The sequence below is a fragment of the Seriola aureovittata genome, chromosome 17, assembly GCF_021018895.1.
Source record: "Seriola aureovittata isolate HTS-2021-v1 ecotype China chromosome 17, ASM2101889v1, whole genome shotgun sequence".
In the NCBI taxonomy this organism is placed as follows: domain Eukaryota; kingdom Metazoa; phylum Chordata; class Actinopteri; order Carangiformes; family Carangidae; genus Seriola; species Seriola aureovittata.
Window position 1 is genome coordinate 3,020,177 of NC_079380.1, and position 121,896 is coordinate 3,142,072.

General features: G+C 39.8%; 2 protein-coding genes and 1 long non-coding RNA gene across 4 annotated transcripts; 2 read left to right on the top strand and 1 right to left on the bottom strand.

The window, feature by feature from the left end:
* Nucleotides 1–12,713: 12,713 nt before the first annotated feature.
* LOC130185444 (ELKS/Rab6-interacting/CAST family member 1-like) lies at nt 12,714–15,305 on the top strand. The gene has a single exon (XM_056401915.1). It carries the CDS (start codon nt 12,827–12,829, stop codon nt 15,056–15,058), a length of 2,232 nt encoding a protein of 743 aa, XP_056257890.1. The 5' UTR covers nt 12,714–12,826; the 3' UTR covers nt 15,059–15,305.
* Nucleotides 15,306–37,150: 21,845 nt separating this feature from the next.
* On the top strand, nt 37,151–48,836 carry LOC130185893 (uncharacterized). Of its 2 annotated transcripts, XR_008830211.1 has the most exons (4): nt 37,151–37,218; nt 37,648–37,734; nt 37,815–37,996; nt 45,432–48,836. It is a non-coding gene; the product is annotated as an uncharacterized LOC130185893 (long non-coding RNA). The 2 variants fall into 2 exon arrangements; XR_008830210.1 differs by lacking the exon at nt 37,151–37,218 and having other exon boundaries at nt 37,357–37,734; nt 45,432–47,987.
* A 10,668-nt stretch (nt 48,837–59,504) lies between these two features.
* igf2bp1 (insulin-like growth factor 2 mRNA binding protein 1) lies at nt 59,505–121,364 on the bottom strand. The gene is given in 15 exon segments (XM_056400574.1): nt 59,505–60,920; nt 61,879–61,992; nt 62,174–62,305; nt 62,411–62,485; nt 63,781–63,951; nt 64,663–64,785; nt 65,051–65,186; nt 65,314–65,436; nt 65,559–65,693; nt 68,113–68,400; nt 69,840–69,903; nt 72,610–72,661; nt 79,662–79,710; nt 119,718–119,778; nt 120,960–121,364. Coding segments are annotated over 15 exon segments (1,848 nt in total). The 5' UTR covers nt 121,135–121,364; the 3' UTR covers nt 59,505–60,770.
* Nucleotides 121,365–121,896: the final 532 nt, after the last annotated feature.

Below are 121,896 nucleotides of genomic sequence, written 5' to 3' on the forward strand. Positions count from 1 at the left end.
GTGTGTGTGTATATGTGTGTGTGTGTGTGTGTGTGTGTGTGTGTGTGGCAGCAGAAACAAAAAGCCTTATGTCGCCCCTGCAGCGTTCTCCTCCCTCCTGCGTTATCCTATCATGCTTCCATCTTTTTATTTTCTCTTTTACTTCCTTGTCACGTCTGTTTTATCTTCTTCAGCTACAAACAGGGAGAGAGAGAGAGAGAGAGAGAGAGAGAGAGAGAGATGGATGAATGTATAGAATTGGAGGGAGGAGGAGAGATTTGATTGTCTTTTTTACTCACCACTTTTCTACTCGCTTCCCACGACCAGATTTCTGTGATTTGAATTAGTTGTTACAGTGAAAAATATTGTTACACAGATATACAGGTAAATAGATCGTTCGTGACAATGACTTTGTAAAAATGATTTGAAAACAATGATAAAAATGTTTCTCTTTTATTTAGATAACTCCCAGCTCCCACAGTAGACAGGAGAAGATACATGAACACACTAAAACAACCAGTGGGGTGTGAGTTGTGCACATTTTGAGGTTGAGATTAGTATTATTTAACCTCAGCATGGTTTAAAAAAGATGAACCCACTATTTACTACAATTACTATTATTATTTTCTTTTTCTCTCTCATTTCTTATGATTTAAAAAGGTCAGGATTTTACATATATCCACTTCATAAAAAATTATATACAATATATTTATTTTAAATATATTATGTGTGCGAAAAAAAAAGTCAGTGAATGTCAGTTTTCATGGACGAACTCTCTTGCAGGAACCACAGCGATTGGTTGATGAACGACCGTCTGTGCCAGTGAAAACACATGCGCAACATCCTGCAGTAATTATAAAAAAAACACAAACGAAATAATAACAGATTAGAAGTTTACTAAAGTAGTGCATTCTCCAAAATGCATCTTTATGATCAGGTTTGTGTTATTATATATATATAATAAGAACTTACATTCAGTTCTCTCAATGGAAAGAATAAAAACCATCCTGTCCTCGACGACCTAACTAAATCTAGCTGGCAGTCTATCAGCCACAGTCTGTTGTAGCTGTACCTGGTGTAATGTAGCTGTGGTCCCGGCTGTGGGTTGAGGTGTGAGATGTTTTCCACTGTCCCCCACCAGGTGACCTGGAATATGATCCTTTCAAACAGCTGATCACTCTCCATTCAGATCCATGACTGGTGTGTAGATCCTGGACGCTGTACAACAGTGTCTACAGCTGTACAGGCAACATCAATACAACCTGTGTGTTGATGGTGTGATTTTGTTTTCCTGTTTACAAACCTCCTCCTCTTTCGATGGTGCAATAACTTTTACATGCGTTCCATCTCTGGCACCGATCACAGCAGGTAGACCGACCATGAAGCTGCTTCATTTCTCTGTAGCTGTTGAAGATCTAAAGGAAAACGTATGAATTCTCCTATGATGTCGGGTCAGAGCTCATTTATTGTTCGGTGAACAGATCGGCTTTTCTCTGTTGCCAAGTTACGCAGCGCTGCCAAACACTTCATTTCCGCACTGATCGGGTTGTTTCAGTTGGTAGGAGATGTTATTTAATCCTTCACAAACTCCACAACGATCATTATTCCCTCGTGACTGAGTCGTATCTTTTCAGTAATTCAGCATCGTGTAACGTTTCCAGAACACTGTGACATGGAATGACAGCGGCCCTTTAAGATTCTTTGTGATTTAGTCTTATGACTCCTCTCCACTATTTCTAACTTTTAGTGCTACGTGGCTTTATGAATTACTCTATCAGAAAAAATAAGAGTCCTAAAGTTAGGCCTGACATGTCCATTATTTTTAGGACTTTCTCCTAAATCGGCAAGTTAGGAGCTACTTTTAGCTAATTAGTTAATCTGCTTTGTGAATACGGGCCCAGATTTTTTTTCATGTTAAACTAAAGAATCAGCGCTTTCTAACAAGCTGCTGGTTGTCCAAGTAAGTCATTTACTTCCTTTGATAAACTAATACATAGTTACAAAAGATTTGGATAGTCTCACAGGTTGCCTGGCACATTGCTACTTTCCATCCGTATATCGCTTGATTCTCATCCACCATATTTGATGGTGACGTCTAGAGTCACGTTTCTGAATTGGACACCGTCGCTGCAATCAGAGATTCAGAGGCTTAGCTGTTAGTTGCCTGTATACCTAAACTAAATGAGAGCAACACTGTTGTACTCTGAGCTCGTAGCAAAGAGAAGTTTGTCTAGGTTTATTGTAGTAACAAAGAAAATACAGAAAGAGGTGACCAGTAAAATATTTAGTGCAGCAGAGGGTTTGGAGCTGATTTAAAAAACGCCCATGAATTCTGCCCGAAAGAATGAGCATAACTCATGAACAGATAAAGACTGAAACTTCAAGTCACCTCTAGAACAATCCAAACAAATGTGTACAACTTTCTGTGTTGATGTTTTCTTCTGTTATTAGGGTTTGCGGTTCTTTTATAAATAAAATATAAAGTAAGTTTAATTTGTTTTTTGTTTCGTTTTATTTGCTGGCAACTATCCTTTATCATAGTGTACAGAGGTTTGATTGAGTGACATACTGTATATAATTAGCTGAGGTTGTGCTGATTCTGAATCTGTGCTGCACTTAATGACATTTGATGACAACTTTATAAAAACACAAAACAGAAAAGTCTTAATGTGGGTCACAGGGAGCTAAACCACCATGGTAACTAAACCGTAACCAAGTTAGTTATTGTAATCCAAACCATGTTATCTAATCAATGACTGTGTTTTGGACCCATAAGCAAAGAACAGATTCAGAAGCAAGATGCAAGGAGAATTAAGGCGGAGCAGGCTGAGGACAGGACTGGGAGATGAATGGGAGGCAGGCAGGTGATGAGTGGCGGAGGCAGGAGATGAACAGCAGGGAGGTGCACAGGAGGGGTATGATTGTGGAGCACAGGAGGTGTCAGGTGAAAATGCAAAAAACAAGAGGAAGCGAAGAACATGAGCAAAACACCAAGAGCAGCTGGGTTTAAGGTCTGCACACTGAGGTGAGGAGCAGGTGAAGTGCAGAGTGGATCACCACATCCAGAGACAGACAACCAGGCACAAACAGAGAGAGAGAGAGAGAGAGAGGAAGAGACAATATAGAAAACATAAGGGCGGGAAAAAAAACCTGGAGCCTAGATCAGGACCATGACACTATGACCTTTCCCTGAACCTCACCAAGTCTAAAGCAAACTAAACCTGAAGATATGAAGACTTTATTGACCCCACATGCTTATTCACTTGTTATAGCAGCACATAGAAAGAGATATTAAGATCAAATAAAAAAAAAAAAAGAAAACCAATTAAACCTTTAAAAAGGCTATAACATAAACATTACAATACCTAAGACAATAGGTGAGTTGCGTAAGTAATACAGTATAGGTATGGGTAAGACTAATAAGTAGAGTAATGAGTACAGTATGTATTTATGTAATACACACACTCTACAGTCATAATACAAGTATATATAATCAAATCATAATATAATATAAACATAAAAAAAGACATTATACGGTAGGATATCATACAATGCTGCAGCAGCACAATATACATTCATCATATATCCTAACGATATAGCAGTAATATAGTATTACTACATGTTCATAGTCTGGTATGCTGGTGTCACCAGCAGCAGCACTGCATCCCAGAGACTAAAATGACATCTTCACTAACTTGTCACAGGAATAAAGTTTTTCAATCCAAATAAATTCTAAGCCAAGAACATGTTGTGTGCTACTGATTGTAATGAAAACAAGGAAGATGTCTGATTTGTGATTTGGGAGCTCTATGAATAAAACTAACCTGACCTTACACTGTAAGCTGCTGTGGATCACAGCTACATGCTGAATGTGAAATACTGATTATTACACTGTTTATGTATTTAGAAAATCAACACGATGGGACTTCTGCATCGATACCAGCTCACACGGCAACAGTCCATCTCTATTAGCAATGACAAGAGGGTAAAATGCTAATATTGTTGCCAATACTTAGACGTCAATAGTCCCATCAAACTGTCCATATTTCTCTGCTTCTCTCTTGTTCTTCTTTTACCTTTCCTTCTTCAACTCCATCTCTCTTTGTTATACATTGATGTTGATATTAAGGCTGTTGGTTTTTACATGTTGCTGCTGATTCATTTTTTGAATAGCCTACAAAAAGTGCAGTCTACATCCTACAGTATAGCTTTGGATATATATTACTTCTTATCTCAACAGAATTTTAAAGTAAACTGCGCAGATTTTTAGGTGCTTTAATCGCGGTATTAAAAAAAAAAACTGATGAAACACAAACAAAATTCACATTTCCTCCGTTTGCCTGAACCTCAGCAGGCTGGCTTCTGCACTTGATACGTGATATATGTTACTGGATGCTACATGGTGTACCTTCTCATTAAGATTCTCATTAAGCTGCTATAGACAAAGGGGAAGAAGAACTTACACGGTTTAATAAAGATGAAGTGTCTGCCAGAAGGTTTAGCCACGCTAGTGGACTGGCTCTAGGGAAGCAATGCAGCTCTGTTGATCTACCATTTTGGTCCAGACTGAAATTTCTCAACAAACAAATTAGGTTCATGACCCCCAGAGGATGAATTGTACTTGTACTAACTTTGGTGTTACCTCAACTTTACTCCTATTGCGAGGTTGTTTTTGTGTGTAAGATCTTGAAAACTATTGCAGGAACTGCTACAGTATGATGTTCAAGTCTGTCAGGGGATAAGTCTCTAATGACTTTGTCAATCTTACATTAGTTTGTCCAATACTTTGGTTTATGACAAATGTTCTTGCAAAATTAATGACATGTCCATAAGCCTCAGCTCTACTTCGTGTTTAGTCACGATTAGCAAATGTTAGCATACTGACATGGATGCATGTTTGCATGTACCATTTAGCTCAAAGCACCACAGTGCAGCCTCAGAGGTCTGAAAGCATGACTGTAGACTCTTAGTCTTGTAATTAACTAATTCTTTAATTCTTTGTTCACCATAAAACTCATAAATCTGCAGAACACCATATAAATTCCATGTTGTTGTTGCTATTCTCAGTAAATGTCCACTAATCCTTTCTGTCTCTCTTTGTCTCTCCATGTTTCTCCCTACAGGAAGCAGAGGGTCTGTTACGTAGCTAATGGCGGGGTTTTTTTTTTTTTTTATTTCTTCCAGCCTCTACTACTACTACTCTACTGCTACACGCGCACATACATGCACGCCCACACACACGCAAATGCACACACCGACAGAGATGACACCTACACACCCAAATCGTGCTGTGACATCATGATGGAGTGTCAGGTGCTGCTGGCTAATTTCTGCCTAGATGTGTGTGTGCAGGAGGTGTAGAGTGGATGGGTATGAATACTAAACAGCCAGCTAATGATATATATTTTGTGTGTGTGTGTGTGCACGCGTGTGTGCAGCAACTAGCTAATGATATCTATTTTCTTAGTGAACAAGCCCACTGTGTATCCCTGCAGTGGCTACTGCTGTTTTCCCCCTCTCCTGCTGACTGCACACACACACACACACAAAAAAAAACACACACACACACACACAGTAGAATAGACATCACCATAAACATTCATCATGCTCCCACAATGAATTTCGGCAGCATGACACACAAAATGGCTGCGGCTAGAAACATGTTATGGTGAGATTCCAGTTTGTTCATCTGAGGTAGTTTTACTGAATGGATATGCATTTTTTTCATCATCTTGTTGCAGCAACTTAACCTGAGGAAGCACTGATTTCAATTTTTGATTAGGGATAGGAATTGATAACATTTTATTGACACCAATGCCATTATGGATTCTGTTTATCGATCCGATTCTTTATCGATTCCTGTGGATTTTCTGTGTGGAAAAAAGTAGGCCTGTACAGGTTTTCAGTGTCAATAACGCAAATTTGATTATGAGTCTCTGAACACTGAATAAGATATATAACTGCTCTGTAGTTGTTCATTCCCTCGAGGAGTGGGTGCTGTCTGGCTCTTTAGGTCTGCATTGTATTCATTTACAAAAAAAAAGGGAAAAAAAGCATGAAATGGTTCACTTAAAGGAGCTGGCTCGTTGGCACATCACTAATACGTACCTTCACTGCTCTGCTGAGACTGGGAAGCACTCGGTGACCGGCAGCGCATGTTGCACTGTTAGCGTCATTTTGGGTGAAATTAAGCCACACTTCCTCCAATCCTTCGTTGTTGTTCACGCTGACTGCCTCTCGCGGAAGCGTGACGTCATTGCTTTGCAAGACAGGCTGAACTAAGTGGAAGGCATCGATAAGGGAATCGTTAAGCATAAAGCTTAATGATGCCGACGGATCGAACCAGTTGGAACTGGTTCTCAACTGGAACCGGTTCTCAATTCCCATCCCTAATTTTTGATTTAATGCTAGATGACTCAGGAAATCAATTGATTTGTGGAACCCATTTTAAATAAAATACCTTTTAATCTTTGGGCTTCATGTAAGATGTCTGACTATTTTCAAGTCACAAGGCTCAAGTCCAGGTGTTAAAGTCCAAGTCCAGTTGCAAGTCTTTTTTGATTTGTCAAATTTAAATCTGAAGTAATCAGATCATTGAGTCATGTGATTGGAATGCACACCTCTGCTATTGGGTGTTTAAACAATCAATTGTTTGGTAACACATTCACTGTATCAACTTATGTCAACATTGTGTTTACAGCTTAAAACTTTAAAAGGCTGGAAAGGTGGACTGGTGAGAAGATTGGTTTAATTTTGGGTGTGATGATGTTTGTTCTCTGACGTCTCATTTAGCCTCTTATTAGCAATCGTCTTTTTTAAGACATGTACAAGCTTAAAAAATCATGAGTGTGATATTTACTGATGTACATCATAGAATAGAACAAAACATGAAAAACTCATTAATTACAGGCCTTATTTCAGGCATTTAACCAAAAACCCCTTAAAAACATCTAGATTTCAGGACAAGGGAACTTATTCCTGCAGCACTCTATTCTCTGTAGGTTTGTCACTAAGCAACTACTTTCACTAAATAAAAGTATTGATCATAGCAGTTTTAAATTTGTCAACCTATGATTGCTCACATTGATTATTGTATTTCAGCAGTATGTACTGATACCTCAAATCAAAACTTTTGTAATAAAACAATATGAACAGGTTACGTGTTCCTTAATTTTTAGAGCAGTGGTTCTCAAAGTGCGGTCCGGGAACCCCCAGGGGTCCTTGGGGGGTTTCTGGGGGTCCCCAGCAAATGGGAATAATTCATTTTACCATAATTCCCTCCATAACTAACAATATGACAGAATGTACAAAATAATGAATTATTTTAGTCATGAGTATAAACACTTTATTCAATGAAAAAACTAAAAGCAAACGTATCATCAGATGGGGGAAACTGGGACAAAATCTTATCTAACAGGGGTCTGGGGTCTAATTGTGTCGGTGTAGGGGTCCTTGATGTGACAAAGTTTGAGAACCACTGTTTTAGTGGATCTGTCTGATGTGGCTTCTTCACGAGTTTTTCCCACACACCAGAAAAATACAAGCATCCCATTGATTTGTCATCTACCACTGGATGTATTTGTATGTGTAACGTACTCATTGTAAAAATTCACATTAATCTAAAAGGAGAGTTGATTTCTGCTTCACTTTTTAAAAACTTTCTTGCATTATGATTTCTGTTGAAGAAAAGGTTAAATCCCTCACCAGTCTCTATAAGAGATACACACACCACTTATTACCCCCCGGTGTCTTTTCACAACCCTGGTGATGTCATTCCTCTGGCCTTGGGCAAATTGACCTGCTGGAGACATGGACACAGGAAGCCTCTGTGGGTCTGTGTGTGCATATGTCTGCCTCAGATGTGTACATGTTGTTCTGTAGGAGTTTTGTGTGTGAGAGTGTGTGTGTGTGTTTAGAAATCCCTGCTCTGTGTGTGGCTTTGTGTTTGACCCATATGCACACAGGACCTGCTACTGTCCCATAATCAGATTGTAATGCTCCTAATGGAATTATCAGAATTCTATTCCACATTATGACTAATGGAGAACAAAGTCTCTCTCTCTCACACACACACACACACACACACACACACAAAATGGGATATTCTCTCCCTCTCTTACATCTATGTAGCGACAGTCAAGTACACACACACACACACACTCACAGGTTTTGGCGGATACATAAATACTATCTCTTCTGTAGCTCTCACATACACACACATTCCTCAGGATGCTGTTCAGCTCAGTGGCAACAACAGCATGCTGGGAGACTGACCTTTGACCCTAGAGAGGTCAGGTCAGTGTGGCCATGATGTCTACTGTTTGAAAAGGAAGATATGTGGGCATCCGGCTTGAAACAAAGATGGTCTGTCTATATTTTATGTAGACACAAAATATACATGTATTTATGTTAAAACTCTCATACTCTACTCATACTGACTCTTAAACTAAGATGATGTCATTGTCAATCAAGGTGACAGACATACATTACACAACCACAGACACACACATACATATATAGCCACACACTCTGTCTCCGTCTCTCTGTCATGCACCCACGCCGTCACATAATCATTCCCACCACCATCAAACTACACAAAACACACACTTTCTCTCTCCTCCCTCCCTCCCTTTCTCTCCCTATTTCTCACACACACAGAGGCAGGCTGTGTGAGTATGAGTGATGGTTGCAGCTCGCGTCTATCCATTACAGAGGTCTGGCTGCAGACAGGTGAGCAGGCTGATACATGAGGAGGGCTTTATCTGCACTCACCGACTCCCCACACCGTCTCATTCAGTGGCTTGCAGCATTAACAGCCTCCGACCACCTCCCACCCCCTTACACACATGCATGTGTGCGCGTGCGCACACGCACACACACACAGACAGCACCTTGACAAAGAAAAGAGATTTTAAAAAATGCATCTACACTTTAAATATAATTTTATTGTCAGAATTTCATATTAATGGCAGCTGAGGGAGAAACATGAGGTGGGTGTTATCTGTGCTCCACACTATCCCTATCACTCACTGTTGTCTTTAACTGGTAATTACACACACACACAACAGGAAAAGATTTTTGAAAAAATATATTTATGTGTGCAATTTGAGAAAAATAAATAAATAAAAAGAAATGAATTACCTCAAGTTCATAAATCAAATAAAAGTATACAGTGCTTGCAGGCAGTATGAATATGTTGGGTTTCATCTTTTTAAGTCATCTTCTTTACTGTCATACTGGAACCATATTTTTCATAAATGTAATCATTTTAATAAACTCACCTGACTTTAAACTGCTATGGCAATATTGTTGAATGGGAAAGTGTGTACTTCAACAAAAATAACAAACGCTTTGGTGTCAGTGGTTCAGGAAATCAAACAGACTGTTATCACAACCGACAAACCCTGGATTAAAGCAGTTTCACTCTTAAAGGGGACATATTATGCTCCTTTTCAACAAGTTTGAATAAGTCTCAGAGGTCCCCAAAGCATGTCTTTGAAGCTTCTTGCTAAAAAATCCACTCCGATCCTATATTTCAGCATGCCTGTAAACCCCTGTTTTTCAGCCTTGTTCAGAACAGGCTGTTTCTGTGTCTGTAGCTTTAAATGCAAATGAGCTGTGCCTGACCACGCCCCTCTTCAGAAGGGGATGCCGTTCGGGCTTCGCGCTTTGATTCAACCACACGACTTTTATCCAGAACCTGAGCCAGAGGGAGAGGCTGCTGAAGAAGTTCAAACTCTACAACTGCAGCAGGACGTTTCTGAATGGTTGGTAACCAATTTTGTGTATTTTGACATTACATTTTCAGTTTGTTGATGTGTGCTGGCACACAGTTACTAACATGTAGCTAGGTAGCTAATGCTAACTGTTACTGTCTCGTCATTACTGGGAGCTCTTTTGGTAAATAAGCACTATTATGAATTGTGTAATGTAGTTATCTGTCATGCCTCCTTAGATATACTTTTACAGTCTATGAAAATTTTTGTTGTATGTGGACTGCTACAGGTGTTCAATGTCACTACTAGTCTAGTACTAGATATTTTAATAGATGCTGACAAAGTAAATAATTTTAATTTTTATAAATTTTTCTCCATGTTTTGAGCAGACATGCTCATCATGACATCTTCCTTTATGTAGTAAATTTATTTTGTGTATTACAATGAAAGCTGTAAATCAGCATAAACATGTCTGACAGCAACAGTAATCTTTAGTCAAAGACTAAACTGTGCAGTTTTCTCGATACACTGTTGTCAAGCTCCACATTATATGCAATAAGTGACATGTTAAAAATTACCTGTTATATGCGCTTGATATGTAGCCAAGCTTACTTCTTACCCACCTTAGCTCCACTGTCTGTCAGTTTTTGAATTTCATAAGCTTTATATTTTGGTGAATGTTACCATTTTCTCTTTATTTTGGACAGGTGCTCCTGTGGAAACCGTGCAACCATGCCCACAGAAGCTGAGAATATCTGCTGCCTTGAGATACCACAGGTAGCATTCTCATTAGACAAACTAATCAGTCATTTGTTTTGATTACATTACATTTATAATAAACCATAGCATTTACCATTTGTGATTCACTGTAGGTTACCAGACGGTTATGGGAGATGGAGGAAGATTTACCATGTATAGTAGGCCGTCTTGGGTTGGAGCCGCTCTGCCTCAATGTGTTCTGCCTGCAACATGTACCGCACTGACTATGGTCCTTTACGGTTGAGAGGAATACACCAGTATGTTTTGCTTCTTTCTAAAAACATAGTTTGTATCTAAATAAAAGATGTTAGGCAGTTTTGTTTTACTTCAGTGCACATAACTTTACAATGGTAATAACACACCACAAATGGCGTAACACCCCCTCAAATAAATTAGTTTAGCTACTCTTTGATTTGTAAAGTTCTTCTATCAGCAGATAGTGTGCATATAATATATGAATTCAGAGGAGTCATTTCTTTAGTAACGATCAAGCATTTATTTACATTAAATGAGGCACTTATAATATGTGATAATAAAAAAACTGTAGGATTCACTAGATCCATAAAAAAATATAGACACAAAATAAATAAAGACACCTATGCTTATCGCTGCAAAGCCTGTTTAGTCTGAATTTTACAGGCTTGACTTTACAGACAGCTAAAACGCCTTGAGAGTGTGATAAAGTTAGCAGGTTGGCTCTAATCAACGTCACACGGCGATACCAAGCAGAAGAATTGCATACAATCTGTACCCGGCTATACCCGGCTGTGCGGACGAGGCAAAACGTTAGCCACATTAGCTGCCATGCTAACAACACACGCAACAGGCTCCCGTGAACATACAGTAAAGCAACATAAAATGGTGAAACTTACAGCTCCCAAGTTTGAAGTTGGGTCTCGGACAGTTGGTGCTGATCCGTGCTTTATAATCCTGCATTGTACTGGCCCTCGTTGAGAAAGCAGTCTGACGTGAAATGGTTAGCCGAAGTGTTGTAGCGGGTTAACCATTTCACGGTACATTTCCATCAAAAATAAAATAAAACAAATCCACTGGGTCTTCGATCCTCAGACGTAGGGGGTAAAAGACTTCTGTGTTGGTTTGTACAGTCAACAACCGAGCAACTAGCGTGCATCGCTCGTACCTTCGACATAGTTTTACCGGAGCCGCTGATGCGAGGGAATAAACGATAGGACTGAGAGGGCGGAACACACACCTAGCTCAGGGAGTGTCACCCACCTGGGGGGAGGTGTCATCTCCCTTCATGACGACATCAAGGAAAATCTCCAATTGGCCTGTGTGAGCACACATTTCCTGAAAGGGGGAGCAAGCAAAAGACGGAGAGGATGGACCTTTCTCATGTTTGGGGGGGTTTGTAGACAGGCCGGGGACACATATTACTGATAGAAAACCATGGAAAAGTGCATTTTGCATAATATGTCCCCTTTAAGGAGAAAAAAAACACACGTCTCTTGCGCAAACGATCGCAGCTCAATGACTAAAATCCTTCATCTGGTTCAAACATATAGTTGAAAACAACCAAGGTGTAAAAAGTGTATGTGGCTTAAAACTAGACAAAAGTCAATGTTGAGCCTTTGTCAGACAAACAACACTGATGTATGTGCATAGGGGATATGATGTCATTGGCAGCCGACCAAATGACACATACCATGATTAAAATGACGTATTTCTCTAGGTTTGAGAATTGATGGATAAATTTGGGATAATGTAAGAACACAACTCATTCATTTATATCATATGTCTAGTCATTTTTAGACATTTTAATTTGGAAAAGTTACAGATTATAACTTTAAGATGTAAATTATTCAGATTGGCATTTCTGCTGTAAAGCAGTATCCACAAAAAGGAAGTGTTTTCAAACAGCAGAAACTTGGGCAGAGACTTTGGTGCAGCTTGTTTGTAGTGCAAAAACAAGTGGAGGATATTGAGGCAATAAACATAAAGATTTTATCACAATTTGAAAAGCTAGAAAACAATTAAATCCCTTTAATAACCATGAACTGTTCAATCTTATAATAAACCTGTAATTTTATGTTGGTAACCATGGTAACAGTGGTGTGGGGGTTTTCCCCCTGATCCGTTAGTCAGTTTAAACTGTTGTCCTCTTAAGTGTGTGACATCACAGTGATGTCACCATTGGAAAGTCATGACATCATTGGAATGCATGGATCAAAGCCATTTGCCTGTCATTGGAACGTTTGACTTTGAACTAGAATACAGTTTATGTTTGAGTCTCTCAGTTTCTGTTAGAAGACACACAGTCTACACAGTGAGTGCAACAGTGGAAAGAAGAATACATTACACAGTGAATAACTCCATTTCAAAGTGGTAATTATAACACTAGCACAGAAACCATGAGTGTTTCTGAGATCAGAGAGGAATTACAGAGGACACAGAAAAATGAGAAAAGGCTGATCGACAAAAACAAGGAATTGCAAAGACAAATCTCATTCCTTATTAAAGCCGAGACCTCTTTGAAAAAAGAACAAGTTGAGGTTGCTAAACTAAAGCGTAAAGCCGGGGAACAGGATTTGCACGTGGACAAGCTCAGAAAAGACCTACATAAGGTCAAAACCGAGTTAGTCAACGAACAGACTCACAGAGCTCAAGAAAAGACCGTTTCAGAGCAGAGAATTGTGAGTCTGGAGAAGCAATGTCACACACTCCAGGACAAATACTCGGTGGAGAAGATGATGAGGGAGCAGAGGGAGAAGGACTTAGAGCTGTTCAATCAAATCAAAGGGGAAAAGAAAAAACTGACCTTGCAGGGGCAGAATTTGCATCATCAGGTTCAAGAGCTGACAGGGTATAAAAACTTTGCCGTCAAAACAATGGAAGAAATGAAACAGCTGTTGAAAAAGAAGGATGCGGAACACGAGCAGACTAAAGGCGAGTTAAATATCGAAAGAGCCATTGTAAAAAACCTCCACGAACAGAATGACAAGCTGGTCTGTTCAATAGAGGCATGTCAGGGTGTAGAAAATGAGACTGCGAGGCGGGGTCATGAAAACGAAAGATACCGCAGACAAATTGAAGCTGATAAGAAAAAAGCACATCATCTGAAGATGGAGATCCGGGACCTCCTAGGCCAGATTGACGACTTAAAGAATTCACACATATTGATGGAACACCAGCTGGATATGGCAACTCAGGCTAGTAAACACAAGACCGAAGAATTAGAACATCAGATATCTGAGGCTGGAAAACAGCGTCACTTAATACTATCATTGGAACATCAAGTTAACAAATACAATGAGCTGAAACACAAACTCCAAAACCGCAAGCAAAAAGAAGCTGGCCACAGTCAAGCCAAAAACCAGGAGATAATCAATATGAGGACTATCATTTGTGAATTGGAGAGTAAGCAAAGACAGCAATTAATCATCAATGAAAGTATGCAGGGTACAAGAGACCTCGCCATTAAAAACTTGTTCACAGCTCAGGCAAAAATCACTGAGCAGGACAAAGCAATTGAACAACTCAATGGTGAAATTCGAGAGGAGACACGTGAGATCAATGCAAAGAAAATCCAGGTGAACAGGATTAGGAGGGACTATCGTTCTGTGAAGAACCAGCTGGAAGAAATGAAGAAGCAACTGTCAGAAACTAAGATAACGCAAGATATGTGTTCAACCACTGCTGATAAAGACCAGCTGTTGGCACAGAAGAACATGGCCAAGATGCAAGCAGAGAAAGAAAAGTTGGAAAAAGACCTAGAGCAATACAAAGAACAGCTAGTGCAGCAGCAACAGAAGATCAACCTCCAGGACGCTACGAAGATCAAACAAGGAAATACCCTCAAAGAATATGAATTGGAACTCAAGTCTCTCAGGCTGAAGAACACGGAACTTGAGAATAATTGCGACATACTGACCACGCACATGATTAACCAGTCTGCCTATAAATACGTCAGGGGCGAAGAGAAAACCCAGGCCAGGAAAACACATCTTTTGCCCTGTCTTAAGAAGGCAGATGAGAAGGCAGATGAGGTACATGAGAAAAATCAGCAGCTTGAGGAAAAGAACCAGGAGATCGAGGAGCTGAAGTGCAGGTCAAAGGAGGCGGTGCAGAAGTTCCACGTGTGTCAATGGGATAACAGACAGCTCAGAGAAAGATTAATGGCATTACAGGGAATGCTCACGGCATATGAGGACAATTACAAGAGTAAGACAGAAGAGGTCAAGAGGCTGTCAGATGAGTTGAGGAAAATCAACTTGGAGACTAGAGAGAAATCAAGGTACAGACCCCTGTCCCCTGTTCTCAGTAAGACCCAGGCCCCCTCTGAGGAAAATTCAGAGTCTGTTTACCTCTCACAACACACACGCTTCCCACTCAGGTCCACCAAGTTCCAGTGTCAGTCAGGAATCAATGCAGAGACTTTCCTCCCCCCAATTCATAAAATACAAAGCAGACCTGGTTTGTCATTTTCCACTCAGCCCCATCCCCCCTCTGAGTCCAAATCTGGTCACATCCACAAACTGTCCCCCAGGCTCCAGCCTCAACCTCAACCCCAGCCCCAGCCTGAAAAGAAAAGGAACATTATCGTCCTCCCTCCCATTAATAAAATAAAGAAGAGCAAAGCATAATTCCCAAAGGATTCACTCAAAAGAAATCTCACACAAATCTTTTGGGTGAACAAACTGATGCGATGCTTTCATTTCTCAGCTCAGTCCAGCTCTCAATAACATGCAAGCAAATGTGTAATGACTGGTATCACACACTCAGTGAGGGAGCACATCCCTGCACATTTGCCCGGAACTGACTGAGCTGGACTGCACTCACAAATGAACAAACGTTTCAGTGCATCAAGTGGGTTTCCCCCGGGTTCTCCGGTTTTCCCCACAAAACAATTACTTCTTAACATCTCTAAAGTTGTTAAATAAATAATAAATCTATCTTAAAGATACTTTACTCTGTCCATTCCAATACTTTCAGTAACTCTTTAACTTACAGGCTGTTAATCATCTTGTAATTAGTAATATTAATAGATTAATGAATACATGACTACATTTGTAATAATTGTTTGAATCATTTTTATTTATGAAGCATTTTTCTAAATACACATTGCAAAGTGCTCGACAAAGGCAGCAAAATACATAAAATCAATAGAGAAGAAAAAAAGACAAAGCAGTTAGGTGTAGAAAAACTAATACAGAGGAATTTTAAGAGAAATAAAACATTTCAGCGCAGGTAAAGGTGTTTTGATTATCACGAAACTTTGCAGCTCACGCACTGCACAGCAACAAGTGTTAGTTACGTAACATCAGAAATTCACACACACAAGAACACTGGCCAGATGTCATCAAACGCATCACGGTGACTAAATTATTACTAAAACTCAACTAGGGCTGTCCCAAACAATTATTTTTTAAACGATTAATCTAGCGATTATTTTTTCAATTATTCGACTAATCTAACGATTGTTTTTTTATTAACGTAACAGTAATTTTATTGCAATTATTTTCCAGTTAGTCATTTAATATAACAATTTGCCCCGTCCAACATCTTGACTTGCTGCACCATGGTGTTTCCTCTTTATGTGCTCGTGCATGACTGTCGTGCTAGAGTGATATGTCAGATGCACTTTGCAGAGTCTGCAGACTACCGCACCGTTGGTGTCAAGATTAAAGTATTCCCAAACATTGGAGGACCGTGTGCGAGCCTTTTTAGCCGCGTGTTGCTCCACACGCTCCGTCGTACTGCTGGTAGACGCCGCCGTGTTGTTCAAATAGATTACACAGACACAAATCATTCACGTAGTCAATGAGTTCAATTACGTCACCGCGTTGTCCCGGTCCGTGCGCTGCGCTTGTATCCGGGTAAACCAAAGACGATGATATAAACGGTCCCATTAGAAAGTTCCAGTTTTGTTCTATGAACATTTACCCTGTGTGGTTTTACACGACGCGTCGACACTAAAATTCCACGTCGAATAATTTTTATAATCGACAACGTCGATTACCTCGGATAATCGTCCCAGCCCTAAACTCAACACTAAAACACTTTCCTGTTGTGTCATTTATGTTGAAGGTTTCATTTGTTTTTCTGTCAACTGACACGGTCTTAATCCTCAGTCCACCATCTTTCTGCTTTCCGTGTTTGATAGTTAACAGGCTGATAACTGGTGAACTTTAGCACAATCCCAGGGCAGGATAACTGTCTGCTTCATCCACATTTCTTTTCAAATGTTGCGCTGATCATTTTTAACATAAATGGCAAAACAAACAGTAAACTGGCGAAGCTATTTGAGTTGGCGGATTAGCAAAAGTCCAACTACACTGTAAAAGAGCCGATTCATACAGGCTTAATAATGTTTGAATTGGAATTTACATATGTGTTGATTTAATTTTGACAACACATTTACAGTACTCTCTGGTAGGCTTTGTGGTCACTCAGTTTGAGAAACACTAAATGTAAATTATGATATTTAACTAATTTACTCACAGACCACTAGGGGTCGCTCGCAGACCACTGGTGGTCCACAGAACACACTTTGAGAAAGGCTGCCATAAAGGCTTATTCCTAACCGCAGCAGCCCAGGTTCAAATCTGACCCGCGGCCCTTTGCTGTACATCATCCTCTCTCATTAATCAGACCACCTCCCACCCTCTTACATACATGCGTGTGCGCACGCATACGCACGCACGCACTCAGCACCTCAACAAAGAAAAGAGATTTTAAAAATATGCACCTACACTTTAAATATAATTTCCATATTATATATAAATTCCATTACAGAGGTCTGGCTGCAGACAGGTGAGCAGGCTGATACATGAGGAGGGCTTTATCTGCACTCACCGACTCCCCACACCGTCTCATTCAGTGGCTTGCAGCATTAACAGCCTCCGACCACCTCCCACCCCCTTACACACATGCATGTGTGCGCGTGCGCACACGCACACACACACACAGACAGCACTTTGACAAAGAAAAGAGATTTTAAAAAATGCATCTACACTTTAAATATAATTTTATTGTCAGAATTTCATATTAATGGCAGCTGAGGGAGAAACATGAGGTGGGTGTTATCTGTGCTCCACACTATCCCTATCACTCACTGTTGTCTTTAACTGGTAATTACACACACACACACAACAGGAAAAGATTTTTGAAAAAATATATTTATGTGTGCAATTTGAGAAAAATAAATAAATAAAAAGAAATGAATTACCTCAAGTTCATAAATCAAATAAAAGTATACAGTGCTTTCAGGCAGTATGAATACGTTGGGTTTCATCTTTTTAAGTTATCTTCTTTACTGTCATACTGGAACCATATTTTTCATAAATGTAATCATTTTAATAAACTCACCTGACTTTAAACTGCTATGGCAATATTGTTGAATGGGAAAGTGTGTACTTCAACAAAAATAACAAACGCTTTAGTGTCAGTGGTTCAGGAAATCAAACAGACTGTTATCACAACCGACAAACCCTGGATTAAAGCAGTTTCACTCTTAAAGTAAGTGTTTCACCGGCGCTGTACAGAGGACAGCGACATCAGGGAAGAGTTGGGAGCTGAGATGGCTGATAACCTTTGTTTTGATTGTTTCTCTTGTAACTTAGAAACCAGACATTCAGCAGGTTTTTACTGGCAGCCATATTATCTGCAGAGGTGTCCTCCTCTCCACAACAAATGGTGGAAACTCCCATAAAGCAAAGTTCACTTTAAAAATCAGTAATTCAGGGCAGCTCACTTGGTAGTGTGTGTACCACAAAGGCTCAGGCCAGGAACTCACTGGATGTCTGGCAGCAGAATGTGTTGATTTTCATTATGGCGCGCATGTTGGCGGATTAGAGCAATCACACTGCCTGCGTCTCGCCTGCGGCTCCAAGCAAAAAGAGAAAGAGAAAAATGAAACTGAAATCTTCCACTATAGTTGTCTCTGTCTAGTCTGAATCTGAATGTGTCACAGACAGAGAGCTGCAGGCGCAGCAACATCAGAGCCGTAGCTGTTGTGAACACACACGTATTTCTCCGAAACAGTTCAGCGAGATCAGCCGCCATGCTCATGCAAGGTCAGTATGTAATGAGGAAAACAATGTAAAATTTAATGGTTATTGTTATGAGCAGATTCATGGTGGTTTATTGTGGTGAGAGCAACTCTGACAATGACCAAAAGAATTCGGCCTTTCGAACCTCATAACGGCTGCGCTGACTCTGGAGGACACGCTCGCAGGATGAACCACCTGATGACACAGCAAAATCTCCGCCAGTAGGCCTACGGTGTATACAGCAACTCAACATTAAAACACTGTCCTCAACCACCAGAGTGTTACTAATGTCCCCAAGGGATACTCAGACCGCGGGGCAGACCTCCTCACTCTGCCGCTGCGTATACGCCACCTCTCTGGATTCTGGATTTCCTTCCGTTGCTTGCTGGCATTCAGGACTGCCACTGCCTCTCCGATGCTCGCCCTGGCTCCCGATTCCTTCCTCTGCTCGTCTTGTCTTGCCTCTGTCCGTGCAGTTCGTCACCAACGCCGGCTCTTTCCTCTTGTGCAGCGTCTGGCCTATCCGTCTCCCACCCTCTCTCCTCTCTACCTGTGCAGTGTCTTTTCTTCCTGTTTCAGGTTGAAGGCCTTCCTCATTAATGGCAGCTTGCTTTGAGTGGAACTGTTATAAGACTTTGCCTTTTGAATATGCTTTTGAGTTGTCATGTGTTTTTTTATACCACAAAGTTTGGCGTAGAAATCAGCCTTACAATACAGGCAGTATGTCCGTGTATCATTTCCAATAAGCTGCTTCAACCAGCCTTTGAATTCAGGGTTTGATTCCGACTCCTTTCTGTATTTTCGAGCATACAATTTAGACTGAGACATGATGACCTAGCTAGCTAAATGTGTAGCTTATGTCACAGAGAGGCACACACACAATGGATAAGGTGAGTAAGTGACTGAGGCTGTGTGAGTTAGATGCAGTGATTTATTTTAGTGTGACAGTGAAGAAACATTTACATTTACATACCGCTCTGTAAGCCAGGGCAGGATCAGCGGCGGCTTTGCGCACGCGCAATTCATTTGCAGTCTGGACGCGGAGTGGTGTGGGTCTCCTCTCTGCTCTGACTGCAGCTTGGACTGCTGCGCGAGGCTACTGTGGGCCTGACCGCCTGTGAGTGCTTTGGGACGACGGAGGGGCTCACGGCAGCAGCCGCTGCTCTTTGAGGACAGTAACTGCAGAGCGATACGTGCTTTCACGTCAGAGTCTCTGTGGCTACGTTTGCGCATGCCCATCTTGTATGGTAACTCCACTTGGACAAACTTCATTATACAACGGTAACTCCACTTGGATAAACTTCATTACATATATTAAAACCTATATATATACCTATATAAATATTTTGATAGCTTGTTTGATTTTCTTCAGTGCTAAGTGATTTATCTATTGATTGATTGAAGTTTATTTTCAACATAAAAAAGTAAAAAAAGAAAAGAAAAGGTGATTAAAAGTGATACATGTTCAAAAATGAGTGGGAAGAAGTCGTAACTTGCCCATTCTCCCACACTAATGATTTGCATATCTATCATGTCTATCCTGCCTCCCCAAAATTGCTACCACTAATAATAATAATAATAATAATAATAATATCAACAACCATGATTGTACAAATGTACACCTACTGTATGTACATCTGCATAATTAAAAAAGAACAATGAAAAAATGACTGAACAATAACAAAACAATAACAAACATAATGATCAGAAAAGGACCAGCTAATAATGTACATAAATAAATAGAAAAATAAGTCAACAGAAAATTAAATAACAAGTAAGAGTATCCTGTCATAATGTTATTTACCTTTGACTATAAAGTTTTGACGCTAAAGGTCACGCTTTAACCTCCTGAGACCCAGGGGAAAAAAAAGTTTTTTAATTACTTTTTTTTTTTACATAAATTAAGTGTTGGGGTGGTAAAAAAGACATTGCAAAGAAAAAAATTTTAAAACTTAATTTTATTCAAATTTTACAACATGTCCACTGGAGTGGACAACAGGATTTCATTTTTCTCAAGCGTGAAACGTCTAATGAAGAAATCACAAAAGGTTCAGATGAAATGGTGAAGTTACAAAAAGAAAAATCTGCATTTGCTATTTGTTTTGTATTTGGTGCTGTATTTTACTTGATGATTCCAGTGGATCTTTCCATGTACATACTCAGCCTTTAAATGTTTGACTCTTGATGGTATTTCATGAAGCATTCTTACTTTTTGGAGACACAGAGGAACATGTTGCACTTTATGCATCTCACAAAGGTTTTGCTTTTGCATCCAGGCATTCTGCATCTGGAAGCATTTGGAATGTTGAGCATTTGGGGCAAATGGATTGCACCGTATTTCCTTATGCTCTCATCTGGGGGGGGCCTCCTAGCTAGCTTACACAGCAATGAAGTTAGCCTGAAACTCTTAAGCAAAATAAATGTATATAAAACTCACAGCCTTTCTCTCGTAATGACAGGTCCTGGTGCTGCTGGCCTCGCCAGTCACTTCACTTGTCAAACCTCCTAACGGCTGCGCTGACTGGATTCTGGATTTCCTTTCGTTGCTTGCTGGCGTTCGAGGCGGCCACTGCCTCTCCGATGATCGTACTGGTTATCGATTCCTTTCTCTGCTCGTCTTGTTGTGCCTCTGTCCGTGGCCCATAGATTCACATCATCGTGAGTGGTCATCTTCTCTTGGTGTGTTCCTCGTCCTTTTGCCTTTTATGGCACCATCGTCCATAAATGTACAGCCTGCAAGACGGTTCTGTCTCACAGTTCCGACACTATGGATCTTCTTCTTCTCCAGGAGTACCTGCAGGTCCACACTGCAGAACCATTTGTCAAAGAACAGTTTATGCGAAATATCGGTAGGGATAGCTGAGGCCAGCTGTAGCACAATGTTTCCACTGGCACCAATGTCAGGGAATCCAGGATGGGGCTGAATGGACCCTGTGTACACGTCAAAGTTATATACAATGCCATGTTGGTCTGCAAGGATGAAAAACTTGTACCCCCAGCGCTTCGGCTTCATAGGTATGTACTGCTTCAGTTGGCTTTTCCCCTGGAAGGGCACCATCTGCTCATCCACGCAGAGCATTTCATCCATAGGGATTCTGTTGAAGCTGTCATTGAGGAAGTTGAGGAGAGGTCTCACCTTTAACAACTTGTCCCCCCTGGAACCTGATTGTTGTTGTCAGCGAAGTGGAGATATCTTTTGATATTTTCCCATCTATTCACTGTCATGGTGTTTGTGACCATCTCCACCCTCGTTTGGGGGTTCCAGTGCAACCTGGTCTTTGGCAATCCATGGACAGACATGTAGAAACACACTCCAATGAACTGCTCCATTTCTGCAACAGTAACATTGAGGGATCTAGTGACGTTGCACTGTAAAACATACAGGTTAGTTTGCCTGACAACATCTTCTATTACTTCTCTATTTCAATTTCAATTTCATTCTTGAGGGACTTCTGCTTAAATACGTGCAATTAGACAACTTTGGTGTTGTTATAACCATATATGTTCATTAGAATAATACAAGAACCTTCAATGTTCAAAACAACTGCCAACCAGTGACCCTTCTCATCCGCTCTGTGTATCACCACATTGCCCGGACATCTATTAAAACAAATAGCCACACCTGCGGATCTGTTTGATCCATGACTGAACAACATCTTGTCTCCCCACTGGTTTGTCCAAAAAGAAGAATCTGAAGCACACAAGTGAGTCTCTTGGAGGAAAGTGCAGTGTGCTTTCCGCCCTTTACAAAATAAAAAAATTGCTTTTCGCTTTACATTGTACTCGTCCCAATGTCTGTGTCCATGCAAAAAGGAGGTGCAAACAGGATTTCCTGGTCATGTGATGCATTATTTGTCTTTTTTTCTTATTTTATAGATAAAAACACTGTAAATCATAATAAAGAAGACAAATTCAACCCAGAAAATTGTATTTATTTGTTTGAGTTCTTCTAGAGGTGATTTGAAGTTTCTATCTATCTTCATGAGATATGCTCATTCTCTGCAGCAGTATTTATTGTGGGTTTTTTTGTCTGCTCCTTGAAAAATCAGCTCCAAATCTTCTGCTATATGTGACTGTCAGATCCTTCTGTCTTTATTCTGTCATTTTAATAAACTCTAAACAACTTCTCCTCACTTTGATAACAGAGTAAAACAGCACTCCTCCAATTCAGTCTGGGTATAAAGCAAAGGCAGGCCAAGCCTGTGAATCAGACACTCTGATTGACTGTGACCTCACCCACTGGAGCCAATAGGAATGTCTGATTCAGTCGTGTGATGCTAAACGTCACTGTCAAAGAATGCAGATCAGAATCGATCGTAAAACTACTCCAAATATTTAGTAACTATCAATGTTAGTGTGTCCATCTAAGTCTGTGATGACACATGGACGACCAGGGGCTTGGTTGAAAGCATTGATCGTCTGGTTTAAGGAGAAAAAAAACGCACGTCTCTTGCGCAAATGATCGAAGAGCAATGACTAAAATCCTTCATCTGGTTCAAACATATAGATGAAAACAACCAAGGTGTAAAAAGTGTATGTGGCTTAAAACTAGACAAAAGTCAGTGTTGAGTTTCTGTCAGACAAACAACACTGATGTATGTGCATAGGGGATATGATGTCATTGGCAGCCGACCAAATGACACGTACCATGATTAAAATGACGTATTTCTCTAGGTTTGAGAATTGATGGATAAATTTGGGATAATGTAAGAACACAACTCATTCATTTATATCATATGTCTAGTCATTTTTAGACATTTTAATTTGGAAAAGTTACAGATTATAACTTTAAGATGTAAATTATTCAGATTGGAATTTCTGCTGTAAAGCAGTATCCACAAAACGGAAGTGTTTTCAAACAGCAAAAACTTGGGCAGAGACTTTGGTGCAGCTTGTTTGTAGTGCAAAAACAAGTGGAGGATATTGAGGCAATAAACAAAAAGATTTTATCACGATTTGAAAAACTAGAGTACAATTAAATCCCTTTAATAACCATGAACTGTTCAATCTTATAATAAACCTGTAATTTTATGTTGGTAACCATGGTAACAGTGGTGTGGGGGTTTTCCCCCTGATCCGTTAGTCAGTTTAAACTGTTGTCCTCTGAAGTGTGTGACATCACAGTGATGTCACCATTGGAAAGCCATGACATCATTGGAATGCATGGATCAAAGCCTGCCTTTGACTTTGAACTAGAATACAGTTTATGTTTGAGTCTCTCAGTTTCTGTTAGAAGACACACAGTCTACACAGTGAGCGCAACAGTGGAAAGACAAATACATCACACAGTGAATAACTCCATTTCAAAGTGGTAATTATAACACTAGCACAGAAACCATGAGTGTTTCTGAGATCAGAGAGGAATTACAGAGGACACAGAAAAATGAGAAAAGGCTGATCGACAAAAACAAGGAATTGCAAAGACAAATCTCATTCCTTATTAAAGCCGAGACCTCTTTGAAAAAAGAACAAGTTGAGGTTGCTAAACTAAAGCGTAAAGCCGGGGAACAGGATTTGCACGTGGACAAGCTCAGAAAAGACCTACATAAGGTCAAAACCGAGTTAGTCAACGAACAGACTCACAGAGCTCAAGAAAAGACCGTTTCAGAGCAGAGAATTGTGAGTCTGGAGAAGCAATGTCACACACTCCAGGACAAATACTCGGTGGAGAAGATGATGAGGGAGCAGAGGGAGAAGGACTTAGAGCTGTTCAATCAAATCAAAGGGGAAAAGAAAAAACTGACCTTGCAGGGGCAGAATTTGCATCATCAGGTTCAAGAGCTGACAGGGTATAAAAACTTTGCCGTCAAAACAATGGAAGAAATGAAACAGCTGTTGAAAAAGAAGGATGCGGAACACGAGCAGACTAAAGGCGAGTTAAATATCGAAAGAGCCATTGTAAAAAACCTCCACGAACAGAATGACAAGCTGGTCTGTTCAATAGAGGCATGTCAGGGTGTAGAAAATGAGACTGCGAGGCGGGGTCATGAAAACGAAAAATACCGCAGACAAATTGAAGCTGATAAGAAAAAAGCACATCATCTGAAGATGGAGATCCGGGACCTCCTAGGCCAGATTGACGACTTAAAGAATTCACACATATTGATGGAACACCAGCTGGATATGGCAACTCAGGCTAGTAAACACAAGACCGAAGAATTAGAACATCAGATATCTGAGGCTGGAAAACAGCGTCACTTAATACTATCATTGGAACATCAAGTTAACAAATACAATGAGCTGAAACACAAACTCCAAAACCGCAAGCAAAAAGAAGCTGGCCACAGTCAAGCCAAAAACCAGGAGATAATCAATATGAGGACTATCATTTGTGAATTGGAGAGTAAGCAAAGACAGCAAATAATCATCAATGAAAGTATGCAGGGTACAAGAGACCTCGCCATTAAAAACTTGTTCACAGCTCAGGCAAAAATCACTGAGCAGGACAAAGCAATTGAACAACTCAATGGTGAAATTCGAGAGGAGACACGTGAGATCAATGCAAAGAAAATCCAGGTGAACAGGATTAGGAGGGACTATCGTTCTGTGAAGAACCAGCTGGAAGAAATGAAGAAGCAACTGTCAGAAACTAAGATAACGCAAGATATGTGTTCAACCACTGCTGATAAAGACCAGCTGTTGGCACAGAAGAACATGGCCAAGATGCAAGCAGAGAAAGAAAAGTTGGAAAAAGACCTAGAGCAATACAAAGAACAGCTAGTGCAGCAGCAACAGAAGATCAACCTCCAGGACGCTACGAAGATCAAACAAGGAAATACCCTCAAAGAATATGAATTGGAACTCAAGTCTCTCAGGCTGAAGAACACGGAACTTGAGAATAATTGCGACATACTGACCACGCACATGATTAACCAGTCTGCCTATAAATACGTCAGGGGCGAAGAGAAAACCCAGGCCAGGAAAACACATCTTTTGCCCTGTCTTAAGAAGGCAGATGAGGTACATGAGAAAAATCAGCAGCTTGAGGAAAAGAACCAGGAGATCGAGGAGCTGAAGTGCAGGTCAAAGGAGGCGGTGCAGAAGTTCCACGTGTGTCAATGGGATAACAGACAGCTCAGAGAAAGATTAATGGCATTACAGGGAATGCTCACGGCATATGAGGACAATTACAAGAGTAAGACAGAAGAGGTCAAGAGGCTGTCAGATGAGTTGAGGAAAATCAACTTGGAGACTAGAGAGAAATCAAGGTACAGACCCCTGTCCCCTGTTCTCAGTAAGACCCAGGCCCCCTCTGAGGAAAATTCAGAGTCTGTTTACCTCTCACAACACACACGCTTCCCACTCAGGTCCACCAAGTTCCAGTGTCAGTCAGGAATCAATGCAGAGACTTTCCTCCCCCCAATTCATAAAATACAAAGCAGGCCTGGTTTGTCATTTTCCACTCAGCCCCATCCCCCCTCTGAGTCCAAATCTGGTCACATCCACAAACTGTCCCCCAGGCTCCAGCCTCAACCTCAACCCCAGCCCCAGCCTGAAAAGAAAAGGAACATTATCGTCCTCCCTCCCATTAATAAAATAAAGAAGAGCAAAGCATAATTCCCAAAGGATTCACTCAAAAGAAATCTCACACAAATCTTTTGGGTGAACAAACTGATGCGATGCTTTCATTTCTCAGCTCAGTCCAGCTCTCAATAACATGCAAGCAAATGTGTAATGACTGGTATCACACACTCAGTGAGGGAGCACATCCCTGCACATTTGCCCGGAACTGACTGAGCTGGACTGCACTCACAAATGAACAAACGTTTCAGTGCATCAAGTGGGTTTCCCCCGGGTTCTCCGGTTTTCCCCACAAAACAATTACTTCTTAACATCTCTAAAGTTGTTAAATAAATAATAAATCTATCTTAAAGATACTTTACTCTGTCCATTACAATACTTTCAGTAACTCTTTAACTTACAGGCTGTTAATCATCTTGTAATTAGTAATATTAATAGATTAATGAATACATGACTACATTTGTAATAATTGTTTGAATCATTTTTATTTATGAAGCATTTTTCTAAATACACATTGCAAAGTGCTCGACAAAGGCAGCAAAATACATAAAATCAATAGAGAAGAAAAAAAGACAAAGCAGTTAGGTGTAGAAAAACTAATACAGAGGAATTTTAAGAGAAATAAAACATTTCAGCGCAGGTAAAGGTGTTTTGATTATCACGAAACCTTGCAGCTCTCACACTGCACAGCAACAAGTGTTAGTTACGTAACATCAGAAATTCACACACACAAGAACACTGGCCAGATGTCATCAAACGCATCACGGTGACTAAATTATTACTAAAACTCAACACTAAAACACTTTCCTGTTGTGTCATTTATGTTGAAGGTTTCATTTGTTTTTGTCAACTGACACGGTCTTAATCCTCAGTCCACCATCTTTCTGCTTTCCGTGTTTGATAGTTAACAGGCTGATAACTGGTGAACTTTAGCACAATCCTAGGGCAGGATAACTGTCTGCTTCATCCACATTTCTTTTCAAATGTTGCGCTGATCATTTTTAACATAAATAGCAAAACAAACTGTAAACTGGCGGAGCTACGTGAGTTGGCGGATTTCGCAAAACGGTCCTTGTGAAGTCCAACTACACTGTAAAACAGCCGATTCATACAGGCTTAATAATGTTTGAATTGGAATTTACATATGTGTTGATTTAATATTGACAACACATATACAGTACTCTCTGGTAGGCTTTGTGGTCACTCAGTTTGAGAAACACTAAATGTAAATTATGATATTTTAACTAATTTACTCACAGACCACTAGGGGTCGCTCGCAGACCACTGGTGGTCCACAGAACACACTTTGAGAAAGGCTGCCATAAAGGCTTATTCCTAACCGCAGCAGCCCAGGTTCAAATCTGACCCACGGCCCTTTGCTGTATATCAAATTCTCTCACTAACTTTCCTCTTGAATAAAAATATTAAATATCACTGCTCTGGCTTCCTGTTTGTCAAGGGATAGGTTTTAAAATCTTAATACTGGTCTATAAAGCACTAAACGGTCGTGGGCCAAAATTCATCTCTGATCTACTTGTACCATATGAAGCATCCAGACCCTCAGGTGATCTGGGACAGGTTTACTCAGTGTTCCTAGAGTCACAACCGAACCACATAAAGCAGCTTTTAGTTTCTCTGCTCTTCTCCTGTGGAACGAGCTTCCTGAACACCTGAGATCTGCTGAAACTGTCAGCTCAGTAAAATCAGGGCTTAAAACATCTGTTTACTGCAGCTCACCAATAAATCACATACATCACATCCTTTTAATCTCATGCATTTGCTTGTTGTCAATGTCTTTCATAATGACAATACCCATTTTAAAATGGTGTCCTAAGTATTCCTATTTTTATTTTTATTTATAAATTTCTATTGTTTTTAAATGCTTAAATGTTTCTGTTTTTGTGAATAAGTTCATCCCACTCTTTGTCACTGCTGCTGTCATAGTGTTCATTTCACAGGTTATTTGTGACTGGAGATATTAAGGAATTCACACATGTAATATTAGCTTAAAAAATGAGATCACAATGTTTTGCAAATTAACGTCACTGATTGAAATGTAAGGAACCTTTCATCTATGAGCAACCCAGCTGATTTAGATCAAATCCTTGTTTCTGATTGGCTATGACTGCTCTGAGAATACATGTGACACCCTCTGGTGATAAACTTTAATATACCACAGAGGTGAAATACTTTTTCTACTGCTAAACTGTGTGTTTCTGTGTTGGAGGTGTTTTAATTCCAAAATAACTGAAATCCACTGTTCTTAATAATGAAATGCCTCATCTTCAGTTACTTTGGATCTCTATAGACAGAGGAGAAACAGAGAGAGAGAGACATGACTGAATGACTTACATAGTGGAAAATAATTCATTGTCATGGAATTGTAAATACTCATGTATTCAAGGATGGATCTGTCTTATATTGTTGGTCACTACTTGTGGAGACATCCCATGTGTTAATGTACATGAAATGAGAAGTAAGGCTCCCTGAGACAAAGGTTCCTGCTCGCAGATCTGTTCTGTGCGATTACAATCAATCACACGCAATGAGTTGTGTGTAAAATGTATTGACTGAGTATTTCAGTAGAGAAGTGGAATGTTTTGAATGGGTGTGTATTGGAGCCAGAGCTTTTTGGAACCAGCCCCCAGCGGCCCTCAGTGGTATTGCACTTAAAGTCACTTCCACATTGGCTTCACCACAGCCTACGTCCATTTTTATATACAGTCTATGAGCTCAGCCAATCAGACAAGGATTCCCATTCCTTAGATCCGTTAATGGATCATATCACAAGCATAAAATATATCCTCTGTTGTTTTTTACATTTATGTGGGTCTGGTAAAATTACAATCCTGAGTTGCTTTAAATGTTCATGCAGCAAAGAATTGTGGGACAGCATTATCTCATTTCCAATTGGAGAATTCAACCAGTTGTTATCATGGCTGCTGTTAAGATACTTTCAGATAGGACCCTTCCTAAGCAAAACAGACTTTCCGGCCACATCCATGTCTATTTGCGCCAAACAACCATTGTACCACTTGTACAGCTGTGGAGGAATTTGATTGGTTGTCAAAAGGGAGAATTGAGAGTAGAAAGACCGGTGTTCTCTTTTTCTGGATTCTATTTATTATTTTTGAATGACAACCTTCAACCCTGAAATTCTTGTTTAGTTTCTGAAGCCAACATCAAGTCAAGTGTACATCTTTCATAAGTGCTTGAGGCAAGCTAGACTCCAACATACAGAGGGTGGAAAGAGTTAAGATCGACAGGCAGTCTTCACTTTAATCTTCATAATAGAAACTAAAGAGGACTAATGATACCTTCTCTCTCCTCCTCCCATGCCTTCCTCCAACCCTTTGTCCTTCCCCATTTCCACACCTCCATCCTTAACCCCCTGAACTTCACTTCCTTGCTGCCTCTAACGCTCTCTTTCTGTACCACTCTCTGTTTCCTCTTCCTTTTTTCATCCACTCCCCTCTCTCCTTATTTCATCATTCCATCCTTCCCTCCTCGTCTTCTCTCCTTTCTCAACCTTTTCTATTTGTATCCCTCCATCTATTCTCTCCTCAGACACAGCCAGGTTGTACCACAGTGACAAATGGATCCTTGCATACTTTGTGTGTGTGTGTGTGTGTGTGTGTGTGTGTCTGTGTGTGTGTGTGTGTGTGTGTGTGTGTGTGTGTGAGCATTAAGTGTACATGTGTGGTGCTCCTTTGTTTGTGTGTCTTTATCTGGGCGTGTGTGCACATAAAAACATGTAAGTCTTTCTGTGTGTGTGTGTGTGTGTGTGTGTGTGTGTGTGTGTGTGTGTGTGCTTGCGTGCGTGTGTCATGGCTGTAGCACTGTGACAGTGACTGATAGCCAGTCGTGATAAACGATGCAGAACTGTCTTTAATAGGCGATACAAGAGGTGGTTAAAAATCCTGCCTAATGAAGAAATATGACACAGGACCAAGTGGCAACCTTCCATGACGTCACCCATTGGTTTGTTAACTGCCGTTTTGAAGCCTCGAGTTTGGCTTAATGGATGTCGCCATCTTGGTTTTCAGGAGCAAGACAAAACCATATTTGGACGAGAGGGTGGAGCTGGGGAGGAGTGAAGGGTGGATCTGACCTGTGTCGCTGTGGACACTGAGCACGCCCACCTACACCGGCAACCTGACAGCATCAGGCTCCTGGCTGAGCCGTGCGAAGACACTGCTAACAGCGTTAGCTCTCACAATTCGAGGTTAACTTTATAGCCAACTGTTATAGTAGTCTCAGGGGCTAATTGCATATATGCCCACATTTGGCAAATATCATATGTATGAGGACTAACTTGTAATGTTATCGTAGCTGAAGTTAGCATGTGTAAGCTAACGTTGAACTGTACCACAGTGTAAAACGTATTCTAACCTTTTTAAATTGGTTCTGCAGAACATGAACAGACTTCAGAACAGCTTCTCCCTCAGACTGTGAGTCTGCTACATGTAAACTGTGTCACACACGAAGACTGATGATGAATAATGGCTCCTGGACTTTTTGCACCTTACCTCCATCACTTATGGACGGCTGCAATAGCTTACAGTCGTATCAACAGACTGTTGCACTAGGCTCACTTTAATTGTAAAGGCAACTTTGGACTTTGCTCTTTTAGTCTGCTGCACCAAGCACTGTAAGCTATTAAGTATTGTTTTTTCATTTCTATTATTTATTCTTGTTACTAAAAATGATGTTGCACTGGAGATTGAGCTACCTCTCTTTATTATGCAAACTTGTCTTGTGACAGTGACGGTCACCTGTACCTTGATTCACTACTGTATTTTATTTTACATTTTTGTTAGTTACACTTGATTGTAAATTGCACACATTATATAATTCATCAATTTATTACATTCTTTTATACATGTTTCCAGTGTTTTAAATAATTGAAATGAATGGTTTCTAATGTGAAATAAAGTTGCCAACATTGCTGGGGGTTTCCTTGCATCTGCTGCAGGGGTCATCTGGCCAGGTTAGGCAAAGGATGGGCCTCAGGAAGCAGGAGTGTTAAGTAGAGGAAGTGCTCATTAACAGTGAACCAAGTGCCTGACACATCATGGGGGGGACTGGGGTTATTTAGTTTGATTATTGTGCATTTCTTTAGACTTAGGTTTGGCATTAGGATTTTTTTTTTTTTTGTAGAATCTATAGGAAATTTATTTCAGTCCACAGACTAACTGTTTATTTGTTAATTGAGTTGTTAGTGTTTATGTTAGCCCCTTTGTGCGTACAGCTGGTCTGATCAACCACTATATATGTTAGAACTCAACACACCTATATATATATATGTTAGATAAGTTGGTTTGTTGTTACTTTGCTATCACAGCCTGACTTGAGTTCTGTTCATTTGACCTCTTTTAAGGGCCCAGAACATTTTGCTTGTGTTTTTAAAATAATATGACATCATGATTACAGACATCATACAGTAAAGGGCAACTTATGATTTCATTAAATGTTGTTCTCCACACATTCAGATAAATTATTACTGAAAGGTTTCTTCATGTTAGGTTTGTATTTCAGCCACTAGTGATATTAGAACATAAAAATGTCTACCTACCCTCTTATATGTGAGGAACTGATCCTCCTCAAACTGCACAGACGTGATGTCTTACATGGGGTACGGTTCTTTCTCCTCAGGTTCATCAACCAGCTTCAGCTTCAGCCTATCAGTCTCTGGCAGGTTGATGGCTAAAAACATACAAAAGCACAAACACAGACAAATAGTACATCTATACAAGAATTAGCAGACAACAAGCAGCAGGATCAGTTCACAAAATGTAAACTATTGCCTTATTTTATACCCATCCAGTCAGCATAATTTCATGTCTACACTATATAGATATTATGGACTTACAATCAGCTTTTTTCACTTGTTTAACTTCACAGATACAGCAGGTAATCAAAACTACCAAATGGCAATGTGGAAAGTTAACATTACTGTTTTAACCACATTCAAGTTGCCTGGAGATTTTATTAACTTACATTAATGCTGAGCATCACACTAATGGAGTCCACTTAAACTGGGTCACATGTGCCAGAAACAAAAAACAAACATCGTTAACTTAATGTTGGTTAAGTTGATCTTTAAACCGCCTATGCACATGACAGACAGTGAAGGAAGATGTAGATAGACAGACATATGTAAGGAAAGACGCAGCAAAGGAGAGGAGTGGAAAGAAAAGAAAGGAGGAGGGGAGATGAGCAGAGAAGGAAAGGGAAAAGGAGATGTGGAGGACATGAAGTGTCTTTGTTTGCATGTTATTATTTTTCAAAAGATGAAATATGTTTTGGACTGGACTCACACTACATGAGTTTTTGGCTGTTGTTTGATGTAATCTATATCAGGACCCAAAATGCAGACACGAGAGACAGGTGATATGCACAGTTTGCAATATTAAACAGGGCAGCAGCAGGGTCTCTTCTCTCCCAAGGCTTAAATCAGGTAGCTGGCAATCAGAGTATATGATCAGCGGGTGTGTGAGGAGTTCGGCTGGAGAGCAGAGTCAGCCTAAGACACACACAAACCGACGAGGGAAACAAACATTCAACGTGAAGGGAGAGGAAAAAACACTGGCAAAACAAGAGGGAATAGACAATGTACTGCAGATCCTAACAGTTTGGATGTGGATGATCACAATTAGGATTACATCACTCCCGGAGCAGCTGATGGTGTTGCCAAGCAACTGTAAACATTGTAGCACTTACATTAGCTAACATGATAGATAGATAGATAGATAGATAGATAGATAGATAGATAGATAGATAGATAGATAGATAGATAGATAGATAGATAGATAGATGTTTCTGCTTCTCTGTCCTGCCAGAATGTAAAAGAGTACACTGGCACCCACTGACTGATAAAACGTGCAGCGTTTCACTGCAGAGTCAAAGGACCTGAGCCTCCTGAGGAAGAAGAGCCGGCTCTGCTCCTTCAGGTAGATGGCTATTGCTATTACACTATTGCTGAACAGATATTGAAACTGACAGACACGATATCTCAGTAATGCCTCGATGAAACTTCTTAAAATTTGGCACAAACATTCCCTTGGACTTAAGGACAAACTTCTTTGACTTTGGTACCTAAAGGTCAAAGGTCAAGGTCAGTGTGACCTCACAAATCACTTTTTAGCCATCACTCAAGAATTCACACAGCAATTACAACAAAATTTCACACAACTGGTTGATGTTTATATGCATACAACAAAGGCTTGGTCCAGTTACAAATCTGACCTGTGGCCCTTTGCTGTATGTCATCCCCTCTCTCCCCAACTTTCCTGTCTCGCTTTCACTGTCACTATCTAAATCAAAAATAAAAATAAAATCAGTTTTTCTCCATGCATCAGCAGAGGAGGTCCAGTCGATGTGAATGCAGATTTGTGCATAGCTTGATGAGAGAGAGATGATGGTCACCTAACTTTCCTATACAGTGATACCCTCTAGTTATACATTTTAATATACCACAGAGGTTGAATTACTTTTACCACTGTGTGGATGTATGATTGATCCAACATAACTGAAATCCACTGTTCTTAATAATGAAATGCCTCAGCTGTTATCAGTGAGGGTGTCACCTTATCTGTGACTGTGTGGGGATATCTTGTGTCCATCTGTGAATCCTCCACTGTGCTGCTGCTGTCGGCCTTATTTTAATACAGGAAATGAAAAACAAAAGAGCAAAGAGCAGCTTATTCTCGCTCATGAAAAACAGTTTAATGGCCGCCACAGTGTTCTGGATCAAGAGATGAGCACAAGTGGATTAGGATCACTGCACTCCTATTGTTCCTTATTTGCATGAGGCACTACTGTTGAAACAGACACATTTTTTATCAGTATGTTCATCAGCTCCACCCCCACTGTAGATTCAATGTGAGCAGCTGATTAAACCACTAAGTTTAAAGGGAATGATAAATGGACTGCACTTATAGAGCACTTTTCTGGTCTTTTCCATCACTCAGTGTGCTTTGCATCACTACCCACATTCACTTGCATTTTTTTCTGCCACAGTCGCACACATTTGAGGCATCTTTCCAAATGAAATGTATACCGTTTTTACATGCAAATTTGTGGGTTTTTCAAATGCGGGTAAACCCTCTAAAAAAAGGCGACTGAGACACACAAAACTTCAGGGAGTAAAAGTGTTGGAGCCTCAGTGTGAGACGCTTCATTGGTGATTGTGAGTTTTCAAAACTTATTTTGGGGCTGCAGCTCACTCTTTCATCCCTGTCTCAGAAAGATGTCACAGCATGGAAAGGGGCGAATTTAGCGTCTTCTCTCGAGAACCGGAGCTGATAAATACCCGGGACTACTGCTGAGTCATTTGACCCGGCACTGAATGCTAATTGTTGCTCTTTTCCATTGCCGACAAAAGACCGATGTTTGCAGGTCTTAGCAGGTTATGCTATTTTGTCCCAGTTGAGAATCCCTCTTAAAAGCATAAAGTAGTTCAAATCAGCTGCCCCCTTGATGAACCCCAGCTTTGAAATAAATATAGTCATCTCCCATATAAACTCTCTGCCCTTCGCATTTCATGATTAACCCCCACTGATGTAAGAGTGCAAAGTTCAGTTTCATTGAGTGGATGACATGCAAATCAAACTCTTATGTTTGTTCTAACACACACCTAGAGTAATGGATTCACTGGGTTTTGAAGCCAGGACTCTGTGCATGTAAGCAGATGTGACAACCAGTACACTATGGCACCTATATTGGAGAGTAAACTGCAACTGGCAGAGGAACTTTTCAAAAATTTGAATACAGTTTCACGATGAAAATGAGTCATAAATGCAAATCTCGTAGGCTTTGACATTGCTTTATTTGTTTCTGCATTCAAAGAAGGCAGCATAGACCTGTGACATGAAGATAATCTCAAAAACACAAATGACCATGTAGAACCTTTCTGTGAGTGTGTGTGTGTGGGTTTGTGTGTGCGTGTTGTGTAGAAGGAGGGCAGATACATAGATAAAAGCAAGACAGAGTAAACACATCCCAGCCACGCCGCAGCCAGTGTGTGTGTGTGTGTTTCTAGTTTCGGTGAACATGCTGACTGACTATAACTTGGTTACTTATTAACTCCTGTCCCACTTGCTGACAGCAGATATGAATACATACTGTACAGAGAACAGTTTATTCAGCAGCACTGTCGTTCATTTACAGCCGGATAATCTCATGTGTAATCCATTTAGCAACAGATGATCAATTATAAGAGTGGTGTGATATAACTGGGAGGTTTTAGTGTTGGGTGGGGCAGCTAATTTGTTTTTGTTAAATTGATTTTTTTGCCCAGTGGAAAAATATTGAGCCTTCCTGTTTGTGGTCAGAATCCCTCTGAAGTATCCATGAAAACTGAAGAGAAGATGCAAGACTGCACTGCAGGGTTCACCTGATGTGTTAACTGAATGTGTTAATGTTTTACAAACCAAGATAAATTAATGTCATTGAATGGTTACATGTTACCACCTGGGATTGGAATTGAAATTAAAATTAGGACGTGAAGTGAAGTCAAGCATATAAAAGGGATAAAATAATCTAGGATTTAGGTTAGATTCATTTTGGGATCAAATGAGGACTTTAGTCTTCAAACAGACCGACCTCCTGGTGGAGCCATCGCGAAGTCCCGCAAGAGCAGCATGTGGCAAAATCTGGAAACAGATAGAAACTACAGGTTTTTCATGGCTTGGCATCTAACATAACTTAAAAAAAGAGCCCAATTACAATGAAATCCACCATGTATGTTGCACAGATGCTTTGGCACTAGATACCTACACTGAATGCTATTTCAACACGCAACAAAGTCACTTAGACAGCTGCCTTTATAGGTTTGCAGTATTCACCAAAACAGATGTTACAATCCCTCACAAGTTTGTCCTGGAGGCCGTGCACTCATTGACTTCATCTGCAGCAGCCTCCAGATTTAAACTTATGGAAACAGTTTGTCTTTTATCCTGTTGATCCAGTGACATGTGTTTGTCCATGAGAGTTGGTAGCTTCATCCTTAGTTTTTTTTTAGGGTCTGGCTCGTTGCTGGTGCTAACACTAACATTAGCTCGACTGGCTAGCATTGCTGCTGCCTACAGTGTCCCTTGTCTGACAGCTTTACTGATACAGAAGAGTTGCTTCAAATACAAAGCTAAAACTCACTGCTTTGACACCACATCTGTTTCTCTTCTTATGTCTCACATATACCATAATTTCCCCATGTGTGATCATCATTTCTTGTGGGTGTCTTGAGATCCCAAGCACCCATGGAACTGGCATCTTTGACTAGAACTGTTCCATGATCTTAACCACTTGTTATTGTAACCATGACGATGGACATCCCCAAACATTTTAACCCAAACCAGGATTTACGTTCCCTGAACCTAACCAAGTTGTTTTCATGTATACCATACTTTTTTTTTTTTTTATAGCATTGCTACATCATAGACAAGGTAGTTATTCATTTTTCAGTTTATCAGCGGCATACCTCCTGCCAGCATAGAGGCGCTAAAGAGGAGACCCTCCTTTCGGTAGCATCAGAGGGTAGTGAATGATGGTTGTTTAGGTTGCACGACTTGTTGGGTAACTTTCCAAAGTCGTAAAATCAGCAGTGTTTTTGCATCTGATAAGCTTTTAAACGCATCCATCTGTTACTCCAACTGGACTTCCTGGAACAGATTACAATATCTGAAGCAACACACCAACACCAACACAGCTCCCTGCGTTGTTTTAATGTTTAATTCAGTCTACCAATCCTCTTGAGCACCCCAGCAATCATCTAGTGACACATTTACAAACAAAACTGAACACCTTAACAATTCAGCTACTACCTAATTCACATATTAGTGTCTTCTGGTTCATTAGCAAGCAAATAGAGCCTCAGAAAATTCAGCCTTTTCTAGTTTAAACATGATGCTTTGCACTGTTTGACTTTTGTGGCACAGAATCACACAGTGAGGAATCAAACCAACATGTATACTACAGTATGTACACCAAGAGTACTAAATTAGTAGCCTATTATAAAAAATATCATATAAATCTAAGTGCATTTTAACATGCTGAATGAAAACGATTAATAGGTGTGGACCATTATTTGTTCAGGGTGGGTCTGATGTTATCCTGCAGCAACTATTAATGTCTCAAATGCAGCCTGTTAGTGTTTGAATGGAGCTGCAGTGAGAGCAGCACAGTCATAGATTATAATCAAGTCTGGGCAGGAGTCAGGGGTGAAGATGAAGGTTAGTTCAAAGTTAGGAAGTGGACTGTACTCAATGTTATTCAGTACAGCCAAGGTCCTCACAAGCGTAGCAGGGTTTGTATGTTTTTGTGTGTCAGTGGGAGGGGCCAACCACAGCACCTGTTACTCCTGCAGCACTTACAGGAGGAGACAGACAGAGGATTGAGTTTGTAGAGGAAAGAAAGAGGAAGTATGGAGAGTGAGGATGAGGATAAATGACAACACAGAGGGATGGTGATTCTGCTGTGGCCAACCAGCAGCTCATCTTAGCTCATTCTAGTAGTTTTTTGTCAGTTGCTATTGTCACTTTAAGGATAGACGTGTAATTCTGCAGCAGTGTGGACAACAAACCAAGCTATCTATTTCCAGTTAGAAGTTTGTTGGGACATTTTCCTTTAAATGCGCTAATTTCACCATTTTACTCTGACAGAGAACCAGATGTAATTTCACTCTGACCTCTGGGTTTTGTGGAGTTGTGGATGAAGAAAATGGATTATGGACTCTTCAAAGCTTTCAGGTGAGACTGACAGTTTGCTTAGACAGCTTGTTATTAACTGGCTCCCTCTCAAACCCATGTCCACTCTCTGTCTCTGACAGAAGTATAGCAGAGGCCAACAGGACAGTAAGAACTGAATGCAAAGTTCACCGTGTGCTTTTGTGGCTAGAAGACGAAATTCAGGAGTTTTGGAAAGAGGAGGCTAAAAACTGGTCCTGAAACCTGCTGAGCTCAACCACAGCTGGAAGGATACAACAGCTGGCTTCACATCTGTTTCAATCAGGTGAGTCTAGCATTGCAAGCACATTTACTCAAAGCAGTGGGGTGTTTTTACTTTACCCGAGTATTTTCATTTTATACTTTGTAAGTGTACTACATTTTACTCCATTTATTTGACAGATATAGTTACTTTTCAGATTGAGATTTTGCATCACAAAAACATCACAAAACACGTTGTTGAGGATTAAACCTGTTTGGCTCATGACCCCAAAAAAAGCCAGAGTGTAGGTGGGGCCATTTGTCATGTTTCACATGTTTTGAGTTGTTAGCAGTTCCACCAAACACACATTCCCCCTCTAAACTACTCATGTGGTTTAATTTAAATAAAATTATATTTCTATATAAGTAGTTGTAGTTTAAACTAGCTCCACCTCAACCAGTTACAAACAGCAAAATGCTGCTTTCACATTAATGCATCAGGAAGATTCCAGTAATCTCATATATAAGAAATACATCTTACTGCAGAACTTCTTTTGCTAAAAATGCATCTTAAGAACTTTGTGCTGCTGATGATGATGATTTGTTTTGCTTCAACATATGTTGTACTTGATTCTGAATATTAAGCTTTACTTGTAACTAAGTAGTTTTACATCAATGTATAGAATATGGATATTTCTTCCACCACTGCATAAATCTACATGAATGGTTTGCTCAACTGGCACAAGTCACATTTAAGGGAGTAGAAGAGTATTTTATCATTAGCTCACTGGTTTGTTGGTGTGGTGTGATGGTCTCAGTACATATTTGTTACGGACAGGCTTCATATCTACTTATCTGTACCCTAAAGGACTAATAAGTACTCTCCTTTAGAGCCATGCAGTTACATAATCATTTACATATACATTCACTCATTTATCCGACATTTTTATCTAAAGCGACTTCCAAGTGAGGGACAACATTAAGACTATGTCCACACTACAAAGTTTTCATTTGAAAATGAAAAAGATCTCCATCCAGACGAGCGTTTTAGCTCCGTATCAGAAACGATCCCCATCCAGACTAACACACCTGAAAACACATACATACCTGGAGCAATCACATACACTGGGCATGTGCGACTAACGAGGAACAGCAAAGACAGTTGTATCTTTAAAATGCGGAATTGGTAGTCAAAGCTGAAAAGACCCAATCAGGAAGCGACTGTGGGTGTCACCCACCCAATCACCCATCCTGACTAAAACACAAACTAAGACGGGTTCAGCAGTGTTTCCAAAAGTCTCAGTTTTCAGTGCTCGACATCTCCAGAGTCGTGTGCATTTTAAAATGAAAACCGTAGTAGTATGGCCCTAGCCTAAAGCTTCACTGCAGTAGGAGACCTTGGTGTAAGTATTACCCACTACATCTATTTGATAAGTGAAGGAGATCAGGTAAAGAAGTGAAGGTGTATAGTAAGAGCTAGTTAGAAACGTCAGGGTGTTAGAGGTGTTGGGAGAGGAGGTGCTCTCTGAAGAGAGGAGTCAACAGATTCTTGAAGGCAGAGACGAATACTCTGCTCTGATAGGATTCAGTAGCAGAGAGGTAGCAGACAGACCACAACAGTCTGGACTGAGTCCGTCTTGTGTGCAGGGACGGTGATGACAGACTACATTCCTGTAGAGGAACACAGCGGGAGAGAGGGAGCATCAGGCTGAATGACTGAGTTCAGCTAGATGGTGCAGACCCAGAAGTCACTGTGAAGGCAGCATGGGTAGCCAGTGGAGGTCATTTTGCCCTTAAGGCTGATTGAAGACCAGACCGGCTGCCACATTCTGGACCATCATGCTTAAGTATATGTACAATCTCTGATTTGATGTTTGTAGCATTTTGGACTTTTGAAAGGCAGTAAGGCCAATAAGACCTGTCTTTAACTGATCCAGGTTCAGTTGATTAAAAGCACTCTGGTGGGCATTTTTTTATGATATATATTATCTTCCTCCCCTGCTGAAGGAATTTTTCTTTTGGTTTGTATTGTACTGTGTATTTATTCTTTCCTCACTGGTGCCAATATTTTCTCCTGCTTCAGGCTTTATTAGTTTCTGATCAACAGCTAATCCACTTTCTCTCCAAGACAACAGTGTATTTGCCATCACTGCAGCTTCCCATGGGGACAGATGATGATGAAATGCAAAATACAAAACATTACTTATAACTAGCTACCTCATTGTTATTTGACTTTTTAATCAAGAAAGTTCTCCTAAGTTCCTGAGAATTTCTCCCAGTCTCTTAAACTGTCATACTAATATGTTTATTAAATATGTTTAACTGTTTTCATAGTTTTTGCTCCACTTGCATAAGAAGCCTAAAACTGGTACAATATGAAGATGTAAAACTTTAACTGCTAAGCAATATGATGTAGAGCATATACAACTGTATCCAACTTCTAGAGCCAGTATGCATGAAAATACAGATACACTATTTTACACCTATTCAACAGGCTAAATAGTATCATTAATATGTCGGATGGATAAAGTACTCTATTAATCCCGAAGGGAGGTTGCAGTGTTGCAGCAGCCACTTTACATAAATCACAAAAACAATGAGTAACAAACAATGTAATTAAATGCTAAATTATACACATCAACTGAACCAAATGAATAGAGACCCAACCCGGTGGATATACTGTATATATATCTGCTCAAACTGTGAAAGATCAGATTAATCTGATATACAATATTATATGTGATAAATGTCCAGGTGAACAGTCTGTCCTCTTGCAAGGAAAAAACATCCTGTCAGGTTTGAAAGTAAAGCAGCATGACGCACAAAGGTTTATCATTTATTCACTGAGTATGTGCTTCTGCCTGTCTGTATGTCTGCCTCTGTAACTGTGTCACAGGTTAGCTGTTCAAACAACCTCAATGTGGTCTTGTCCTAGTGATCTGATGCTTGTAATCATTGGAGATTGACATGAAGGGGACTGTTAACGTAGGCTCTGACAGTTTGCCATTGGATGACTGTCTTATACGAGCAACAAAGGGCCTAAATCTGTTCTGTCCTCTGAGAGGCAGAACAGCTTCAATGTTCCTTGGTCGGTCAGCCCATCAGTGTTTTGTGCAGTGACAGCAATTGTCAGGAAATTACTTCCTGTAGTGTTCCTTGTTACAGAAAAGAAAGGTGCGCTGCTGTTAGACCTGCAGGTCATAGACAGCTATCAAGATGTTCTCTATGCTGTTCAGTCTGTGCAGCATCCTCCCCTCTACAACTCTACAACTAACTCCAAGGGGTCGAGAGAAGTCTGGTAAAAGATTCCGGTAAAAGATCTGCAACATGTTGTTGCTATGTCCTTTCCTGTAGACAGCCTCTGTGTTGCATTTCAAGGCTGGAGACTAGCTGACTGGGAGGCAGGCTGGTTGCTAGCATGGCTAATGCTAGCTACATGAGAAGCAGACTGGTGGCTATCATGTTTGTTGCTAGCTAAACAGGATAGAAGCACGTGGTATGGCTGGACAGGTGGTAGAGTTAGAGACTTAGAAGAAACAGGATATCAGCCTAAGAAGAGCGTCCACCTGTGGAAGGATACGTCTTTGGCAAATTCAGGGTCGTGCTTCCAAAGGAAGCCAGGGACTCCAGAGAGCCTGGTTCTTCATTTAGAGGGTCCATGTTTTTAATGCATTTTAGTTCCATTGTTACAGTCTTTCCTCACCTTTATTCAATAAGTTGACCTTTGTAAACAAACCACATGCTTTCAAAGAAAGTTATCCACCAGCTTCAGAAAAACCTACAACTTTTTCTGTGCAGTTTTATTTTTGTTTAATATTTTACACTTTTGAGGATGCTGATTATTTTTGTTTTTGTTTGTTCATTTGTTTTGTGTGTAGCGTGTTGCAGTTGCTCTTGCCCGTTTCTTATTTTTCCAACTGTTTAGATTTCTTCATTTTTTATAGAGAGAGATCTGGTCTGTTTTTTTATCACTGTGATATTACTTCTTTCATTCGGTCTCATTGTTTAAACCATTAAATATTTCTTAGATAACTTAACGTAAATATATGTAAGTTTTTTATGTTTCACTTAATTTCAAACCATCCCCTTGGCGTTTGTCAGAGAAATACATACAGCAATAAAGAAGGAACTATATTGAAATCTCAAGAATTTTAAAGCCACCATCTTTAGTCTAAGAGAGATGATGCTGCTGTTTTTATACATAATAATTAGAGTAAGAGTCTGATGTTTAGCAGCTATTGTATACTGTATGTTGTACCAAATTTCAGGGCCATGTGTCCATTAGTTGTTGAGATATTTCATAAAAAACTAAAATGTCAACCTAATTGTCAACTATTGAAGTCAGTGGTTCATCCTCTGAAGAATGTGAATGTTAAAATTTCAGGGGGACATTGGTACAGATCAGTGTTACAGACTGTATGTTCTGCTAATGGTTGCAAGAAAAATAATTACTATTAATTGGATGAAGCCTAACCTTCCCACAATCCTTCAGTGGCTAGAAATAGTCACACATGTCTATATGATGGCACACTTTGTTTATGTGTTTGTATCTGTATATGTGTGCATGTATGTGTGTGTATGTATGTATGCATGTATGTATGTATGCATATGTATGCAAGTGTATGGATATGTATGTATTTGTATGCATATCTGAATAGAGGTATTTGTGTGATGGTCCTACTCCTGCAAGGTGCTATTCCATCATCTGTATAGGTGCATATATGTAAGGTGAAGCCCAGTCTCAAGGTGGCTCTGTTCAGTAATGTTAATTGCCTGCTGCTGTTTGAAAATGGCAATAAAGCTTTAAAAAAATTATTTCATGGTGATCCATCCAATAGTTGATGAGATTTTGCAGTCTAGTGCTGGACCAACCAACAGCCCAACATTCCCATCTCTAGAGCTGCTAGTATTGCTAATAATAAAAACAGGTTAGCTCTATATTTCCTGAGTAACCTATAGCAACTACAACAGTAATGACCATAATAGATGAACAATATAAATTGCAATACACTGCTAGTTGTACCTAATCTAGCTGTAGAAACTCTGATGTTGACCTGCTGCACAGGTACCTGAAGTGACTTCTGAAAATGATGTATCCTGGTCAGACTGTCTCCTTTAATAAGATGTTACTACTCATGAAAGCATGCAGCCACCACTGACCATTTATTCTGACTCCGCAGGTGCACAGAGCTGATGTAAAACCAAATAGGGACCACCTTGGAAATCTTTCAAAATGTTCTTTTCATTTAACAGTTCGGATTTTTTCCTGCACAAAATGTAAACAACATAATGGCTGCACCCCCACACTCCCTCCTACTGCACCACTCAAAGCATTCAAACACAGAGCAGCTACACGTCAATACTCTATCACTTCAAAGTTGTATAGAACCGACATCAAAAGGGACAAAGAGACTTCTACATCAATCAGTTAGCTGAGCGTATCACATGTTCATGAAATAGAGAGTGAGAGAAGAAAAGAAACCAAATATATAATGTGATTTAGTTTCTGTTTGCTCAGCTGCTGTAAAAACTTGCCCCAGGGCCAGAAGGTAATCAGGATCTGGTCTGCAGGCAGTCTGCATGCCAGCTGGGAGAGTTATCAGAAGGTAATCTTATTAAAGCCCAAGTAATGGAACAATTAACCAACGTGCTAGTTGATTTCGACAAGCGGCCACATCTTACATTTATATTTATTCATCTGGCAGTCGTTTTTATCCAAAGAGAGTTACAGGTGAGGGAGAACAGTACAGCTTCAGACCAACACAGTCCTACTGGTCACACCTGCCTCAGGGCTCTTACCTGTACAGATCAACCGACATCAGCTGACCCTCCTTCACAACCTTCCTCTCAAACAGTTGCAAACAGGAATGGAAATAAATTGAATTATAGTGACATTTAAATTTCATTAACCAACCCACTGACAGAGAGAGAGAGAGAGAGAGAGAGAGAGAGAGAGAGAGAGAGAAAGAGATATATCCCACATGAGGGCAGATACGTTTATTTGATGAATTATGAAAGTAATTCTCAGTTTTATCAGCTGTGTGCTTGAAACTACACTGCAGACTGGAGTCTCTGTGACATTGAGGAGCAGTGTGACAGCTGTCACATGACTGGATCTATCACAGGTCAAACACACAGTGAGTTTACCAGTGTCATATGCAGGTCAGCTGTCTGTAAGTGGTGTTAGTGTTGTTGGATCATCGCTCCTTTTTCATATTTTCCATTGTTATTTATTATTATTTCTTATATCTCTGTACATTTACAATTAAGGCTCTTTCGATCCTGATTTTCAGTTACTTATACTGTTTATAGTCTAGTAGTGAACATAGATCCATGTTATGGACTTTATACTAAGGTGGACACCCCTATATGCATAAGCTGGTAGTGTTGGTCTGTGGTTGTTTTTATATACTTATTGTTTTCAGGTTTTCTGTCCGTCCCATTCTCATGAACATGATATCGCATTAACACCTTAAGAAAATTTCTTCAAATTTGGCAAAAACATTTATTTGAACTCAAAGATGAACTGATTAGAGTTTGGTGGTCAAAGGTCAAAGGTCACTGTGACCTCACATAACACGTTTTTGACCATAACTCACAAATTAATTCACTAATTATGAAACAATTTAACTCAAATTTCTATAAGGACAAAATTAAGTGATAACATTTTTCCCACAACAGTTAGTTCCAACCAAGTAATTTGATTGGACGAGAGACATTCCATAAGTGCTGATATAGAGAACAACAGCACTGGGACTTTTAGCTACACGTATGTATGTATAACGTGTTAGGTGAGAAAATCAATATCACTCTCATGTGATCAAAATATAAACCTGAAATTACTCAGCTTTGTATTAACACTGAATGCAGGGGGAAACAGCTCACCTGGCTCTGTCCGAGTATCAAAAATATATTGTTTACAATGTGTTACCAGGGGCGCCAGGAAAATCAATAGCTCAGCATGGTCCAAAATGGCCAAATGCCAAACCCTGAGAATGTCCACATTGAAATCATTCGGCCTCATTCACCAACCATTCTTAAAAAGAAATTTCTTCTTAAAACCCACTTACGCACTTTTTATGAAGATTCTGACATTCACCAATGTTTTCTTAATTGGGATTTGTTTTTAGGTAAGAACAGAATCTATGCACACTCAAGAGTACTCTTATGCTGACATGTTCTGTTCTACAGTTATATAATATTATATTATTTAAATTACAATGTTATGCCCTTTTAAGGGCATTTTTGGGCATTTACCTATGCTAATTAGGGCCAACTGGTAAAACTACATTGAGATGGTTTTTGGTTCTTAAAACAAGAAATATATCTTCTTATGGATTAACACTTCAAATAAAACAGAGAAGAGGAAAATATGGAGCTTTAAAGACAGTCAGGTGAACATAGGTGGATGCAGTGTCTGAGTGATTATTCTTGTTTTATCACTGCAATTTAATTAAATCCTCAGGTTTTTTTTTTTTATTCTAACCTTCTTTTTACCCTTTTTTTTATCCTCTTCTCAGGATAAATCTATCCCACTCTTAATCAGTCATGACAGAGCCATCTTCAGGCTGGTGGAAGTTCACGTTCCTGAGGAGAAAAAAATCCCAACCCAAGGTTCTGTATGAAATCCCTGCAGATGTTGTTTCCAATGCCACTAGTGGCCAGCATGGGTCGGGGGCTGCAACCGGAGCCGTCGCCCATGCAGAGGTAACCATGCACGACTCCCAGCTGGACGCTCGCTTGGAGAGGATCGTGGATAAAACAACGGCCAGCAAGGGGCGCCATGTCAAGGTGTCCCACTCTGGAAGGTTTAAGGAAAAGAAGAAAATGCGAGCCACGCTCGCAGAGAGCCCAGAGATGTTTCCAGGAGGTCCAGAGGGCTGACGTGACAGGACACACAAATACTCAGAAAATAAATATGAATGAACTAACACAAAGACATAGAAACATAAAGACACAATCACAGATCCATTTAAAGAACCATTTCAATTTTTGTGCATTTAAGGCTCTGTCAGTTTTTATAGAGCCATAAAATCCAAATCTGGGAAAATCCTGATTTTTAATATCTTGTCCTGCGCTCTTAGGGACATCTAGTGGTCATTATAGGAACTGTGGTGGTTTCTGCTTCATAATGGGACAACAGCAGTGTCAACCTTTCCTGTAAATCTTCAACCACTATATTGTCTACCTGCACTGGGATCAAGCCTGTGACCTTTCATTTGGTGGATGGCCCATTTAACTAGTAGAGCAACCTGCCCTGTCACAGCATAAGAAGCACGGGATCATTTTTGCTGCACTTTGCCCCAGCTGTCGAGGCCACTGTGACCAGGCCTCTGGAGCTCCTGTGAGACTGCAACTGTACAGTCATGGACAGTTTCTTGAACTCAGAGTCAGGATCCAAAAATATGTTTTGGAAAAAAAAAAGACACACAATCACGAACAAAAACCAGCCTGTAGATGTCAAAATGATAGAGGGAACATTTGTAAAGCAAATCACAAAGGTTGGAGGTGACCTCTCTTGACTCTAGATTGGCAATTAATAATAAGGTTCAGGTATATACTGTATTTTGTTATTACATACCTTTAACCAATCATATCGGTTGATTGATAATATCTGTGGTAAATGTGCAATAATGGTTTTTGAAGTCAAACTAGAATAGGTGCATTTTCTGAAGAAAATGTGTGTGATTGCTACATCTGCTGCTGTTACTTCACATTAATCAAATGTGTGTAGATTGTCAAAACATATATTGCATTTTCACAGTAAGCACAAGGGACATAGTTACAATTTTCTGATATTCCATTTTATAAATACAACAGAATTGTAGAAATATCATATTATGTTATTAAAAAATGTGTTGCCCATATCAATCGAATCGTACGGTGGCCCTGAGGGCTCAATGCACAGCAACTTAAAAACAAATGCAAACAGTCAAAACTCAAACAAATTCAGAAAACATCTTCATCACATTTGACAACAGATGTGCTGCAAATACTCACAATACAACCAAATACATAAACATGCTGCAAGTAGCACAGATGACCCCGGAAGTGTGTGGAAACAAAGGTTATGAACCCAGCTGCGGCGCACTTGCATGGATGTATAATAATACATATAATTCAATGCTTTTAACTTCAAAAGTCACAAAGCATTGAACAACATGTGCGCCCCATCTGGGTTCATCACTTTTAGTGACCCCTTGAAAACACTTCCGGCTACTTGCAGCATGTTTGTATTATTTGGTTGTGTTGTATTTGCAGCACATCTGTTGTTAAATTAATAAAGCTGTTCTCTGAATTTGTTTGTTTTGACTGTTTGCATGTTGTTTAAGTTGCAGTGTGTTGATCTCTCAGTGCCATGGTAGAATTAATCCAGGGAACCCACTGTACGAAAATATTTCCTGTAACAGTTCATGAGTAAAATGCTTAAGAACTAACCAAAGGTGGTGCTGTTGAATACATACTCTAATATGTTGAGCGTATCTCCATGGGGCACCTGTGTACCATTGTATCAACTATGTCTCTTCATTTTCTTGTGTTAAGTATGGTGTCCCTCAGGGGTCAGTTCTGGGACCAGTTTTACATGCTTTCCATTGAACACATTATTCAGAGACGGAGTGTCTCTTTCCACTACTTTGCTGGAAAGCTGGGTTCACTTAATCTCTGCCTTCATGATGTTGTACAAATTTTCTTCTGCTAAATTTAAACAAAACAAAAATGATTATCTTTGGATCCCAGCACATGGGAAATTCTGCCATCTGCTGGTCCTATGGAACACATCACTGTCATGGAATATCTTGGGTTATGTCAGAAATCACTCACTACTCACTTTTTGATTTTGAAAAAAGCTCTATAAATAAAGATTATTGTTGTTGTTATTATTATTATTATTATTATCATTTTTATTATTTGTAAATATTTATAAAAATGTTCACAATTTTCTGTGATTGTTTAAATTTGGTAGCCTATGTCAATCCTGCAAAATGCAATGTATGTATTATAAACATTTTTTGTAAATCTATTGTTGATGTATATCAACATATATATATATAAAATGATTTTAATAGTAAAGCCAAGTAATAGCCGAGTGTATCATTTATCAGCAGTGCAAGCAGATTAAAAGACTGTCACACAATGTTCATGAGCAATGATCACTATAATAATAAATCACCTGATCTGCACAAAGCTGTCGGGGTCACTTCAAAACCACAAGAGGAGTCCTCACTCCATGTCAAAAGTATGTTCCTGAACCTTGGCACCACAATGAAAAGATGACACTGTTTGGTACAATGAGGCCCTCCAGTGGTCAGAGCCAAAACTATTAACAATCTCCATATTTGAATGGAGATTGTTGAGCTCACATCCTAGACAATACACAGCAATACATACTGGTTTATTTTATTGTAAAAGTCATCATATGATAATAATAGAATTTATCCTAAACTGTTTACTGAGCTCTGAAGGCAGCTCCGTCCTTTTTGCTCTGATCTGCATTGTCAGCTGTGAGACTTTGTCTTTCCAAATCAAGTTGAATCAGTTTGCCACAGGTGGACTTCAATCAAGGTGTAGAAACATCTCAGAGATGATCCAGAGAAATGGAGGAACCTCAACTAAACTTCAAATGTCGTAGCAAAGTGTCTGAATACTTATATATTGATGTGATATTTCAGTTTTTCCTTTTTAAAAATATCTTAAAACTTCTGTTTTTACGTTGTCATTATGGGGCATTGTGTGTAAATTGATGAGGGAAATAATGAATTTAAATAGTTAGAAGAAGGCTGCAACATAACAATGTGAAAAAAGTGAAGGGCTTGAAGACTTTCTGAATGCACTGTACATGCAACTGACGTGGATTAGTGACAAATAAGAGAAGTTAAAGGATGAAATTTGAATTGGAAAATTATCATAATAAAAACATTAGAACAGCTGGTTTACGTGGTTCACATTTATATGATGTCAGAAAATGTTCAGTTACCCTACACATATAGAGGCTACTTGATTAGTGACTTGAGTTCTATTTTTACAAAGTAAAATGAGTTCAAAGTAACTTATTCCATTTTTCATTACATACGTTTAAACAACTTGACAGCCTCCATGCCCACACATCACATATATTTCACTGGAGGAGGAAAAGGAAACTTAGGAACACCACACTAACACTGGGTACTTCCTCCCTTTGCTCTCATAACAGCTTCAGCTCTTCGTGGCGTGGATTCTACAAGATGTTGAAACTTTCCTCTGAGCCTGTTGTACTTTCTAGAAATGGCGGATTTATGTTTTACAATTTGTATGATCAAAGCAGGAAATAATGGCTTATTATTTGAAAGCTTACTCTTATGAATGTGAAAGTTTGCATAAAAAAAAATTATTAAAACTTACTGTCACCTTCAGTACTTCATGGAATCCAAACAATACATATTCCCATTTAAGAGAAAACTTATTACAAACTATGGACGTGATAAAATCAGTCAGTTCCGTCCAAAGATTTCTGGAAAACGTGCAATCCCAAAATAAATGTGTACTAGTCTCGGGATGAAGACAGAAAGTATAACAACCACTAGACACACAAGGGAAGTGATTTCAAAATAAAACAGGAAATAAACCAAAAGTCCAACCCATGTCCACATGTTCAAAAGTAAGAGTCCCCTCAGGGCAGACCATGACAAAGTGGTGATAAATACGTGGACTGTAGTGACATTTTAAGCCGACTGTTGTCTTCAGTTAGTATCACAGGTGTCTTCAATCTTATGATCAGTCATTCAGTGTATTTGAAGGGAGAAATGTGCTCCGATATCATTGTGTGCACATCACTGAACATGGACAAAGGGAATCAAAGCAGAGTTGTCAGAGGAGATAAGGAAGAGAAGAACTGCCAAGCATCATCGGTTCTGGAGTAAAACATACTCTCAGTGTCTGAGAGGTCTGTCGCAGTCACAGGTCACGGCTCCTCCAACAGCACAATGACCCAAAACTTAAAAGAAGCCAAGAATGGAGAAGAAGAAAATATTGGCCTGACCTCAGTCCAACTGGACATCTTTAGAAAAGAGCTGGAGCAGTTTGATCAGGAAGAGTTCAGACGGACAGTGAATGTCTCAAAAGGATGTGCTCCAACAAGGTCCCACCATTTCTGTCAGAGCTATTTTAATTTGTCGTATTATTTAAAATAAATATGTTGCAAATTAAAAGCAGTGTGTCTGTTCTGTTAAAGAGAGAGGAGTGGCATAACAAGAACAACTAAACTGCAACAGCAGATACGATCTGTTGTTAGTTTACACATTTGGTAAATCAAAAATATATTGATACTGAACATATGGGTAAATTGTAGACACACCTTGCAGCACAATATCCACTGCAGCATTATTAACATTAAAAAAACATACATATTTCAGTGCAGACTTAGAGAGGATGCGGGTGTGAACATTAACCTCAGCATTAACACAATGCCAGACTATGACAGCAGCACCGCAGTGGTGCGTTCACCTGCTACATATCACTGAAACAGATGCAAAACAGCTTACAACTTGTTCACTTCCTTCAGTGCTCCTTCCTTATACAACTGAAACTGAAGCTAACTGCTATTTTTATATATTCTGTCAGGTCACTCACTCTCAGAGTCTCACTGCAGCACAGTGGGCTGATTGTGACAGCTGTCATTCCAGGAGCAAACATCTGGATTTATAGCTGATAGGCTATGTCATAATGCCTGGATTTATTAGCCCCATTCATTGTAGGCTTTCTTTTGTTAAACCCACCAACTCACTGACACGTGACACACCTGCATTTATACAAGTATTATCCTGATTATGAGTCCCATGTTAGAGATCAGGGGCCAGTTGCACAAATCACCATGAGTTAAGATTTTCCATGAAGTCCGAGTCAAGGTTTCCTTCAAATAAAAACAGTTGCACAAAACACCCCTAAGTATTCTCTTTAAGGTTTCCTTAACATGTTCACTTAAGTATTTAAAGTTTTATCTTAATCTTAAACTTCAGACCTCAGTGACCTAAGAAGTTCCTGTCAGAACAACTGCAGGATGAATTTTACTGCTGTAAAACTTTTTTCCTTAACTAAGGAAACCTTTTAAGAGATTCTGTGCAACACCCTGAACTAACTCCCTCAGCTAAGCAGAAATTAAACCGTGTGAACCTTAAGTGTCAAACTTAAGGTGTTTTGTGCAACTGGCAACAACATCATACCGTACATAGCTGCTCATACTTGCTGGCCATTCATCTCTATTCACTGATGGCACAACCATGTTAGTGCATAGTGGCACCCAGTGGTAGGACTCGAAACATTACATGCATGTCACTAATAGATCTGTGGCTGATTATTTTCAGGCTGTGAATGGTCTCGCTCTAAGAGAGTAATGGATCATCTGCCGCTTATCCAGTGGTAGATGACACCTGTGAATGATGTGGATGTCTGTTAGTGTGAGTGTTGCTGCATTTTTGAATCTCTTTGCAGCAGCAGAGGCAACAGTCACACTTATTTTCTCCAGAAAAGACACAACGACAGACACACAAACAAAGGTAACACTTCAGAATACAGCCTGCGGTTTACAGAAGTACAGTATCTGTATGAATCAGGTGGCAGTATGATACTCACTGGTTTCTCCTGGTAGTTAAATGTAAGTTCAGCAGAAGAAAACAAAACTATGATGTGACTTTTTTATGGGGTGTGTGTGTGTGTGTGTGTGTGTGTGTGTGTGTGTGTGTGTGTGTGTGTGTGTGTGTGAGATGACCCTCTCTGAACAGACCTCTCGCTGCAGGAGCCTGATGATGATTTCAGTTATGAAAAAATATTCATAACTAATATTTTAGTAATCACTCATGTGTGGTCTTCCCTTGAGCTGGGTCTGGACAATGGGGAACAAGGGAGTAACAACTGGTCATTTTAGAGAAAAAAAATCTGCAATTTTACAAATACTGAGAAATTAAAATGAAGCTTGCATTTATTGTCTAATTAAAGAGTAAAAAGAGAGAACAGTCAGCAGCTGATAATACAGCCCGGTTCATATTCAGGTCTTACTGTGTAGCCTAAATAAAAGAATTAAAATGATCATTGCAAGTCATTAAACATTATAGATGAGCTGCCTTTGATCCATCTGCGTGTTACTTTATTATATGACACAGATAACACAGAAGTCTTCCACAGCTGTGAACAGGAGAAAGTTTCTCTTCTACTCCGGCACATTTTCAAAAGTGCAGCCCCTTTTCTCACCTCGTTCTCGTTCTGAATCTTACAATGAAGGAGACATCAGCTACCTGCTGATGGCACACCTGTAAAATCTGAGCATCCCTCTTTTATATCGTATTTTCTCCTTCACACGAGTAAGAACCAGCTTTACAGACATTAACATGTTTGGCTGTTCTCCCTTTTTCACTGTTTAATTGCATAGATTTTTTTTTTTTTTTTTGACCAAACTTCAGTTTTGTTTCCCAGGACTGTGGGTAAAATATGATTTATTTTTATTTCCAGAAAGAAAGAAAAACTTCAGAACAGTCTGCTTATCAATTTGTACATTTGATAGACTGTAAAGTTTCCATGCATCTTCATTGTCTGTAGTTGTCAATATCGTGTTGTCAGATTCTGATTTTATGTTTTTATTTGATTTATCGCTCTTTTTGCCATCAGTTTTTTAACTGTAATGCATTTTGTCTTGGATTGAATCTGTTTATTATGTGATATGATAGATAATAGATAACACATAAACCACACACTGCCTCTTTGAAGTCTGTAATCACAAGGACTGATAATTACCAAGGCAAGTTTTATGAAGATTATGATGCGTTACTCCATTAGTATTTTAATTCTTCATTTGTGTGCACTGTTTCCAATCTCCTTCTATTGTACTTGCAGCTAATTTTGTGGCCAGATAAACTTTTTTTGTTTAGTGTTCTTCTGCTGTATGCGTTATTTATTTCTCATTCATTTACAGTGATGAGCGCTTTTGTGTTTCATTATAATTTGTATATATTGAAAAAGTAAATAAAAACTTCCATGGCTAAAAAATAATAAATAAAAAAAAAGACAAAGGGAAGGAGTCAGAGTCCGTTTTCTCATCTTTTAATAACACATTCATATCTATGCTCTGTTTTGTTTACAAGGAGTTTAAAACAAGTGTTGATGAGGACTAAAGGAATCAGGCAGGCAGAGGGTGAAAGTCCACATACAGTGAAGACCAAAGGCGCCATCTGGTGGAAGGAGGAAGACCCGACCCCTCTCTCGTTGCATCGAAGCAGCCGGGACATGAAGAGTTTCAACATGGCTGCACGTCGCAGCACATGGAGATCTTTCATTTTTCAGTTTTGAGGCCAGATCAGATAAATGTGTTTGAATCCAGCATGAGACGGACAGAGATGTCTCGGGGCCTCCCTCCTTCCACCTGCAGCAACACAGTCAGCTAAAACAACAGGTCCTTTTTTTGCTTTTTCAAACAACTCATCAGAAGTGAAAATAGATCATCGATCAGTGTAGAAGGTCCTCGCAGGGCGCTCTAACTGTAGGCTTTTCACAGAGAGAAAGAAAATGCTAAATGCACCCAAACACAAGAGATACAATCTGCTGTCATAAAAAAGAGAGAAAAATTAGAAGTCAACCAAAATAAAACATGAAGTATATTTTTGAAATTAAAAAAAAAAAGTGTAAGTTTAATGAAATGTAAAGAAAATGCAAATTGGATAAAGAAATCTCATTTATGTTGGGTTTTTTTTTTAAAGAAGAAAAAATTAAAAACAGATGTAAGCTTTTGTCTCCCCCTATCAGTTTATTATTCCATTTCATAATCCTTTAAAAACAAGAATGGAGAAAGAAAACAAAATCATCTTTGGAAGAAGTAAAAGATTTTTCCTTTAATAGACTATCCACTACAGTATATGGAGATGCCGCTACCCAGTTATTCATTTACCTATGTTTCTTTCGAGCAACTTTTTTTTTTTGCATTTTTAAATTTTTGTGTCCTTTTTCAAAAAAAAAAATTACCATTTACCTATTTTTTTCCTAAGAGGTAGATCAACAAAACAATTAGGCCTACATGGTTACAGGTGTCATGCCCCTTGATTCAGAAGGTGAAATCACAGGGATGGGGAAGTGGAGCTGCAGGACGGAGCTGAAAGAGGATTGTGGGTAATTTTAGCAGTTGGAGGCAGGTCAAAAAACTGTGGCATTAAGTTCTGATACAAAGTGAGGTTACTGACTAGAATCAGCTTTTAACAGTAAATTTGTAAAATAGAAACTGTTAACGCCTCGTTAAGATTGGCCCACACCTGGACCAATCAGGTTACTGAAAATCCTCCCCCCCCCACACACACACGAATACAGTCCTCGTCCCAGCTGCCCTCGCCACCCTGCACCATTATGTATCCATATTGGGTTTTTTTTTTTTTATGTGTTTGTTTGTTTGTTTTTTGTTGTTTTTTTGTCTTTTTGTCGTTTTATTTAATTTACTCATTTATTTTTACAGTCCCATCTCTAAGCTGGAGAAGTAAAATTTCAAATACCGAAAAATAAATTAAAGAGTGGAAAAAGAAAAAAAAAACTGTGACTGTAACATAGACTGTCCATCCTTTCTGTCTGCACGTCTGTCCGACCGACTGACTGACTGACTGACTGACTGACTGACTGACTGTTTGCTCTTGTCTGTTTGCAATAAAAGAAAATAAAAGAAACAATCTTCTAGCTGAGTTTGCTTATGTTCTGAGGTAGCGTTCCAAGTTATGTGTCAAGAGGTTTTTTTGTTTCGTCTCGGTAGCGTGTCCCTCCAGCCCATTTCTGCTGAGGGATGGGGGGGGGGGGGGGGGGTACATGACATGGAGGAGTTTGCGCTGTTTTGTGGCAAACTACATCTTCACAAGAGCTTGGAGACTGTCTGTTTTTTTTCCGTCTGTCAGGGCTGAGCTACATGCTGTGAGGTGTACGAAGCAAAGCTGTGCTCCGCTGCCACAAACAAGAAACTGAGCGAGATGGTTTAACCCTAAATTCTGAATTTCCAAGAGTCCAGTCTTTAAATTAAAGGACAATATCACTAAGATTAATGTGGATTTTCTACGGAAGCAGAGAAAGGCCATACTCACAAATATTTTTTATCCCATTTTTTATTTTATTATCTCGACAAAACAAAGATCCATTATCTATTATCTCGAGATACCGAGATAATTATCCCGTTATCTCGAGATAACAAGATAAGTATTATCTCGAAATAATGGGATAATTTTTCCGTTATATCGACATACCAAAGCACCATTATCTCGAGATATCGGGATAAAAAAATATTTGCGAGTATGGCCTTTCTCGGCTTCCGTAGGTTTTTTGCCCATTCAGTGTGTACTTTACACCGATGCTGATCATGTTCTAAAGCATGCCGTTGTATTTTAGATTCACAGGCTTTATCCACTACTTCCCGTGCATTTCATTACTCTATGTCCTTCTGGCTGCAGAGACTTTAAGCTGCTATATGAACAATGGATCAAATTACTAAGGAGAATGTGAAGGTAGTGACACACAGTCACCAGAGAACAGTATCTGGAGGTGGGGTGGAGTTGTGCCCACCCAGGTCCCCCAAAGAGGTCGTGGTGGGGCCATGTTCAATGTGATCCATTATCTCAGTCTAGCATGTTTCAAGTCTTATTTCATAGTGAAGTAAATGGAAACCAATATACAAATCTAAATCTGATGGTATGTTATGGTACAGATATACTGTGTGTGTATACATATATATGATGTGTGATGTATGATATGATTTAGAAAATGGTCAGCAGTAATATTAAGTAGCAAATTATAGTAAATGGGGTAAAACAGTCTTGGAATAATTTGATACGACAAAATCATCAAAGTTTGATGCCTAGGTTTTAGTGTGTGGCAATGATTTTTTTTTTTTTTTTTTTTTTTTTTTTTTATTACACTGTGTGGTACCTCACACTGCCAAACTCTGTCCACTCGCTGATACAACTTATCACTCAACTTGAATAAAATAAAAGGACAGTATCACTTTGGGGCCCAGAAATGTCTGATTTCTGTCCCGGTCAGGGTGCAGGCTAAGATTGATGTGAGCGGTTCTTAGTGCCACAGGTAGCATGGTGTGACCCTACAATGTTTTCTCTCTACTGTCTCTACTGTACATACAAAAACAAGATGAGAGGAGTTCAGTTCCAAGATGAGATACCACCATTTGAATGTAGTAACTTCCATTCTGAAGTGTGACTGAAATTATCTTAAGACCTTATGTTCAGTATTTGTAAGTCATTTGCTCAAAATGGCTCCACACTGCATTTTGGACTGAGCCCCTTCCCGTGTGTTTGGCACAGTTACCGTCATGTACCACGTGTTAGTACTTCATCGTATTTAAGTAACTGCTTTTTTTTTTTTGTTATTTGTGCATTCAAAAACAAAAAGAACAAAACAAAATCCAACTATTTTTCATTTTTCCAATAGACAAAAAAAAAAAAAAAAAAAAAAAAAAGAGTCAGAACGATAGTAAGAAAAAAAAGGTGGTTAAAGTAAGAAATTGAAAAAGGTCTTTTGAACAGAAGTGAGCGAAACGAACACGGTGGAGACCAGCGCAAGAGAGGGCGAGGGACCCTGACGTTCCTGCCCGCTCCAAAAATGAAATGATCTTTTTTTTATTTTTTTTCCGCAATAAAAGTAAATAAAAACATCTCACTCTTCTCCTAGAGTACAGAGGATAAGAGGAGGAGAAGTAGGAGAGGAGATGGTGGGATTTAGTTGCTGATAGAATTGGGAAGGAGAGGTTTCTCAACACATCCCATCATCCCCAAGATGTCTGACCACCTCCCCTCCTTCCTCCCCTCCTCCTACATCCTTCCTTCTCCTCCCGTCACTCTCCACCCTTTTTTTTTTCTTTAAGGAACTGCATCAGGTGTTACAGGAGGTTCTCAGTCGTTTCGATAGTTTTGACGTTGTCGACATTATTTTCATCAATTAGTGCAACAGTACGTCCCCAGATGTCACGTCCAAATAAAGCTTGCTGTATTGTCAAAACCAAATAAAAACCAAAAAGAAAATAAAAAAAACACATGAATCCGAACCGAACCGATCCAAATGGCTGCAGGCTGAATAACGAATCCTAAATGTCTTGGTGGTCGTGAACAGAGCTCTATGGTTTGGGAAAGAGGTGGAAACTTAACACAGGACAAACTGTGTTGTATGGAAGCAGAGAAAGGCCATACTCACAAATTATTCTTTTATCCTCTTATCTCAACATAACAAAGGTTGTTCCCCCGAGATAACCAGATATTATCAGAAGAAAATCCTTTTGACTGAACCTCATACACTTCACAAGTAACACTCGGGATAACAAAAAACAAAACATTTTCTCCTGATAAAATCTTGTTAATATCTCGTTTTCTCGTGATAACAACAAATATATTTGCGAGCAGTATAGCTTTCTTGGCTTCCGTAGTGTTGCGCTGTGAAGTTACCGCCTCTGGACAAAAATGGAAGCATAGACACATTAGAATAGACTTCTCCCTGTCTGATGGTGAGCTGCTGGGGTAGCCGATGTAGGGTTGTATGTCAGGTGTACTGTATGTCGCCGAGCGCAGGTAAGACAATAAAAAGATTTAGAGTTATCTGGCAGTGTCCTTCAGTGACTTGGCGCAATCTTTCCTCTCTCAACGGCTTTTCCCATTTCGATTTTTTACGCGTTTTTTTTCTCCAAAAATACAAAAGTATTGTGATCTTACATTTTATGTACAGGTTTTAATCTATTATTCAGCTGAGTTATTGTTGTTTTTAAACTCTCTTGCTTTTTTTTTTTTTTTTTTTTTGCTCCCATTTTTTTCTTTAAAAGGTTCTTGGATAAATCTCCGTCCTCGGTCAGGTGGCACACAGACGGAGGGCCATAGGTTCTCGTCCTACTTTTTTCTGCTTTTTTATAAGTTTCACCACATCCCCTGACAAAAATGAACATTTAAAACCAGTGAACACAAACACACCTGTATTCACTTTCACACACACACACACACACACACACACACACACACACACACACACACACATACATACGCACATACACTCATGTAAGCCAAAAGGGAGCATCTGAGGTGTCATGGTCAGTGCACAGGTTATAAATATTCACATTCAGAGAAGCGAGTTCAGGCATGTGTGTGTAGGTAGAGGTGTGTAGGTAGAATGTCCTCTCCTGTTTCCATGTACAGTTATGCTGTAGATGGATCACTACTGCTGCTGCTGCTGCTGCGTTCAACACAACTCTGATCTGACAAGTTGCCGACCTCCAGGTGAGAAAGGTTAAAAAAAAAAAAAAAAAAAAAAAAGACAAGGTGGAATTTGGCTTTTAAAGCTCACTTTCACATGTGAATCACCTCTTTGTTGTCATTTTTGAACACTTAAAGCCCTATCATAATGTTTGGAGCGTCATGATAATGTCATCACAATAAGGCAGGAGAGGAGGGTCCTTCAAGGTGGGCCAGCAGCCACGAGAAAAGGGACTCGCAGTGACTTAATGCGACCTGAGGATGAGGTTGTGTGAATGTGCCAGTCATTCTGTATGGTCAAAATCATTAGTTACACCCCCCCACCCCCACACCCTCCCCCCCATGATGACGTAAGCTCAGTAAAAAGAGACCCCCAGTGGCATGTTCGGTCACCGTGTGCACTTTAGGACCCCCTCTCGAGTTTAAACCACTCCCCATTGGCCAAATGGCTGCTCCAATCACACTTCAGGAAGACAGAAGGCGTGTTTTTTTCACCTAAAAAAAAGGTAAAATGGCACTCAACCATTTCCTCTCAGCGTTTCATCTCAACACTGCCTCTTCTTTATCCTGAGCTCATTCAACCATCATCACACCAAAACAAAAAAAAGAAAAGAAAAAAAAAACAGAAAAAAATAACCAAAGCAACAAGACAATACCTAAAAAAAAATACTTTTTTCCTTAAAAAAATAAGAATATTCAGGACTATCAGCTCTTCTTTTCTTTTTTTCTTCTCATATAAAACACCAGCAAGCAAAAAAAAGTTAGGAATACTGAGGTAAATTTACCCTGAGGTAGTTTTTTTTCTTTTTCATTTCTTCTCTAATCTGTTCTAATCTTGGCGAGAGTGTCCAGGTGTAGACCCCGCCCCTCATTATCATACGCAGGCAGGGTCTGGAGGCTCCGCCCACAGGCCTTCGGCAGATTGGGAGAGAGAACGAGGAAGCCGCTCCCCTTCAGTCTGATTTTACCTTCTCTGAGCTCAAGGCAAGGAGCTTTGGAAGACTTCGCCTTATTTATTTATTTATTTGGTTCTGGCGCTCAGCCAAGGCCAGCCTCAGACTTCCTGTACTACTCTAAGCATTAGAGGCCAAAGATGGCTTTAATGCAGGGATGGTCTTAAGGACCTCAGCTCTTCTGAGGAGAACCCCATCCTCTCTGTCCAAGACTGGCCTTGAGTGTCCAGCGCTAGAAGAAGGCAATGAGCAGAAAGTCTCAGACACACCTTGTCTGTCTGTCATTGCAGGACTTTTTCATACAGGTGTAGCGAAACCTCACACCTGACTCCCTGCCTTCAATACATTCACCCGAGGGGCCGGGCTAACTCACATATCATATATATATAATATATATAAAATATGCCATTTAAGGTGCGGGCCGCTAGCCAGCTAGCATAGCTGCTGGCATTTTTCTACAGTTGTTTTCATAAAGGTTTCACATGTGTGAGCTAAGCCGCTGCAATAGAACTGCAGGACCAGCTGCGACCTCAGCTCCCCTTACTGTCTCTTGCTGCGCCTTCCACCACACAGCTGAATGTGGAGGGGGGTGCTCAGTGCCTCCCCAGCCCCGGGCCCTGTTGTAGGTTACAGTTTGCTACATTTCATAGACGAGGGGCTGGGAAATATACGGAGGACCCCTTTGAAAGAAAGGCAAGGCGGCCAGACGCAGCATTTCTTAACATTTACATGAAGATTATATATTTACAACCTCATATTTTCTTCTTTTTTCTCTTTTTTTCTAATCTCTCCGCTATTCAGAGAGGTCTTTAAAGAGCAGTGTTAACATCTGCGGCCCCTCTTCCAGACTCTCATTGGCTCAGGGGTTAGGGGTGGGTGGGGCTAGTGCCAGACCTGTGACCTATCCCTCTGTGCCTCTGCAGCAGTTTCCCCTGCTCCCTCTCCCGGCTCCGCCTCACTGCATATTATCAATAATAGCTCTGAATAAAACATTTCTATACATATATCTCTATGTTTAAAAAAAACCACCCTTAAAATATAGGACTGACTGCAGATGGTTGGAGAGGTCTGTAGGAGGCAGCAGAGGGTGTAAATGGGCCCCTACTAGTGTGTCTGAGGAAACACAGATCTGTGGAGCCAGCCTCAGCCCTCTGCAGCAGATCTGAACCCATGTGGACAGGTGTAAACAACAGCAGTAAGGCTCCACCTTACAGGGTGAATAATGTTGTGGCGTGTTGTTTAAACCTGTCTGACGCAGGATCTGTTCAAAGTTTCAACAGACGAGGGGCTGGCTGCTGCCCTACCAAGGCACACTAGGAGGACACCACCTCTCCCTCTCTCCGTCCCTCTTTTCCTTTATCCCTCCATCTTCAATCAGTGTCTCTTCTGGCCTGGCATCTGGTCTCTGTTCTCAAGTTTCTTTTAATCTTAATCCTCTTTTTTATTCATTTCATCTTTTGATTTTATTCATCTCTCCTTCTCTAAACACCTATCTTTCTCTCTGGCTATCGGGCGTACTCCCTCCCTCTTTATATCTCTCCCTGTCTATCGCTGGGTCCGTGTGTCGCTCTCCTGTATCCGTCCGTCTGTCTATGCGTCCGTGCATGTGTCTGTCTGTCTGTCTGTCCGTCAGGCAGGGGGTGCCCCACGGCGTTTGAGGAGGATGCGGGGACCCTCACTTCCTGCGTGGCTGGTGCTCCTGAGTCAGACCCTGTGTAGGACTGCCCATCTCTGTGAAGCCCTGGGGATTAGGGCTGGGGCCCATCCCGCCTTTCTGTGGCTGTTTGACCTGGGTCAGGATGTCCCGGATCTTCCTCTGAGCCAGCTGGAGGACAGAGGAGAGATGAGGATGGTTTGTGGCTGCAATAATCCAGAGTAAAAATATGACTTATCTGTACCAGCAGCAAACAGTAGACAGGTAAAGTTTGTGTAGAGCATGGGTACATTTGTCAGGTGGACACCTGTGTAAATAAGCCACTGTTCTAACATGTTTACAGTATTTTTTCTGAACCCACCAGGTTTACAAGTGCACTACAGGTGTACCATGCGTGGCCGGCCACCAAAATACCCCTGGTCAAAAAACCCGTTAAGACCTCCTAACATCGGGCTTTTGTCTGCAATGGAAAAGGGAACAGTTGGCATTCACACCCGGGTCAAATGACTCTGCAGTAGACGCTGGTATTTATCCGCTCCGGCTCCGATCGGCATTGATGTAAACACAACACACAAATGCAAATTTTTGCACCTTTTCTGAGCTGTAACATCTAACAGTGTGAAAACACCTGTCCCGTCTCCAGCACAGTGCTGTTAAACTACTAACACTACAGCTACACTGCGGTCTCTCATTTTGGTGGGAAAAGGGTAAAAGAAAAATTGTCAAGAGTCAAGCCAGGGAAGCCAAATGCATGACATTTGTCACTGACATACTGTAACTTTCATTTCTGTGACTAGTAGGCCATAGCTACAAATTAGCCCTGATTAGCATAGTTTTATAGCCTGTTGGACAAAGGTTTAAAGGCAGAAACATTACTGTATTTAAAAAAAAAACTAATGTGTTTTACATGAATTATTTTTTAGCTGTATCTGGGATGTTATAGTAACTAGCTACAGCTTTAAATGTCAGTCCGATATGCCCCTGACAGAGTGGTGTCATTTTATAGTGAAGTAGTAGACTAGTAGACTAATGTTGCCATAGCTGGGGTGGAAGACACCAGAAACCTCGCGGCTGCAGTAACTGCCAGCTGTGGAAAAGTGAAACATGAGGAGCAGAGTGGGAGGAGTACCTGGCTGGCATAGAAATGTCCGTTGATCTTGACGATGACCTGGTCGTTTTCATCAGGCGTCTGTTCCCTGGGGACCACCACCTCGGCTGCTGTCAGGTTCTGCAGCTCGTTCACCTGGAGACACACAGTTTGGTCGCTTTAGGAGGCCGCAACAACCATGAGGTGGAGTGATGTAGAATTTGATGGCAGAAAGGTGGAGGGTCACCAACGCTCCATGGACAGAGTTGTTACTGCAGCAATCAAAGCTTGCTATTAAAAGATGAGGAGACTGAAGTGTAAGGTTCAGGTCACTTACTGTCTTGCCTCCTTTTCCAATGACCCTCCCTGCAGCGGCGGCAGCCATCTTGATGTGAGTCTCCAGTTTGACCTCCTCCTTCGGCCCGAAGAAGTTCTCCTCCTTCAGTTTGCCATAGATTCTGCCCTGAGCCTGAAGGAGGGGGACAAAGAGGTTCATAGTCCATTTTATTATTGTCTCGGCTGAGAAGACATGTAATTATCATTTCTCAGCTGCCAACGTCCTGTTAGTGTTTACCTTGAACTGAGCCTCGGGGGGTCCTGTCACAATCACCATCCTCATTTTAGAGTCTGGAGTTTCAGCTGGGGCGATCTAGAAGAGGAGAGATCGATCATTAATGATCATTTAACAAAAGACATTTATCATTTTTACAAATAACATCCCATGAAGAATATACCGATATTGTCAATATAACTGTTGGGAAAATATTTTATACTCTATAAGCTTTATAAATTGAAACATACATAATTAAATTAAAATAAAATGGAAACCAGGGTTAATGGATTGCAGGCAGAATCTCACAACAGCAGGTGATAGAAATGCTATATTTTTGATGTCATTACTAATACTGTCAGTGCGATACTTTTTTGATACCAATTTTGTCAAATCTATTTTTAAACAAAAAGAAAATTACATCACACATTACTGTACAAATATTAGTTTTAATTTAGTTTTAGTTTTAAGCTCAGTCTCTTCACACACTCGCACACATGTTCATGTAAATAAACAGCCAATCAGCAGCATTATTAGAGCTTGGTCCGAGCATGCTGCATGCTGATTGGCTCACCGGCCCTGATGACATTTCCACATTTACTCCTTAGGTATTGAATGACGAGACATTTTTCTATCCTCGATGGTATCAAAACAATTCAGTTGGTCCATGAAAGTATCAAAGTTTGAGCTCTAATTATACTTTAATTTCATTCTTCACAGCTCTGAAGTCATGACAGACACACCAGCGCCTTTTCTGTATTTCACTGTTATTTGGATTCAAGCACTACAAATCATGTGGAGTATGTTTTAATTACTCCATGTTGTTTACAATGCTGCTTTCACACTCTGTATTTTTTCACTTGCCGCCCAGAGCCGTCCGTTCAAGTCGTGTGGAAAACACACCCAGGACCGCCTGGTGCTGTACCAGACGAGTTCTGGAGAGGGTCTGATGGGTAGACTTCACCATGACGCAGCTCTGACATGTCACCTACGGAGGCTTGTTTACTAGCTGAGAGAGGGCAATGTGGGTAGACATGATTGTAGTCCTTATTTTCCAACACTGAGGAGTCACTGCAGTCAGCACTGACAGGTGCAGGTACATGTAGCGTCTTTAAACAAAGCCTCCAACTCCTGCTTTTTACTAAGAATTATTTTGACACACAACACATGCACACCGCGCTCTAAAGCTTTGAATTGTCTCAGCAAGTTCAACGGCCCTAGTGTCGTATGTACAGTGTGACAGGCAGAAGAATTCACAAAGCTGTTGATGTTTCTTCTTCTTACTGTGTTTGTTGTTATGCACAAAAAAAAACACCAAAGCAAATTCCTTGTATATGAAACCCTACGTGACCCAACTTGTGGCAGGTTTTGTAACCTCCTGGTAAAGTACAGACCTTGATGGAGGCCCCGGCGAAGCGGCTCAGCTGTTTGATGTGCTGTCCCTTCTTTCCGATGATGGCTCCCACAGCCTGCGCTGGGATGTAGACGTGGACCGTCTCCTGCTCTGGAGCCTGAAGACGCACAAAGCAAACACTTTATTACACAACCTGAATGTCTGTTTGAGACTTCAGTCAGTATTTAAGAAACATACAAATAATCTGTCCTGAATGAAGAACTGTGACGTGGTTAGACAGGAAGTGTGTATCATAATCTAAGGTGTGATCCAGAAGTGGAAACGGAAAATCCACCTAAAACCAAACTTTCATTGCGCTGCTCTAGAAAACAGTCAATACACACAAACATAGACAACTGACTCCTTAAAAAAGTGTCCACACTGATATTTCTTCTTCTCTGACTGATGTCAGGATAGAGTGGTCAGCACAACGCTGCTACAGTCTGAAAATCTTAAGTCTCTCTTATGCAAATAGTGACGTTCAATGAGACGCTTTCTCCAGCTCCAGACAGGAAGCATTAAACAGAGATGATAGTGAGCATGGAGGCGACTCTGGGGAGGCACAAGAAGGTGAATCGTTTGGCGTAAGTCCGGCATTAAGTACATAAGGAAGTCACAGGTAACTGGACACAGGGAAAATAACTTCAAAATAAAACAGAAAATCATATATACAAAGAGCAAACACAGTTATCTTAGGGGCAGATCATGACAATCATAGTGTTGAGTTACTAACTTTGTATAATAACATTAGTACTAATTTTCTGTTTGGTGGCCACGCATGTTTGACTCTGTTTTGAGAAGCTTAAAAAAAACCCCACAGGTCCTTCCAGTGATACAGACAGATGTTGCCCTCTGGGGGTTTGTACTCAGCAAATATTCTTACCCCAAAACAGCCATAGGGGGCACCAGAGACTGCATTTCCAGGTGGGGGTGGGGGCATGTTGGAGGAAGAGGGGAAGAGGCCCAGAGCACCTAAGTTGAGACCAGGGATCAGGTGGGTCTGTTGCTGTGGAGAAGACCACAGGTTAGAGAGACGTGGAAAACATGGAGGTCTGAGAAGAGGTTTGAAGTGTGAGTGTGTGGGAAAGTCAAATGTTTTAAGTTTAGAAAATAATGGCCGCCCAGAGAGGAGGACAAATACATGTAATGAAAGCTTAAGACTCAGTCATGATCAGTGATAGTAACAATTTCAATTTAGTGTGTGTGCATGTGTGCGTGCCTGCATGTGTGTGTTTGTGTGTGTGTGTGTGCGTGTGTACGTGTGTACTCACATTCATAGCAGCAATGTCATTCTCGTAGGCCTCCCTGACCTTCTTCATGATCTCCACCTCGGCCAGGCAGCAGGCTTCAATAGAGCCTTTCACTGTGATGGTTCTCTCTGGATTGTACAGCGTCAGGTCCTGGAGCCTGTGCACATCCCAGAGGGGTCGTTAGAGATGCATAAAACTGATCAGTGATCAGTACTTTAAAGTGAGTTCGATTTTTCTATCTAATAAATCAACTTCGTGTGTGTGTGTGTGTGTGTGTGTCTTACGGGGAGATGGTGATCTTGGTGTCTGTGTCCTGCTCGACTTTCTTCAGGTTGCGTCCCTCCTTCCCAATGAGGCGTCCCACAAAGTTGTTGTGAGCCAGAATCTTCAGAGGAACCTCATCAGCTCTGAAAAAAACAAAAAGCACCAACGTTTCACTCGTTTAAAAAAAAACTGACAACACAGACAAAGAATTAAAAACCGTGTCCAGGATCATGTGACACTGTTTTAGTCATCGTTTGAAACCTACGTTTTGGTGTCTTTAGCCTCCTGGTGCATAATGTCCAGGATCATGCGGCAGGCGGCGGAGCAGCCCTCGGGGGTGGAGTGGATGCTGATCGGCTTCTCTGCAGCACCGGCGTTCTCTTTACGGTGAACATCAATCCTGCAGCAACGGGGAAAATGATTAAGATATCACAGTTTATTTCATTCAGGTTCATTAAGTTCAGTTAAATTCAAATACTAAAGACACAGCTCAGAGGATGATAGAATCTATACCACATAAACCAATCAATCGATAAATAAATACAGTCTAAGAAATAAAATGAAAAACAAATCGAAAGCATCCACAATGGTCAGATATTTGTACAGAGAATGACAGTAGGCAAGAACCTGACAGAGGTCAGTTCAGGGTTGGTTATATATCATCTGCAGATGCACAAACCTACACATACAGTTTATCTATATATATATATATATATATATATATATATATATGGTTTCATATGACAGTGGAGCAAGGTGACAAACATGTGGCTCTGGCTGTGAGTCTCTGTATCCTGACGCCAGTGAATGAGCCAACAGCTGTCTAACCGCTTCAATACCGTCTGCAAATGTCCTTCTCTTCTGATGAATCATCGGTTATGTTACACACCATGAAGACAATATCATATCAATATCATACAGGAAGAAAAGCTCCATAACTCATTGCAATCATAATATTATTGTTATTCACATTATATCTTTTGTGGACAAACCTTGAATAACTGATAAAAGACCAGCGCTACATGGACAGAAAGTCACCAAATAATCTGCAGACAAAGTGGTTGAACAACCTTCTCCACATCTGTTTACCTCCACTGACAGATCATATGTAGATATGTTAAAAAGAAAAGGAGATTAAAATAACCACTCTGTCGAACAATAATCGAGACCAGGACCCAGATAAGACATCTGTCAAACAGCTACGTACAGGAGCAGAGTCCAATGTGCACCAGAAACACAGGGATCTCACGGGGAATCTAGGAACTTCTCTTTTTCATGAGTTTTATAGTCAGAAGCTTCAGAAGCATCAAATTAAACATAGAAAAATTGTGAAATTCTGCCCATAAACAAGGTAGAAATACACATCAGTGCCATGTTTACCTTTTAAACCAGACTGATTATACCTGATACATGTATTCAGCAGAGTTCTCTCCAGCACTTTAGTCCTTCTCATTGTCGGATCAGTGACTGAAGCAGCAGCTTCTACAGATAATCCCAGTGTCAGGTCACAAACACTAACCCGTCTGTTTTTCAGTGCGAGGTTGTGTAAATAGTAAATGGTGGGTGACATCATATTTTGAAGACGGCCACTGCGCCTTCTGTTATTAGTCGTACGGCTCTTCCTAAACGTGCTCATCACTGCAGCAGCTGTGTGTCGCTCATGTTCAGTAAACTGCTGCTGCTCTTCTACGTTTTCTCCATCTTTGTCTCTCAATCTGGTTTTTCTTACTAAGCCGATGCTGTTCTGAATTATTTAGCATGTTAGTGATGTTGCACCGGGGTGTACTCAGTTCTGTTGTGTACTGTAAATCACATCTTTAAAAATGAAAGGTTGATGTCTGCAGTGATTCAGTGGTAAGTGGGAGAAATCCCAGTGGACCAGTTGTTTTAGGCCAATTCTTTGTGCGTACTGTACTGACACATTAATGTGTATTAAGGTATTAATGTGTTGATGATTTTAAGATGCACGTCGCACATCACAAGTTTACAAATGGTAAAGGGGGCAGATGGGGCAGATGGGGCAGATGGGGCGTCTGATGCCCAGGAGGCACAGCGGCGTCTTCCACTAAACTGAAAGTTGGTGGTTTGATCCCCACCTCCTCCAAGTCCACGTGTCAAAGACGAAAAAAGCTCTGTGTGTCATAGATATAGTCTTACATTTCTGTGTCCTCTGTAGTTTACCTGCAGGACATGAAGTATAAGACTCCCTGTTCTTCCTGGAGACCCTCCCCCAGACCTGCCCAGACCACACAGGGTTACACCATCATTGCTGCACTTACAGAGCTGTACGTCAGATCCAAGTTGTTGACTAATTATATATTATAATATTGTAAAACAGTTGGATTGGATGAAAAGGACAACAGGTCAAATTACTGAACTTTCTAAGAAATGAGGGTGGCCTGTCAGTGTTTACTAAAGGTCTGTCAAGTCCGCTGTTTTCTTTCATTGTTTGACTTATGCCCCACAACACAAGTGTCATTATACGTCATCATAGTTTCTACTTGGTCTCACTTTCTCCTCCTGGTGAAAGTCAGTGTCGGACACTTCATAAATGACTCAACTCCAGCTCTGAAGTACGGCTGCCTTCACTGTCAGAGTTATGTCTATTTGACAAAGTCTTGTGTCAAATTAGTGGTTTTATTGCCTCCTTTTCCCTCAGCATCAACCATCTCCCTGGCCCAGACTGACTCTAGGAGTGTGTTTGTCTACGCAGTGAAAACTATTCTTGTTTTCTTTCTGAAAAACAACCATATCTAATTTTGATTATATGTCACACACACACACACACACACACACACACAGATACACTCTGCACTCACTTGCTCTGCGTCTGCTTGGTGATGTTGCGGATGGTGGCCCCTTCCTTGCCGATGATGGCTCCGACGTACTGTGTGGGCACCAGCAGCCTCAGAGGGATGTCGGCGTGCGGCGGTTTGGAGGGCATCCCGGAGCTCGGGGACCCACCACGGGGCCCGCGGGGCCCGTAGCCAGGGCGACGGCCATTGTCGGGCCCCCGCTGACCTTCCAGCTCAGAGATGTCATCGGGGATGTAGGAGACGCGCAAGGCGTTGTTCTCAAACTGGTATCCGTTCAGCTTCTGGATGGCTCTGAGAGAGAGACAACACCAGATCATTACAGCAGTTTGTACATCATTCATACAAGTGACACCCCACACATTTTATATAGACAATACAAACTTTTTATTTATTTTTTTTTGTTCAGTTATAATCACAGTAATGATCAGGATTATTATCAAACTCACAGTGTCACAGTCTCACCATGTTTTACCGAGTCTACGGTTAATAAGCACTTTTTTGTTTCTCTGTTTGTTAATGATAAAGTTTTGAAATCTATTTTATTGTCTCTCATTGTCAGATTTCTTATTTGATTTGTCATTTTTTTCTGTGAAGCACCTTGAACTAACCTGTATGAAAGTTAAGGTTCTATACAAATAGTGTTTGATTGATTGATTGATTGATTGATTGATTGATTGATTGATTGATTGATTGACTGACTGATTAATAAGTTGGCGAACACATTAAATGGAAGTGAGATGAGGGGGAAATATGTGCTGCTGGACGTTTTCCACTTTGTTATCCAGAATAATAATAGTGTCCATCGAAAGAGTAATAAAAGTGTAATATCATATTCAATATCATATATTTAATACTACATTATGAGCTCATGTTGACAAGAAACTGAAGACACACACATCTAGTTTGTTCCTTATTGTAACTTAAAGTAACATAACCTAGTAACCAAGAAAAACTCTGACTTGTACACTTCTACTTTCCTGTTGACTTTGCTACTTTATATTTCCACTGTACTACATTTGAAAGACAAATGATATAATTTTTTATTTCACTGTGTTTACCTGACAGCTGCCGTTACTAGTTAAACATACAATCAGCTGATAAAACGCGTGGTTATTTAACTATTCAACAGAATATAAACTTGTATAGAAATATTGTATAATCCAGTAAGCGAATAAAACACTAACTAAAACAACTACTTTTACAGATTAAAAACATTTTTCTGCTCGTATCTGTAAATCTGCTCGAGTAAAACTGTGAATGCAGGACTTTTACTTGTAAGAGATTTTTTTTTATAGTGCAGTACTTTTACTGACGTCAATGTCATGACGAGATGAGACTGAGAAAAGAAAAAGAAAAGCTCTTATTTCTCTTTGCAGTTCCTTTAAACGACCACTAGATGTCACAAGTGGAGCTTAAAAAATACAACTTGCTGTTGCTGCAGTTTTATTCAGATACTCACTGATAAATGATTATATAATCATCTACACATCTTTACTTGTATATCGGAACTTTGGATATTTATGAATTACTTTTTTTAAATTATCTTGGGTGTCTACACAGATCTCACATGTCTCATTTCTAAAAGAACACAGCATGAAGTCCATGAATATACAAATCCCTCTAAAACACACTTTGTCATTTTCTTTAAAATGTCAAACAAAGACGTTTAACAGAGTGACAGAAAGAGATGAAGTGGAAAAGACAGAGAGCGTCAGTGTGGAGGAACTTACTGCCTGGCGTGCTCCCTGGATGCATATGTGACATTAACCACTGCAGTCTCACTGTCTGTGTTCACTGAGAGAGGAGAGAGACAGAGACACACACGTTGGTTTAATAATCCATAAAGACTAGGATTCATCTGTCTTCACTGGGTGACCACAGCAGGATTATTATTTATTTATTTATTATTACTTAATCCTAAAGTTGACTGAACTCTGGTGTCACATCGGTCACAATGAACAAATACACACACAAGCAACATGTAAAATCCTGACATGTCTTCAGAACAATAAGACATTGCAATAATGAGTCGGAGCCTTTTTTTTCAAATTTAACTTTTGTTTCAATCATTCCACATTTAAGTTGCTGATTAATGCAGGTAGAACTTTGGCTTTGCCATTAAATAACAGCATTGGACCAGAAAGAGCAGAGACTTGTTCTCCGGTATTGGATTTTTCAGTCTTCTGCATCTTAGAATTCAATTCAGTTCAAGACACATAATTTATCTCTCAATTTTAAAGACAATTTAAAAATGCAAACACATAACAATGTAGGAAAATAACTGAAATACATAAGCGTTCATGGCAGCAGCCGATCTGTAGCTGGTCCACAATATCCAACATGATAAATGCATCAAAAGTGCATTTATCAATATTAATCTTTACACAAGTTAATAAAACCAAACTTCATTTGATTTAGATACAGGGAAACTACCACACATTGCTGATAGTATTGTTTTAATGTAGTTGATCTTGTGTTGAGTGTGAGGCTGTGCAACGGATCTTTGTGTATTGCCAATCATTTTCGAGCTGAGGGTCACAACACTTCGCAATCCATTCTTTTTTAGGATCAAATATTTATTGCATAAATAAGGAAGTAACAACAAAAAATGAGAAATTACTGGAGGGATGAAATATATGCATGTAGTGCAGTAGGTCTAGTATCAGGGGCCCTCCCAGCTCCATCCACAAGAAGAGATGAGAAACAATTACAGAACGACGGAAAGTTACTAAATAATAATTAGAAGAACATTAAATAATAATAATAATAATAATGATAATAATTATTATTATTATTATTATTATTGTATTTAAAACAAAGAATACCTCTGTCACCAGTCCACAGACACATTATGGGTTCATGTGATTAATCTGACTGACTGGAAGGTGACATTATAATTGTATATAGTATAGAGTATATAGTAATATATGGTAGTGTTAATAGTGTTGTGTTGTGAGCACAGCAATCTTCTTAAAGGTTTCTGCATTAATAGATTACAGTCTAGTGCCGTCTCTAACTGAATCAGTGATAAACATCCATCTGTCCATCTGAGGGAGGATTGAAGTGGGATACACTGGTTCTACACCTGGATCTCCACTGAGCTGGATGTGCCTGGATCACTCGCACAGGTACACATCAGAGAGGCTCTCATCAAATGCTCCAGAACTGGCTGCCTCCCCTTTCAGCTAATTCTGCTTCCTCCATCCTCCAGCCTGTGACTCAACCATTGAAAACCATTGAGGATCATGATGGACATTGAACATGTTCCTGTCCCTTAAATGTGTCTTGAAGGAGACAAGGAGACGAGGAGAGAGGAGATCGAAGGCCTCCAGAGGAAGCAAAGGTGTGTCCCTTTAACTTGGCACCACCCTCTTTTACTGGTATCTGATTGGTGGTTTGTCAGCTGATGTGATCATTACTGCATAACTGCATTAGGGTAGATTTAGCAAACTTAGACTCTTTTTCAATTTTCATGTTTATCATAGAATAAGATATTTAGATGGGTGTGTAATCCAAATCATGCATTCATGCAAATATGCCACATAAAAGCACTTTTTTTCTTCATTACCCAAAAAGCTTTTCTTTTCTTCCTCTTATTTTAGGGCTGAAATGATTCATCAAATAGTCAATTGACAAAAAGATCATCTGCAACTATTTTGATAATAAAATAAATTGAAATTATTCGTATTAAATTAATTATTATTATCTTATTAACTGTCCCTTGTTCTAGCTTCTGAATGATGATGATTTGCTGCTTTTCTATTTTTTCGTGTGATAATAAACTGAATATCTGGTTGGATAAAATGCATTGTAGGACATCACCTTGGATTGGAAGATTAAGAGTTTATTATTAGTTGCAGGCACCCATGTTCTTTTTTAATTTTTCATCCTGGTTCATTCAGGAAAATTATGTTAAAATTCCCAAACAGCTGCACAGTCACAGTTATCATCAGTCCTCAGCTTATCGTTCCTGCACCTTTTTACTAACTACAGATTTGATCTAGGACACAGCTGTTGTTGGTCCCTCACGTTTGTTTTGTTCTTTCAGTAATCAGCAAATCTTAATTGGTTGGTTTCATTTGTATCAGGCAGATTCTGTGATGTTTTGAAGCTGTAATAAATCTGTATCTGTAGCAGCAGTCCTCAGGTGTCAGGTGTTTCCCTGTCAGGCTGCGGTTTATTATTTCTACACATTATAGTAAAGTTGAGCTAGAGATACTTTTGGTCCAATGACACCACTTAGCCTGAACTGTGTGTGTCTGCGAGTCTGAGAAAATGAACTTTGAGAACGAGCGTAGCAGTTACCAGCCTGCTGCCACTGGGGGGCAGCAAAGTGCCGCATGTCACATATACTGTATATATACGAGGGGGAGGGATTTGTCCTGCCCTTGCTCTTGACTTGTTAGCTGTATGTAAGATAATAAGGCGTGTATGTAGGAGAGGTCAGTACACAACAAACCAGGGCGCAGTTCAGACAGGCCTGGTGTTCAGAGGTCTTACCTTGTTCACAGTTCTCTACAGTCCCACACTGAGCCAACAGACCATCCAGCACCTGACACAGAGAGAGAGGGAGATAGAGAGAGAGAGAGAGAGAGAGAGAGAGAGAGAGAGAGAGAGAGAGAGAGAGAGAAGAAAAGAATGAACACTGTTAGTACATGTGAAAAATGGAAAAAATAAATAAATGTAGAATACAACATGATGATTACTGAGCCTCCGCTGCAAGAAAAGCACAAGAATACAGACAGAAAATAAATCCACCTGAGCATAAAGAACAACAGGAAAAGACAAAAACCTATCAACACAGTTTAGTTCATCTCCTTCTGTTGGCAACATAAGCTCAATGAATACAAATAAGATTTTACAAGACATGAGTTTGATCTTGTAGTTTTGTCCATCAGTGAAGATGAAACAATAAAAGAAAAAACTGAAATGTAAAAACAAATATATCTTTATCAAAGAAATAAATGTTGACACACTTCACTGAGACAGTGGCTGGAAACTCATTTCACAAATGAAAAGAAAATGAGCTGCGGGGACAAATAAAAGAAGTTTAAAAGGTTTAAAAGGAGTGTTGGATGATTGGATGAAGAAGTTTATTGGATCTAAACTATCAAGGGCAAGAAACCTTTTAGTGTCACACAATTTGATTTAATTTTAATTCATTACAAGTATTGTTGTTGGCCAAATAAATAGTTTCAAAGAGTGTTAAAACTGTTTTGAAGGATCTCAGGGGGTTAGGGTTAGCTACCCCCCCCCCCCTCTCTGAAAGGGCCACATGGTTCAGTCCACTCTAGATCAAAATAGTATGTGTCCAAATGCAGTAACTGTGCAGGTGGTGATGATAGAGGGAGAGAGGCTGACTGTGTGTATGTGAGCCACAATGGAGCTGCAGACACACTCCAGCCTCAGAGATCGTACTCATTAACTCTACAGATGTAAATCTGTAAAGAGCCAACCACAAACGTCTTTACTGGGTGTGAGACATGTTTATCACGTGAAGTGTCTGAGTAGCTTCAGAGCAGATCAGTGATCACATGGTTAATCACATGTACGCTGAGAGCAGGAGCTGCCAATCCCAGATCAGGAGCCAAACCGAAATCAGATCTATACTTCATTTTATGCAGTGATGTTATTAATTAAAACATCGTGTTAAAGTTCATTTTATTTGTGTGAAATCCTTCATATCTTCACTTATAAATAACATGTGAAACTGACAGTCTCTTAATATTGTGATATTGCTGCTGGTCAACAAAGTACACCAGAGAAATCATATGAGAGGGAGAATTTATCTCTACGGTTACAAGAGAAGATATTTGGAAATTGATTGATTTTACAAACAGAATCGATGTCAGCTTCATTTGTATTGTTATCCTCCCTGATAAATTATAAAAAGTGGCATCATCTTATCAAATGTTCAACTCGAAGGCAAACAACAGGCTGAAAACACCTTTGAATGAAGTACACATGCTGCTTCAGCTAATATTTTGTCATTGCAGAACATGTCTCATGAGGTGTGTGTTCATCTGTTTCTGTACTGCACACATTTAGGATCTTCTCTTAACCAACAATTTCGTTCTTTCAGTCAAGACCAAAGTTTTCCTTTCAGTTAAATAAACAGAGGCCCAGGTTGTCAGGGTTTTTTCTGAGACGCAGATTCTAACTGTAAACTGCTGCTTGCGTAAAATCCCAGTTCACACAACACAGCACAACAAATACCGATGTAAAGCTGTGATTCCACACACACTTTTATAAAGCAAAATGTAGTTTTTCCTCCTGTGCTTTGTCTCTTTGTCTCTAAAACATTTTCACAAAGTGAACAATATGCAAACACAGACAGAATTAATTCCTAAAGAGCTTGTGTTTTCAAATATGCTGCACCTAATTATATAAATATAACATCTACATTTTACAGTTACATATTTTTATTTGATTCCAGGTGATGTTTTCCCTCTTTGCGTCCTCTACTTTACCTAATGTGCTTTTATTTTGAAGTGCAAGAATGTTTCCTCAGGGTCAGCTCACTCTGTCTTTCTTAACTGTTCATTTCTCCTCTGGATGGTCTGATACTTAACCCTTCGTGTTCATTACTGTTCAGAATAATGAATCCAAATATTGTGCAACATCCATGGAGCTGCATTTTGTTTCTTTTTTTTTTTTTTTAAATCAAGGTCAAATTTGTCACAACAGACCATAAATAAAGAGGACGTAAAGGAAAATGCAAGTTTGGTAATTCACATCTTCATTATTTTTGTATAATTTCCTCAGTGAAATTAAATGTATAAAGGACGGCTCCAACTGAAATCGTGACTAATATTACAATCACAACATTTGCCAAAATATGATTTGTTGTGCATATTGTTCAGCCCTAGATCAGAAACATGCAAACGGCGTGGCTCGAAACAGTAGAAGACATTTACAGTATGGGAAAAGTAACTTATAAAATCAGTAAGAAAGAAAAAGTGCTGGAAAATAGATGGGCCTTTAAAGTAAATAAACCAAAGGTAAGTGATGAATTACACTTTATATAATTGTTGATGAAACATCGAACAGATCATGTTTGGAGAAGATGATTTAAGTATTCAATGTGAAATTGTAATAGAAACCTGTAGCAGCAGCAGGTCTACTTCTATATAATGAAATATCAAAGGTTTTTGTTCGTACTATGATCATCATTACTGTTACTTTGTTTTCTCTTAATTATGAGTTCTGTATTGTGTTTATAAATGTGGGCATATGAAAGTATAAATATGTATGTGAATATGTAGATGCATGGAGACAGACACTATGATCAGTAATAGCTTTATATTGTTACTCACTTTTATGCTTTAAATACACACTGTGTTGTGTGTCGGAGTGAGGGGCTAACAACAAGTTAAAAGGTCAAGATGTTGAAATAACATTAATAAATGATAAATACAGGATCAGTGACATTAGCTGACACAATAAAAAGAAGCATGTAAACGCCACATGCGAGTCAGGTCTGTGGTGAGAGGTTGCCCTCGTGTGGACACAGTCTGTAGCGTCAGAGCAGCGGAGAGATTAAAAAAAGGGAGGGAGAGGATCCAGCATAAATTGAACTGGCACACACACACAAACACACACACATACTCATAAGTGCACATGCACACAGACACGTGCACTCACAGAGTGACATCCCGCAGGCACTTGCTCGCCAGAAGAGTCCGGCTGTGTGCCACACCCTCACAAAAACAGTAACGTTGCACACACATATACACACACACACACACACACACACACACACACACACACACACACACACACACAACACACACACACACACACACAGCTACACACACAAAAACACACACACACACACGTGTATGGAGCCTAGTGACTGTCCAGCCTCATCTCCTGCATTCAATGCAGTTTGATGAATCAACAGATTAAGATGAAGTGAAGGCAGAAATTTGACTGCTCTGAACAGCAAGTGTAGTTTGTCCTTTGTATTTTATATTGAAATACAGTGTTAGTTCTTACACAACTTCTACAGTCTACAGAAATGATATGTTTGAAGACATGTGGGGGGTTTGAGTGAGAGAAGTAAAATCACAGTATTTTTTAAATGCTTTTGTTTTTTGTCAGGAATCTATTTGGTCTTCCAGCCCTGTGGAAAAACAATTATCCTATAATATTCTTATAATATTACATTATAGTTTTAGTTTGTTTCATATGAATGTATTGTTTCATATGTATGTGTATATATATATATAATATATATATATATATATATATATATATATATATACATACAGACATACACACATACATATATATATATATATATATATTTATATATTGTAACATTTAAATAAGGTAAGTATGAGACTGAAAAATATTAAAGCAGCCAATCATATGTGAACACATACATATCTGCCTATGGGGCTTCTTCAAAGGGGGCTGGGCCTGTGGTCATGTGGCTTCAAGCCAATCGTTGTCTCAGGCTGGTGGGGAACATCCAATAGAGGACATGGGTGCCCTCATGTTTAGTTCCTTGCCTGAAGAAGTGATTGAGCCAAAGAGGCGGTAATGTTGACTCTGTGAGGAACAAGTTTATTTCAAGGGGGCATGAATGAGGTCTTTATTCAATTAACACGTTTTTATAGTGTTTATAGTTTTTAATGTATTATATATCTCAATTATTTGGATTTGCAGTGGTTTAGGTGTATTTGTGTTTATTTATGTATTTTTATGATGAATAGTTTTTATGTTGCATCTTGTTTCCTTTCATTAAACAGCACTTTATTTAAATCCAAGTGTTGCGGGGTGGGTTGGCCTCTGACACATCAAATGGACACATTTTGGAGTAAGTACCCTTCTGTACAAACTTAAGTGCGACCCTTTAGTTGCACTTCTGGTGCCACCTCTTTGGCTCAATCACTTCTGCAGTCCATGAGCTAAACATAGTGTCCTCTACTGGACATTTCCCACTAGCCTGAGACATCGATTGGCCTGAAGCCACATGGCCGCAGGCCCACCCCGTCTCTGAAGAATCATATGTACGCGTTCACATATGATTGGTTGTTTTAGATGTTAAATGTTACTTGTGATGTGTTTTGAGATGATGACCCTAGAAAAGTTCTTCTGATTACTTCAAATGTTACTGGAGTTTCTATCCCTCGAGACTTTTCCTTTCTCCGTGCACCTTGTAAGTTGTGCCAGAAAAATGACTGAGCTTCTGTGTGATAATAGTAACTATGATGCACAGTAAACTAAACTGAAGAGGGAAAGAGCTATCAGCCTAAAACTGTGGAGAGAACTATAAAAGACACGTCTTTGATGCAGCTCATTGTGTCACATAACAGAGTTTGAACCCCGTTTTCTGGGTGGAGAACTGTTTCCTTCCTCTAAAGCTGTGGCGAGGGGTAAGAGAAAGTTCACTACTACATGAGTCAGGGAGCGACAAAAAGAGGAGAACTAAAAGTTAAGGAAACCATTTTAAAAGTTACTTGAATGCAATTGAATTGTTTAATGCAATCCCCCCCCCCCCCCCCAGGCTGAGTCCATCTATTTGATTTCAGATGCAACAGTCCAGTTTTTAAACATGGTTTATGTTGTCAGTGTCCTGATGTCGTTAACTCTCGCATGCAAACCGGAGTCACGGCACATCTCTCAGCGGCTGTGATGAAGCTGGTGGTGGAGTGTAAGGCTTTTGAACTGATGCATTGCTTGGTTCATGCAGGCAAATAAAAATGTACATTACATCTATAGTTTTACCTTTATTGCACCTTTTCTTTCACTTTCTGCATAATAATAAATAATGCATACAGAGCTGCTGTCTGTTTCCCCTCCCTCAGCATGCACAGCTGAAGCACCCTTGAGCAAGGCACCTAACCCCCCTACTGCTCCCTGGAGCTGCTTGTTCACCACTTGCTAATGGGTTAAATGCTGAGCTCTAATTTCCTGTGTGTGTAAGAACATACTTTGATAATAAAGGATTCTTCTTCTTACAAGCCGGACAGCGGTTAGCAGCAGCCTGTGCTCGCTGTCTGAAAGTGGGGAGGAGGCAGCTATTAAATCTATCAGAGCCAGTCCAGAGCATCAGGATGATGTTGTGCATATTGCCTCTTCATCTACAACCAAAGAAATACTGTCCACTGCTGTTGTGGCATGGTTATCACTTCTTTGCACTCATGTACAATTCAAATTTTTGGCTGTCGCTCTGATACTGGTGCTGTTGTAACTCCTGCTTTGTGCTGCAGGTTGGACCTGATAAGGTTTATACTGGCAGAACATTTCAGTGCAAAGACATGACTTAGACTTCTGATGTGTGAGCTCAGTGCTGGCACAAAGCTCGACTCATTTGCTCTGTATTGTAAGACTCTCTTTAAGAGCTACAGATTGAAACTGCTCAGGATGGTTCACTTCAATAGAAAACGTATCACTTTGTGAAAACTGCAGCAACACCAGATAAAAACTTACATTCCCACAAGTTTGTGAATTCTAATATGACTGTTTACCTTAAAGGTCAATATAGTGTAAAGGCAGATGTCCATGTGTTGTTTGATTTTAAAGCGGCCATCAGGACTTCTGTAACTTTGTGATGTCACAACAAAGCACTCACCCCTCTCAGTAATGCCCCATGCCCTGCCCAACTGGACCCACCATCCAACATTGCAGGATTTTGTTTCTCTGAGTGTTTTCCTTAAATCTGCTAGATTTTTACTGGGTCACTAAGAAAACAGCGAGAGAAGAAAACTAGAGCCCCAGAGAGAAGCCTGAGAGAGGAGATGTAAAACTACACTGAGATGGTTTTTGGTTCTTAAAACCACAAATATATCTTCTTATGGATCAACACTTCAAAGAAAACACCAGAGTGTAAAATATGGACCTTGTTTGTGCCAGAACTTTGTAAGCACAACTCTGAAAATGACCCAGAGCTGCTCACTGTTCCTGGCTGCTGTTCCTGAAACCTATGAACAGGGTCATGAAGTTTGTCTCTTCTTTGGAATTTACAATCAAAAAAGTCAGAATTAGTCCAAGTGATAATTTACAGAGGCAGAAAAATGATGAAAAAAATATCCTCCTGTATTTGTTATTAGATGGACACACCCTGTTTCAAATATAAATAAAACTGAGCATTGTACATTGTTTGCAGTCACCACAGGGGTGAATGGGACATTCAGTCAGCAATCATATTTAGGGGAAAGAACTGTGTCACATTTCTAGAGAAAACAGAAAAAAAAATGCTTTGAAAAAAGGAAAGGCATATTGGCTAGCTGACTGGCTAAAGAAATTCTTACACAAAGAAACTAACTTTTAGTTTCCTCAGTGGAAACCTGCCATGCCACACACTGCTGCCAGCTCAGAAGAGAAGTTCAAACGTCCATGACAAGTTGTTAGTTACAGATGCCAGTGTGAGGGCTTGTTCATTTAAAGAGGCTGTATCCATACAGCAGAACAACTCATTTCACTGAATGTCAAGAGAAGATGTTGTGGGTGGTGGTAATGGGTTGTACTCGTGAGCAGAGTCCAGTCACAGTGATACACTGTGCAAATGAACCAAACAAGAGAAATGATGAGGGTGAACTCACCTCCCATTGTAGGTGAGGCGGGATGTTTCTGATCTGCAGTTTCCTGGTCCTGAAGAGAGAAAACAAACCAGATGTTAGCAAGTTTAAAAATGAATATTGAAACACAATAAACACTGATGACAGGTGCAACACTGTCCAGACTGAGGGTTTGGGGATGAGAGAGTGAAACGAAGAGAAAGAAACCAGAACTTACTTGAGAGATAAACAGGTGGAAAGAGGAAAACAGGTAAATCAAACTGGTGTGTCACCACTACATCACACAGCGTTATACCACATACACACCAGTGCTGCACAAAGAGCACAGGTATAAAGATACGTCCACGCTATTATGTTTTCATTTCAAAACAACGTTTTAAAAACAATCTCTGAGCAGATGGCCGTTTTAGCTCCATATCAGAAACAATCTCTGTCCAGACTAACACACCGGAAAACACACACATACACGTCTCTTCACCTACACTGGGCATGTGCGAGCTAGCTGGTGTAAACAGGAAGCAGATCTCTACAGTTATTTAGTTGCCAAAAAATACTGCGGAAAAGGCAGTTTCAGTGTTAAAATGCAGAATTTAACTTCAACAGCTTTTAGCAAAGACAACAATGTCAGTAAAGCTAGTCATAATGCTTTCACTGGTATCGAGGCTGATAAGAACCAATAGGGAGCGACAGTCAGCGTTTCCAAAAGTGTCCGTTTTAGGCGCTCGAAAACTCCACAGTAGTGTGGACGCCAGGAGTAAACAGCACAAGTGATGCGTTTTAAAACTAAAACATAGTAGTTTTTAGTTTTTACCAGGCCGTCACCATTCACACAGTCTGCAGCTACGTCCCTGAACACATCACTCATCCACAGCACTACATTGTACTGAAACAGACGATGTATCAAACATGTTTAAGTGTGTGTGTTTGCACGATTAAAAGTTAAGTAACGTATGAGCATCTCTGTCTTAACAGGGCTGGTAACCCAAGTGGTACAAGCTGCTTTACTGTTGCAGATAAACATCCTCAGTAACAACACTCCTTCCCCGCCAGCCTTCAATACATTAGGAACACAAAGAGCTCTTTTATGGTGACCTTGGGTTTTGATCGGAGTGAGAACTCCCACACTTGAGTATCGTATCAGTCATGGTTTCATCATTGACTCTGAGAAAGTAAATGCTGAAGAAACTGATTGGAAATAATTATTTATTATGAATCTTTGCATGTAAAAAATATTACATATGCATTTAATAGCATGGATTTAAATAGCTTGTTCTCTAAATTGCCTTACTGAAAATGGAGCATAAACAGGAAACCATAACAATTTTCCTTTTGCTTCTGACATGAGCTTTAGTTGCGACTACAGGAAACCCATCCCTGCATAGGACTGTTCTTGCATCTGTCGTATTAGTGCTGAACCTTTGACCTTTGACCTCCTTACTGAAGCTGCTTATATTGAAGAGTTGTGCTATGGGGACTCATTGGAAATGACTCTAGATAATAATGTGAAACAGTGCAATGTCCCATCTTTACCACCCTTTACTATCTCTACTATACCAACCCGCCCAAATGTGTATCAATGGCCCTAAACCCAAACCAACAACAACCAACCCCCATCTCCAGCTCCCCAACTAAACCCCACCCAAACCCCCAGGAGGCTCCAGCACAGATGAATAGTCTTTTGTGCATCCAGAATACCTGACACCCCCCCATCCAAAAAAAAATGGAAAATCCCTTTGATCCTCAATCAATGCTGAGCTGTATCACTAACTCCACCCCCAAACCTGCCAAACACACATAAAAAACAGGCCCCTTCCCCACACCTCCACATGCACACCTCCCACCATACACGCCAAAAGGCCCCCGTGACCCCACACATGCAGTTCTACCTTATCAACACATCAACCCCCCATTATCCTCTCAAACGCCATTCCTAACCATCACCCCCACACACACATCCCAACCCCCATCCAGCCAACATCAGCGAACTTGTTCGACCCCTGTCGTCGCCGCCTGCCAACCCACCGACTACCCCCATTGGCTGAAACCATGGCAACAGGTTAGGAATGGGTGGGGAAAGACGATGGATGGGCGAGTGGACGGACAACAAAACAACACGCTTCACATTTGCTTACACGCTCGTTCACTCTTCTGTTCTCTCATTTCATTTTAAATATCTCTGACTTCTACCTACGTGGAGGTGGGCTGCATTGTTAGCTCGCCCATCCTCCGTCACCCTGAGCTGAATGCCAAATAAACCTTTCAAATTATGATTCTGCACCTTTTGTTTCCCAGCGCTGTGACATGGCGTTGTATTATCATTCAGTGCTTAACACAGTGTCATTAGTATAAGGGGTATTTGCCGTTAATTGCACATATACCTGAAAAACAAATTGTTGAATAGAATTTGAGGTGGGTAACATAATAATTATGCTTAATTCAAAATAAACACTCATCCGTGACTCCTTGTTGATATGCATCCAAGATGGAAACACTTTGTCAGTGAAGCTTGAGAAGTCGTGAACGTAAAAGCTGGAGCTGTTGAGGTTCCCTCAGCTGTGAAGGCATTAAATCCACGCTCAGCTCCGGCCTCCAGCAGGACAAAAGGGCCGGAGAGAAAGAAGGAGGAGAAAGAAAAGAAGCCAAGAGAATGAAAAGGAGTGTGGTCCTTGAGGAGGAGGAGGAGGTGGAGAACAGAACCAAAGGGGAGGGAAAGGTTTTTGCTTCTAGGAGGGGTCAAAGGCCAAGGGTCGTAGGTCTTCAGACCAGACAGAGGTGGCCCCAGGAGCACAATGAGGTGTGTCTGTGGATGTGAGGGCGTTGTAGCCTGCTACCCTTTCATGAAGCTAAAGGAGAAAAGAGGACAGAGGAATATGTAAACCCCATCAGTATGATCTTTCGAGAAAGAATCATCATCAACATTGCTTTCCTTTCCATTCTTTGTGCCTCCTACCTCCCCACCCCTCCCCTCCCCTCCCCCACATTAGCAGCTTCCCACTCCTTTTCAGAGACTTCCTTTTCAACCTAATGATCTACAGAGCGATACATGTTCGTTAGCACACTGTAGAGCTGGACGATTAAACAAAAAAAACCTCTCACGACTTCATCTCGCTCATGACTGTTAATTCACTTCAGACTTTCCCCAATGCTGCGTTCATGAACTGTCCCCTCCTGGAAAATACTACGTCCTGTTCAGTCACGTGCCTCCACCAAATCCAACTAACGTTAGTCCTCGTTCACTCAAAGTGAAGCTGCTGATATGGACGACACGAGCGCAAACACTGGGCCTCAAACCGAGCAGCTTCTACCTAAAAAGAGGATGTGTCCTTCGTTTTGGCTTCAGTGAAGACGACACCGAACAAAAAGGATCAAATGCAAACACTGCAGAAAAACTATGTCAGCAACAAAAGCTTGTTTAATCACTTGGAACACAATCACATTGTCGAATATGAAGTGTTCATGGCTCAAAAAAAAAAGAGAGTGACCGATAGGCTCCAAAGTGATAGTTCATTTATTCTAATCAAGATAAAAGTTTGAAATAATTATTGTAAATATTGATTTGTCATTTCACATCACCCAGACCTACACTGACAGAGATATAGGCTACTTGCTTGTTACACTTCCAGACATGGTGCTACTTCAAAATTAACTGCATCAGCAACTGTAACTGTCACAAGACATAGATTGTTGCACAGTGACACTTGCCCAGCAAAACTACCTCCTCCCAATTATTAGCATGCTGACCCCAACTGATAGTGAAGTGATATTGTTGATGTGTTGTTCTTTACTAAATGGCTGTCTAAAGATGCAGTCAGGCGCTCTTGGTGACCTCAGAAAGTCTTAAAGCATCAGTATGCTTCACTGGAGTGCAGACAAACAGCATCTGAACCCCCCCGACTCCACATCTTTTTAACAATACAGTGATTCAACAATTTTTGTAACTTTCCAAAAGTGTGTATTCTGTTCAAATTACAGCAGGTATAAACAATTTTGGTTTGGGCTTGTTTCACAACCTATAAAGCATAATACAACAAAAGAGATGCACCTACATAAATATAGGTCAGTTTTCTGACTTTCCTTTAGAAATTGTACCTTAACTACTTTTTTATTATATACCTTATATTTGTTATCTTTTATTTTAAATTGTATTTATAATTAATCATACATATATATATATATATATATGCACGTGTGTGTGTATGTATGTGTATATATCTACTGAAACTGGCCTGTTTTCAGTTTTGTGATAATCCAGTTGGTTTATATTTGTCAGGAAATGGGAAATGTTGTCGACCCACCTTTAAAAACGTCACAACAAGTTATAGAGAACTTGGAAAGTTTAAATTATGGCCGAAGTTGCCAGTTAGACCTGTAGTTGTGAAAACCAGTGACAATGAAACCCTGAGTGTTTGTATTTGCTCAGCACTGTAGGCCATGAATGGACCTCTGGTGATTTTATTGATCAGGTTGCCCACTGTGAATGCACAGTAAAGCACTGGAAAGGGCTATCTATGATTTACTGACCTTCCTATAAACATCTACATTCATCTACTTGGTGTTGTGTAGTGTAGCTACACTAACAGCAAAGTTTCTGGGAAACTGTGTGTGTGTGTGTGTTTGTGTGTGTGTGTGTGTGTGTGTGTGTGTGTGTGTGTGTGTGTGTTACACAGCAGTGCTTCTTTTAAAACTGATAAATCCAAGAGTCAGTCAGATACACACATTCATATAATAACCTATACACAGTAACATGGGCATGATGCCACTCACAGCCACACAGTCATCTAAAGTCTTGGATGAATTATGACTATGAAATCGAGGGATAATGTGTTCAAGTATGTGTATGTTGGCGGTGCCTTATGGTTCCCAGTGGGAATTTTCAATGCCAGAAAGAGGCCTGTTTGACGGGTTTGACTGACAACTTTTTCAGGCGAGTGTACTCAACCCAGATGGCAGGTGATCATTTTAACATGCTAACTCAGGTAATTATTCATTCATATTGACAAGACATATTTGAAGAATCTTGAGTGTGCAAGGAAAAGAAGACGTGTGGTCGAGCTAAAGTTCATTGTTTTCGATTTGTGTTCGAGTGACTTAATTCATCCATAATTGTTGAATCAGGTTTCAGGAATGTGCTACGTCACATCAAACACAAGAAAAAAGGGCAACAGGAACCGACATCAACATGATGCAACTGGGGAAAAACCCTCCCTGTGAAAGGAAAACAAAGTACCTATGGTTCCAGCTGACTGCTACACAAGGGCTCGTCAATATATCGCAAAGCCTTTTATCCACAGTTTCACTGCACTGAGTACTAGCACTGGTCTGCAAGGGTCCCAAGTGACTTCACCAACAAACTACGCGGAAACCCACAATGCTTCGGGACCACACTTAACAAATGAGCATAACAGACTCAATAAACAAGGTGAAAGAATTCTGTGTGGTTTAAGACCTAGCCCTAACCCCAACCCCCAGTTTTCACTCTCAGTCACAGTTTCAAGTTGTTTATGCCCAGAGAAGACATAATCATTAAGAACGGATAAATAGGAAAATGTTTGTGCCAAATCCTTCCAACAGAAACCTGATGATTCAGGCTACATTTGAAGGTGGTCAGTGATGCAAACGACCACATGAGCAATGTAAAGCATCCCTCACTGGTATCACAAGAAACTTCCTAAACACTGTTGATTCAACAGTGGCAATTGCAATGTTTCCAAGTCTGTATTCAACATTAGAATAAACCACCACAGTCATCATCTCTAGAATGAACAGGCACAAATATGCAATGTCTGTGTTTTGTTTTGTTTTGTTTTTGTACAAGCAGCTACAGTTTCCGTACAGACAATCAAATGAGAAAATAAAGGAAAATTGAATGAAAACAATAAGGAAACAATATAGCTTGTGGCTATAAATCTCTGAAACAAACAAAACATGATTCAGCAAAATGTATAATTTCCATCTACATACAAGAGGTTCCCCTTAAAGGCCCCTTTTGTAAGGTTTGCTATTGCTATGTAGCAAACATAGCTGTTAGAATTAACAGCTGTTCACTTACCAGTCTAGGACACACGTTGCGGGTTTAGCATCAAACTTTATTCCTTTACTTGCCAAAAGCTATCTCCAGCCGTGGAAAGCAATCCCAATGTTAACTTTTGTTTTGCTTCTATTTCTATCGCTTCTTTTCTTCTACTGAAGTTAGCATGCTAACCAGCTAGTCTCGGCCCGTCTAATCACTTTCTGATAGTGAGCCACTGTAGCTTACTCGCTTTCTTGCCAAGAGTTAGACAAGAAAATGAATACCACCCTGTCTGTCCGTCCAGCCAAGGTTAGCTTGGGTTTGCATTAAGACTGCAGCTAGTCTGGCTCGGTCCACAGTTAACAAAATCCATCTACTTGTTTGTTTGATATGTACAAAAACCAAAAAGCAAAAACAATTTGCCATATTAGAGGGGTGCTTGACTATTTCTTAGCACACTGATATGAATTAAACAAACAAGAGATATCATGTTATTAACGAGATTTAGAGGTGCTGATAGGTGGAATTTGTTATCATTGGACAGAGTCAAGCTAACTGTTTCTCTCTTTTTTCAGTATTTATGCTAAGCTAATCTAAGTTAATAAGAATTGGTTGTAAGCTTATATATAATGGACAGCTTAGAGTGTATGAATCTTCATTTCCAACTCTCAGCAGGAAATGAATTATCTAAAAAATGACAAACTATTCCTTCTAAAGAAGCAGTTTAAAGATAACTGTGTGATTTGGATATTTTTTAGTGCTCTGGTCCCATCTGTGAGTACTAGCACGAAACACATTTAGAGCGTGTGGGTTCCGGTATATCCATTACCTGCTACCATTACGAAAACCTTACTACTCACTCAATGCTCTCAAATGTCCCCAAATACAAAGCACACGTTGACTGCAAGCTAGAGGAGCATGGAAGTGCAGGGGGTTAATATTTTATAAGAGCTATCTGGCCAGCATAAAATCTCAGATGAATTTTTTATTTCTAATGGTGAGGCGCAACCAAACATCATCATTACGCATTCATATTAACCTTGTTACCAGCCAAAATCCTATCATCTAGCTCCATGTCTCTCCATCAACGAAATATCTTTATCGCTCCACCCATAGACCCTTCCAAAAAACACAGCCATTATCACTGTTTCTGAACCGCTAAGACTGCCATTTCAGCAGGTAAATTAGATACTGCATGAATGAATTTTGGTGCAGAGAAGAGTTGAGATGAAGTAGAGAAAAGTGTAAGCAAAAGCTAGCGAACCATTTGGGAAAACATTCCGTTAGAGTAGGTTTCTATCTGATAATGCTGTAACCAAATTCCATTGTTATTTACTCCAATAGCATGTGTCAATACAATGAAGGACAGCTATCTCAACTTTACTCCCACACAAGTTGATGATCTTGTTGATAGAGACACACTCCATACAACACTTGACACTGTTGCCCCTCTGAAAAGAAGGTAGTGAATCAGGAGGCTAGACACAAATGCACGCTATAAAACAGACATCATGAAAGCTGTAAAGGAAGTGCCATTCCACCAATCTAGAGAAATTTTTGCCTAGACTGGAAAAATCTAATAACATAACAAAGCCTTCTGTAATGCCAGAACCACAGGCACCAGCACTTAGGCCAAGCTGATAGAGTCATAGCTCTACTGATCAGTAGTAATGACTTCTGAGCTTCTTTACAAATACCAAAAACCTCCTGCAAACCAATTGTCAGATTATTTGCATAGGAATGGAATGTTTGAAGATTTAAAGCTCATCATAGCACAGAAACAGCACTGGTTAAAGTTACCAGCAAACTTCTCACGGCCTCAGATAATGGACTCGTCTCTATACTTGTCCGGCAAGACATGACACCATCAATCACACAATTTTGTTACAGAGGGTGTAACATGTCAATGGGAGTAAAGGAACCGCCCTAGACTGGTTTTAAGTCCTATTTACTGGATAGATTCCAGTTTGTTCATGTTAATAATGACTCCCCAATGCACACAGTTAGTTAGTCATGGGAGTTCCACAGGGTTCTGTGCTAGGACTGATACTTTTCATCCTATATATGCCTCCTTTAGGCAATATTAACGGGAAGAACCACATAAATTTCAATTGTTACACAGATGTCCCCCAGCTGTACTTATCTATGAAACCAGATGAGACTAATCAGGTGGCCAAACTTCAGGCATGTCTTGAAGACATAAAGACCTGGATGACCTGTGATTGTTCACTTTTAAACTCAGACAAAACTGAAGTTATTGTACTTGGCCATAAACATTTCATAAACATATTATCTAATAATATAATTACTTTGGATGGCATTACCCTGGCCTCCAGTTGAACTCTAAGGAACCTTGGGGTCATTTCTGACCAGGACATGTCCCTTACTTCACACATAAAACAAGTACCTAACAGCTTTCTTGCACCTGCGAAATATTGTGAAATTAAGAAACATCCTGTCTCAAAAGGATGCTGAAATACTAGTCCTTGCATTTGTTACCTCTAAACTGGACTATTGTAATTCCTTATTATCAGGATGACCCCAAAGTCCTCCAGTTGATCCAAGATGCTAGAAGGAACTAGAAAAAGAGAACATATTTCTCCTGTGTTGGCCGCTCTACATTGGTTCCTTTTGAAATCCAGAGGCAATTTCAAAGCCCATCTCCTTATGTACAAAGCCTCCACTGAATCTTAACGACCTCATGATACCCTGTTACAGCACACATCACTCTCTAAACACAGGACTACTTGTGGTTTCTAGAGTTTTTAAGAGTAGAATGGGAGGCAAAGCCTTCAGGGAGGTTTTAAGTGTAAGAGTAGAATTAAAACTTTGCACTTATAGTTAGGGCTGGCTCAAGTCAGCTCCTGACGCTATGGCCTCTGGGGGAACTGATGCAGTACTTCTTATATGGTGCTACCATCATTGTTGCTGTTATTATTAATAACATTATTGCACCTAAAATTATCACTATAATATACTATATCATTAATATTATAACAAACAGTCTGATAGTGCCTGAATACATAAAACTGTTCCAGATCTTTCTCCTCTCTCCTTCAGTTCTCTCCTCTCCACCGAACCAGTTGAGGCAGATGGCTGCCCACCCTAAGTTATAAGTCCTGAACCGTGAGTTGGGTTTGTCTTTATAATATTGTAAGGTCTTGTTCTCACTCTGTAAGATCCCTTGAGATAATGTATGTTATATAAATAAAAATAATTAAAACTGAATTGAATTTAAAGTTCAACACAATTAAAAATCATCAAAATGTCTGGTTTATCATTACATCACTTTCTAATCCACTTGTTTAGTTGAAAACCTGGATGTAATTACCAAGGAAACAGTAATGATGCACTACAACACAGAGAGGAAAGTTGCTAATTGTGGTGGCTGCGCCCCCTCCTGAGTAGTAATAGTATTTAAAAGGAACCACAAATTAATTTGCTTTTTCTTTTCCCTGAACTTTGCACCACATTTATATGGAAACAGAAACCGAAGGTGTCCAGCTTAACTTCTTGAATTTTATAAATTGCTGAACTGCCAATAATCTAATTTTCCTCATATCCAGGGAGCCGGCTTTCTCCTCTCTGTAACTTCGACTCTCTTTTTCTGTTGCCTCATCCTATTGTCTTGTCTTTCTTCCACCTTTCTTCTCTGCTGTCCCTTCCTCCCCTTTCCTCAAGTCCCTCTCCTGGGACCAGATGCATAAATGATGCGTACGCACAAAAACCATGCATGCACCATTTTCTGCACATAAAGTGGTATCTATGGAAGAGAAATGTGCAGTGAGAGTGTCGGCACATCATGTATTTTTGAGGCGAGGCACACACAGTTTCTTAGAGCTGCGGATCATATGATAAGAAGGAGATTGAATGTAAAATAACCTCGTAATAAAACACTCTTTAGGTGTTTTGCCAGTTTTCCTCATTCTGTTATAATTTTTGAAATCTACACAACAATAAAATTTCAATCAAAGGTTCACTTAAAAGCTTAATTTTAATACCTGGAGGAGAGAGAAAAACCAGTCAGCAGAGGTGGTGAGATCAAGGGTAAGGAAGAAGAGAGGAAGAGGAGGAAGAGTAAGGAAGGAGAAGGTAATGGTAGTTGAAGAGAGACTGAATTCTGGGTAACCTGAGCGCAGCAACATCAGTCAGTGGAGGAGAGTGTGGCAGCCGTCAACTGTAAATATGTGTAAATGCACGAGTGTGAACAAGAACTGTGATGGGAAAGAGCAAGTGTTTTTTTTTTTACAGGGTAAATGAGGAGGAGCGCTCATTTCACACCTCCGTGCAACCCGTATGGGTGGCACCATTTCCTGCCATTTGGGACATCTTCTCTCAAACAGAGAGATAGCCGCCCTATCACAGCTGTCATTACTCCCTGATTGACCCAGATTTATAGAGGAAAAGATCAAGATCATCTCGCTAACTTGACACAAACCCACCGGTCCAACGAACCAGCATAAACATCTGGACCCCGTACATATGCAGCTGGAGAGCAGTGCCTGTTTAATAATCGACTGCCAGGCCTATACAAACACCTAAATCAACCAGTGTAAGCCTGTGCATTTGTAGTGGTTATCATGGTAATCAGCAAGTGTTTTGAACTTATTTAATAAAGTCTCAGTATATTTTCCCAACAGACTGAGTCACTGTGTGAAGTTTTCACTCTATAAGAATATTACAAAATATTATTTATGTCAGTAAACCCTGAGCATTGGACAAAGGTAGAAAGACATCTTACTCTGGTCCCTTCACTCAGGATTACTCTTTTACTGAGTTTCCTTTAATTAAAAAATATATCAAATAAGACTTCACACAAATCAAGTTTTATTTGCAGAATTAAGGTGAATTAGTTTCCCACTAGTGCTATAGCCCAGCCTGCAACACTATATAAGCATCATCATAAAACTATACAGACATAAAGACACAAAGATATATGAAAGAAGTAGACCATGTATTAACACTTGATACGGAAAGTCATGTTAAATAACATAACAGTAAACATAAAAGCATTGTGTATTACAAGCATGTTAAAATTATAATAATTTAAATAACATTGTGCAATAAAACAGACAACTTTATAGTGTTGCAAATCTCCTCTTAGTGCAAACTGCTGAAAATGACTGAAATAAAATTTCCCGTGCAATTCATGATGTGACTGTAACACTGTGACATCCTCTGTAACATGACAAGATGATGATTATGGTGCTGCAGCTGCTTCTCAACCTGAACGCAACACTGCTTCATTCATCAACCATGTCACATATAAATATAAACCAGTCTGACATAGTGTGTTCACTCAGCTGTGGCCAACTTTTACTTTTTTAAATCACATGATTGCCTCAAAGTTCACCTGTCCATCTGACTGCAGGACTGGACTAAACCATTAGCACCTGTCAGAGGGGGGAGGGGCCTCAGAAGCACTAGATACAAGTAGTAACCTTTCAAACTATTTATTACCCACACAATAATAGTTTACATTTTGTGCTCATAATGTCAAATTAATTTCAGGTTTTGTTGGGCCCTGGTAACTTACACCCACTCTGCCCCTCTCACTACAATGGCCCCTGCACTAAAACCCTATTTAAAGGTGATTCCTGTCCAATCAAAACTTAATAATGATGCAACCAAGAGCATCTTACAGAGGGCTGACAGCGCTGCTATGTGCAAAGGCACTCATGTATAAAATATTTATGTGTGTGTGTGTGTGTGTGTGTGTGTGTGTGTGTGTGTACTTGCACATTACTGCATTGCCTTCCCTTTATAGCTCTTCATTTCTTATGCATTGCTATTATAAAATCAGGGAAAAAAAAGATAATAGATACAGAAAATTATTCCTCTGGCCTAAACAGCAGAACAAAATCCTATTTTCTCTTCAAACAAAATACATATCAAGTTACACTTTTTTTCTTTTAATGATTATTTTCTGTATTATTTTGAGCGAATTCCTAAAAATGATTATCATCATTATTGATGCTCCCACAGTCACGTCAGGAGAACAGGCTACAACGAGCCACGTCGGCTTCTGGGAGAAACATTAACACTGTTTATTACATGACATGATATGAATGATACGGATGAGCACCGCCTGTTTGCAGACTTATAGCAACGTAACATAACATAGAATATCACGTAACACAAAAACATACGCATATACAGCAAAATTTCTCAATGCGACTTTTTTTTTTTTTTTTTTTTTTTTTTTAATAAGTAACCTGCTGCTGTACAAAGGAAAATGCGGAATGAGTGAAGTTACAATTTAACATAGGGGTGGGCGACATGTTGGAGAGAGAGGGAGGCCTCAGTTCTGGAATTCATTTAGGGAAAAAAGAGGGGGGGGGTGCAACAGTATGGGTCAAAGTTCAGGCTGTGTTCTCCACTCTGACCCCGCCTGCAGCTGGTGCGACAGGCAGCCCTCCATTTTGGAGAGGCGAGAGGCTCCATTTTGAGAAGGTGGAACTGACTAAACCGGCGGTTATGTAATTACACTTCTTTTTTTCTTTTTTTTCATTAAAAAGAACTTGAAATAGCTTTATGCGCGTCTACCTCGAGATTAATTTTGTTACGTTATTATCGCGAGAAAAGCCTCTGCGTGGTGAAATGTAGGAGAATAATCAGAGCAGCGGGTGCAGCTCACGTAGGCCTGTGCTGATAGGGAGTTGATTAAATACCTCACACATAAAATAACCCATAAAATTGAGGATTGTTTAAATTCCTGGAGAAGTCTAATTCTAATTTGAAGCCTATAAAGTGAGAGGAGCTAGTTGACGAGATGCTCTACACCTTCACCAGCCCTTCCCTTAGTCTCTTCTCCTCCCTCCCCCTCTGTTCGCCATTTTGTGATGCCTATAGCCACCACTTCATGTTATGGACACACTGCGGGGCGGAGGGGGTGGAACCGCGAGCGCACAGGAAGGCGGTGTAATGAATCCATGGTTCTCATATTTAAACGGAACTTGGCTAAAGTCGGAGTTACAGTTATTCTGTCCGTGTTGTGTAACCTAACGACTCCTATAGGCTTTAAGTTGTTGACTTTTTATAGAAACGCCTTAGCAATGAATGGGGCCTCGTTTTCGACCTTTTCAGTAAATATTCACCTTTAAAATAAAGATATAGCTTGATGAAATTGCATATAACTAAATTAGAACGTCATTCAAGTTAAAGAAGTCTGCGGGCCAGTGACGAAGGTCGTCAACTACTTTACATGCTCCTTTTAGACTGAAATCATTTGTCGTCACTGCTTCTTGAGGCGGAGATAGAGACATGGTTAACGACAATACACGTGACGTCTCAGGATTCCCTATAGGTTATTTCCATATGGGCTGTTTCCATACTGTTCCACGCATAAACCACAAGTGTGGACAAAGCCAGATTTCCTGGTTCAATAAAACACCACCTTCTCCCCCTCTTTCTCTCTCATACACATACATATATATATATACACACACACACACACACACACACACACACACACACACACACACACACACACACACACGTAGATACATGTGTGAGCCAGTACGCGGCCATCTTGACCAGGCAACGCCCATTTACTACAATGAGTATGCAGTCACATGACAGCGGAGAATTCACCCAAACAGAGCACATGCAGCACATAGGAGGGAGGGGGGGCGCAACCAGTTCCACATGCGCCATTATATGAACATGGGATCATGCAGACGGTGTGTTTGGCTGCGGGTCGCCTTCACCCGAACCATCTGTTTTAGCTCACAGCTGCCGCCATGAGTGTTCAGCAGGGGGTCGGCTACATCTAGATATGTCGCATAGACAGATAATTGTCGCTAAGGGCTACAGGCTACAATTGGTCGATAGATATTTAAGTCACAGCTGTGCTCTACTGTATCAACTCAAAAGAAAACGAGCAGGCTTAAATGCACGCGGGGACACACCTCCCGCCGCAAGCGCTCGCGGACACGCGCGTCATTCTCCAGTCTACAAATACTCCACAATCAGAAATAGTTGAAACGGCATCTTTATGTTAAACATAGAGGCTTGAATAGCAACTTTTAAAAAATACATAAATATCCGGTTATCTTATAACAGCGTGCGCGCACGTTCAGCTTTTCTCTCCGCGTGGAGGAGTGCAGAGGAATACGCGCGCGCCCTTCCATTCATGAAGTGCGTAAAAAACTACTCGGGAGTTACTACAGCGGCGCGAGGAAAGGGAGGGGCTGGCCGCGGGAGAGAGAGAAAGAGGAGGAGGGGGATACTATAGAATGTATGCCATGAGTTGCTCACGCCTGAAATACATCATGGGGGTTTGGGTATTGTAGCATGGGCAGCGATGAGGGAAAGAAACAAGATTTCCTTTCTGCTTTAGGCTTTCAAGGTTTCTCCGTTTGCTTTTAGCGACCGGTTAAATGCCCGCACCACTTTCCCGCACTGGGCAGGTAAAGGTTGTGGAGTAAAAAAGGTTTATATAAACACAAGCATCGAAAACAACGAGAGGTAAAGCCGAAGCCGCTCTATAGGAACAGGCTGCATATTGTTTCTGATTTGATGTGGCAGAAAACTGAAGAGTTGGCTGAGGAGTAATTAGAGATTGATACAACTTAGTGCCTCGTTCTCAAGTCGAAGTTGAAGGCTAATTATCTGTCTTTGTATCTTATAGACTAAATGTTATAATATGTAGACGATATATGTGTAGGCTAGCCAAATGGAGTAGCACAAGGAGACACTGCAGTATGGCGGCTGAGGTTTTAACCACCAGAGCCGTCCATAGTCCATTTTCATAACTTAATAACAATGTCAGAGATGGTAGCTTCTTCTCCTTCTTCCTCTAACCTTTCCAATCGTTTGTCCTTGAAAAAAGTCAAAGCTGCTTTACAACTTTTAATTAAAGCAACAAGATGAACATGGAGGTCGAACAGTAATTCAGACAGACCACTCCCTGCTTTAAGATCTACAGAGTAATCAAGGAGGATGTTCACATTTACATGAAAAAACAAGTTTATTTCTTATATGAGATATTTAACAAGTTATTACGCATTTAGGAATAAGAGCATAGCTTTATTTTTTCAAGGATATTAGAGGCCTGAGGCTCTTTTTTCTGATTTCTAAACAGGATAGACAGCATTTTGCAATTAACCTGCAGTATATTTCCAGTCTTATTAATTGATATATTTGCAAGATATTGCCCTTACATTATTTGATATGGAAAAAATGAGCATTTCTTCTTTTTACAAAAGAAAGTGAGATCAGTACAGTGAAGAAAAAGGTAAAGCAAAGACTCAGCCGAAGACAGAAATGTCAAGAAGAAACAAAAATTTCATGAAGATAAAGAAAGTAACCACGATTTAAATCTTATTGTAGTTCTATCAGAATCATATTGCCGTTACCCCCACGTTTGAATGCCCTTTACTGCTGTCAAGATACTGACAACTTATTTCAAACTTCATTCAGAAAACATTTTAACAACTTGTGATGGTTTGATTAGCTCATCACTATATGACAACAGCAATAATAATAAAAACATGTTTTATAAACATTTAAAGAAATGACAGGTTTAGAAGACTAAAAGGAAATTAACTTCAGTCAACTGTTGAGGTGTAGAAAATGATTTTGTTTTGTTTTTTTAGATATTTTTATTTTAAATTAACTTTTCAAATGTGAAGGAAAGATTTGACAATTTCTTTCTATACATCTAAATGACATTAACGTAATTTGAGGGCATTTATTATAGCATGTAAAGCTGAAAATGAAACATTCAAAAATATTGACATTATTTCACAAATATATGAATATTCATGAAATTAGTATGTTTAACAAAACTATCATTTTTACATTAGTTTTTAAGTGTTAAGACCTTGGAAACAATGTAATTAAATGTTTTTTGATATAATAAAGTAACCTTACTGTTTTTAATGGATAGGCTGTATATGATTATTCCTAAAAGAAAAAAATCTTTTAATTCTTACCTCATAAAATGAGTCTCATCATTTTTCATATTTAAGGGCGACAGGAAACGGAGGAGAAAGCTGGGACAAAGCTGATTTGTGTTAGAATCTATTTTTAACCTGACCGTCTCATGACAGTCAGAACTGAAAGTCATGCACTAAACTTTGTGGCAAATAGATGGAAAAAAATATTCCGCAGTTTGGTGTTAAGTGACTCATGATGATGTTTTAAATTATTTTAATGTTTGGCTACACAGGTTAAACCTCGGCTCAGTCATTTAAGCCTTTAGTTTACTACTAGCCCGGGGTTTATCTTTCTGCTATATACCTACCTACCTTAAAATAAATAAATTGTAATGATGTTTCTCTGATCAAGCCAATTGAGATATAATTCAGTCAGAAAAACAGAACTTCAATAATCCTCCAAATTCTACTGTCCAGTTATTACAGTTGCTAAGATTCTAATTAATGAATGTGTATATAAAAAATAAAATAAACTATCTTAATCAATTAAATTGTAATTAAGTAACTCACTTTTTAAACATTCGTTAAAGATTTCCCGTTGATTGAAAAATATTACTCCAGGGTTTTTGTCAGCAGTTTTTCTATGAATGGGAGGGAAATATTAATTAAAGGCAATTGATTGATTAGTCTGATCACTAAACGGGTCGTTTAATCCTAAATGGCAACACACGCCATTTCTCAATAAACAAGAATAGCTGCTTTTGTCAAAACAATAAAAACATGAAAGTTGTTTTTTTATTTTGATTTCTGAAGGTTTTACTTCTTGGACTGAGCGAGTGTGAAGGGAGCAGGGGCCCAGCCTCCGTGCTCCCCTTCTCAAAAACAAAATGGGGGAGAGAGGAGGAAGATAGGAGGGAAGGAGGGAGTTCCTGCTCCATCTAAATGACGCAAGTGTGTGTGTATGTGTGTGTGTATGTGTGTGTGTGTGTGTGTGTGTGTGTGTGTAAGTGATGTCAGCCTTCACTTTGTTTTGAATCAGCACAGAGCAGGGCGGGACCAACAGCAGCCTATAGGAGAAGCAGCAAGGAAAGGAGCGTCTCTACACACACACACACACACACACACACACACTCGCATACACACAGCAGCCTCGCCTCCTTGGATTTCGTTTCCTTGTTTGCAGCTTTGAACAGCAGAGGGCCGACTGAGTCACTCTGTTCCTATTTAGTTTGCTCTGCTCGTCTAACTTCATTAAACCAAGTTACTGAAAGATCACTGAGTAAACACTCATCTCCAGGGGAAGTTAATAAAGACATTTTAATTTGAAGGAACATCTTTTTTTCATTAACCTGAGCAGGCCAGTGGAAACATGATGAAATACACCAACACATGAATCTAAATAAAACTACACTACTACAACTACTGCTTATATATGGAGTATAATAAACAATAACATAATAATGCATAAAAGAATACAACAACATAATAACACTTTAACCAGAATAAAATCTCTACTTTCATTGTTGAAATCACACCATGGGGCAGGGCCCGCCCAAACCTTTTTGGGGCCCCAAGTAGATTTGAGTGGTCGTCCCTCCCAGTGTCCCCATAAACACACTGTCTGATCGTTTATTTGGCCACACAACAGTCTCTTCAAAACCTATGAGGAAACTACAAGTTATGCTAAACTATATTTACCATCTGTGAACTCTTAATATATCCACATCTTCTTTTAGCAGCTAACTCAGATTATGTGTCTTATTCTGTCTCTTTAGTGCACATCTGTCTTTCCTGGTAAATTCAAAGTTTGCAATTTGCAGTTTTCTGTCTCTTTCTATACTTTTGTATTAATCAAAATATTTGTAAAATGAAAGATTCCCTTCAGACATGTTTCATGAACTTTTAAATACTGACTTTTGTGGGGAAAAAACATAACTAGTTCAAATTTGTTTAAATCAAATCTGCTCCTTCACCCTCTATGAAACAACTATAAATATGCAAAGGTTTGGTTTGGTTTAAGCAACAACAACACTGTGGTTAAGTTTAGGAAAAGATTGTGGTTTGGTTCAATGTAAAGAAAAACATTGTGTCTCAAGTCACTGTGAGTGTTCAAACAGAGCTGGAAAACAGTTGAATAATGCTTTAATCACTACAGATGGATTTAGTTCTACAAGATCAGATATTATCTCAGAAAACAGACCTGCTGTCTACTGATATGTTTAGTTTTATATTTGCAACTTGCCAACTACATAAGTCAACAACATATCCGGATTACATTAACAGAATCCATGATCCTGTCACAAGTACAATTCCTACTAAATGTATTTGCCGTTGCAGTTTAGTTGTATAGCTCTAAACTTAATTTCTGGGTGACAGTGTTGATGCAAACTGGACCATGATTGGCTTCTAAAACTATCTGTGATGTCACAGTATCATGTTTGTACATCCGTGTGTTAAACTCAAATTCAGCAGATGACTGTGAAAACAAACTCTGCACATCCATCATTCACAGCAGAAGTGAGGCTCAAACATCTAAACAAAGGAACAACAAGCAAAATACATTTCTGACTTGAAATAATGTTAATTTAAAATATGTTTCTGTGTGAGACATTTAATGCAAAAGCCTGATTTGGCTTTCAAATGTCAGAGATAATTGCTGCCTTTGTACCAGCTGTAAAAACCTATTCATGACATCGACTTGAAGGTTCAAAATGTGCATGAAACTGATTTTATTCATTTATTTCTAGCAAAGAAATGGTGAAAACTAGTGAGTAAAGGAACATGAGGTACCAGTTCTCAAATTTAGTTAGTAGTCTAACTGTTAGAAATAAGTCTAATTAAATTTAAATGAATAGAAAATGAACTAACTCTGTGCATGCGTTGATCCTCTTTCATCAAACTAATGCAGTAATTTAAAGACACGACACTTTGGCCTGGAAATAAAGAGTTATTTCTTATCCTTCATTATTATTATTATTCAATACTGTTCAAACACAGAGGATTTAGCCTGTAAATGTGTCACTCAGCCACTTTGGTTCCTTAGCAGCCTGTAAATACAGTTGTGGTATGTGTCTGTCATGTTGTCAGAGAAGCTGGTGTTCGTTTGTTTCCCTCCTAAAATACTGGATTCCGCCGTTTGAACTGGTCCTTTCATTCTCAGCTGCAGAGCTCACTTCACCCATCAAACTGACACACAGTGTTTTCTCCAAGGCTCCCACCCAACATCACAATGTACAGCTCCTGTGACGCCTCCCTCCACACATACACACTCGCTCCTCCAGACCACGTGAGCCAGTGCACTGGATGTGATACGGCACACCCACTGCTTGCACACACCCACTTCGGGTGGGGGTGGGGGTTTAACACATTACTGCGTTGGGGGGAGGGGACTCCTCTCTTTCTCTCAGTCTCTCTCGCCCCTTCTTCTTCCCCTCCACTCCCTATCCCTCTGCTTCCTTCCTCTGCAGTTCATATATGCCTGCATGTGTGTGCGCGCGAGTGTGTGTATGTGTGTGCATGTGCCGTAGCACATGCCAGTGTGTCAGACATGTGACCAGCAGGCAGAGCCTCCATTTTAACTCTTTGAGAATCCCAGTGCAGGAGGAGAACGAGAGGAGGGAGAGTCATGGGGGGAAAGTTGACAGAGAGAAAACAATAAGCTAAAGAGTAAAATGGCTTACACTGTGTTTCACCATTAAAGCAGCTACTTACATTGTGAAAAAAAAACATGGCTGGCCATATCTACCATTTTCAAGAGGCAGCTTTAAGCTTCCTCTGACTACATCCACACTGAGGGCTGCAACATGCTACATGTGGAAACCCACACATGCACTCCTCTGTAGGGGTGTTTACACTGTCCCCAACAATCATGCAAGTAAATACTTGTGTACATTGTGTAAATACATGTGTCCAACACTATAGAAGGTGATGTGAACAGAAACCACACAGGAAGACTTCTGTAGAAGAAGAAAGCAGGAAAATGCAAATGTGACGGTTATTTATTAAGACTTGATGTATGAACTTTGCAGCCATGTGTGCTGTTTATGTTGCTCTGGTCTTTAGAAATATATTGTGTTCAGGAAGTAAATAAGCCAATCATCATCAAGGAGCTGCATACAGTCATCATGGCTGCAAAACTTGATGTTTCAAACCTTAATAAAGGCATGAATTAGCTGCCGAGCAAGAGGCATGTAGCCCAGTGAAAGGTCTCAGTATTCTTCACACACGTCAGTCAGGACGGCTGTGCGCAACAATTTCTTTAACTTTCCAAAATAATCCCTCCTGTGTAACACAGCAACTGGCCAGGTGTGCCAGGTGCGAAAGAAGGCAGGGATCAATTCTCTTTATCAAAGTGAGACTGTAACTCAACAGCCACTGCAAAGATCTAAACTACTGTGCAGCTAAAGCTAAAGCTAAAGCTAAGCAGAGAAGAGTCAGAAAACTGAATCAGCAATGTGTCTCATGCAGCAGCAAAATTGAATGAAAATTAGTCAACAATAGTCACAACAGAACAGTATAAACTCTTCAGTAAACTGAACTGAGCAACGGTGCGTTTACTGCTGAATACAACTTCTCATTTAGAACTCCTCTGTCCATGAATGCCAATTTTCCACAAACACTCTCCAATGTGGATGGATTAAAAATAAGAATAAGGAACATTGAGGCTTGAGGCGATTTAAATACACTTACAGTTTACACATCATGTGGAGAAGTACGCAGATGTAAAAGAAGGCTGAGGATAGTTGTTTAGTATCTTTTGTGGCTCTGGAAGAAGTTTACCAAAGTTTAAAAAAAATAATCCTGATGCTGCTCTCAGGGTTGATACCTGATGATGTCATCAAGGTTTTCTCACCTTGGGCTTGAGAACGTAAAGTCCGGTTACATTGGCCTGTATCTGATTATGACTTTTCTTTTTTTTTTTAAAGTGTCTTGTGAACTTTATGAAAGTTCCAGCACTAAATCACTAGATTTATATTATACATAGATATTTTTAATCAGTATTACTATTAATCTTTGTTTCATCCCTTTGCAGCAATCAAATCACTATTTTACACTTAATTCTATAAATAATATGTATATAAATAAATATGTAAATGATAACAAATAAATAGAGTTCAGCAATATTTAAACAAAGTTTGGGTTGATGACAGAGAGACAGAGAGCAGGTGTGTGTGTTATTTGGTAACCAAAGTAGGAGGAACAGGAGATTTCCTCATTGTTTGCATTTTAAAGATAGTAGAGATCCATACATAATATCATTTTCACACGTATACTGTATTTCAAAATCAGTCAGCTGATCGCTGCACTGCAATATGATCCACTTCCTTCACCTGTGGTGAATTGATCTTTCCTGTTCAGTCCCTTCCTGCTCTCTGTTTCCTCTGTTTGTTAAATGTTGTTTCCAAACATAAATGTTTCTAGATTACCAACTCCACAAATTTCAAGTTTCATTTACTTTGCATGCACCTGGATTTTTTACACCAATAAATTCAATGCAAACATCCTGCATCCTGTCATTGAAGCATGAAGATAATCAGGTACAAACTTATATGTGTAGACTTTACTGATACACCATGCAGCCGAACCAATATTTACTCAAACAATAAAACAAAATTCATTTTCTCTCAGTGGACAGCAGGTTTTCTCCTACTCTTCCTTCATGTAAATGTAAAGCTGATAAACCTCGTGCTCATGCTGACTGAGCAGTGGAAACATGCTAGAGATGAGCCACAGACAGACTCACTGAGTCATCTAAAAGCACTATCCTCCTCCATGCTGGAGACCAAAATGCTTCACCATTACTCCATTTTGGGTTAAAAACACCTCATTCTGTGTCTAAATATAGAGCGACCAGTCTGTCAAAGCATTCATCTGGCAGACGCCTCTGTCAGAAGAGTCCCACATGTACAGTACACACACTGAGAGCAAGCTGGATTTCAGTGTCTCACTCAAGAACACTTTCACATGTGGATCCAACCACAAACACTACAATTAAAAAGGACAAACAACCTCCAACAAATTAACAGCTACGCTTTGTGGAAATTTGGGGCAGTTGTTTTTCTACATATTGTTATGATAAAAATGAAATAGTGAAATACTTAATGGCTCAAGAAGGATACAATGAATCCACTGTGAAACGAAACAAGGTAAAAACAAAAAAACAAATCTATTACTATTTGTACCCGGGTGGAAATAGTCACACAGCAGCTACAAGGCTATTTCCCCCAACCCTAACCAATATTATTAGTCATCTTGTTTCTTGCACCATTAAAAAAAAGGACATAGAGGACGCCGCGAATTGTTGCAATGCACCATTTTTGACACAGTATACAGCGGGCAGCGTTCGCAGCGTCTGCCGACATCACACACTTATTAAACAGTGTTAAAGCAGAAAGGTTTTCGGGAGTCAGGTGAGATATCATAAAGAGTGAAATAAGGAGGAAGTTTTGGTGGACGAATGCGTCAAGCACAGGACTCACTCTCAGGAGACTGAGATTTTACTACTACTACTACTACTACTACTACTACTACTATTTCCTTTTTTACTTTAGTTGACTTATCTTGTTTTGTTTTGTTTTGTTTTGTTATATTCAGTTTTCTGCTGCAGTTTGGTTAGGTTTAGGAATAAAAAGTAATTGGTTAGATTTAGGAAATGATCATGGTGTCACATGTTAAAAAGCTTTTCTGCCAGAACTTGAGGTTCTCCAGGAGGAACTACAACCCAGGTGTAAATAGCCACATTGGGTATCCACCCTGGGTGCAAATAGCACTGTTGGCTACAGACTCTTGGGTGCAAATAGCACTATGATGAAATGGTATTTCGACAGTATGTTGTTTCTGGTGGTCACCAGAGTTGGGACTAAATATACCCAACAAGGGAGCACTTGAAACGTGGTCATAAGATAATGCTCTCAGTTATGGAGGAAAGGTTTTGACAAAAATACAATAAAAAGCAAATAATTTGGAGGCTGTTTATTTGTAGATAGTATTCTTAGTAGGATTTGATCATAAAACATACATGAAAATAATTAAATGTATTTTTAAAAACACATATAACCCTGCAGTGTGATCTGAACAAAGCAGTCATTTGCAGTGTTTGAGCCATCAGGCAGAAAGACGACCACCACAACACGTGACAAAGAAAAAATGGAGGGGAACATAAGAAGCTGCATATCTTTAATAAAAATGAATAGACGTCTTTATCTCCTGCAGGACCTCTGTAATCACAGTCATCATTCAAAATGGATTTTTTCAGGCTTCAAAGCAACAAAATAAACTGTATTTCACAGGCTAACAGGACAAGAAGAAGAAGCCAGTTGACTGTGGATTACATGTTTCTTTCCACGTCCACTTCCTCTCAGTGTATACTGCTAATGCTACAGTCATGTGACCATTTATCCCTTTCTTTATGTGTCTGTGTGATAAGATGAGTTTGTTTAGCTCATCATAACCAAGTGACACGCCCCCCCCCCCCCCCCCCCCCCCCCCCCCCACCACCACCACCACCACCACCACCCCACCCACCCAGCCCACCCCGGTTTTCTGTTTTTACATCATTTGAATCTGAAAGAAACTGAGACCTTTTACTGATCATGTGCTGCTCATCTGGCGCCTTCACTAACTACTGTACACCACAGCAATATTATACCTCCTGAATAATGAGGAGTGATTACTGGACTTTTTTTGTCTCAGGTTTCAAGTTTCCTCTGCATGCTCCTAGAGAAAACAATAAAATATCAAAAATAATAAAGGGGGACTGATTTTACACTGTAGTTCACGTGTCAGTATGTATATTACTAATCCTGTGAAAAAAGCTGTTGATTTTATTCTGTGGCTCAGAGGGGAGCTTTCTCACGTTAGAAAAATAATAATAATCTGAAGATGTCACCACAACAGTAAGTCTGTGTTTTAAATACATGCAGTGTTAAATAAGCAGGGAGGGTCTAATGAAGTGTCACATTATGAAATAGATTCATTAATAAGAAAAGGAATAGGAACATTTTTGCAATTTGACCGACATAACTGTACATGTGTCCAGATGTCAGGAACTCTCCGCCTTTGATTTTGACCCTTCTTTTGTTAATCTATATTTTTTTTTTTAAATCTCCCAGTTTGAATTCACATTTTGATTTATACGTAACAAGAGAATGATTTTATTCTTCTTCTTTATTCTAATACAAAGATGCTGCAATTGACCATCAGTAGATTACACATCATTGTGGGCGCCTAAAACTATATTTGAGTCTTAAAGTTTTTGCATGCTTTTATTGTTTGTTTGTTTTTTATTTTATGGTGTGTGGTTTGAAATGTAAATACAGAACTACTTCAGCATCAGCTCCCTGATATAGACCAAATATAGTTTTCACAATAAGAGCATAAATAGTACAGAATTGTGGGCCTTTCTTACTTTTGTAGTTGGTTTAGTTTTGTTTTTTGTCTCATTGACAACTACCCAGAATTCACTGTTTCCATCCACTCCTCTGAAACAAAATCTTTGCCCATTGTAATAACAAGTAAGATTTTTTTACTGCCATTAAAGAACAATCAATAATCAACTTCAGCTGATGTTAAACAACGTTCACTGAAATTAGAGCAAAAATAAATCAGGCAGGCTGTTATTTTATTTGAACCTTCATTAAGGTTTAGTGGTGTAGAGGGCAGAAGATCAGTGGATTGTTTTTGAGTCTAACAAAAATGTAATTTCACTCAGAGCAGCCTTCACACTAGTTTCACTACAATACAACTCTCCTTGTTCAAATTAAAGGACATGAGGATCTTCTTATTTTTAAGAATTATGTTTTATTTTCATTGGATCTGTGTGTAAACTAGGGCAGAGCATTTTATGTTTTAATCAGGTTGATAGGAGCAGTTGTGATGGAATAAACCTAAATGAGAGATCGAGACCAGAGATGGAAAAATAAACAAAGACAAATGGGTCAAACAGACAAACTGGTTCACAGTTTGGACTCCCACACACTTACATACACATGCAGGCAGAGGAACCAGGAAGAGGGCGGCACAGGAAGCTCTATATGCGAAAGAGCAACTATAGAAATTCCTCTCAGCCAATCAGAGCTCAGCGTGAGATGCCTCTCGGTCAATCACAAGCTGGATGCCCTATAGGCTCCTTAATCTCCAGTTTCTTTCTCATTACTGTTGAAAAAATGTTAAGAATTTAGCCCCCCCCCACACACACACACACACACACGTACGAATACACGAATACACACACACACACACAAGCACAAACACATCTATCCCTCGTAGGCCCATGGGAGAAGTGTTGTGGTGGTCTGCTGAATGGAGAGGTAAAGGTCTTTTAAAAAAGGAAAACTAAAAACGAATGGAAGACAAAAAACAGAGGAAGGAAAGTGTTAGGGAGAGAAAAACAAACAATAAAATGTCTACCAGTTTATAAAAGAGGCCTGTCCATGGAAAACAGAGGCAGAAGTGGAGGAGCAGGAGGATGAATGTCTGTAATCATTTCAGTTTACTTCAACTTCCATCAACAGTAAGAAACTCTTTGATTTCTGAGATATAGATGTAAATAAAACTGTGAATGGGTTTTAAATAAAGAGTAAATATGTGCATCTACTTTAACAGGAGAAAACATTCATAATGTAATGCCTTTTCTTTTTTTGTTTTTAGTCTTTATGCCTGAATATGAAACACATGCCTGGTGTCTGGAAAGAAGACGTAGAATGCTTCTACAGTTTAGATATATTTACACATAAATTTCGATTCTACTTTAAAATTCGTCCACTGATAAAATTGTTTGGCGGGTACATGTTATGAAAGTTCACCTAAGTTTTACTTTTTAAGATTGAACTATATTTTTAACTAACAGCTTTGATTCAAACTTTTTCAAGTCATCATAATAAAAAAAATACATTTTTCAGCCTCTCCCAGGTATTTCATAAAATCACTGTTTTGTCTTTATTTTAACTTTAGCTAATTAATTGTGCCTGCTGTGTCGACTGAGTCTTGTGACCCTTAAAAAATGTGAGGACAGATGACCACGATTCATTCTTCATTCGTCTAAAACCTGGTTTTCTGTCTTTTTTCTGTCTCTTAACATTCACAATTCACATTCACAATTCTAAAAATACCACTTTTATTTGAATAAACTGTTCTTAAATTATATGGATGATGTGGTTCGTCCTTTTCTAAGCAGCTTCTGTTTAAACAGATTCTACCAAATGAAAAAAGTATTTTCATCTTTAGCTGAAACATGTTCCAACAAGGACTCGATGCATGACTGGAGTCTGACATCTGCCATGAAATCTACATCTACATATTTTTTTTCTCCATGCTCTTATTTCCACAGTTAAACCTCAATTTTAAAAGACTATTTCCCTCACCTTCCAGAAAACATGCCGTTCCTACATTTTGAGATGTGACCACCAGCCAATGAAATCATCGGATTTCACAACAGTCCCTCCCCTCCACCCAACCAACCAAACAGGTTCTTCTCCCTGACTAATATACTATTGGTTTATACTTTGGACTGATCCCTCCCCTGCTCATTTCCCTCCCTAATCCCTGTGCACAGTAACAATTTACATCTATAGGCTATGGGATCCCTTTAGCACAAAACAATAAAGTAATATGGTGTTCGTAGAAAGAAAAGTATCTGTACATGAAGATATTTGTGGCTGAACTGCACTAGAAACTGAAGGTGACTCATTACAATTTCTAATCATTTAAAAAATTGTGCACAGGTGGGAAGCCAGTGCAGGATCATGTCTTTGTCATGTCCCTACTAGTTCCTCCCAACCTACATAAATATACTTTAATTATTCACACAGCAATTTACATTTACTGAAAACATTTAATGCAAAAAACTTCATTGATTTTCGTTGCAGTTTCATTAAAAATGTAAATATTCAAATATGTTTGTGAGTGGGAAGCCCGTGAGGGATCATGTCCTTGCTGCTGCACTGGCGGCTCCTGTTATTTAGTTTGTTGCCAAAGCCCAAACACAACAACGAATTGAAGAAAAATAACAAAAAAAATTGATAACATTTTGCAGATGGATACACACAGTGGCCACTTGATTTAAAAATGCAATGAAACAGCCCTGCCATAAATTTTACAAAGTCTATAACTTTAAGTAAGTATTGTACTGGAGTATAATATACTACATTTATGTTCATTTTTTCATACCACCTCAGTATAATGCAGTTCAGTAAAACACACAACTAACTATGACCAGTGATAAAAGAAATTAACATTATAGGCCAGAACTGGACTTTATGGCAGAATAGTTGTATTGGTTTGTATTAAACTGTGCAGGTGTACCTAACAAAGTTGCCACTGAGGAGACGTGCTCGCAACTTTTTAATCAGGAAATACATCAACTCCAGCTACAAGTACATTTTTTTTAATGCTACAAGCAAAAACCACTTTTTTGTGTATTTTCTCTGGTGCTGGTGCTTGACTCGTTTCTAATGGAAACGACTCTGGTTCAATCCTCACAACCCGATTGTCAAAGTGTGCATAAGACACAGTCCTTGAAGCTGAACCTCTTCAAATATAAATTGTTTTCACTTCAGTGCCTGTGCACAACCATGATAAATTCATGCAATTGTTATTTTCATTTTGGACCGAAGCAGGATGAGCAGTTTCGTCGTTTTTCTCATGTTGTTTAATGTTAAGTATCAGTCGGTCAGTATTTCTTTCCCATTACACGATTTCAACACGTTTTTTGTGCAAACAGCCTGGAAACCCGAATATTTAATTTAGTTTCTTCTTTTACAAAGGGATTTTTTAATTAATTCTTTATCTAGAAGAGTTGCACATTAAGAGTTTTCCAAACCAACTATTCCAGCCAATTACTCGATTAAAAGCTAATTTTATATCTCAACAAAGAAAACAGTCCCACAAAAGTCTATTCAATCAAATAATAAAATTGTTTTTAAGTTTAGATCAAATTATTATGGTTTAAGTTGGTAATGGTTTTGTTTAATGTAATATAGGGCTGTCAAGTTAGATCCCACTCAGGCCACCTCCTACCAAACAAAAATTTTTTGTACAATTTTTAAAAAAAAGATCAGGTGCGTGAGCGGAGTTACTGTTACAGCAATAAATTATTCTGACATAATTAGCACAATATAAAAAAACCTCATAATTATCAACAGTGTTTTCAGAGTAAAAGTCACATATTTGTGCTTCAGAAACAAAATACCTGGACAAAAGTGTATTGAGTTTTGTAAAAAACTGTAGATGTGGTGTGATTAAAATTTACATTTTACTTCACATTACCAAAGTACTGTAAAAAATACTTACAAAAAGTGTTAATTTTCACCTGGAAAAGGAAACTAGTACTTACTGTAAAATTTAATTTGTTTTTGTCAGTGTCTCAAGATTCTATTGTGAAAGGACACAGTTAGTGTTTCTATTTTACCAGAGGAAGACTGATGTGTGTATCTGTGTGTCTGCTGTTTATCCGGAACTGCCACTCAGACAACATAACTACTGAAGAATTTGCATCTGAATCATATGACTCCTGCTCTCAGACAACTGAAGCAGGGTTCAAACTGGAACACATTTTGGTGGTTTATAAAAAAAAAAGGAGATCCAGGGTCAACTAAACAAGTAGCCTCAGAGGCGGGATTCATTTCACAGGTATGAAAAACGCACACACACACACACACACACACACACACACACATTCTCCTCCGAGTGTCTCACACTGGATGACATGACTGCGGATGATGACCGGGGCAGGGCTGCAGGGAGGTGCTCTCTCATGTACATGCATACAATCTCTCTACAACACACACACATATGCATAAGAGGCCCCAGCAGACCCGACCCCTGGGCCCCAACCCCCTCCCCTACCCTCCCCTCCAACAACCCTCCCCTCCCCCCCTTCTCCTTTCTCTCTATTTTTATTTCCTGATCTTTCCTCACTGGTCATCGCTTCTCATGTATGTGCTGGTGTGGCATGCACAAACTCAAATGTTTGCGTGTGTGTGTGTGCGCGCGCGCCCAATTTATTTTTAGTGAGAGAAAGCACAGGAGACGGCCAGAGTGAGGGAGGGAGAAAAAAAGAGCAAGAGACACAGAGGGAGAGTTAGAGATGGAGGGAGAGAGAGAGAGAGAGAGAGAGAGAGAGAGAGAGAGAGAGAGAGAGAGGGGACAGATGGTTTGAACCAGAGAGAAGAAACAATCAGAAAGATGGGGCGGAGGAGGGGGAGGGGGAGGGGGGGGGTCTTTCTTAAAGACACAGGACGCATTTACCCCTTCACCTACATAAGGCCTCTATGTATCTCCTCTATAAGATAAGGCCTTTGTCATCATGTTCCTCCTTCAAATTTTCTGTTCTGTTCGGTTATTCAAACAAAAAATGCAAATGGAAAAGTTTTGTCAGCTCATACCGAACATATCTGCGTGATCACAGCCATTTGTCACCCAGTACTGTCTGTTCTTCCTTGTTTAAAGACCTACTCCAGAGATTTAGTATTGCACCTCAGTAAAGTTGGTGCACTCACAAGAGACTGAGATATGAAAGACTGAGATTTCATATAGAAAAAGCTGAGATATTGTGACTTTTAAAGCTTTTTTCCACAACATGGTACCGTCTAAACTCGACTTGACTCAACTTGCTTTTGGTACCAGGAACTTCTTTTTCCACTGCGGATATTTCCCCCTCAGTCGTCCCGCGAAGCTATCATGACACCATATTCACCACGACGAACACATTAACGACATCGAAGGGAAACCAATCAGAGAGACGTTTCATTTGACAACGGAAAGTTTTGCAGGTTGCCTTACTAAAAGTATAGAACAATAACTAGAAGAAATGTAACAGGCGACAGCGAGAGGTGTACAGTCGCTTGGCGGGATCGTTAACATCCTGTCTTGCAGTGACGATTCTCTCTGACCAATCAGTCTCCTGTGGTGTTTTCACGTCAGCTTTTAGCAAAAAAAAAACTACCAAGAACCGGGCACAATCCACATCTTTTGTCCAATGTAAAACCAAAAAAGGTGAATCGACTCGAGTCAAGTTTAGCTGGTACCATACAGTGGACGGGGGCTTTTAGGTCCAACCTAAGATCTAAACCCTGAACCCTCGCAGATGTAATTGACGTCACCTGGTATAAAGAGGAATGGGATAACACTTTGTGACATATCATGTTACTTAGAAACATACAGTTGCAAGTTTGGGACTTTTGATTTTAGAGTTTTAACTCCCTCCCTTCACTTCCTGTTTGTAAACTAAAAAGTAATGTTGGATCAGATCTGGTGAGAGCAGATTTGGAATCATAGAATTGATAATTACACACAGTTGTGGCTGTGAATCAGCAGTGAGCTCTGTGTTTCTACTGACTAAACTTCTTTTGTCTTGTCCCGTTATGGTTAGTTGCTTACATTCCTTACAGTTTTTTTTCCTTACATGTTGTTGTTTGTTCTTCTTTTTTATGTTTTATGACGGTTGCTTAACATCACAACACTATGAACTGTGTGTAATTCCGTCAGACAGAGTTTTACAGAAATGCAGAGAGCCCTGATGCGACAGTGGGACACTCCTGAGCCCTCATGGTCTCGAACCTTTGTCTCTAGAGCAAGTCAAGTTCCAAAAACACTGGATCCTACATTGCCCATAATGCAATATGATAGCATCTTTTCAGTTGGCCTTCCCTCCCTGGTAAACGCCCATGTCTTTCAAACTTCATGTTGTAAACAAGGATTTCTGTGAAAAATGCGTGTTATCTAAACCCTAAGCCAAGATAACTCTTATGACATCACTATGACATCACCAGGGTTATTTTCTCAGACCACACAAACCTCCTTCACAACCACAGAATATGTTAAACAACTATTTTCACAGACTGAGTGGTACTACAGTTGACTGGTAAATTCATCTTTGTGTGATATTGATGGAGTGGCCCTTAAAAGTTATGGAACAATCATTTTCATGCATTTAAAGAATCAAAATTTCAGTCTGAGACTGGACATAAAATCCAATCAAACACTAATAATTCAACTGCATCATTCTCAGTTTCATATTTGGTGTGAAACAGGGTGGAACTGGAAACATTAAAACAACCAAAAAGAAAAAAGGTTGTTTTTTTTTTTACATTAGATAACTTTGTTTCTAAAGGGAACACTAGTTCGTTTTCACACACAGTAACAAATAACAACAGCGATGAGTCACAGCAGACATGAAAGACAAACGTCACACACAAGCACATATTCCCACATGTTTGGGATCCCTCTACCCACCAAGTTAAACAGCAATGTAAAAAAGAAAACACCAATCAGAAGAAATGTACCTAAAAAAATAAGACCAATAAAATATCCATATGAAATGAAACCATAGAATTTATCTACAACAACTGATACAAAACAAACCATTTGAGCCATTTAAGGAACAGGCTCAAAAGTTAATTTTAATACAACACTAATTATACACTTTTAGAGAGTATGTTTGCTGTGAAGGAATCCTATCTTTTCATGTCTGCACTATAAGAATGAACTTAAGTACAGTACCTAAGTAAATAATAATAACTTTCCTTCACTTGTCAATGCTAATAAGGCTGTGGCTAACAATTACCTTCAGAGCTGATTAATCTTTTCTCTCAATCAACTGATTAATCATTATAAAATAGTGTAAATTCCTGTTATAATAAGTGGATTTTATTGGACCGACTAACCTTGTAAAACCTGCACTTTCATATAACTGTCTTAAGTGTCAAAGAAAATCCTCAGTTTACAGGAGCTGGAACAATTAACCAGTGATCAAAGTAGCTTTCTGATTAATCATTGCAGCGTGAACATCGTGTTTCAGCATGTATCTCCCACAGTTATAGTCTTGTTGGTATGAAATTCTCTCTTTGTGTTTCCTAAGAAAGCAGAATGTAATAAATGTTCCAGATTACAGCTCAGCAGGCCGTTTAATCAAATTACAGCTCAGCTATGTCCAAAATCTTTTTCTGTCCGAGACGCTCGAGAAATGCAGCTCAGCTTAAGTCAAATTTAAAACACATGCATCTTCTATCTTTCTCTCAGTCCCTCTCTCACTGGATCTCTTCATGTGTTTGTCTGCCTTTAATTCTGCTGCGCGCTCTCTCTCTCTCTCTCTCTCTCTCTCTCTATCTCTCTCTACCAAAGAGGCTGGAATGGTGCAGAGAAAATGGCAACGCGCCAAGAGAGAGAGAATGAAAGAGAAAACAACGGAGAGGGAGAGACAGAAATGAACATACTGTACCAGAGAGAGGGAGAGAAGAAAACAAAAAAAGACAGTGAAGGCATGTACAGAGAGAGGGAGAGAGAGAGAGGGGAGGATAAAGTAAGAGCATGCGTGTGGGCGAGGGAAGTGGGGGGGGACCTATTGACTTTTTTTTTTTTTTGCTGCTTGCAGGTGCTGCTGCCAGACGATTGGTCGCACCCCCCTTGCTCCCTCCGCCCACCGTCCCCTCCTCCTCTTCCTCCTCCTCCTCACTGGCCATGAGAGAAGGGGAGACTAACCATGGTGTGCTTCTCCTTCTCCGAGCCTCTCTCTCACTCAGTGTGTGCTGCTGTGTGAAAGCCCCGACTACACACACACACACACACACACACACACACACACACACACACACACACACACACACACACACACACACACACACACACACACACACACAATTACACATTCACAGTCCCTCAGATGCATGATGTATTTTGAGTGCATTTAAAGTTGCAACAGTTTACATAATGCAAGGAAATAAGGAACACAGCTGCAGCTCAAGAAGGAACAGAATAGAATAGAATAGAATAAAATAGAATTCCTTGTTACAAAATCTTCCAAAATCTACAAAATACACCCTGAAACATGAGAAAGAAATCTTAGTAAAGAGTGAATTATAAAGTCTGATTCTGGAGTGAAACTGGAAAGAGGAATTGCAAAAAGGACACTTATATGTCAGAACTTGCTGACTTGAGTTTTTCCGTCACATTTGAACTTTAGCCAAAATAAAAACAATTTTTCTTCTGCTAAAGATTGAAACACGTCCTGCACAGATGGTGACGTGAGAGAGCCGGGCCCTGAGCTCAGAGCGGAGTCTCCGCTCTGTCACAGTGTCTGCAGTCGTAATGTACATCAGATACAGTGATGTTATGAAGCCATGCAAATGGAGGCTATGGACGATTCTGGACATCATCTGGGTTTACTACATTTTAAATTTCCAATCCCAACGCTGTCTCTGATAACGACTATTAAACCCTTCAACCTCACTACGGTTTCATCTGATTCTATAGGACTGCTGAAGCATCCACCCTGCTGAAGTGTCCCTGAGCAACACGCTGAACCCCCAACAACTTCAGTGAACTGTGACCTTCCTGCTTGAAGCAACACTGGTGCAACTGAATAAGAGTCAGTGAGGATGGCGTCCATATAAACCCAATGAGAAATCAAGGTGTATATAAAGGACTAAATGAGGTTGTTAATAAAACAGCATGGCCGTGCATTAGTAGTATGTTTAATTGTTGCTTTTACAGATGAGTATCCATCTCTAACTACTGACTCTAATCATACAAACACATTTTTGCTTGATTGAATAACCTAGAATAAGAGTGTGTTCTGCAGGTGAGTGAATGTAGTACAGCGACACTGAATGTGTGTGTGTGTGTACAAGAAAACTAAATCTGCCACTGCTGCATTACACAGACTAAAACTATTTTAGGGCATTTGTTTGGATATTTAGAATATGTAGGATGTATAAAGCAGGGGTGCAATGCAAATCTTTATTTGCATATATCACAAAATTAGCTATATGTCATTTCATACCAGAAGTGGCAGTAACCAGGACTGAGAGCCCCTGGAGATCATCCAAAATTGTTTAATTATAGATCATTAAATGTGTTACATGTTGCTGTCAGTTTACATTCCACATGTATCAATCTTGTTGCCAATTAAATATAAGTTATATAACATTTTAAATGTATATAAATCTGTCAAATAATAAAGCTATTGATTTGTCTTTCATAGGCATCTAAACTGAGTCTAAACTGAAGCTGTTTAACTGCTACAGATCCAGGTGGAGGTTTGTAAATAATGTGAAGACTCTCAAATGAATGTTAAGTTTGTCAGTGATATGACATGACAACAAATGGCTGATAATAGTTCTTAAGGTCATACTGCATCATAAACAAAAGAGTATGACAGCAGTGGGAGGGGTTTGAAATTGGTTTCCAGAATATATATTTTAAAAAATTAGTTTAAAATGGTCCCTGGCTTTAACTGGTCATTTCCTGTCAAGTCGTGTCACAAAGTGGCAGTCAAGCTGTATCATGCACCACACAACTAACTGTGACCTTTTCATAACCTTTTGTGTGCATTAATGACAAACAGAGTTTCTTTGGCAAGAGTAAATATGTTAATGGAAGAGAAATATTTCTCCACTACAAAAGGACTAGTTGTTGGTAAAGTTTTTTAAGCTGGAGGCGTCTCTGCTCTCCAGGTGAGGGTGTGGCGGTTTGCAGAAAAATCTACCTTCAGTGTGAAGTGACATGTTCACCAACAGAGTCACTTTGACCATTATAAGCAACCATTTACCAACTGTACCTGTCCTGGATTTTTACATCTGCTGCTGCACTGAACGTTTGAATTGTTTGGATTTAACCTGTTTAATCTAACATGAGATTTCAATTTCCCTTGTGTTCTTGACAGATCATCTTATAATGTTATTTGAAAGGCAATGTCTGGAGTTTGAGATCTGTCCAGGTGTCTCAAAGGGATAAGAGATATAAATAAATATATATTTATTTATCTTCAATAATTTTGCTTTCGAATCTGACTTTTCTTTTCTTTTTTTTTTTTCCTTTTACGTCTTCTAGGTTAAACTGCCTACAATTCATATCCACACTACATCCAATGATGACAGTTAAAACTGCTTCATTTTAGAGTCATTAAAAGCCAGACAGACTAAGAACGACTAGTGTCTTTATCATGAATTTAACTGCTCTCATTCATGTGTCATATAAGTTGCTTTGAAAAGTTCTAAGTTTACTTCGAAGAGAACAAGAAAACAGAGCATGAAAGTTTGTTCTCAACCTTGAAAACAATAGTTTGACAGAAAAACATCAACTCATAAACTTCATATTGGATCAAACTCCATCCACTGATGCACGGATGCGATTAAAAGCTGTAGAAAAAGCTAGTTAGTTAGGTCCACTGACTAACTAGCCTTTCCTCCTCTTAGTGAATGGATTCTAGATATTTTCTAGATATAGATGAAACTAAAAATTACTATAAAATGATGCCTGAAGTATCAAGAATCAGCCATTTGTTGTGATGGTGCAGCCAAGACGAGACTGAAGATGTTAGAATGTTTCAAAGGTATTTAATAACATTATACATCGAAAGAAAGATATATTTTGAATTCTGAAGCTATTTAATGAGAATGTGTGAATATCCTAATAATATATAGGATATTCCCACCTGGTTAACTCTCTAAACTATTATACTATATTATTTATATTAACTATATTATCACTATAGAGTCCTTTTACAGTCTGTCAGTGAATGGCAGGAGAACTGGGATCTTCATTTGTCATAAGCTGTTTGATCAAACTCGTTCTCATTATGAAGGACAAACAAAAATATCTTTCAACTTCATTTCACAACTAATTTTATTTGAAAATTTTGTGACAGAATTGATCAGACTAATCGGCTGGAAATGATGGGGGGAGGACAGACTCACAAAACCAAGTGGTCATAATGATTGATTGAAGGGTGAATGCTGGGAGGTGAATTACCCTCCTTTGATCCATACGTCATAACTATATTCCCCTACAGGTTCCTTATATTTCTATAGGGAACTTATGGGGGAATATAGGGAACTAGAATAGTATGAGAGGGACAGGAAGTGATTCTCTCTTTTCAATTCTCACACACACACACACACAAACACACACACACACACACACACACACACACACACACAGTGATGGGATGCTGTATAGTTGTATTTAGCTCAGCTGCCTTAGATTTACTTTTTATTTTCTGAGATTTAAAAAAAAAAAAGTTTTTTGTCTGAGGGTGGTGGAGGTTACAACCAGAACACATGAGGATTAACACAAGAGAATTGGATGCATCAGGCAACAACAAATGTTAGACACCAATGCAATTTTTCTTTTTACAGTTTTTGGATGAAAAAAATCAACTGCATATTTATTTTTGTTTTATTTAGTTGTTTTACAATCTGTAAGAAAATTTGTATTTCTTTCAGACTCCATAACAAAAACCAACATTTGATTCATGTTATTTTGCTGAAACTTTTTGAGTGAAGTCGGTCACAGAGCTCTGGTTGGTGACTACACATCCGAACATCCATACGTAAAGGTAGAGTTACGATTAAGAAAATATTCCAAACACCCGATCTGAAGACAACATTATTTCTGGCTACAGCCAAATGTATAGCTAATAAATCAGAGATTTTGCAGCTGAGATTGGTGTGTTTTATATTGGTGTCTATGAACCAATCAATTAGGTACACTCTTTTCTACAGCATAACTGAAAGAGGGATTTCTTGGTGATTTTCACAGAGAGAGCAGGTACAGCCATAATGAATTAGGTCAAATGATAATGTTCCTTCCTGCTACCCAAAAGCGGCACAGTAAGAACAGGTATTTCTAAAGCTAAGCTGATTCAGGAAACTGTGATTATTAATTATTGTACAGTGTAGAAAACAGCAACAGACCCAGATCTTCATGTATTTAGGATGTGGATTCAGATAACACAACAGGTAAACCATCTTTTACTTTCTAATTAAAGTTAAAGCATTTTAAAAATTAAATTTGAATACATTGCACCTGCTGTCAAATTGGTGTAAAACTTATTAAATCATTATTTCAATAAATATAATTTTCTGTAAATGTTTGTTTTGTTACATTAAAATTTAAAAATACAATTATTATTGGTACACCAGCCCTAACAAACCCTTAAATAAATGAAAATAAATTAAATCTGTCTGGTTGCAGCAACAAACTGTGTTTTTGTAGAGTGGAGCCACAGATTTTTTTTTTTTAAATTTAAAATTGAAAATACTCAAATGATTTTTGGTTTTTGGTTACTTTTACATTCACAATCTATCACTATAGGCATTCTGTACATGTTTCTCTCTCTAAAGGATGGCTTGCTCTCTCTGTACATCCCCCAACCACACACACACACACACTCTTACACACTCACCGTTCAGCCCCCATCCCCTGCACCCCTCCCAGCTCTTCCCTCTGTTCCTCTACCTCTCCTGCTGACCTCCCACAAACCTCTGCAGCCTGACACACATTTCGCTCAGCCTCATGATGAATATTATGACTGTCTCTGAAATCTAAAACCCTTCCATCTCCGTGTTACAGCAGCCATATTTTCACACACACACACACACTCACACACACACACACACACACACACACACACACACACACACACACACACACACACACAGAGCCAGAACGTACACATCCATAGCATTTGTCAGGGGTCAGGGGGTAGCCATGGACAGCGCCCCCTGCAGCCTACAAGGGGTTAAACACTGACGCTTATAGAACAGAAAGAAGGAGTGGAACCCTAGAACTGCCCCCCTACCTCCTCCCCCGATCCCATCCCTTAAATAAAGGGTTCAGTTCCCTCTGAACACCAGCCCCTCCCACACAAACACACACCTCCTCCTATGTCAGAATAGAGTGCACACACCATCTACTACACACTCAGCAGCAATAACGGACCTGCTAACTTGAACATACTCCCAGGATTTGACAAGACTGGAGTCAGATTAAAGAAGGCAAAGATCAACATGATATGAAACAGGAGCTTCTTGTTAGTTGTGGAGTAGTAAGAGGGAATTAATTATTTCACTTATCTGGTTATTAGTGTGAAAGCACACCTTGTGAAAAACAAGAAAGTCGCCTGTTTGCTCAAATTAGTGTTCATTAAGAAATACACTGCTGCTGTTGTGTCACAGCTGGGGTTTTTTAAACATTAACTAAGCAATGCAGTACACTTGTGTTCACTCAGGCATCACATAGACATGTATGGGTACAGTAGTTGAGCAGATGTTTGACATAAATATTTAAACAATAATTTTTGGGACATAATTTGGATAATTTGGCTCTCGTTAGCTGGATATATGAACGGCCATTTTAAAAATGGGGCTTAATAAAATTGTTTCCCATGGTATTAATCCTCTCCCATAATGCATTCATGTTTAAACTGGAATACTTTTTAACATCAACAGCAATTGAAGTATGCTAGCTGTGTTGCTAACAGGGTGAGCTGGGCGCAGAGGAGACCCAGTGAGAAAAAAAAAAGAAAAAAAAAAAACAGCTGCCTGTGCAGTGTTCCTGCTTCATTCAGAGCTTCGCCATTTTACCCTCACTGCCTGACGTGGAGTGACTCCTCTTTGCGTGGAGGCACCACGTGTTGTGGAGCCACTGAAGGCCTTGACTTGCCCAGGGTGGCCCCCCCATCTCACAAATCACCTTTATCATTATGGCTCTTCAAGGTTATCAACAAAAAAAGGGTTTGGGACACTGGTGCACACACAACACAACACACAAGCACCATCAGAATCATTTACTGACCCGCTGAGAGATTATAAGAAATTACAGCCTGCTGCCATGTTGGTTCCCTAAGCATGACGAGTGACCTGTTTCTGCAGTTTGACGATAATTGTGAGATCCAGCCTCACTGCCAAACGCCATTCAGCTCCAGAAAGACCACACTGCTAGTAATTTTTGCTCCACAGCTATGTTGCAACATTTCTGGCGCAGAGCAGGTGCCTAAAACCAGTTCTAATTCACACATTTACCCACATTCACACACAATATCACATAAATGCTGATCACACATAATGTTAGAATTTATTTGAAGCAAACAATGAAGCAACAGGATGAAATCTGTGTCCACTGGCCATTTAGCTTGTGGGATACACACACATGAGCACACATGTGGCCAAACAGTAGAACATGGAGAGCTGTGCTCACAGCTCACCTCGTATCTGTGCCAAAGGTTACAGGCATGAAAGATGGTCTATAGGCGAATTCCATGATACTGTTAAAAGCAGGTCAAGTCTGGCTATTAACACAGAGCAGCTGATTTACAATGGATCCCAATTTATCCCCTGCACAGAGGGAATTTCATTTTAAAAACACAACTCTGAGCTACAGGTATATTGTTTCCATTAAAATGCTTCACAATCATGATGTATTAATGGGCAAATATTTATTTTATTTTAATTCTACAGCTGCTCAGAAAACAGGTCAAAACATTGAAAGGAATTATTACAATTATTGCCTGTAAAAATTCAAAATACACAGCTGTGTTTTTTCAGGAAATCATAAAGGTTTGTGTAGAATTTATTCAACGTTTTTGAAATAATTAGGGCTCCATTAAATCACGTAAACATCAACATTTACATTACAGCTGGAAATATTTTTACCAAGCCAAAAAAATATATATATTTTGAGTGAATTTAACGTGAAAACGTCATAACGAATAGTATCGATTTTTTTAATGATTTGCAGCCACATATGAAAGAAATGTAAACATGAACATACAATAAAATGTATTAAAACCTGCATGTAAGGAGTAAATACGTGTACTCAGAGTTTGTCTCAGAGTTTAATAAGTTGCCAAACTTAACCATGAAACAGCCACAGAAGACACACATTAGCCTAATGTAAATTTCCCAGTGTATTTCTAAAAACCTGTTAATAGCTAGTGTAGCTGTAGATGACAGGGGTGGACCTGCAGACATGCAAAGGCTCCAGTACGAGGTTGTAGCTTAAGTCTGCTGAGTTTGCAAAGAATATCTGATCTGTACGTGCTTCAACCAGAACCAGCGATTTCAAATGAAGACAATCCTCCAGCTACACTGGGCTAAACAACACGGCAGGGAGCTAGCTTAAAAGCTGTCACAGTTCACTTCCACAGCAATGGCCGACAAAGTTGAGGCTCCACTCAGTCACACCAACAAAAACACAAGCAGACCCCGGCCGAGCACAACCTTCACATGGCTCCCAACGAGAGGGGGAATACATGGGCACATTTTCACCGTTAACCTCTAATTACACATTAATGAGTGAAATCGTGGTGTACTCCATGAAAAAGAAAAGGCCCAGACAAGGTGATGCAACACATGAAAGGGGGGTTTAGAGAGAAGGGGGAGGGGTGACATAGTGCTGAGCACTATTTAGTACCTTTGCTTCTTGGGGACGGAGTGCTCGACCTCAATGCGTTTCCCATGAAGCTCCACTTTACCTGGAAAAAAAAACGGGTTCAGAATACACTGTGGCTACATGCTAACTGTTTACTAGCTACTGCAGGCCTATGAGGGGGAAATGAGCTGTATTCTGGGTGTGTAGCTAAAGTGGAGGAACCCCAAATGATTACTTTTAGAAATCTGTGACACAGCAAACACAAAGATAACAATTAGGAGCACGCGAGAAGCTGGATACGGGTTCAAAGGGCCCAAACCAGGACTTCACAGTCATGGCACAAGTGAATGGTCTAAGCTCGTCACTTTGACTCACACAATGGGCTACTTAAACCCACACAGATACAATACTACAACTTTACGAATATTAAATGTATCCTATGGCTTGTGGTGTGTGTGTGTTTTTTTTAATAAGATTTAAACTCCCATGTGCCTTTGGGAAGGGGGGTTGGGTGTTCATGTTCGTGAGGTCTAATGCAGAAGTAGAGGCAGAGGGAGCCGACTGGCATGGCGACCTTGCCTCCTCACGTTACATATGTAGGAAATCATAAGAAATAAGCTACAAAAAGCAAAGGGCTAATCAAGCTTTAACCACGAAGGTGCTACATTTTTTGGATTCGTGTTGGAGTAAGGCCTGTTTGGATAAGTGCACCGGGTAAGATATTTTTCTATCTTTGTCATAGTGGACTGTCGGCTTAAAGGGGGAGGAGAGCCAGCAAGGCTTCATTCTATATCACAAGAGAGTAGTCAACCCAGTGTAAGGCGTGCAACACATCTGAATGACACTCACATGCACGGCTTAGGAAAGAGCACAAAAGCCTGAATTATGTTGTTAATAGATCAAATAAAATCTCATTCGTTAAATAGCAATAATGTGAAGTAGTGGTTAGCATTCTCCACGGACTTACTGTATACCTTTACGTTTACACTACGTGTGTCCCTCCCCCTTGCAAAAGTTGAATGGCTCCCCTGGGTGTGTAGCTCTCCAACCACTACGATTCATTAAGCTAGCATCAATAAAAATAATTGTGTGAATTTATTTTTAACCAGTGTGTTCATATAGTAGCCTAGAAGCGTCGGGAGGTGGACGGGGAGTGAAACTGGGGCACGCCGCTGACGGTGTGCATGCAGCCGGGGCTGTAACCGGCGTCTACCGCTGTAGAATGAATGAAACTAAAGGTGGAAGAGGGGTGTCTTTAGCGGTCAGTAGTCCACGGTAACTCACCAGAAAACGTTTCGATTGCCTTCATGGCCCACTGATCGTCCGGACAATCCACAAACGCATAGCCGGTTTTCATTAGAAACTGTCCGGAGTATGGGATCTTGTGGTCGTCAAAGGTTTTTCCTAAGTCCTCGGCAGTAACGCTGTCGCCTAGATTCCCAATGTATAGCTTGTGCATGGTGGAAATTGTTTTTCCAAGTCCAAAACCGAAAAAGACAAACCCTGGAGTAACTAAAATTGAAGCCACCAAAAAAAGTTTCTCTCCTGAATTTGCTTATAGCGCAACAAGATATTGTCACACTTGCCACACTAACTGAAAGTGGAAATCACGCTAGATCGCGACTATTCAAAAAAAGGAAAAAGAGTACAAAACGCGACAAATATTTATTACTCGGCCGAAAACTAAAAATGAGATTTCAAAAGTGTAAAAACAGATGGTATTGAATTTAGCTGTAAATCCAGTTGAATAAGTGGAGCAGGAGAAGAAATGAAATCCCTTGACTTGCAGCCGGCCCCAACAGACGAATAAAGCAGCAGCCTATAGCCTTTCTACCGCACTGTGGAGGAGGTGGGTTGTACTGGGTGGATTTGATGATGGGTCTATGGTGGAAGAGTGGGAAAAACTATGGCGGGATCAAGTCGGGAGAAATGTTTTCCTCTCTCTCCGCCTCTCTCTCTAGTTTTCTACCCTTCCCTCTTTCAGCGATCCGCCTGCTGCCGGCGGAGGGGTGACGCCGCCCCTCCACCGACTCCAATTCACGTTTTTTTTTTTTTTTTGTTTGCAAAGAGGAAACCACGTGGTCTATTTGGAGTAGGTTAGAGACAGGAGGAGGGGGGGCTCCCCATCTTATCCTAGGGTATTCACCAGATGAGCGCGTGTGCAAATGTGCGCGCGGATGGGCACACACAAGCCGAAACCCCCTTAACTCTATGGCTCGCG

Bases quoted from the DNA above. Each gene is read 5' to 3' on its own strand.
- LOC130185444 (XM_056401915.1), top strand. From the start codon at position 12,827: ATGAGTGTTTCTGAGATCAGAGAGGAATTACAGAGGACACAGAAAAAT.